This window comes from Leguminivora glycinivorella, chromosome 25 (genome assembly GCF_023078275.1).
Source record: "Leguminivora glycinivorella isolate SPB_JAAS2020 chromosome 25, LegGlyc_1.1, whole genome shotgun sequence".
Lineage (NCBI taxonomy): Eukaryota > Metazoa > Arthropoda > Insecta > Lepidoptera > Tortricidae > Leguminivora > Leguminivora glycinivorella.
The window spans coordinates 11,008,932-11,119,964 of NC_062995.1; the positions used below are offsets into that span (position 1 = coordinate 11,008,932).

General features: G+C 38.2%; 3 protein-coding genes and 1 long non-coding RNA gene across 7 annotated transcripts; 2 read left to right on the plus strand and 2 right to left on the minus strand.

The window, feature by feature from the left end:
* Positions 1-1,795: 1,795 nt before the first annotated feature.
* On the minus strand, positions 1,796-73,932 carry LOC125239543. Its single transcript, XM_048147158.1, has 5 exons — positions 73,498-73,932; positions 73,116-73,262; positions 50,876-51,022; positions 15,489-15,545; positions 1,796-1,998 (listed from the first exon to the last, which is right to left on the minus strand). Exons 1-5 carry the CDS (start codon positions 73,817-73,819, stop codon positions 1,796-1,798), a joined length of 876 nt encoding a protein of 291 aa, XP_048003115.1. The 5' UTR covers positions 73,820-73,932.
* Positions 16,900-18,116, plus strand: LOC125239425. Its single transcript, XR_007178530.1, has 2 exons — positions 16,900-17,548; positions 17,753-18,116. It is a non-coding gene; the product is annotated as an uncharacterized LOC125239425 (long non-coding RNA).
* Positions 41,078-44,892, plus strand: LOC125239424 (gastrula zinc finger protein XlCGF57.1-like). The gene is made up of 2 exons (XM_048146997.1): positions 41,078-41,330; positions 43,055-44,892. The coding sequence occupies exons 1-2, from the start codon at positions 41,252-41,254 to the stop codon at positions 44,464-44,466; spliced, it is 1,491 nt and encodes a 496-aa protein (XP_048002954.1). The 5' UTR covers positions 41,078-41,251; the 3' UTR covers positions 44,467-44,892.
* Positions 73,933-79,178: 5,246 nt separating the features above from the next.
* LOC125239423 (zinc finger protein 260-like) lies at positions 79,179-109,495 on the minus strand. Of its 4 annotated transcripts, XM_048146994.1 has the most exons (5): positions 108,761-109,495; positions 108,397-108,543; positions 107,047-107,110; positions 86,800-86,882; positions 79,180-81,150 (listed from the first exon to the last, which is right to left on the minus strand). In XM_048146994.1, exons 1-5 carry the CDS (start codon positions 109,080-109,082, stop codon positions 79,679-79,681), a joined length of 2,088 nt encoding a protein of 695 aa, XP_048002951.1. In that variant the 5' UTR covers positions 109,083-109,495; the 3' UTR covers positions 79,180-79,678. The 4 variants fall into 4 exon arrangements, with proteins under 4 accessions (XP_048002952.1, XP_048002953.1, XP_048002951.1 ...); XM_048146995.1 differs by lacking the exon at positions 107,047-107,110 and having other exon boundaries at positions 79,179-81,150; positions 108,480-108,543; XM_048146993.1 differs by lacking the exons at positions 79,180-81,150; positions 86,800-86,882 and adding an exon at positions 92,838-96,799 and having other exon boundaries at positions 106,964-107,110.
* Positions 109,496-111,033: the final 1,538 nt, after the last annotated feature.

The following is a 111,033-nucleotide window of genomic DNA, read 5'->3' on the forward strand; positions in this document are numbered from 1 at the left end:
TAATCACAGTTCTAACCTAACCTACTTTTCTGATAGCAGTAGATATGTTTAACACAGTTTAATCACAGTTCTAACCTAACCTACTTTTCTGATAGCAGTAGATATGTTTAACACAGTTCTAACCTAACCTACTTTTCTGATAGCAGTAGATATGTTTAACACTGTTTAATCACAGTTCTAACCTAACCTACTTTTCTGATAGCAGTAGATATGTTTAACACAGTTTAATCACAGTTCTAACCTAACCTACTTTTCTGATAGCAGTAGATATGTTTAACACAGTTCTAACCTAACCTACTTTTCTGATAGCAGTAGATATGTTTAACACAGTTTAATCACAGTTCTAACCTAACCTACTTTTCTGATAGCAGTAGATATGTTTAACACAGTTCTAACCTAACCTACTTTTCTGATAGCAGTAGATATGTTTAACACAGTTTAATCACAGTTCTAACCTAACCTACTTTTCTGATAGCAGTAGATATGTTTAACACAGTTTAATCACAGTTCTAACCTAACCTACTTTTCTGATAGCAGTAGATATGTTTAACACAGTTTAATCACAGTTCTAACCTAACCTACTTTTCTGATAGCAGTAGATATGTTTAACACAGTTCTAACCTAACCTACTTTTCTGATAGCAGTAGATATGTTTAACACAGTTTAATCACAGTTCTAACCTAACCTACTTTTCTGATAGCAGTAGATATGTTTAACACAGTTTAATCACAGTTCTAACCTAACCTACTTTTCTGATAGCAGTAGATATGTTTAACACAGTTTAATCACAGTTCTAACCTAACCTACTTTTCTGATAGCAGTAGATATGTTTAACACAGTTTAATCACAGTTCTAACCTTACCTACTTTTCTGATAGCAGTAGATATGTTTAACACAGTTCTAACCTAACCTACTTTTCTGATAGCAGTAGATATGTTTAACACAGTTTAGTCACAGTTCTAACCTAACCTATTTTCTGGTAGAAGCTCGTTGTGTGTAGGGGTCACAGTTCTACCCTAATCTACTTTTCTGGTATACTCTGTCAACCAAGTTTGTCAGTAAATAAGAACAAAGAAAACTATATTTCTAATATTTCTAATGGGGTGGCAATGCGCATGTGACACTGTTTGAGTTGCAGGCGTCCATAGGTTACGGTGACCGCTTTACATCAGGCGGGCCGTATACTTGTTTGCCACCGACGTAGTATAAAAAAAAAAAAAAAAAAATAAAATATATGCATCCTTTTCTTTACAGTGCTAGAGAAAAGGATACCTATAGTTTTCTTAGTTCTTATTTACTGACAGACTTATTTGACAGAATATAAATGATGGATCTAATTTATTGTTTTTTTTAGGGTTCCGTACCTCAAAGAGGAAAAACGGAACCCTTATAGGATCACTCGTGTGTCTGTCTGTCCGTCATCACAGCCAATTTTCTACGAAACTACTGAACCGATTTACTTGAAATTTGGCACGCATATGTAAATCTGTGGCCCAAAGACGGAAATGTAATTTAAATTAAGAAAATTTAATCATAGGGGCCACTTTTGGGGGGTAAAAGTGAAAATTAAAAATCAACGCTTTATAAACTATATTGTGTTACATATCAAATGAAAAAGCATTTTATGGGTATCTCAAGTATATTTTTTTATATTTATTATTTAGGTAATTTTCAAGTTATTCAAGAAAATAAATAAATAAATAAAATAAAATAAAAATAAAAAGCCTTTTTATTCCATAAACACTTTACAAAATTTTCCTTATTAACTAAATTTAAATATAAAGTATATTAGTGGTTAGGACCCCTTCCGGGTATAGGCCTCCTCCAACCTCTTCCACCGTTCTCGGTCTTGTGCCTCTGTGAGCCAGTTGCTCGACACTGCCTCAATGTCGTCTGCCCAGCGAGCGCGGGGCCGCCCTGATCCTCGTTTGCCAAACGGGCCTTTCCAGATGGTAAGTCGTTTTGCCCATTTGTCATCTGGCATCCTCGCGACGTGACCTGCCCATTGCCATTTGAGTTTTAATGAGTGCTCGAGGGCATCGATTATTTTTGTTTTTTCCCGTATGTTCTTATGTCGTATACGACATAAGAATATTCAAGAAAATAGGCAAAAAATTACCATTCCCCCCATTATCTCCGAAACTACTAAGCGTAAAATTTTCAAAAAAATACACAAGATAGCCCTCTGTAGATTACAGGAAAACTTATTAGAAATCTAGAGTCAAGCGTAAGTCGGACTTAAGAGAAAAAAACTCAAATTAAGGTTTTCACTCACTGCCGCTGCAAGGAGTTACCAAATTTCTTGAAATTGTGTGAGCGCGTTTGAATATTATATATAAACTCACTTCTGTTTCGTTTTGTTGAAAATATCGATTATTTTGCAAAACTGACTTAAGTTCCAACTAAAAAAGAGGCGCTTAAGCCCTTCTTGTAGTGTACGAAACCCTTACAACGCGAGTAGAACTCGCACTTGGCCGGTTTTTTATTCTTACCGTGCTTTAGAAGAAATTAGTGTTATACAATTAATTTATTATCGGAAATAAGCATTATACTCAATGTATGTTATAATAAATGGTATTCGATAAAATGAGCATTATATTAATATGTCATTACCTAAAGGTTGTCTGGTAGAGATAGCTTCTTAGCGATAAGACCGCCTTTTGTTACCTAGTTATTAAGCGTGATCCATCTTTTGTGTATTTTTTTGCTGTATGGTGCACAATAAAGAATATTATTTATTTTATTTATTTATATGTTGTTATATGATTCCATAATTATATCACATGATCTGATCCGGGGGGGGGCATAAGCCTTCGGTGGAAAAATTTCGACCCTTGCTTTCGTGATCATACGCTGGTTCGATTCCAGCTCGAAACACTCTGAGGCCTTGGTCACTTTTTCTTTGTATATGAAATTTATTTAATGTTGATCGTTATTACGACTAAAAATATATCAAAAACAGTTATATCGACCGTTAAGCACCCAAGCCATATAAATCCAACCAGTGTAGTTACGGTGACAGCCGAAAAAGTCGATTGCTAGATCATGTAAGGACACACACTGGTTAAAAGCCATAAGTAAAAATTTTAAAAATATTACCAGTAGGCCTAGCACATGATGGCCGCGGGAGTATGTCGCCGCGAGATAGATGACACGTCTTTGTCTAATTGTATTAATGGCATAAGGACAGGTAGTCTATCTCGCGGCCATCATGTGCTAGGCCTGCTGTGCACCTACGCTTGCAAGCGATATAGTAGGTACATTACGATACAAGTGCGTAAAAAAGAAAGTTCGAAACGAGTGGCGATAAATTAAAACACGACCGAAGGGAGTGTTTTTAATCGACATGAGTTACGAATTTCCTTTTCGCACGTGTATCGTACGACGTTTTTCAGTACAGGTGGCCCTTCGAAGTTTCGACCTGACATAATATAATGGACTACTTCTCGCACTAGTGCGTAAAAAAAACAGGCTCATCTGTACTGAAAAACGTCGTACGATATACATGCGAAAAGGAAATTTTAATTTATTGCCACTCGTTTCGTTTTTTACGCACTTTTATCGTAATGGAGGCCGGTAATCAAGGGGTTGCCGGTTTAGTAGTTATTGACGGATAGGAATACGAACCCAGCAAGTCCTTTACATGGCGAATAAGTAGGTATAAATAATAAAATGAAAAATAAACGACCAAGCGCGAGTCGGATTCGCGCACCGAGGTTTTTGTACAAACCTGTAGGTACAGTCAGCTGCAGAGAAAAGGAGACCCCCTGCCATACAAATTTGTTTGCAAGGGGATCTATTTTTCTCTGCAGCTGACTGTACATGTTTATTATAATGGTGTAAGTAATAACTTATGGTTTTTGCATTTTTTATTACATTAGGGGGCGTCCATTAATCGCGTCATACGTTTTTGGCTTATTTTAGACCCCCCCCCTCCCCCATGGTGATCTTTGGTGATATTTTCAGGACCCCCCCCCCCCCTGGCCAATATGACGTGTAATTTTTTGGCAACTTAAGTAGACTTTTTTCCAACCCACGAATCAACCAAATCTTGGCGCGAAATTCAAATTTTCTATGAGAATTAAACCTTCGCCCCGTCATTTTTAGTGCGTTTTCACATTATCCGATCCGATATCGGATGTAAGACCGATATCCCCTACATTTAAGCCGCCATCTTGGATTTTTGCTTTAGAAATCCTTCCGACATCCGATATCTTATACGTATTTCAAAAATATAATGTTTTTAATAATTTTCAGTCAAGTAATTTAAGAAAACAGGCAAAAATGACCATTCCCTTATCTCCGAAACTAATTAGCATACATTTTTCAAAACATTACCGAGTAAGACTTTAATGTATAGCTTACAACAATACCTATTAGAAAATATATAGTCAAGCCTAAATTGGACTTAAAAGAAAAAAACTCAAATTACGAATTTCACTCATGGGGCTGCAAGGAGTTACCAAATCTTTTGAAAGTGTTGAGTGCGTTTTAATATTACATGTACATTCATTTTTGTTTCGTCTTTTTAGGGTTCCGTAGTCAACTAGGAACCCTGATAGTTTCGCCATGTCTGTCTGTCTGTCTGTCCGTTCGTCCGTCCGTCCGTCCGTCCGTCCGCCCGTCCGTCCGTCCGCCCGTCCGTCCGTCCGCGGTCAGTGACCCTTGGCACTAGAAAGCTGAAATTTGGTACCAATATGTATATCAATCACGCCAACAAAGTGGTAAAATAAAAAGTGAATAAAGGTTGAGGGAGGCGATGGCTGAGATACGCGTCATACTCGTGAACGGGTGCCGTCTGTGAAGACCGGTCTGTTTAAGCTTACATAACTTAGTAACTTTAATTCTAATTTTTATTAAATTAGGACACTTTGTTCGGTTGTCGTTTGTTTCCTTTCTTTTAGTGAATATTTTAAATATATGATTTTGACTCATGGAGACCATATACATCTCTAAGGAGAATTAGATTAAGTAGATATACATTTTATTTTTAGTTGTGACTTTTAGAGTCATTTGCACCTCTAAAGTAATTTTAGACTTTTTTTTTTGTATTTGTACTTTTTATATTAAAATTTAGTGTAGTTCTTGGTTGTAATTCGACATTTAGAGACCTTCTACATCTCTAATTAATTGTATAGAGTTAACTTTAGTTAGAACTTAGAATTAGTATATAATAGTATCAATTGTAATTTCAACTCAATTTTAAATATTTTTTTAAATACCTATGTACATGTGACGTGTAAAAGTGCCCCTGTGGCCTATTTGCTGAATAAATTATTTTGATTTTGATTTTGATTTTGAGTGGAAAAAAATGTTTTATAAGGGTACCCCCCTTACATGTAAAGTGGGGACTGGTTTTTTTTTTCATTCCAACCCCAACGTTTGATATATTGTTGGATAGGTATTTAAAAATGAATAAGGGTTTACTAAAATCGTTTTTTGTTAATATTTATATTTTCTTAAATAATCGCTCCTAAAGGAAAAAAAAGTGTCCCCGCCCCCCTCTAACTATTGAACCATATGTTTAAAAAATATGAAAAAAATCACAAAAGTAGAACTTTATAAAGACTTTCTAGGAAAATTATTTTGAACTTGATAGGTTCAGTAGTTTTTGAGAAAAATACGGAAAACTACGGAACCCTACACTGAGCGTGGCCCGACACGCTCTTGGCCGGTTTTTTTTATAAATTGTTCAAAATATTATTATTTTATTTTCAAAAATGACTTAGCGCCTCCAGAAGGCGCTTAAGCTCTTCTTGTGATGTAACCCTTGCAACACGAGTCCAACTCACACTTGGCCGGTTTTTAAGTGTTATGGCTCGTCTATGATTCCGCCAACATCAAGGTTTAGAAAGGCACGCGTTTTTTGAAGACAGTTAGCCGGTGAGCTCTACATTTGTCAAATTTGCCGCCTTTTTTCAGTGCCATGATTAGGTTGACCAACTATAACCAACTGTCCGTGTACACGTGATGAGGGCAAACTAAAAAAATCTTTGAGAATTAAAAATAACCGACTGCACAGTGCACACAGCTCTTTTTTTCTCACTTGATGGTCTCATCGGAAGATCAGCGCTGGAAGTTACCAGCAACACGCTGAGATGAGGCCATTTCGTGGCACTTCATTCCGTTCTGTTTGTTTTGTAATGTGTAATTAATCTTGATTGTGTTCACGAATAAATTATATTATATTATATTCTATTCTGATCTCTTTGCACTGCACAACGCAAGTTCTGACTTCTGACTGTAAAAGTTGATATAAAAATAGCTCAGAAATATGATTTTTTCTTTACGTTAGTGTAACAAAAAAATACACGTGATATGTTCCTAACCCCCCCACCCCCCATGGTGATATTTGGTGATTTTTTCATGACCCCCTCCCCCCCCCTATGCAGTATGACGCGATTAATGGACGCCCCCTTACTTTAGCACACTTCGAACCCTTGCGATCAAATATATGAAAGAGGCGCGTTCCTAACACACAGTCTAAGCTCGTGTAGATGAACGCGTCCTATGCTAGTCTAATAGTAGAGGATCTAATATATATCTAAGCTCGATCTTCACCGACGTGTTAACCAGATAAAAATAATATTTTATAAAATAAGTTTCTAAACATGCCTTAATATGGCAACCTCAATAAAAATGGTCAAGATTACTTTTTAAAAATCTTTGAAAAATAAACATTTTTACTAATTTCACCGACGTGTTTACCAAATGAAACAAACTCCAGTAGAAAGTGTACTCTGATACACAATATGCAGCACCTCAGTTGCTTACCTTTTTTTGGTTCCTAAGACCTGGCAGCCGCTGTCAAACAGGTAAGTTGATGGTAGTAGTTGCACCCTTTTGTTAACAAATCCGGGCAAGTCTTAAAATGAGGCCAACTTAATTTAAATAAAGTAGTATAAGGTTGCCTGAGAAAAATTGGTCATAAATCCTAGTTGGCAGACTTTTAAGTTAAAAAATTCGGAGCAAAATCCATGTATAAGTTCCGTAATATCACAGAATATATAATAGTACAAGTACAGAAGGCTCACTCCTTTGATGTTCACAAAACGCCGCCATTCTAAATTCTTACCTACGTTAACAAACGGACCGCACGTGTGCAGACGACATTGAATTCTATTGCGCCGCGCGAAGGTCGTCGCCACTGAATGGGCCGCGAACTCGCGGCCGCCGGCATGTACTTGTAGCGCGGCGAAAGGATCGCGGAGTGAGCCGCCCCTGGTAATATTTAAGCTCGATCCTCACCAACGTGTTAATCAGGTGAAAATAATATTTTATTAAATAAGTTTCTGCTTGTGTGGTGACGGGTTAAGAATTTCACCACTCCCTTTCTTCCCGTGGGTGTCGTAAAAGGCGACTATGGGATATGGGTTAAATTGTGGCGTAGGCGAGAGTTTGGCAACCTGTCACTGCAGTGTCAGTTTCGTTTCCTTTCAACTCCTTATTTGCCAAGAGTGGCACTGAAGCTTTAGTAGTTTCATGTGCTCTGCCTACCCCTTTATACACGCACGTGCACGTGATTTCTTAAGTGAAGATAGTTGAAGGGATGGAGAGTGACATAGGCTGCTTTTTGTCTCTTTCTAACGCGAGCGAAGCCGCGAGCAAAAGCTAGTAATAAATAAATAAAATAAAAATTATTTATTTTCAGATAACCAAGATCCATATATTGTTAGTCAAACAGAACACTTAAAAACGATACATATTAGTAATTTACATAACTAAACGTAAAATTCCAAATTACATTTTTTTGGCCGTGAGACATGTAGGTCGGTATATCGGCGAAGAATATCCGAATCCCACCTCTCTGCTATCATTGTCAGAATACTATTTTAGCTTGCCCTCATCCGCAACACCACTGATGCCGTCTGCTTCCGCACTATGCCATAAAAGTCATCTACATTAGCATCGGCAAACATTCCAGAGGCGCTTCAGAATCTAGGAAGCCCAAACAGCACTCTGAAATAGTTATTTGTTATACAAGGGGGCAAAGTTGTATTTTAACGCCGAGTGCGGAACTGAAAAACGAGCAAGCGAAAGGATTCTATAGTGAAGTAGTTCGAGAATAGAATCCTGAGCTTGGCGAGTTTTTCAATACACGAGAAGTAAAATACATTTGCACCCGTGTGTAACACAAAACTTTTCCCCTCACTATAGCGAGGAAAGTACAACAAAAAAACGCGTTTATCACTGTTTCAGTAGTTCTACAGGTGTTAAAATGAGGTTTACAGCTATCTGGGCATTTAATTTCGTGATCGTCAGAATGGCGAGAGTACATCGAGAAATCCTGGTGCGGTATACTTCAGGAGTTAGTGCTAGCAATGTGCCAAATGTGCGCCAAAATTCAAGCAATGTGCTCTTTAAACTCCAGAGATATTTAAGAAATTTGTGACACCCGCCATTCTGACGTCTGCTGAAATAAAATAGCTCACTTTTTTTGGGTAAAACGCGTACTGCTATTTTATTTTAGCAGGCGTTTATAGATATATTATCAATTCCATATTACTCTTGAACGGCGCTCTGAATTAGTTTGTGCTTCATACATGTGGAAGCACTAACTATAGGCAGTACTTTCACCCTTGAGTAGGTAGCCATTAGTTAGAACTGGAAGTGCACCCGCCGACCTGACGTCAGAACGGCGGGTGTCACTAATTTCTTAAATATCTCTGGAGTTTAAAGAGCACATTGCTTGAATTTTGGCGCACATTTGGCACATTGCTAGCACTAACTCCTGAAGTATACCGCACCAGGATTTCTCGATGTACACCCGCCATTCTGACGATCACTTAATTTCGACCATGTTTCGGACACACTTTTTTAGTCCTAAATAAATCATGGGCATCTGTGCTGTTGCCCCAAAGCATGGCACCGTAACTACAATCAAACTTGGTGTTTCCGAACGGTCGCCGAGCTGTCAAGTTGACTCTGTGACCAGCTGATTTCAAATATTGAAATTTAATTCTATTTTTAGCTTTAAATAGGACTTCTACTCATTGTTAGTTAATTTAAGTAGTAAAGTATTATCAGTGATACAGTTTTGGTGAAATTGGCAACGTTACACCGAGTATTTATTGAACTTTGAGGCAGGACTACCCAACTGTCAACGAGTGATCGCAGCCGTTGGAATCTGCGTTTGAAACGGGGAGAGTATTCCGTTTTATTTATCATTTATTTCTACACCCAAACAAAGCTCATTGCTGCGGCCGTGAGCAACGTCAAACAAACAACATTGGCACCGTGCAGTTTCCCTTTGCTTGACGAACTAGTGGAAGCACAAGACGAGACAAGACACATTCGCCACAGACACTGCCGACTACTGACACACTGCACACTTTATTCATTCCTACAGCTCTCATCTCTGTCGTCATCTTGTCAAATCTTTCAATCTCTATTGAGATAAGTACTCATCCTTTTTTATTACATCTTTCAGAAAGCCAGACGAGTGACAATGGACACCGAAATTGCGACCGAAACTCGCAAGGCAACGGCACGACAACTAGAGATGCAGCTAAAAACAACAGCACAGGACCTACACGAGTCGAGGGCCTTGTCGAAGCAGTTGTTGGAGGAAAGGGAGGAAAGCGAAGTGGAGCTTCAGAAGGTAATTAACAAAAACTCAGAATTGAGAAGGGAGCTGGCGGACAATGATGTGCAGCTGACTGATGCCCGCGGAGAAGTGGACCGTTTGCAAGGCACAATAGACACCTTCAACCAGTGCGCTTCGACACATGAAGTGGCCTTGGCCCGCATCACACAGTTAGAAGAAGAACTGGGTGCGGCAAATGAGGAACTTAATCTGTTTAGGAAAGAGCGGGAGCACTATGATGCTTCGCAGTTACAGAATGTGTACCAAGAGTTGGTAAGCGGTGAAACACAATTGAGTAGGGACTCCAAACACATAGTATTCTTTAATAGTAGTAATAAGTTAAAAAAGTACATTAAGATTAATAGGTATATTAGGAGAACCCAAAAGCTGATCAAAGGCCAGGCATGTATTAAAAAATATAGTAAATTAAAACACACATTAACAGTTATGAAAAACAGGGTTCAAGACTGTCATTCAGACCTGGAAGTCAAGGAATCAAATTTTCTGAAATTAAATGCCGACATTAACAGGCTGAAAGATGAGCTTTTGGCAGTATCCACCATGTATGAGACCACTAAAAAACAAGTTGAGGAGCACATACAGGCTTTTAATAAATTGCTGCTAGAAAATAGAGATTTGGAGGAGCGGTGTAAGGCATTATTAAATGGAAAACATTGTAATTGTGGCCAAATGCCACCAGCAAAGATTATTCAAGCCGATGTGGCCCACGACACAACTAGGCATGCGGCAGTAGTTAAACAGCCCCCTAGAGCAGTCAGTAAGACTGTTGTTTTTTCAGATCAGATTGGGTTAGGAATGGGCCCATTATTAAGCTACCAGTTAGAGCAACAAGTGACAAATTACTGTTATCAAAACATTACTTTGTCTCATTTATGTGACCTTATTTCAAAGGGATGTTATGATAGCAGTACTACATTAGTAATTTTATTAGGAAATAGTCTTAATGTAGATAAGCTTAGCATAGATAAATTGATGTCCACTCTAAATGTTATTGAAAAATCTGGTGTGGGGAAAATTATATTATGTGCACTACCTTATGCAGAAAATGTATCATATGACTATAATTGTAAGATAGCTTACTACAATTCTTTAATGTACCATGCCATAGCTGTTAATAAAAAGTACCATTTCTTTGACTTAAATAAGTTCATTGAGCGCTTCATGCTAGCTCCACGGAAGGTATTTTTGCCAAAGAAATTTTTTGTATATTTAGTGGAGTTATTGGCCTTCAATATTGAGCCAAATAGATGTAATAGTGTTATATATAAGTCTCAGTCAGCTGACAAAGCCAAGGACCCCATGCCTCATTTAAACTAGATTGTAAGACAGCGGAAAAACACCTGAGTATGAACGTTGTTCACCAGAATATTCAGGGTTTTTCCAGCAAAGAATTAGAAGTAGGATTATTTTTAGATAGTAATAATGTTGAAGTTATGTGTATTACTGAACATTGGTTGAAACAAGAACAGTTGATATTTGATTATGTTAATTTTAAATTAGCTAGTTTTTTTGCCAGAAAATCTGCTGTTCATGGTGGCTCCCTTATTATTGTTAAAAATTGTATGAAGTGTAAAGAGCGCAAAGATGTTGTAAAATATTCCATAGAAAGAACTATAGAAATTTCATGTGCTGAATTAGACAGATATATTATTGTATGTGTTTATAGACCACCATCAGCTGACTTCAGCATATTTGAATCTACAATGGAAAATGTTCTGAAGTTAGTGTGCAAGGGCCAAAAACATGTTATTGTATGTGGAGATTTTAATGTTAACTTGCTCGAGTCATCTAGTAATACTGTTAAAATGCTCTGTTTGTTTAAATCATTTAATTTATTTAATTTATTTCTTGAACCTACCCGGGTAGGTGTGACTAGTGCAACATGCCTAGATAATATTTTTTGTAACTGTGAATGTATAGATAAGAAATTATTTAACTGTTTTCATTCCGATCACAGCGGCCAAAGGGCAGCTTTCTTAAACGTTATTCATGATACTCCACAAACAATAACATATAGACCCATTACTGGATCTCGCTTGGAATCATTCAAAAATGAAATTCAACATAGTTTGTCTATAATACCATTTTCGCATTATGACTGTAATCATTTGTATCAAGAAGTTTTCAATGTAATTCTTAATCAATTTAATAACAATTTCAAAGTGAAATCTATTAGTGGGTCAAAAGTTAAAACAAAGTTTAGTGAATGGGCTACTGTAGGTATTCACAAAAGTAGAAAAAGACTTTATGAACTTTATGGTGAGAGAGAGCTGAACAAGAATTCAGAATTCCTGGACTATGTAAGAAACTACTCAAGAATCTTCAAGAAAGTGTGTTTAACTGCCAAGAAAAACTTTATTAGTTCTAAATTGAAAGTGTCGGACAACAAAGTGAAAACAACTTGGAGTATTATAAATAAAGAAGCTGGTAAATGTAAATCACGCGATTGTCAAGTCAACATTGTATCAGATAATCAACAAATAATGTCGAACAGCGATGTTGCCTCGGCATTCGAAGATTATTTCTCAAACATAGCCGTTAACACCACAAAATGTTTACATTCTTCTGCGGCTCAAGCCCATTCATTACTTTGTGCTAATGTTAAGAAATGTAATAATTCATTTGAATTTAGTCAAGTAGACTCTGTAAATATTGTTAAAACATTCAAGTCACTCAATTTAAAGAAAACGGAAGACTTATGGGGAACATCAGTTAAAGTAATTAGTCATGTCATAGATATAATAGCACCTTACTTGGCCGTAATATATAATATTTCAATTTCACAAGGCACCTTTCCAGATCTTATGAAATGTAGCAAAGTCATACCGCTTTTTAAATCGGGTGATTCGAGTGATATAACCAATTTCCGTCCCATATCAATACTTCCTGTTCTAAGTAAAGTCTTTGAGAAGCTAATGTTAAATGATCTACTGGGACACTTCAACAGACATAGATTACTTACAAGCAAACAGTTCGGTTTCACAAGGGGCCGTTCCACGACCGATGCTGCTTCGGTACTCATTAAACATATATATAATATTTGGGAAAATTCTTGTGATGCAATTGGCATATTTTGTGATCTTTCAAAAGCCTTTGATTGTGTGGATCATGGAACGCTCATTTTGAAATTAGAACATTATGGTTTGTCTATAAATGCCCTAAACTTTATGTCTTCTTACCTTAGCAATAGAACACAAACAGTAGTTGTTAACAAAACTCGCTCTAGCGGGACTGTTGTCCAATTAGGAGTGCCACAAGGCTCAATTTTAGGTCCATTCCTGTTTTTGGTTTATATAAATGATTTGCCATGTATAGTAAAAAACTTTTGTGAAATAGTACTTTTTGCTGATGATACATCACTGCTTTTTAATGTTGACCGAAAATCTACGGATTACAATGTAATTAATAGCACGTTAGCTGATGTACTGCAGTGGTTTACTGTCAACAATTTACTTCTTAATTCTAAGAAAACCAAATGTATTCGATTCTCTCTGCCGAATGTTAAACCAATCGATACAAAAATACTTTTGAATGATGAATGCTTAGAGATGGTAGATACAACACTGTTCCTTGGCTTAACATTGGACAAAAATCTACAATGGAGTCCTCATATAAGGAAACTAGCAAGCAAATTAAGTTCAGCCGCATACGCCGTTAGGAGAATCAGGCAACTGACTAATGTTGAGACAGCTCGCCTAGTGTATCATAGTTATTTTCACAGTGTAATGTCATACGGTATTCTGGTTTGGGGCAAAGCAGCTGACATACAGACTATCTTTGTATTACAAAAGAGAGCCATTCGTTCTATTTACAACTTAGGAACACGTGAATCAGTAAGAGAACTCTTCAAAGAAATTAATATCTTAACTGTAGCTTCCCAATACATTTATGATAGTATAATTTATGTTGTTAAGAATTTAGACTGTTTCACTAAGAATTCTGATATCCATAATTATAACACTAGAAACAAAAATAAGCTTGCCATAAAGAAGTTTCGTGTCCGTAAAGTACAGAAGTCATTTGTTGGGCAATGCATTCATTTTTATAATAAGTTACCTGACACTGCTTTGAGATTACCCCTCCCAGCTCTTAAGAACTACTTAAAAAAATCATTGATGTTAAAGGCTTATTACAGAGTCGAGGACTATTTGACAGACAAACATGCATGGCCCGAACCAGAAACTACAAAAAACGAATAGCAATTAAAATAATTGTATTATGTATAGAGGACACAGTTCAGATAAGAAAGCACATCAAATATTTTATATTTTATGTTGTGTAGGTAAATTACATATTTAATGATATTGAGATTCATATTATCTTTTTCTTCTGTGACAATTTGATATGTTTTCTCTGAAGAAGAACGACGTATTATTAAGCAATAATATAATTTATTGAAATTAATTGCCATAGAGTACCTAGTCTGTTCATATTCTTTGATGAATACTTTTGCATGTTAAATTGTATCTTGTTATTTAATGCATGTTAGTTATAAGATGTAATGTTTTGAAAAGAAGTTGCCCGCCGAGTTTCTTGCCGGTCCCATAGTGGATACCCCCCTCCCAACTGAGGGGGGACTGAAATCTTCTCGAGGCTGAGGCGTAGGGTTAGAGCCGGCGTAGCTTTATTTGACGTTCATATGCGCATTGTAATATGCCTACTTGAAAAATAAATATTTCATTTTCATTTCATTTCATTTTCATAAGCAGGGAGTGCGCAAATGCATGATAGGTAGATAGGGCAGTTTGGATATCAGTTGTCTACCGAAGGTTCTACAGGTCGTTTATATACACCAAGAATAGAGCTTTTCCGCAGTGTGTGTCTTTACATGAACTTGCAATTGATTTTTGTGCCTGCTAGCGTAATTACAATGGTTGCATGTACATATATAGCTTTTCCCCAGTGTGTGTCCTTACATCAATTTGCAAATACCTTTTACGGCTGCTAGCGTAGTTGTACTGCCTGCATTTATGTGGCTTTTCCCCAGTGTTTGTCCTTACATGATTTTGCAAATGTTGTTTGTAGTTGCTAGTGTAGTTGCATTGGTTGCATTTATATGGCTTTTCCCCAGTGTGTGTCCTTACATGCCTTTGCAAATACCTTTTACTGCTGCTAGCGTAGTTGCACTGGTTGCATTTATGTGGCTTTTCCCCAGTATGTTTCCTAACATGAGATTGCAATGAACTTTTCTGGCTACTGGCATAGTCACACTGGTCACATTTATATGGCTTTTCACCAGTGTGTGTCCTTACATGAGCTTGCAATGAATTTTTATGGCTACTAGCGTAGTCACACTGTTCACATTTATATGGCTTTTCACCAGTGTGTGTCCTTACATGATTTATCAAATGATTTTTCTGGCTACTAGCGTAGCTGCACTGGTTACATTTATATGGCTTTTCCCCAGTGTGTGTCCTTACATGACTTATCAAATGATTTTTCCGGCTACTAGCGTAGTTGCACCGGTTGCATTTATATGGCTTTTCCCCAGTGTGTGCCATTACATGAACTTTTAATTGTTGTTTGTAGTTGCTAGCGTAGTTGCACTGGTTGCATTTATATGGCTTTTCCCCAGTATGTGTCCTTACGTGAACTTGCAATGAAATTTTCTGGCTACTAGCGTAGTCACACTGATCACATTTATATGGCTTTTCACCAGTGTGTGTCCTTACATGATTTAGCAAATATTTTTTCCGGCTACTAGCGTAATTGCACTCATTGCATTTATATGGCTTTTCCCCGGTGTGTTTCCTATAATGAATTTTCAAACGACTCTTGAAGCTGCAAGTATAGTTGCACTGGTCACACCTGTGCGGCCTCTCACTGGTGTGTTTACTCAAATGCCTAATTAAGCGTAGTTTCTGAACCGTCGTATATTTACAGTGAGCACATCTGTAGTTGTCGGGTCCGCCGCTTGATATCTTCTGTGGAGTTTGCCCTGCAACAGAAATACCTTTATTTTACTAAAGAGCCGGGTCCACACAGACCGCACGCCTCGCGAGGCAAACGTCCGTGCTCATGCGCGCACGTTTGCCTTGCCCGAGCAAATTAGCTCGGCAAGATGGCGGTCCTCGGTCAGCTCAGCTGTTATAAGGGACATTGTTGGACAAGGGACCTCAGGCTCCCTGCAATTTTGGATAAAGGGGTGTAAAATTGCAGGGAGCCTGAGGTCCCCGAAGGACGTTATTCCGTACCAGTCACCGGGCGTTTATAAGATTGATTGCAGTTGTGGTAGTTCCTACATTGGTGAGACGAAACGTACCATAGCGGAAAGGGTCAAGGAACATATCGCAGCTGTCAAAAATCGCCAGGTGAACAAGTCTGCCGTTGCTGAACACTTGCTACAGTCAGGGCCTAACCATTGGATTGAGCTTCACAACCCTAAAATTCTCTCTACAGATCGTGGGTATTATAGTAGAAAAATACGTGAAGCCATTGAAATTAAGAAGTATAAAAATTTCAATCGAGACGAAGGTTTTAATATCTCATCCACATGGAACCCGGTCATTAGTAAATGCAAGAAGAAACAAATATCGCGGGTTGAAAAACCGAATATCGTGAGTGTTGTGTGTCGACAAGGTGACATCCCTAGTGCACAAACTGTTCAAGTGGGTAGTCAGGACCAGGTGCGGGTAGTTCGAAAAACTCGTACAGCTAGAAGATGTTGATGTCAACTTCAGCCAGTCTGCTCCGAGACCACGGGGACAATGCCGTCCTTGAAACGTCGGAGGTTAGTGTTTAAAACATAGTGTTTAAAACATAGTAAATACGCGATTAAGTCCCGTTTGCAATTTTAAATATGTGTAAAAATCGTGAAAGTTTGAATCAGTGTTTTAAAAAAAAATGTATTTCAGATGCAGAAAAATTTGCCAGGTATCGCAAATTAGTATAGAAATTGTAATATGTTCTATTTTTTAAATTATTACAGTTAACTTAAAGTCAACTATAATGAGATTACTGTCGGAACTGCCATAGAGTATCCAACACTGAAAAGTTAGCACTTATAGTTTAGTCTGTGGTGTCCTAATTGACAGATTACAGTCGATGAGTAGAAAAAAAATATTATTTAATAGCTACATTTATCTATACACGTTAAACTTCCGTGAGACATATTCAAATAATATCACATGTCGCAGCAATAGCGATATAATAACGTGAGTACAACCGTATCTCAATTAATTACATTTATCTAGTTTTAGAAAATGTATAATTTGTTATAGAAATATAATTATTATAAGTCGAGTGAATAGAATAGAATAGAATAGAATAGAAATCGTTTATTCGTGGTAAATTACAATAGGTATTAAAAATACAAACATTTAATTATTAAAACATAATATAAAAATTATCGTTTACCACGAAATGGTCCCGCCTCAGCATAATGCTAACCATACAGTCAGCGCTGGTCTTCCGGCGACACCATTTGTGGGCCACGGACGCAAACGTGCAACACGGCCTTAATATAACTTGAACGCGCCCATTTGTCATTCTTGGGTCGACGCCATCTTGTTGCGCCTGCGCGCTGCACGATGGGTTAGGTGTCATGATGACATTCATATGACATTTGAGAACTGAGAAAACGAAAACCATGTTGCACGTTTCACGATTGATATAAAATTACAATTCTACATTTCAAACAGTTCAATCTGCTAAAAAAGTAATAACTACATGGAACAAGCATAACGTTAACTCGTTACACGGAAAAATAAGTGCAATAATACATTGATTAAGTTCTTTGTTACAAAAGCGTTTACGTTGCCGAAGCGTGTGTGCTCCGAAGTGCCAAGAAACAATATGCATACAGTTATCACCTATATAAGTGACGATTGGGTTACAACAATTATACCCACAAGTTATGATGCGGCAATAAATTGCGAAAACGCGGACACGAGATCAACAAGTGCGCTTTGGCTGTGTCTGTAAAGAAAGGACATAAAACAGGTATGCCTTTTACTACCTAATTAACTAATTAATTGGCTTGCTCATTTGTACAAATTGTAGCAAGCACTTAACACAGTTACTTGAAAGTATTGATTAAGAACACTACAAAAAACTTGTGTCATTTCGGAAAGCTTCCTGCTGCCGCTGGTGCTGAAGTATACATAACTGAAGTTTGGTTTTAAAAGATTTGATACTAATTTGCAGGTTCCTGAGGGGAGGAGGAATGTTGTTCCAGCAGCGACTGGCCAAGTACTTAAAACTACCACGAAATGCTGCTGAGGTGTGTCGAGGCGTCACCAGTTGAACACTGCAGTTACGAGCCCCTAACGATCTACGAGTGGACATCCATGATAGCTTCTCAAAAAGATATGACGGAGATTTGTATTTAATCGTACCAAAAAGAAGACAAGCCAGATGAAGTTTGCGACGGTGCAACATTTTAAGAATGTTATGATCATTCAAAAACGGAGTTACATGGGCTCTTGGTGGGATATTGAAGCAGTAACGAGCACACGCATTTTGTACCCGCTGAATGAGTCGTTTCGTTTTTGCTAGGAGACAAGAACCATACACTAAGTCCATGTAATTTAGTTTCGACAGAACAAGTACTTCGACTAACTGAGTGCGCAGAGATTCATTGATAAATGGTCTTATGTTATATAATAATTTTAACCGGTAGAAACAGTTTCTAACAGACTCAGTAACATGCTTTTCATACCTTAGTGAGCTGTCCATAATTAAACCTAGATTTCGAGCCTCATAGACTCTCTCAATGGGCTCCCCTGACAACATTACATCTCTGGTAGGCCTGATGCTGTTGAGCTGTTTGTGATGTGAGTGATAAAATAGTATAAAAGGAAGTTCGAAACGAGTGGCGATAAATTAAAACACGACCAAAGGGAGTGTTTTAAATCGACACGAGTTACGAATTTCCTTTTCGCACGTGTATCGTACGACGTTTTTCAGTACAGATGAGCCTCCGAAGTTTGAGAAGTTTCGACCTGGCATATAATGAACCACTTCTCGCACTAGTGCGTAAAAAAACAACATCTGTACTGAAAAGTACATTTCGTTATAAGTGCGAGAAGTATGTCATTACTTCACGAGTCCCGAGACATTTTGCCACGAGCGGCACGCGAGTGGCAAATCTCGGGACGAGTGAAGAATGACATTCTCGCACGTGTGACGAACGACGTTTTTTAATACAGTTGCGAAAAAACACTACTACTTACAACGAAATAAAACAATCCGAACTATCAATTTTCCCATGGACATTGACGGATTATTTGACAATTCAAAGGCGTATTTTTGAAGCTTTTAAACTTGCGTGCATATTTTCGAGTTTGCTATTCATCTAACATAATTTATTTCATTGGGTGCCATAAAAACATAAACATTTACGATTTGGGACGATTGTTTAATGTATAACTACATTTTAATTTAATCGATCCATTTATGCCCCGACGTATTGCAAATAACGTAGAATAGAATAGTAGAATAGTTTATTGTTAAAAGAAATTAATACAATCGTACATTATTTGTCCCGTGGCCCCACACTAGGCTAAGCCTGTCACGTGGCAGCCAAAATAAGGTGAACATAACATTTTGGTATTCTAGTAATATTAAAATTATGCGTTAACAATAAGATAGTTGTGTGACTGTGTGGGTGTGTGTGTGTGTGTGTGTGTGTGTGTGTGTGTGTGTGTGTGTGTGTGTGTGTGTGCGTGCGTGCGTGCGTGCGTGCGTGCGTGCGTGCGTGCGTGCGTGCGTGCGTGCGTGCGTGCGTGCGTGCGTGCGTGCGTGCGTGCGTGCGTGCGTGCGTGCGTGCGTGCGTGCGTGCGTGCGTGCGTGCGTGCGTGCGTGCGTGCGTGCGTGCGTGCGTGCGTGCGTGCGTGCGTGCGTGCGTGCGTGCGTGCGTGCGTGCGTGCGTGCGTGCGTGCGTGCGTGCGTGCGTGCGTGCGTGCGTGCGTGCGTGCGTGCGTGCGTGCGTGCGTGCGTGCGTGCGTGCGTGCGTGCGTGCGTGCGTGCGTGCGTGCGTGCGTGCGTGCGTGTGTGTGTGTGTGTGTGTGTACATTTGTGAGCGGTCAGGTGATGACTTTCAGCAGCATTTCTATTTGCCTATAGTTAAGATCTTTTAACCAGTTCTTAATTACATGTTTAGCTTCTAAAGGGGACTTTTTAGATATGTTACATGCTTTAACTACAGAGTTATAAATATGTGGATGGAGAAAGTTAGGGAAACGTCTAGCGAACACTGTTTTTGTGGTGGGAATAGGAATTTTAAAGGTTCTATTACGGATTAATGAGGTGTATTCTTCAGAATTTATAGTTTTTCGATGTGTGTGAATTGAGACGCGAAGTATTAGTAATTTCCTCACACTGAGGACGTCCGCACCCTTATAAAGAGTGACCGTTGGAAACCATCGGGGCTTTCCAAGCATGACTTTAAGCACAAACCTTTGGGCCCTTTCAAGGGGTAGTAGCGCAGAGCTAGAGCAACCACCAACGTAAAATAATTATGACAAACCGCGTAACATACTGAGGTTTTTTGAACGTGCATTAAGTTAAAACATGGTAGACGCCTCTACTTTGACAGTAGAAGACGCGTTTCGTTCCAATCATGTTCTGTTTACACGACTCATTATGACCGATTTTTCAAAGTATAAACCATTTTATAAATTATGTTTAGTATGACTAAAAGTAAACAATTACATATGAAATATTAACGTTTTAAATATTAATCACTTAATAGTATGTTTATAGTTTTATTCTGTCTTAGTAAACTAGACTAATATGAAAACAGCTCGGTAAGTAGTCGTAAAATGGAACGTATATACTTTTTACGCACTAGTTCGTAAAATACAACTTCTCGCACGCTAAACAGCCAAAAAACGGGCACTTTTTGAGCAACTGTATTAAAAAATAATTTACATCGCCCGATAGGGTGATTTGAATGCTCATTTCAATAAGTTTTGCAATGATTTCAGGTATTATCACTATTTTTAACACACGAAAGCCGTAATCATTGTAGTTTATGACTATTTTAGTGATTAATGTACATAAATTAAAAACAATACAAAAATTAAAAAAAATATTAAAAATGTGATTTTTTTTTAACATTATCCTATTTTGTTCTTTCTACACAGTATATATCTAAAAGCAATAAATATCAATAAAAAGCCAAATTTATGCAGTTTATAAAAATATATTGTTTGTTATACACTCTTAGAACAAACTTTCAAGGGTGATAAAAATCAAAATACAAGTTATTTTTAAAAGTCACTGAACAAATGTTGATCAATATAAGGAGAATAGCCTACAGTTCAATTCTTCGCCTTTGTTACAGGCCCCACTCTGCATAAATATGACACAAAACGCGAGATAATGAAAATTTTAATGAACGGGTCAGCTTGCATTATTCGATGAGGTGAGGTAAAGGTAGTACTACCCGCTATGCAGTGGAGTTCGTCTAGTAATACAGAAATATACTTATTCTAGTAACGTTTACACATGTAGGTATATCAACCCAGTACATAAAATTGTAAAATTACTATAATATAGTTTATTTTGATTGTAAAATAAAATTGCATGTGACTTATATTGTAAAAAAAATGTCTTAATCACGTTCTCCTCTCCTAAAGCAGTTCTGCATGCATAGGCTTGAAGATTTTTTAGTTTACTAGCAGAGCTTAGTTATTTCCTTTGGGCCCCCTTAAATCGGTTTTACCCATCCATAAAAGATAAAATAAAAATCGTCATATTCTTCCTTTCAGTATCAATGATAGTTAGTTATTGCGCAATAGTGCCATAAAACATAAACTAGATTCGTATTAGCATTAAACAAGAGGGGGTAGAGCAGGGAGAATTTTCAGAATCTGTCAAATTACCCCATTACACACACAAACACCCTGCACTCACACTACCTCAATTTACTGTGAAAGGTCAGTGACCCTTAATTTTTTTCAAGAGTGTTATTTTGAGTTTGTAGTCAACTACTGACCTCCTTTGAGAAATTAAAACTGTAAAAAAGGTAGCATACAAGAAGACAGAGAAAAAATACGCGTCATCTAGCTTTCCTTCTCTGTCCATGTCTCATGTGACTTTAATTTACCTAAATATGTAGATAACGTTCCTTACTCAGTTGATTGTTTACCTAGGTGTATTTCAAATTACTTTGCACTTCATTTTGCGTTACTTTTCTATACTTAGATTAAAAATCGTCAGCCTGCCTATCCCCGCAAACATTTTTCAAAGACGTGTGTGAAGGCCGATACCTCCAGGCAAACAATTATGGTCGCGTGCTAAATGATAAAACATCAGCCCTATCGCTTTATTTGTAAGTGCGATAGGGACGGCCCGATGTTTTATCATTTATCGCGCGACCATGATTGCCCTGCAGGTCTTCAGAGGCCTGTGCTGTGCATTACGTATATGCGGGTTGTATTAAAGACTATCAGATATTTTCTTTATTCTTTTTGGTCGTTAGGTTTTATTATCATTTAGTTTATACAAAAATAAAGCATGTGTATAAAATAAAAACCTAATGAATAGAGTACAGCTAGCAGTAGTCAAGTCAGAGACCCAAAGGAAGACAGGGAATATCGACGCATATCTTATCATATCCAATACCGCCATCGCTATCTGCATCAGACTCTTGATCTTACCCAATTTCCAAGTCTCTTCTCTTAATTTCAGTTTCTTGAGTTGAAAATGTTGAAACTCATACTTAGCATTAAATAAAACACAAATACATATAAAAATCACAATATAATTTTAAATTATGGCTTAGGCCCTGTACCAGTTGCAGTCGCCACGTCTGTAAAGCCACTTGTAGTTTCTTTTAAATGGCTAAATACCTAGATGTTATGTCATAAACATCTGTGACGTGACTGAAAATTAAAAAACATCGCTCAGAGATAAGGTTCAAATTAGCATGGCAAAAAAATACAACAGTGCAGTCAAAATACCATCAAAATACGAAAAAGCAAATATCAATGTCGCCGTATTTCAGGCAATAAGGGCTGTTTTCTCAAATATGAAAAAATCTCAAAAGCAGAACTTTATTAAGACTTTCTAGGAAAATTATTTTGAACTTGATAGGTAGAACAATTTATGAAAGTTTTACAGAAAAAAATTCTGAACTAAGTTTATAACTATATGAAAAGCATTTTTTTTATCTCAGATTGCATATTTTAGTATCGTAACGATTTTTCTTTCAAGTAAAAAGAGAATTATTAGAAAAAGTTCACGGTGTCTGCCGTAAACTGGGGTTACATTGACCAATTTGGGAATTTAAACTTCTCTAGCTTCTACATTTAATGGGTATTTTTACCCATTAAATGTAGAAGTTAGAGAAGTATAAATTCCATAATTGGTCAATGTAACGTAACAAAGAAAGAAAAAAATTGGACCATCAACTTTTTTAGTCTTTTCCTGCTAAAAATCTAGAAAGGTAACAAAATAATGTACGCAAAAAAAAAACGATGTTATCAAACTTAAACTGACATTGCTACCCTATGGTAATATACTTTGATACCCTATGTATTTTTTTAATGGTAATCGAATGTAATCCCTTACAAAAGTATTTTATCTCAAGAAAAGATAAAAAACGGTTCGCAGAGTCAAATATTACAACTCTTTAACGCTATTTTGGGGTTACTTTGATTAAAAATAAAAATTACTATCTTCGAAAAACCAACTTTATTTGCAATTGTTTCAATATTTATCACAAGAAGAGATCAAATTATCAGTCTCAACAAGTACCGTGACATAATTAGACAATAATCAACTATGTGTCATTATGGTCAATGTTATCAATATCCCCCCATGCAAGTGATCAAAGACACCCCACATAGTAAATAATTAGTAATAAATGCCTAGTTTGATTTTATGATACAACACTCAATACAATGGTATAGCTAAACACATGTCTGGCAAGCTAATATTCACTGTGAACCTTTTACTTTAATACCCACTACGTTAGTTTAGAAGTTATTTAAACATGAAAAATAGCAACAAACTATGCTTATATTTTGACACGTTATCCGCACTGCCCACGACCATACTTACTTGTTCACTGCGTCAGAGCACCATATAACTATAAAGGTTGGTTTAGGGTTATCATATGTCTAGATTTCGATAAATTTATTTTATTAATACATTACCGACTACTCATAACATATTAGTTCCTTATTTTTTGATAAAATAAATATAATATGCTCGTGATAGGTCAGGTTTTGTTCGTAATCCAAAAAAGTCAACCCTAGCACTTTTCCCTATTCACCCCCTTCCCGACCCTATTCACCCCAACGTTAGGGTGAGCGAAAATTACTAAATAAAACGACATATTTTCAAAGACAACCCGAAGTTCACACCGCTGGAAGATTTTTTGAGTAAAAAATTAGCATGGCACATATAAAAAAACTGCTATCGACGTGCAAAAGTCGGTTTTGGCCCTATTCACCACAAATTAAGTTAGTTCATACCCGTTCCGACCCCATGAACCCAAAATCTTCAGAAAACGATGTACTAAGTAGCCCAAAGTACAGCGCCATCTCTAGGTGAATTGGGTTACTAATTTATGCAAACTACTTAAGTCGCAATAGATGTCATTTCATTTAGTATTTTGGAGGTAACTAGTAAAGATAATTTAGTTTTACAATTGTGCGAAAATAGATTCTCATTTGGCCGGATTTTTTAACCGAATTCCAAAATTAAAAAGGTTTTAAATGTATAGTTTTTTTTAAATATCACTCCTGTTCCAATTTAATATCCCACAAATATTAACGGCAAACTGATAATGACTTAAGTATTTTTGAAATAAATTTGTGACAAATGTGGGTAGTTTAGTAATTAGGCGCCGACTGATTGTGGGTAGGTTATATTTTCGCTCTCTGCTAATAAATCTTGTATGGAACGGACGTGTTTTCTTTGGTGCCTCTTCATCAGCGCTGATCTTCGGCTGGGAGCATACCTTACAAAATTGAATGCCGAAAAAAAAGTTTATCAGCAAAAATTACTTACTTGAAAATAAAGTCATAACCGTTTTCATACTTATGCATTGAAATAGATATCACGCACGAAAGTAAGAACGACAAGGCCTCCTGGTGGCTGAGCCGGGAATCGAACCCGCCATCTCTCTCGGTATACCCTAATCCTCTAAGTGCCACTTGCACCAACGAATATGGAGGGTTAACCTGAGGGTTAACCCACCATTTTACATGGAATTTGACAGTTGACAGCCCACTAACCCTGAGTTAAGTGGTTGGTGCAAAAGGGCCTTAAAGATTCATATACGAGGTGGTCAAAATGTGCCTATCAGAGATAACATCAACTAGAGAAATTTCGTCGGGTACCACTACCACACGGCGGGCGGGTGGTCTAATGGTAAAGACGTTAGCTGCGTAAGCTGAAGACCCGGGTTCGATTACCGGCTCGGCCACCAGTGGGCCCTGTCGTTTTTTCTTTCGTGTATGATATATATTTCAATTTATGTATGTATGTATGTGAACACTTTATTGTACATAAGACAAGTTAGGACATAAAAATACAGTATAGTTATGGTGTACAAAGGCGAACTTATACCTATAAGGGATCTCTTCCAACCTTTGAGCGCATTGAGAATTTATTATTTATATAAACTTGAAAATAACAAATCAAAAATTATTCAACAAAATAATTTTATTTCTTCCCTAGATGTATATGTATAGTTTCATACTTATGATTTTTATTTTAAAGTAATCCGTTTATATTATAGCAACTATGGGTGATTTTTGTGGACTTAAGTATAAACGTTGACTTGTGGTTGACAGAAGTGTGATTAACATTTCTAAATGTTAATTTATTGTATCTAGTCTAACTACGAAGCAATACATTGACGTATAAATTGCGTCCATATACAGAGAGGTCATTCATAAAAACATCACTTTAGGTAAGTTATATATCTTTTATACAATTTGACAACCATTGACTACACATCCCAATTCACCCCTCTTCCGACCCTAATCACCCCCTTCGTAAACCTATTCACCCCCTTTGCGACCCGTTTCCCCCCATTATTGATCGTATTCACCCCTCAGTCCGCGGATATTTGTTCATCCCGTAAAAGTTCCCCAACACAGTTGCATCGCTTTCTTCATGAAAACCATTATAAAAATGAAAATATGTCTTATGATTTTCTGTTAAACATAAACTTTAGAAGTGTAGGTATACACTACATTCAAAAGGATAATGAACAAATTCTTAGCAAAATTTCACACAAAAATGAAGTTATAATGAGTAAAAAATCCAATAAATTTGAATGCCTACTTTGACAGACATTTTCATGTCTGTAAATATATTATTTACATAAATCATAAAATATTATTTAAATATAATAGCATTATATACCCCGGGAACCCTATTCATCCCAAATTACGGTATTTATTAAATTGTCAATATGTAAAATGTCGGAAACTACGGAACGGAACCCTACACTGACCGTGGTCCGATGCGCTCTTGGCCGGTTTTTCTTCTTAATGATATGTAGAGATAATATAAAAATTCACCTCCCAATTTATAATAAGTTTTTTTGCAAAAAAATCATTTTTGGCACAGGCTTTACCTTAGCCGACTGTACCTTTCTTTCAAAAATCATCTATTGCTCTCCGAGATGTTTCTAAATACCCCTTACTCAATGGGGATACGACGTTTCATAACAGAGTTCCTCTGACCACCTTTCTGCTCCATCATCAGATCACCTCCATGATACCATAATATTGCATTTTCACGTGATTTACATATGTGTGCAAAATTTCAGCTCAATCGGAAACCGGAAAGTGGGTCAAATTTAGCTTTTACGTTTTGACCCAAACTAACAAGGCAAGTTGAATAAAAGCTTGTAAAAAGGCTTCTGATATCAGATTTGTAATAAGTTTACTTGTCATAGTTTAACAACAGATGAGACAGACATATGCACTGACAATACTTCACGTGTTTCGTGAGATGTCAAATCACCTCATACAATTTACCGCTCTAAGGCAACTAAGGTAGGGTTTGTTATTGCACTTTAATTACATATTAATGATTTCTAGCCCGTAAGATATATATTTGCTTTAACAATGGATAGATATTTATGCGAGTGAGAGTGTAATTTAGATTTTTATTTATAAGGAATCAAATATTTTTAAGCTACCCGATCAGATATTTCTGCGGATAAGGACACTCACCACATCTGCCGTCTAGCAATCGTAGCGTCGGGCCAACTGTATGGCTAAGCCGCGCCGACGCGGCGTCTTTTTCCATACAGTTGGCCCGACGCTACGCTCGCGAGACGCTAGAAAGAGAGACGATGTTTTTGCCGGTCACGAAGCATCACAAATTTTTGCCGGGAATATGTCGTCATATACTTATGGTCCCCTATAGAAAATTAGATATTTTTGCACGGCCGTTCATAGTCATATATGCTGGTGACTGTTCCATGAATATTTGGTCTAGTCTAGTTGAGTGGAGAAGTGCCATTCAAAACGAGCGTTAACTTTCTAAACAACAATGTATTTAGGTACTTTATAATTATTATTGTTTTCAACTTACGGTTACGTGTTCGTGGTATGCACAGAGTAAATCTTTAATGAAATTGAGACATTTTTTTATATATACAATTAAATTTGAACTAGAAGCACTAAACCTATACCCGCTCGCGTTCCCCTTTTTTCTATTCTAAGTAAGAATCAATTAATAAGTATCTGAATATATGTATGAATAAATTAAATTGTAATTGTTTACATACAACCTGTGAAGTTTGGTTGACAAAATTTGACGTAGGTGCTGTCATATATATTTTTAAAATGACGTACTGTTAATACCAGCGTAATGAAAATGTATTCCGATGAGTAAAAGAAAACATGAAACTTTTTTCAATTTAACCGAACTAGAATGAAATCATTTATACTCATTCGGTTGTGTTCGTTATTTTCTTTAATAATGTGATATATTTTTATTTATTTTTTATGCACAAGCCATGCACCTTTAAACTTTAAATGAGATTGGATCTCCACCTGACATTATTGATTTACCCTATTTATTTTGAGCACAGTTTTACACTGGTATGGTTTTTCGTGTACGTACACTATTTTCTGTCAAAATATTTGTCAAATTTAAACGTCAACGCGGAGCGACCGGCGACACGTCTGCCTCCGATGAGCCGCTCAGGGCGTCTAATCGAAAGGAGAATTCTGACAGCAATGGCGAATGTATGGAAATTTTACGATAGTTTAAATTTAAGGTAAAATTTCTTTGTTGCCTTTGAGAGGAAAAATATAAAAAACCTCAAAACCTGTAGTCCATTTATCTGGCTTTTAGAATCACTTAATGTTATAACTAAAGTATTGAATTTTTTCAACAAAGTTTACTAAACGGCGACATACGTTTTTCTCATATTAGGTCAACTTTGTGTGGGTTTAGTTATTACACCGTTAATAATTGGAGATTGTGAATGAAAAGTTGTAGACACACTCTTTAAGATAATAACTACATTTATTTTATTTCATTTAATTTAGAAATGTGAGCAGCATTTGTTAAACGCCGAATGCACTTTTCGAGGATTTCGTACGACCCCCTCTTATTGCTTTTGTACAAAGGAGGACCTCATAAATGGTCTGACTAGACGAAAACATGTGTATCGGGGCTAGTACTCAAGGCTCTCAAAAAGTGTAGCTATTTTGAGTTATTCAAATAAAACAACATGAATAGTCTGAATTTAATTATGTATACAGGATGTCCCAGGGCGATCATTTTTTTTATTTATTTTTACTATGAGGACTTATACATAGCGGGTCAGTAAGGGCAGCTATGAGATCCCGTAGTCCTACATGAAAATGGTCTAAGTGTACCATCCATCAATTTCAAATTGATGAAAAATGGCATTTATAGATTTTGGAAAAAACATACAGGTTGCGATAAAAAGGGCATTTTTGACTAACTTTTTTTTTGGTGCATTGTCGTCAGTTGACCCCTAAGCAATTATTGATACTGAATAGTAAAAATTTAATGCACTTTTGCTAAGTTTTAAAAATAAAATGAAGTTTTCTTTCAGCAAAATATGCTATCTATGATATTTAAGGTACTTTCCCTCCATGTGGCATCGCCGTGGGACGCCCTGTATATCACAACATCCACTGCATAAGCACATCAGCTCCGAACATTTAATTTAAAGTCTTTTTTTACGGTTGCACCTTACGCGGCACTGTTTTTAACCGACTTCAAAAAAGGAGGAGGTTCTCAATTCGACTGAATGTTTTTTTTTTTTTGTATGTATGTTCCTCGATATCTTCGAGAATTGTGGACCGATTTTCAAAATTTTTTTTTGATCGAACGGGTATAACCCCGAGATGGTCCCATTGGCACCAAGTCAAGGTCTGATGATGGGATCCTGGAGAAATCGAGGGAACTCTTCAAATGTTATAGGCACATGTAATATTTTTAGTGTATTTTTCAAAGGTAAACCAGTATTTACGCCTGATGGTAATAATTTTATATGGCTGAGCTGATGATGGAAGGTCAACTCCTCAATGGTTAGGAGTTAAAGGATAATTCTTTCACTAGTGTACATGTATTCGGACTGATACGTATAATATCAATAGGAACCACTAAAAATCAACAAATAAATAAACTTTTTAACAAAAAATAAAACCGCCTTCAAAAATAAGCGCGTTACAAAACACGGAGAAACTAAAAAGCAAAAAATAATAAACCTTTGAATTCAGATTTCTTATCGTATTGCAATAATCTAAACATCCAAATTATAAACAAATCAATTATTTTTGGAGTCGGTGCCAGCCTGCGTATGGTTGGGTGGGGCAAACAGGCAATAGCAAGGCGACGAACAGGTCTGGTACCGACTGCAAAAATAATTGATTTGTTTATAATTTGGATGTTTAGATTATTGCAATACGATAAGAAATCTGAATTCAAAGGTTTATTATTTTTTTGCTTTTTAGTTTCTCCGTGTTTTTTTACACCTGCATCCGACAATTTCGAAGCATGTTTCTGCACGCAACAGGCAACGTTGCGGGCAAGTAGGCTCCCAAATCCCAATTGTTACAGACTTTCGTCCAGCCACAAGTAGCAAATAATGGCAAATTTTGAATTGGGTTTAGTTGATCCCATACATCTTGATACCTTGATATACCTTACAGAAATGGTGTAAGGCAGCTTTTGTCGGTGAAATGCTGTTAATTTGGCCGATTTGGTGGTCTTTTTTTTGGTTAATAACTATTTTCGGCACTCGTTAACCAAAGTACAGGACGCAGATCAGATAATAAATAAATGTCAAGTAAGAATTATCCATAAATTATGCAAATCATATAGATAACTACTATTTCACAAAATGTATTAGGATCAGATGTATATATCTGACCTATCATATCAATCGATCATTTCATGTGATATAAATAGTTAAATTCAGACTATATAGGAGTATGTTGTTTAATTTGAAGTACTCTAAATAACTACACTTTTCGAGAGCTCTGAGTACTTTTACCTCACCTCATCGAATCATACAAGCTGACCCGTACCGTACATCAAGATCGCCCTGCCACGTCACTTTCATTATTTTTTATCTCACGTTTTGTAATATATTTATATAACAAACTATATATTTTTATAAACAACATAAACGTGGTTTTTCATTCATATTTATTGCTTTTAGATATATATTGTATAGAAAGAACAAAATAGGATAATGTTATTAATGTTATAAAAAAGTTATCACATTTTAATTTTTTTTTTAATTTTTGTATTTTTTTTTATTTTAAGTACATTAATCACTAAAATAGCCATAAACTACAATGATTACGGCTTTCGTGTTTTAAAAATAGTGATTATACCTGAAATCATTGACAAAACTTATTGAAATGAGCATTCAAATCACCCTAACGGGCGATGTAAATTATTTTTTATCACTCATCCTATAATATATTTCTATAACAAATTATACACTTTCTAGAACTAGATAAATGTAGCTATTAAATAATATTTTTATTAATAAAAAAAAACCATTTACAGTTTTCATAAAATGTGCAATAATATATATAAAAAAATCTCGTTTTTAGATTTTCCCATTTTATTTTGTGTTTTTGTTCTAAAATACATTTTTTTTGTTCCAAAAATTAATTCCTCATCCTTCATTTATCCGAAAATGATATATCGCATGCCCTTTTTTGTATAGTTTTAGAGAAATATGGTTTCAAAGGAACCGCGAAGGCGCCAGCCTTCCCCCCCTCCCTCCTAAATTAAGGGGGGCTCTCGATGCCTCCCGATCTTTATCTACTCAGGGCCACCCAATGAACAACTGTGCCAAGTCTCAGTGCTTAATCATAAAATGCAGGGTTCCCATACAAGACATAGCAATAGCGTCCCCAGTACTAGTGAAAAAAAGTAAAATTCTCGCGGAGCGCAGGTGAAAAAGGGTGTATGTCCCAAATATGACTTATACCGTTTCTCACCTGCGCTCCGCGAGACTTGTACCCTTTCTCACTAGAGCCAATAGTTCTTGTGGTAATGTAACGGCCAAGCCACTTATATATTTTACCTAACGTGTAGAGTTGTAATGTTGGGGTTCGAAGAGTTAGAAGCTTGGCTCTAATTTTACATGAAAATGTTTATGGTGGGATTTCACTTCTCTTTGTAAGGTGCATGCCCTAATTTGAAGAGTGGGAGATGTTTTTTTAATAACTAAAGTTAAAAATCCTGAATTGCGTTAGTATTTTATTTATTCATTATAACAAAGTCTCCCAATATTCATTTTCAGGCTTTAGCATCAAAATTTAAATATATTTCATACATATTCCCCCCCCCCCCTCCCCGGTTGAGGAGGAAGGGGGGTGAAAGTTCCAACTTGTAGGATTTTCTAATGGTTTGTGTACTAAAAGTAGCTTACATAAAAAAATTCAGCTTTCAAGGACTTTAGTTACTTTTGTATGATCATAAGTGAGTAGGTCAGTGTCGAAATTTGGCTTTTATAGATATCAATAAAATCTAACGTATAAAAGCTATGCAATTGAAACTTTTTATGTTTAATAAGGTTGGTAATGACATCATATCCTGAAAATTTGTTTATCTAGAAACCCAAAACAACGAATCACTTCGAGAAAAGGTAGGCAGTGCCCTTGAGCTTTGTTCGGCTAGTCTTGGCGGAGCACTGCCGTGCCCCCAGATTGAATGTAAGGCACAACACAAGAGGTCAATTTAGTTTTTGACTGGTAGAGAATGCCTTACTGGCATTGAGGTCGACTATCACATTGGTATATTTCTATCATGCAATAAAGATTAAATAAATAAATAAATTTGGCCTTTTCCATTTTTGACACAATTGCATAATGAACTCATTACTAGTGCGATACTACTACATAGTGCGATAGTGCGATTACTAATGCTGGTAATATAATAAAAAATAATAAATATTGGAGATACCTTACACAGATCAACTTAGCCCCATACTAAGTAAAACTTGTACTATGGGTGCTAAGCGACGATATACATATATACTTAAATAGATAAATACATACTTATTTATATAGAAAACATCCATGACTCAGGAACAATTATCTGTGCTCATGACACAAATAAATGCCCTTACCGGGATTGGCAGGGTCACTATTGTATTCATCGTGTATTTATCTATTTAAGTATGTATATTGTCGCTTAGCACCCGTAGTACAAGCTTTGCTTAGTTTGGGGCTAAGTCGATCTGTGTAAGTTGTCCCCAATAGTTATTTATTTATTTAAAGATTTGTTCAATACTATATGTATATAAGTATTTGCATATTATATATATATATATATATATATCATTGCTGAGTACCCACAACACAGTATGCCTTCTTGAGCTTACCGTGTGTGTAAAGTGTGTAAGAATGTCCCATAATAGTTATTAATTTATACCTGCTGATGCGTGTCGCGTGCCGCGGCGCTCCACTAGCTCGGGGCCGAGCACGAGCTCGTCCTTCACCGTGTGGCCGGCGTACAGCTCCGCCGCCGCGCGCGCGCTGGCTGACTCCTCTTTTACACTCACTTCTGAGCTCGATGGCTCACTGTTTATACACACACCATCGGATCTAGGTTCGTCCTTGACGCACACATCGTCCAGCAAATGCTCCACTTTCACAGACACTGCGATCGTTGATATATCCGTCATACACGCATCCTCACCGGGCTCAGCCTTCACGGTAATATTTTCAGTGCCTTGTAATGCTGATGACTCCATCGTAAACATGTGTAAACACTATTTGCTAGTATTTTTGTTCAAGCGAAGTGGGCAGAAGGACCTTTGTCTGAATAAGTGTCTTATTGTTATATTGACAGACGATTCTGGACAGTATCTGGGTCCCTGGGCTTATGCTGGGCATTTATAAAATTTCGACATTTTCGACATAAAAAAAGACAGCTGTCAAAGAGCATTTCGTGAATCATGGATAATAGAGGTAAGGAGCGAAAGCTTTAAGTATCAGAAGCAAAGAATATAATACTCACTAGGAGAAGAACGCCAACTCCATACAAAAAAATGCCCCCTTCCCATCACACGCACACTTACAAAACCTTTACACGTTTATACTAGTGGCGGTCTCACACAAAGCCCAACGGACATTAATGGAACTAAAATTGACAACAATCGGTTCAGCGGTTGTGGGTAGTAATTTTATTGATAAAAATAATTCGTGGGTAGTTGACTTTTGTTTTTGGTGTAATGAAATAAAATGCATATTATTTATGTTTTATTTTTTATAAACACATATTTTATGCATGGAGATATACACCGAAGCACTGAGCGTTATAATCTGCTACCTTATTTAAAGATTTCACTAGATACCTAATAGAAATAACCAAACATAACTTTCCGCATATACAATTACACACGTATACAATACACGTTTCACACGAAAGTTTACATAGACCTCCAAATTGCTAATTTATTTCACAGATAGAACTTTAGCCAGGTTAAATAGCACGACACTTTTCCTCAGCGAAGCTATCCTGATCGATGTCTTAGAAATACCTTCAATAACCGTTGCTACAGTTTGTATTATGCGTTTCAGTAATCAATAGTGTGTGGTTTACTGATTTACATATATATCGACCCGTGAACTCCTATTATTTACAAAAAAAAAAATTGGTTGTCTGTAAAGTCGGTTTACGGACAGTAGTTTAACGTGATAACGTCAAACATTACAGTAGTATAGACAGGGGCGGTCAGAGTATAGCAAAAGGGGCCCGATTCTGGGACTTTTTTCACGTTTTTTTTATTTATTTAGTATTTCACCAAAGCACTTATGTGGTAATATAATTATGTACATGTTAAATTGACATAAATAAAAGCAAACACACTTAAAAGTTAAACTATGGTTATTACATTAATCACCTAAGGAGTGTAGAGTCTATGAACCTTAAGAGTTTTCTGTAAAGCACACCAACACTATCAGCAAATATGTCAATATCGTCTGTCTCCAACATGATGCGGTTAAGAGCAGCTCGGGCTCCAGCGGTGCGCCGGCCGCCACGAACAGGCGCCACCGCCGCCGCGCCGGCACCGCTCCCGGCATGCCAAACACCACATTCGCTCTTGGCACTTGCAGCCCCATTCTCTCAAGCACGGATGCGTCATCTACTCTATGGTGAAACAGTTGGCGGTAATGCATAATATGCAGCAGTTTCCGTCTGGTTTCTAGAGTTTGAAGACCAACCATTCCTGTTACGAATAGAGATGGATACATATATGGGTAATATCCGTACAGTCGTTTGTAAATGTGCCTACAGAACTTCCTCTGCACTCTTTCTAGCATAGTGTTTTGTTCTTATTAGAAAGAATGCATTAAAATAAGCATCTTTTATAAATTAAAGTTTTTTTAAAACCTACTAATTTAGGAGTTAGAGTGGTGCAAAGTTGCAAAATTTTCCCGTAGCATTACTAAGGCGCCAGAGACAGAAAGCGATATCGACGGAGCCCCGCTTATTACAGAAACTGCACAGAATAGGAGCCTTCGGCCGTTTGAAGATACCTAACGAACCTAACCTATACCTATATAAAAGTCGTCATTTTGTATCCTAGACCGTTTGCGAGACACGCGTTAATTTTATTAAAGTGCTAGTGCCATTTACTAATCTTAGAATCCTAATATCTCAGTAAATATTAATGGAGAAGAAAAAGTTTATATAACAAAACATCCTTATTTAAACGTGTTCTATATGATTTATCAATATTAACATAGGTTATATTGGTAAAAAAAATCATCGTAAATTTATTAAGTCTCTGGCGCCTTAGTAAATACTATGGGAAAATTCGCAACTTCGTACTGCTCTAACTCCTAAATAAGTAGGTTTTTCAAAAAACTTCATTCTATAAAAGATGCTTATTTAAATGCAATCTTTCATGTTTTTAAATTACAAACACTCAAAAATAATAAACACGGGCGCGCCATCTGTCGCAGCTGTGGTGCTTTACTCAGGCCACACGCTACAACCATACCAAGCGCATCGATCAGCCGCTTAGTTCCAACGCGCGCCAATAGATGGCGCTTAAGCTATATTGCGAAACGGGACAATGACGTCATCTTTTTCGTGCATGCTGCCCGTAGTAACGAGTTATTAGACGTTATCACGTCAAAAGGTAAAACACTTGTTATCAAGCAGTCTTCAGACGCCATTACCGTTACAGAATGTTACCAGCGCATCGCTGTTCATTCGAACCAATTCGAACACGGAACTCAGTGTAATCAATAAATATTAAGTCTTATTACAATAAATAATATGTTTAGATTATTTAAGTTTTATTAGATATTAGTAAGACTAAGTGCTACCACCATAACAATCGGGAGAAATATTGAATGTTTTTCAGATTCAGATTCAGATTCAGAAATTTATTTGCTGAAACATGGTATTTACAATAAGGTCTTAATACTAGGTATAACAGCTCTACATGTTTGGTCATAGAGACATGCAAATATTTTGTAGTGTAATGTGTGTCGCATGCATTAATTTAATGTCTACTTAATTATTAATTAGACAATCTTATAACTATCATTATCATTACTATTAATATATTATGTGTCATTCAGATATTCCTGAATACTGTAGTAGGCCTTAGAAGCTAAAAAGTTATACAAAGCTTTTTTAAATTCATGAACGCTCTCAAGTTTTAAAATGTTAACTGGTAATTTATTATAAATTCGGGGTGCCATACACAAAATACTTTTTGATACAAAAGCTGTTTTGGATGATTTATAATTAATTTTCTCCTGTTGTCGCAGACTGTTAAATTTAGTGAACTGGTGTAAATTACATTTGACATACATTGAAATTTCATAAACATAAAGACACGGTAGAGTCAATATTTTGAGTGTAATGAAAAGTTCCTTGCAAGATTCCATGGTTCGAGTACCGCATACAGATCTCAAACATTTCTTTTGACTCAAGAATGCCATTTCCCTGTCAGTTGCATTACCCCAAAACATAACGCCGTATCTTAGTGTCGCAGTTACGTGCGCATGGTAAGCCGTTAGCACTGCTGTTTGATCTACAACCTTTCTTAAATTATACAGTGCATAATTAAATTGATTCAATTTACTACATATATTGTCAATTTGATTTCTCCATGTCAAACTACTATCTAAGCTTAATCCTAAAAATTTCGTGGAGTCAGTTTCAAAGATTCTTTGATTTTGATAGGTTATTGTTAATTCATGTGTATTTTTGGTCCGTAATTTAAAATTCATAATATTCGTTTTCTCTATATTCACGTGAAGATTATTTTTGCGAAGCCATTCAATTATAATATGTAAGGTCTGATTTATATTGGTTTGGAGTAAATTCATGTCAGTTTCTGTAAAAATAACCGTGCTGTCGTCGGCAAATAATACCATTGGTTGACTAACAGCTCTAGGTAAATCATTAATATATGTCAGAAAGAGCAGGGGGCCTAAAACACTACCCTGAGGTACGCCGTAGCTTATTTCTCTATATCCAGATGAATATGTGACTTCTCTTTTGGTCTTCATGCATATGCGATCGATCTGGGTGCACTGTTTACGTCCAGTTAAATATGATTTAAGAAGGTTATGTACATTACCTCGTACTCCATAGTTGTATAGTTTTGATAAAAGTATGCGGTGGTCAACAAAGTCAAATGCTTTGGACATATCCATATACAGGGCACAGACAGGCTTTCTATTATCCATTTGCATCATGACGGTTTGTAAAAAATCATATATTGCCATATTAATCGATTTATTTCGTCTAAAACCTTTCTGTTCTGGGGCGAATAAATCATTCTTTTCAAAATAGGCATATAAGTTGTTGTACAGTACCTTTTCAATTATTTTTGAAAACACAGATAATAACGCCACTGGCCTATAGTTAGACATTGTTTCCTTAAGCCCTTTTTTGAAAAGTGGTCGAACGACAGCCAGTTTCAACTTTTCTGGAAATGTCCCCTGTTCAATACACAGATTTACAATGTAACTCAAAGGTTGAGCAATGGAAAAAACAGCTCTTTTAACCACTTTCGTGGCAATTCCGTCATAACCCGTGCTATTTGAGTTTTTCAAAGCTACAATGATCATATGGATATCGCGAGGACTAGTTGGAGTCATAAATAAGGAATGCATGGAGTTAAATGTCAAAGTTGTACTATAATTATTATCATTGTTAGAGTGAATTGAATTTGAATTAATTTGGTCAATGAAGTTATTGTTAAAAGCTTGCGCGATTTGACTAGGTTCTTTTATGATCTTACTACCATTATTTATTTGCGTTACAAAACTTTTTGGGTGACAGGTTTTATGCTTATTAATGATATTCCAAGTAGCTTTAGATTTATTGGCGGAATTACTAATAAAATAATTATTTTGACACCTTTGGGTTAATTGTATTACGCGTTTCAGCCTTTTAGAATATTCCTTAAAGTAAATACGATCACATGAATTAGAGTTTAAACGACACTTCCATAATAATTCCCGTTTTCTTTTGCAACAGTTTCTAATCCCTTTTGTAATCCATTTTGGTTTGTTTACTGATTTGAGTTTGATCCGTCGAAAAGGGAAGCATAGGTCGTAAAATAATCCAAAAAGTTCTGAGAAGTTATTAAATGCTTCATTGGCAGTGTTTGACATGTATACATTATTAAAACTAATACTGTTTAAACACTCGACAAATTTATTGATATTTTCTGTACTCAGATCTCTCCTAGTGATGTACCAGTGTGGTAAAATTGAGGTTTTTTTAGTAGGGCATTTGAATAGTTGTCCAGTGTGATCCGATAATGCCATTTCGATAATCTTTGCTTGACCACCCCGCACATTATGAAATATATTATCGATACAGGTATTGCTTTGCAGTCGTGTTGGTACCGTTATTCCTATTTTGAGATTAAAACTAGACAATAAATTCTTAAGATCTACTGACTGTTTGGTTCTTTTTAACATATCTATGTTAAAATCACCACAAATGATGATTTTTTTGTTGCTGTTACAGATTTTATTAAGAATTATATTCATTGTGTCAAAGAATATTTTGAACTCTGTGGCATTGTTGTTTGGCACTCTATAAATACATAAAATTATAATATTATGGTCTGTAAGCTCAATAGCTGAACATTCAAATACATTTGAGATTGATTTCGAGCAGATGTCATTTAAAACGGCAAATTTATGACAGTTTTTTACTAAAATGCAAGAGCCACCGTTCCTATTGTCTCTTGAGAAAAAAGCTGCAAGTTTAAAATTTGGAATTGATAGCTGAATTTCATCGCCCAATCTCATATTGTGTTCCGTTATACAGATTATATCTATCGCGCTATTTGACATCATAAATTCATGCAATTGTACATTCAGTAAATCGGCCTTATTTACAAGTCCATTTATATTTTGGTGTAAAACATATATGCTATTGATTACGAAAAAAATCACTTGAATGTATGTTCATAGGATCTTGCACTTTCGAAGTATGTTTCCCACTCGTTGAATTTAGAGCACTTGTTGAGGATTTCGAATTGTTGAGGCTCTGCACAGTCTCGGAAGTGTTCTTTTCTATAGCCGGTGCACTATGTGTTTTACAGGATTCCAAACAAAATTCTTTTCCATCAATATATAATTTGTTGTTGCGTATGACTGCATATTTCCCCTCGTTCCGAGCAGTTTTGAGGCATTCACGTAGTTGAAAACGTCGCTCAAGTCCTTCCTTATCTAATATATCCGCGATTGAGTATCCTGAGTATCTAAATGAGTGTGAATTATTTAAAATATATTTTTTCATACGATTACTAATTAATTCTATTATGAGGGGTCGCCGGTTCCCCTTTTTTCCAGTCCGTTTGACCGATTCTATGTAGCCGTTTATATCAATGTTCAATATGTCTCTAAACATGTAATTAATTCGTATGATAATATCCTCTTCTGTTTCTTTGTAATACTCATCTAGGCCGTATAAAACGAATTTCTTATCGTTCCTCTCGTTTATAGGTGAAGGTGAGGTATTGGCTTCTGAGTTAACCAGCTTTTTTAGGTCTCTAAGCTCTGTTTTTAAGTTGATATTCTCCGATTCTAATAGTTCAATTTTTCCCTGCATGCTTTTAATTTGTTCATCGAACCGTTTTTGTGTAGAAATAATTGAATCATTCGTTATCGTAAAATCAGCTTTAATTTTCCCGACGGCTAATTTAATTTCAGCTTGAATTGTACTAGTAAGGTGGTTGACAATTTTGTCATAATTCGTTTTAAGTTTCGAATCCAAAAGAGTGCTTATTTGCTCTATCGTTATTGGTTCTCGGTCTATTTTTGTCTCTCGGTGCTGAAATTCTGATTGTGTTTTTTGTGTTTCTCCTAGAACGCTCTTATACGTATCATCAATGAGCAAGTCATCAATGGACATATTTGTGGCATCGAACATTGTTTCTAACGATTTGCGAACCGGTGTATTATCGTTTTTTCTCCTTAGCGTGACATTTACACAATATAGACACCGCCACGCACTTTTCAGTTCCTCGTTCATGCTTTCATATGCCTCTGTTGTCATTCCCAGACACTGATAGTGACAATTTTTCATGCATGTGCGACATTCCAGTCGTTCATAGTCATTCGTAATTTTATTGGGACACGCAAAACAATCCATTTTCTAATTAGGTATTTTTAAATTATTGCGGCAAATAGTCCTTTACGCTGATTGGCTCAAGTCGAGAACCGAGGATTGCCGAGTTCAAGAAATAAGCCTATAGATACGAGGTTTCACCTGGTTGGCTCCCGAAGATGCCCGATCCTGTTCTCGATTGCTGATTGGTTCCGTGTATTAACCGACCAAATAGGATACACTTATCGAGAATGACAGATCCAGTTCTTGATGCTGATAGGTTCCTTGTATTAACCGACTGTATTCAATAGACAGCGAGCGCACTTATTGGTCGCCGAATGCATCCGAAATAACCCGAGCGATATCGTGAATCTGGTTGGCCGCCGATTCCTGTCGAGTTGAAATGCTCACACTATTGGATCACGAGTCCTGCCGTAAGTCGACGAAGTTGCACGAGCGCTGTCGCGTGCGCACACAGATATCAATGTGTGCGTAAATTTCGAATAACGAACGATCATAATACATAAATTGTTTCATTGTTTATCACATTTTGACCACTAATTATTTATAACTTTATTGCAGAGATTATTAACAATGTCTTAAAGAGTTATTTAACACAAATATCTTGTCAGTCACTTGTCTAAATCACATGTTTTTTAATTGTTTACACGAGACAAAGAGAACGTACGTCTTCCTTGCGCTAGCGACACACACACCTTTTTATTCCTGGGATCACTATTTTAAAAACCAATCACTATCTACTATAAAAAATCATAATCTTATGCACAAACTACTAAGAAGATACTACATCTTATGAAATCAGATCGAGTGCACGAATTCCCATACAATTTCGCAACTGTCCACACACAGTCTTATTTTTTAAGATTATGATTTTTTTTAAATTGATCTGGCAGATTGCGAATAATTTGAATTTTAAGAATGTGTGTGGCAAGGCAGTCAATCTTATTTTATAAGATTATGAAAATTAAGACCGTCTGTTGCCGGCCTTCTACTTCGACAGATAACTATTCCTCCTTATCTCTATTCTCCATGCCCCATGCCGTGAATGCAATTGAGTTCGTTCAAAAACCAATAAATAGTCGAGATTTTGTCGAGATGTATTATAGAGTCGACGCGTTAGAGAGTAGAATTAACTTTTTTCAGCCCAGTTTATATTTATAAATTATAAAGTAACAACGTCGTCCCGTTCCCTCGTATATGTTAAATGCGCTGTAACTATAAGTGAGCACGATAAATCAGTTTTGAATGATAAATGTTGAGGTCCGGAGCGGTCGCTTATTGTGCTTTTAAATGGACGCAAGATTTCCGACCGGACTAAATTTGACAGTGGCAGCTTTCCACAGACTTATAAAATTCTGTAAAATTGCTTTGCTTTATTATAGTTATACTTCCGTGTGTAAATTTGTAAAATACACTTTTTGGAGTTTTTGCCTTTGGTGACTTTTCACTTTTTGTCTCGTCGTCGATTTGTCGCTTTTCTCTGGCAAATTGATTACACACTTATCTTTGTTTTCATTTATTTTTGTGTCGATTATAACACGAACACCTTACTGAGATATTGAGAGTGCGAGTTGTGACGCAGGACCGTGAGAGATGGAGCCGAGTGCCGAGTCCGGCAGCATGTCACCGGCGCGCGTGAAGCTGGAGCCCGAGACGGACCAGTCGGAAATGAGTACGTTCATACAACATCTACATACTTTGATATTACTATTGCACATTTCATTTATTCAGACATTCACATAGGTATATGTATATTAATGGGTACACATTACATCAAGCAGAGAACAAAACTAAATAGAACTGTAGAGGCAGCATAAGTTGTGTAGTTTAAATTCAGACATGGTTAACAATAAGTATAGTATCTAATAGACTTGTTAGAGAATGCTACCCGGGCACCAATCCATTTGTGAGAGGTGGGTTAAACCTGGATTTTTGCTGAAATGAACTAAAAGAAGGGTTTCACTTGATTTATACGGATGCCAAATAAATAATGACAACCAGATATAGATATTAGCTCCTACTGGAGTTCACATCATGATTAATGGGTGGATTAGGGATGCAATAAATTAGGCTTGTGCCGTTTCGTTCGTTGATCGGAGCGCTCCGATCTCGTTCAATCGCTCCCACGAACTAGTTCGCTCTTTTAGGTCTTTTGCTCATTTAGTTCAGCCAGACCAGTGACCACTGCGGTCGGAAAGATCAGAACGAATGGGACCGAATATTACTCCGAATAGTGTCAAAATTATACGAATAGTCTACAGATAGTAACATTCCGGGCCGAAAGGTTGTAAGTAAACTAAGTTCAATATGAAAACTTGACGTTTTTTGTTGCTTTGCTAAGTAGATCTCGCTCTCGGTCGGCGCAGTAACACACTCGTTCTCGATCGAAACCGCTCGCGCTCGCCGATCCTATACTGAACTAAATGAGCAAAGACCGAATATTACTCCGAATAGTGTCAAAATTATACGAATAGTCTACAGATAGTAACATTCCGGGCCGAAAGGTTGTAAGTAAACTAAGTTCAATATGAAAACTTGACGTTTTTTGTTGCTTTGCTAAGTAGCTCTCGCTCTCGGTCGGCGCAGTAACACACTCGTTCTCGATCGAAACCGCTCGCGCTCGCCGATCCTATACTGAACTAAATGAGCAAAGACCGATTCTCAGAGCACAGAAAGATTCAGTTCATTTCGGTCATTGATGGGATTTTATTCCTAACAGTTCATAGTTCGTGAACGACACAAGCCTACAATAAATGTCAAAATCCTGTTAAACTGCTATTAAAGAGGTGGTGATCCTTAAGGTAGACCAGAGGGGTCATAAGGTAGGGCAGTCCTGCAGTGGTCGGGAACATTTTGGGAATATGACATTCCTCAATGTGTAGTGATGTGACAATGTCGAAGATACCAATATGTGTAACATTCCTGATAAATATTTGCTTCTTTACTAGTCAAACATTTTGCTTCTTTACTAGTCAAGTATTTGAATTTTTAGGCATTTCGGGAAATGGTGGTTTTATGAAAGTCATTATGAGTTTTTGTCATTTTAACAGCAAGACATTTTGTTATTAAGGATTTATAACACCATGGCTATTAAAAATTTTGGCTAATTAGAGTATTAGGCATCAAGCAATTTAGGTAGAATGACATGACACCAAAGCTAAAAAACATTCACTTCAGTATCATATGTCATATTCGGTCAACAATGTTGCCACTACCTACTTTAGTAAACTTTCATTCTTAGGGAAATATTTCAGAACAAATGTAAGCGCAGTCGCAGTGGTATAAACAAGTTCTTAGCACATTCATAAATGAACTTGTTTACCGCCTTTGATACTGCAATATATGTATTTGACTACGACTTGATCCTATTGCGATTACACCCATTTATTGTTTCAGTCATTGTTAAAGAAGAACCTGTATTCCTGGATGAAGAGGCGCGTGTGAAGGAGGAGTGGTCGGACAGCACGGCCGGGCGCGGCGTGAGCGAGGCAGCCATGCTGGCCGACTTGTACATCGAGCACGAGGTGAAGGACGAGCTCGTGCTGGGGCCGGAGCGCCCGCACCGCCCCGTAGCCGCCCCGGCCGCCCTATCTTACCGTGTCGCAGCGTCCGCTGAACATAAACCTTTCTGGTGTTGTCAATGTGACTACAAGTGTAAAAGCAAATCAAATTTACAGAAGCATCTGTTGACACACAAAGACGAAAAGCCTTTCAGGTGTAGCCACTGCGACTACAAATGTAAACGACAAGCCAATTTAAAGTCTCACCTGATTACTCACTCTGACGAAAAACCTTTCGAGTGTAGTCTATGTGACTACAAGTGCCGAAGCAAAGCATATTTACGGAAGCACCTGTTGACACACACAGGGGAGAAGCCATTTAAATGTAGCCACTGTGACTACAAATGTAAACAACAAGCCAATTTAAATTCTCACCTGTTGACACACACAGACGAAAAGCCTTTCAGGTGTAGCCACTGTGACTACAAATGTAAACAACAAGCCAGTTTAAAGTCTCACCTGATTACTCACTCTGACGAAAAACCTTTCGAGTGTAGTCAATGTGACTACAAGTGCCGAAGCAAAGCATACTTACGGAACCACCTGTTGACACACACAGGGGAGAAGCCATTTAGTTGTAGCCACTGTGACTACAAATGTAAACAACAAGCCAATTTAAATTCTCACCTGTTGACACACACAGACGAAAAGCCTTTCAGGTGTAGCCACTGTGACTACAAATGTAAACAACAAGCCAATTTAAAGTCTCACCTGATGACTCACTCTGACGAGAAGCCTTTCAGATGTAGCCACTGTGACTACAAGTGTAGACAAAAAGCAAAATTAAATTCTCATCTGATTACTCACTCTGACGAAAAACCTTTCGAGTGTAGTCAATGTGACTACAAGTGTCGTAGAAAAGCATATTTACGGAAGCACCTGTTGACACACACAGAGGAGAAGCCATTTAGTTGTAGCCACTGTGACTACAAGTGTAGAAGAAAAGCAGATTTACGGAAGCACCTGTTGCCAGTGCCACACACAGACGAGAAGCCATTTAGTTGTAGCTTCTGTGACTTCAAGTGTAAACTAAAATCTCAATTAAATTCTCACGTGATTACTCACTCTGACGAAAAACCTTTCGAGTGTAGTCAATGTGACTACAAGTGTAGAAGAAAAGCAAATTTACGGAATCACATTTTGACACACACAGACGAGAAGCCTTTCAGCTGTAGCCACTGTGACTACAAGGGTAAGAGAAAATCAGATTTACGGAGGCACCTGTTGATTCACGCAGTCCACATATAGACGAGACTCCAAGGGGATGTTCGTTTGCAAAAATAGCGCACCTTATTCTGACTTCTGTTATATATTGTATAGATCCCAGACATCCTATAAACACATGTTGCCAACCAGACATTACTGACATTAAAAATAGTGGCATTTGATGAAGTGGAACTGTTGATGATGGTCAGTACGGAACTCTTCAACGGAGCCTAACCTTGTTCTCTTCGTTGTTTGTTAGCATGTTGTATTTCCAAGTTACATTTTGGCCAAGCTCGAGTTCAGGCAATGGGAGCCATGAGAAATCAAGTGATTTTATTAGAAAATCAGAAGTAATGTGTTAAGGTTTTTAAAAACTCCTATAAGGTTCCTGACTCGACTCATGTGAAGCTCTATGTGTAAATGTTAAACGTAATAAAAATATTAGTAACATGTCCATCGATTTTTTGACCTCTGAAACAAAGGTTCCTTAAAATACTATAGACAGTTTTCATATTAAAATATCTAAATATCATATTGACTTTTATTCATATCCTCCGGCAGTGTTACCCCGATATGATTTGTTGCGAGGGCCCATTCTCTTTCGCGATATATCAGAATAAAAAAAAGCATTATTAGTAGGATTGTTTATTAAATTTATCACAATGTTTACAAATGTTCTTTTACATACATACATACAGTCACGCCTGTATCCCATAAAGGGGTAGGCAGAGCACATGAAACTACTAAAACTTCAGTGCCACTCTTGGCAAATAAGGGGTTGAAAAAAAACGAAACTGAGGCATTGCAGTGACAGGTTGCCAGTCTCTCGCCTACGCCACAATTTAACCCATATCCCATAGTCGCCTTCTACGACACCCACGGGAAGAAAGGGCGTGGTGAAATTCTTAACCCGTCACCACACAGGCAAAAAATGTTCTTTTATACATTTCAGCTTACTATACGGTAAATGATTTTATAAATGATAAAAATGCCTTTAAGCCAGTAGCTTGATTATGGTAGCAGAAGTTTGTAATACAACCGTACTAGTATCCAGTAAAAATGACACAGCGTAATTTTTCTCATGTGATTGTATTGTATCATTAGTTATGTTAGTAGGACGCTTAGAGACCTTATACACCTCTAAGATTTTTGTTTTCATTATATAGCGTAGTTATATAAAATTTATTTAAAGTATGATAGTACACTGACCCTTAGAGACCTTTACATCTCTAAGTCACGTTGAGCATGTAATTAGTTATGTATAGCTATACTAGGCATTGTTGCCCTCTTTAATGTCACCTACAAGCTTAATGTCGTGTTTCACTGTGTCGATTTTTCTTTTGTCAATTTGCTGTTAGCTTGAACATGTCATGCTCGCTTAAAAGTCTTTGCTTACGGTGGCGTGTTGATCGGGTCGCCACCTTCCCGAATGGAGGTTGAGGGAGGCGATGGCTGAGATACGCGTCATACTCGTGAACGGGTGCTGTTTGTGGAGACTGGTCTGTTCAAGCTTACCTGGGCCACATGTTTTGTTAGATTATTTAACTTTACTTTTGAGCGGATTGCGAGACACTACATTCGGTTCTTGTAAGAATTAAACTTAAGTAAGTAATGTCTTAAGGATGACACTAGAGACCATCACGTTGTCGTTTAATTTAGTTAATTTTAGCTTTTGGACACTTAGAGACTTTATACATCTCTGAGATTTTGATTATATTTTATTTTAAAATAGACTCCTTACTTTAATGACCTTGTTGTCGTTTGATTAAGTTAATGTTAGTTTTTTGGACACTTAGAGACCTTATACATCTCTGAGATTTTGATTATATTTTTAAACTTAATTTGTAAACTTGATTTGTTCTTTAATGATTGACAACTAGAGACTTGTACATCTCTTGAAATGTGTAATTTAGCTGTTCATTTTCTGTATTTTTTATTTTTTTTGTATTATTTGACAAAGGTTTTTACTTTTAAATATTTTAATTTTATAAAATTTGACTCTTGGAGACGCTATACATCTCCATGGATTATTTGATTAAGTATAATATTTTTACTTGTAATATTCAGTCTTTTACAACTATTGAAGTATTATAGATTTCTTTTATCTTTGTATCTGTTTGCACTTTCTTTATGTATTGATTATAGTTAGTAATAATATGACATTTAGAGACTTTATACATCTCTAATTCTATATCAGTGTATAGCTACTTTGCTTATGATTAATATTTTTAGTTAATATTTCTATTAATTTCATTTGTTTAACTTTAATGAATACTCTGTAATGTTGACATGTAAAAGTGCCCCCGTGGCCTATTTGCTGAATAAATGATTTTGTATTTGTATTTTGTATTTCTTTTCCTATAAATCACTCTTTTATGACAATATTTGATTTATACGACTATAAATGTGAATAAAGTAGCCGATGTGAGGCAGAGAGCTGTACAGTGTCGTTGATAAGTTCGCTATGCCGCCCCCGCGACTCTAACACACCCACTGGCAGCGCACATTTTTTGTCCACATAACACTTCACTTCCGGATTCCGGACACGATATTCCAAACGATAGATAGGTAGGTCCTGCGTAGCACACTAGTGGGATAAACTTTATGGCATCGGTGTGTCCCTATTGCACTTACCGACAGTGCCAAAAGGACGGCCTGATATCGTTTATCATGCGACCGTCCCTGCCAGCCTGCCAAGGCAAGGCTTTTCATCATACTGTTTACTCATATGGACTGTCAAATAACTATGTGCTTGTCAAATGACTTAGTGAAATAATCTTTGCGTTGGTCAATATAGGCTTCAAAGTACCACGTTGCACGCTTTCTGTCGGCCGTCGTCCTGCTGATGCAGTATCAATAGGTTACTGGAGGTCAGTTTACGGTAATTCCATTGATATTTTTCATACAATTAATTTTTTCACTTCTAAACCAAAGCAACGCGTATACAGCCCGTTTACAACGGGTATGCAATGATCATCATACGCGGTTACAACCGCCGCCCGCAGAGACCGGCTCGCGTCCGTCGCGTGTCCAGCGCGGCGCGTGTCCTACACGGCGCGTCCTGCGCGTCGCGTGTCCTGCGCGTCGCGTGTCCTACACGGCGCGTCCTGCGCGTCGCGTGTCCTGCGCGGCGCGTGTTCCGCACGTCGCGTGTCCTGCGCGGCGCGTGTTCCGCACGTCGCGTGTCCTGCGCGGCGCGTGTCCTACACGGCGCGTGTCCTGCGCGGCGCGTGTTCCGCACGTCGCGTGTCCGCTCCGACGAATATTCTCGCCGACAATAGTGCCCGGGCCGAGCATGGCCGGTGACGGAACGGGCTAGTGGGCAAGGTCTCATCGTTTTCATACAAAGAATATTTTTTTGACAGATATGCTTCTAGCACGGTCATGGTATGGTACGGTCTAGGCAATGACCTTGGTTTAAGGCTTCTGTGGCTAAGTTGGTCATAGCGACGGCTCCGGCAAAGCCGGTCGCAGGTTCGAGACCTGCCGGAGGTTTAACTTTTTCCATTAATTTAAAAAGGCAAGAAAACACTGAATCCTGATAGGATCACTTCGTTGTCCGTCCATACGTCTGTATACCTGTCACGACCCTTCAGGAACACGTGACGAACAGAATTACAGTTAAACCAGAATGAGTAGTTAGGTCAAAAAGTATGTCCACATGAGAGGTCATTGTTTGGGCTGGTGTCCCTCTCGCACTTACTGACAATATCAACATTATTCAGTGACGTCATCACTGTCATACATCGGGGATACCAGTAAATTTTCAAAGTTACTACCAAATCTACTAATACCCATTTGAACATATTTTTAATTATACAAATCTTTGATTTACTAGCATCAAAATAATTACATTATAATTATTTTCCCATTCTTTAAAAACATATCGAAACCCTAGTTTGAATATAACACTAAAATAATATAAGAAGTTGTAAAGTTAGGTAATATACAGATAAAAATACTACTACTATGGTAACCTCATTAACACTGGCCACACGTGCGAGAGGGACACCAGCCCAAACAATGCCCTCTCATGTGGACCGTTTTCGCTAGTCTGATACGATCACCTTTCTATCTCAGTGATAAGGTTCAATTTAGTATGGCAAAAAATGTGATTCCACAATCTAGTTTAATAATTCTAAATCTATGGTGGTATTATGTTGCATACCTCAAATAATACATTAATGAGTATCACAAACACAACTACTTTTTCGTTTGCAAGCGTAGGTGCACCGGTTATATTTTTATGCCTTTTCCTCAGTGTGTCCTTACATGAACTTGCAAAGTATGTTTATGGCTGTTAGCGTAATTGCACAGGTTGCATTTATATCGTTTTTCTCCGGTGTGTGTCCTTACATGAGTTTGCAAATTACTTTTCCGGCTACTTGCGTAGTTGCACTGGTTGCATTTATACGGCTTTTCCCCAGTGTGTGTCATTATGTGCTCTTTCAAATGATTTTTTCGGCTGCTAGCGTAGTTGCACTGGTTGCATTTATATGGCTTTTCCCCAGTGTGTGTCCTTACATGATTTATCAAATTATTTTTCTGGCTACTAGCGTAGCTGCACTGTTTACATTTATATGGCTTTTCCCCAGTATGTGTCCTTATGTGAACTTGCAATGAAATTTTCTGTCTACTAGCGTAGTCACACTGATCACATTTATATGGCTTTTCCCCAGTATGTGTCCTTACATGAACTTTTAAATCATGTTTGTAGTTGCTAGCGTAGTTGCACTGCTTACATTTATATGGCTTTTCCCCGGTGTGTTTCTTATAATGAATTTTCAAACAATTTTTTGAGCTGCAAGTATAGTTGCACTGGTCACACCTGTGCGGCCTCTCACTGGTGTGTTTACTCAAATGCCTAATTAAGCGTAGTTTCTGAACCGTCGTATATTTACAGTGAGCACATCTGTAGGTCTCCAGTCCGCCACTTGATATCTTCTGTGGAGTTTGCCCTGCAACAGAAATAACTTTATTTTACTAAAGAGCCGGGTCCACACAGACCACACGCCTCGCGAGGCACACGTCCGTGCTCATGCGCGCACGTTTGCCTCGCCCGAGCAAATTAGCTCGGCAAGATGGCGGTCCTCGGTCAGCTCAGCTGTTATAGGGGACATTGTTGCGCGACACATTTCGCCAGAGTATTACGAGTCGCAAATTACTTAACACCCTAATGTAGCTTCGACAAATCATATTAAATAGAACCTGAGAAAATTGTAATTAAAAAGAAGATTCTTTAGATCAAATACAATTAATTTCTCGAAGAAACTAGCGTCTTAACTGTTACGGTTATCGAGTTATTAAAAAAAATAAAGATAATTACTGAACACGTGAGTGACAGCCTTTACCCCTCGGACCGCCTTCAGGTGTAGACGTGTTCTAGTCCCCTTATGTATTTATTTTCCAAAATTAATCATAATTTAACAACATTTTATTAAGTGCGTTATAATAGGAGTGCATAATCTCAAGACAGCGTCAACGAAAGTGCGAGCGATTTACGTGACCCTGGTAGATGCGCAGGCGGCGAGCGCTCTATACTGGTTATCGACGCGCGCGCGCCGGTTAAAACGTCATAAGCGCCCGGCTCTGACCCCCGCGCAGACCGCGCCTGATTCACCGTGCACTGCACCGCAACTGTCGGTCGCTCGCTCCGGCCAACTGATAACATCTCACTACTCCTGCCGTCCTAGTACTCGGGGCTGCCAATATGACCGGTGACGATCTGGCCGCGCGCCTTGCGCCCTGTGAAGAGCGGGCGTTGTTCGGTGAGCACGCCGCCGGGAACTCTGCTCACGCAAACGACGAAGCCTCACAAACCCAAACGCCGCCGAATTACGGCATTCAGCAACGCAACTACAAAAGGCCGCGAGAAAGCCCAGGAGCGGACTTTGAAAGTTTTAAAGAAGAGATGAGGCAAATGATTAGAGAACTTTTAAAACCCCAGGAGAAAGAGCTACAAAGCTTAAATACTACACTTTTGGAAATAAAAGAGTCAAATAATAAAATTGAAAGCTCCATAAGTATGCTAACAGCTGAGACAGAGGAACTAAAGAAGAAAGTGGAAAAGCTGGAGGCGGACAAAAAAGAAGACAGAGAATATATCAGATTATTAGAGGATAAAGTGGAGAACCTTCAAAGGGACAGTCGGAAGAGTCACTTAGAAATAAAGGATGTGCCAAAAATGGAGAAGGAAACGGTTTCTGACAGCCCCACAGACACAGTTGAACCACTGGAAATTTTCTTCCTAATAGATTTACTAGTTATACCAGTGGGAACTGTTACCCAAGATACATTACCAGTAAAACAAAACCCCCGATAGCCAAACTCTTACATAAGAGTCTACATAGAATTAGGTTATTGATATTGACAACCTACATAGTAAACTTGAATCTATGATCCAAGATAAAAAAAATTGCCAGATAGATCTAGTCACGTAATAATTATATACCTGACTCGTTGTCCCGGTCTGTACTCCGAATGTGGGTGAGAAGCTTGTCCATGTCAAGACGATTCAACCGCACACTGCAGTCCCTTAGGAAGGGTCCCCTGGGGACAATCTCACACGACTGTTGCTCTTTGATCGCCCCATTTGACGCTGAAAAAAAATTACAGACTTGAACAAAAACCATGTCCCCATAATGATCACTTAAAGTATGATTTCTTAAATTATACTATGATATGAACATTTACGTAGCATTTAGGTATATTTTTGGTGGTCTAAGGTTGTTATTCGGTTTGTAAGGTAACAAACCCAATCATGGACAGTTTAAGAAAAACTTTCACCTGTTTTTGATATTTCACTCATAAATGTAAAAATTCTACCGCTAAGCGTGTTAAATATTGAATGTCCTATCCTTCTTTTACATTTCAAGCGTATTGCAGAACGGATACTCCTATTAGTTTCTTCATACTTAACAAATTAAAACTAGGTGTTTTTTCTCCAATTATGGACGGCAGTTCTCCAGTAATGGATTCCCCATTATGCACAGTGAAATAAGTTTAAAATTTTACTTTTAAAGCCAATTGATACTTAATTAGTCAATTTTATATACCCCAAATAAAATTAGTTTGTGTTATTTTAACATAGGATTGTTTCTTGTAAATTTTGGTTTTGTAAATTGTTCCTTGGCCATCATTGGAGGTAGGCAGTTTTTCGGTTCCAGTAATGGACACTCGCAAAATAACGCTATTTCTTTATATCTTTGGAGCAACAAACTAGTATGTTTTATACCTTTAAGTAAGCAAAACGCATTCAAGTTTACATCGAGTATTATTTTTTTATTATTTTATACATGAACTCAACTCTCTTAGCAACATTACTAAGAATTCGTCTTAATATTTTTTTCAGTAAACTGATGAATTTTATCTTGTCGCCATATCCTTCAGAAATAACCGAATTAATTGAAACTTCAAAATGAAACAATTCTACAACTCTAGTTTATGCTACATAGCCGTCAATTTTTAGAAACTAATTTTAGATACTTATTTTTAAGGATTTGTGTTTTTTTGTCCATAATGGCATCACTGTCCATTATGGGGTATTTCACCTTAACTGAATATTTTAAAACACAAATAGGTTAAGTAAAGTTATATATGTAAAATTGAATATGTCTTTGTCTAAAAGAGCCCACAACGAACCCGTTGTCGCGTGTCGCACGGGGCGGCGCTCCACTAGCTCGGGGCCGAGCACGAGCTCGTCCTTCACCGCGTGGCCGGCGTACAGCTCCGCCGCTGCGCGCGCGCTGGCTGACTCCTCTTTTACACTCACTTCTGAGCTCGATGGCTCACTGTTTATACACACACCATCTGGTCTAGGTTCGTCCTTGACGCACACATCGTCCAGCAAATGCTCCACTTTCACAGACACTGCGATCGTTGATAAATCCGTCATACACGCATCCTCACAGGGCTCAGCCTTCACGGTAATACTTTCAGTGCCCTGTAACGCTGGCGACTCCATCGTAAACTATTTGTAAACACCATTAACACTATTAAATTTGCTAGTATTATTGTACAAGCGAGTGGACAGAAGTGAGACCTTCATCCGAATAAAATTGTTTTTGTTTTATATCTGTAATGGCCCCTGTACACACATGGCCAACGGTTCCACCAGCCCTTTGTGAAACCCCTTGGCCAAGATAAGAGCCGCTGTTTACACATTGGCGAACCAATCACTTGGCATTGGCTCTTCATGAAAGATGGACGTGGAATGGAAAAGTCTAGAAAATTCTAGGTCATAGACGTTGTCAGAAAAAATTGATTAAAAAATAATAACCCCGTAGTAAAATTAAATTATTTGAAATATTAACAATTTTTTGAATATTCTGATAAGAACATTTATCTTTTTTAGGAAATACATTAAACATTTGCAAGGTTATTTTATTTCCTAAAATCTACACTATTATTGGCATAGATAAACTTATTATTTTCGTAAATATTTCACTACTGTCCTCTCTGACGGCTGACGAGCAACTGAATGAAGCGCCAACGTGTAAACGCAGTTGGCCATTGGCGCCAAGATCCTTTGATGTGTGGACAAAAAACCGACACGAATCGGTTGGCCGGCAAGCGCAAGCGCCAACTGCTAACTTACGGCCAAGTAGCCCTCTACACACATGGCCAAGGGGGTTGGTGGAACTGTTGGCCATGTGTGTACAGCGGCCATAAAACATATGTACATATTAACAGCATAGATTTAGAATTATTAAACTAGATTGTGTAGTTAGGTCAAAAAGTATGTCCACATGAGAGGTCATTGTTTGGGCTGGTGTCCCTCTCGCACTTACTGACAATGTCAACATTATTCAGTGACGTCATCACTGTCATACATTGGGGATACCAGTTAATTTTCAAAGTCACTACTAAATCTACTAATACCCAATTAAAGGTATTTTTTAATGAAATAAATCTTTGATTTATGGCCATTAAAATAATTACATTATAATTATTTTCTAATTCTTTAAAATATATCGAAACCCTACTTTGAATATAACACTAAAATAAAATTAGAAGTTTTGAAGTCAGGTAATATACAGATAAAAATACTACTACAATGGTAATCTCATTAACACTGGTCACACGTGCGAGAGGGACACCAGCCCAAACAATGCCCTCTCATGTGGACCGTTTTCGCTAGTCTGATATGGTCAACTTTCTCTCTCGGTGATAAGGTTCAATTTAGTATGGCAAAAAATGTGATTGAGCTGTCCCCTGTAAAGGTCTTTGATTAACAGACGATTCATGATCCATTACTACCATAGATTTAGAATTATTAAACTAGATTGTTTAATTAGGTCAAAAAGTGTGTCCACATGAGAGGTAATTGTTTGGGCTGGTGTCCCTCTCGCACTTGCTGGCAATGTCAACATTATTCAGTGACGTCATCACTGTCATAAATTGGGGATACCAGTCAATTTTCAAAGTTACTACTAAATCTACTAAACACCCAATTGAAAGTATTTTTTAATTATACAAATCTTTGATTTACAGGCATCAAAATAATCACATTATAATTATTTTCAAATTTTTTGAAATGTATCGAAACCCTAGTTTGAATATAACATTAAAATAAAATAAGAAGTTATAAAGTCAGGTAATATACAGATAAAAATACTACTAATATGGGAACCTCATTAACACTGGCAACACGTGCGAGAGGGACACCAGCCCAAACAATGCCCTCTCATGTGGACCGTTTTCGCTAGTCTGATACGATCGACTTTCTGTTTCAGTAATAAGGTTTAATTTCGTATGGCAAAAAATGTGATTGAGCTGTCCCCTGTAAACGTCTTTGATTACTACTTTTACAAAATTCCAACCTAAAAATAAAAAAAATGTCAGCTGTCAAATCTGTCAAAAAGCATAGCGCCTTTTTTTTTAGGTGTTTTTTTTTCGTGACGCAATGGCATAGATTTATATATTATTAAGCTAGATTGAGTTGTTACGCCAAAAAGTGTGTCCACATGAGAGGGTAAAGTTGGGGCTGGTGCAAAGACTTTTACAGGGGACAGTTCAATCACATTTTTTGCCATATAAAATTAAACCTTACTACTGAAACAGAAAGTCGATCGTATCAGACTAGTGAAAACGGTCCACATGAGAGGGCATTGTTTGGGCTGGTGTCCCTCTCGCACGTGTTGCCAGTGTTAATGAGGTTCCCATATTAGTAGTATTTTTATCTGTATATTACCTGACTTTATAACTTCTTATTTTATTTTAATGTTATATTCAAACTAGGGTTTAGATATATTTCAAAAAAATTGAAAATAATTAAAATGTGATTATTTTGATGCCAATTACCTCTCATGTGGACACACTTTTTGACCTAACTAAACAATCTAGTTTAATAATTCTAAATCTATGGGCTGGTGTCCCTCTCGCACTTATTGCCACTGTCAAAATTATTTGAATGACGTCATCACTGTCATTCTTTGGGGATACCAGTCAATATTCAAAGTTACTACCAAATCTACTAATACCGAATTAAAAGTTTTTTTTAATTGCGCAAATCTTTGGTTTCATGGCTTCATAATAATGACTTACCAATTCGTTACAAGGTATTAATATCCTTGCCTCGATATAAAACAAAAATAATTTAAGAAGTTTATAAACTTAGTTATCATACAGGTAAAAATACTACTACTATAGTAATCTCTTTAACACTGGTCACACGTGCGAGAGGGACACCAGCCCCAACTTTGACTCTCTCATGTGGACACACTTTTACTAGTCTGATAAGAACGCCTTTCTGCACCGGTGATAAAGTTCAATTTAGTGTGGCAAAAAAAGTGTGAGCTCAGTCCCTATTGAAAGTCCATGCGCAATGGCGTTCGACACTGTTTAAGACACAGTTTTAAGCGCTAAGTTTTTTTTGGCGGGAACGTTGAACTGAGAAGGCGCGCTGCTGAAAATATTTTTTGTAAATTTAAATTAATTTGTACATTTTAACTTTTCACTGTATATTTTTAATGTAAAATAGTCCTTATAGTATTAGTTTTGTAAATATATAGTTTGTGCGTTCCCTCAATTCCCATCATGGGGGGAGGGAAGCGCACGGGGAAGAGCAGCCGCAAGCGGTCGCGTATTTTAGGTGAAAAACCACCGGAGGCGAAGGCGATGGAGCAGGAGGTACCTTCCTCCTACTTTACGGAGACACTCACCAAGAGATGCCTATTAAATGAGTACGATAGAATTTTGTAAACCGACACAACGAGTTCAACCAAACGTAGTGGTACACTTGTTTACATAATTAGAGAGTTCAGTTTACTTCTACGCCGGTGACCATAATATCGTCACCCTAGTTCACATCGATAAAAAACACCATGTACTTACAATAATGATTGACTTTTCTAAAGCATTCGATACTTTACGGCACAATACACTTTATGAGAAGTTACAACAAAATGGTATACAGGGACCCGTGCTGGACCTCATAAAGAATTATCACAATAACAGACACAACGCGGTTAGCATCGCAGGTGAACAAAGCGACCTAATTCCAACCTTATGTGGCTCGGCACAAGGCTCGATTTTAGCTCCGACTGAATACCTATTGTACGTCAATGACATGTATAAAATTTTCCAGCATGGATCCGTATATCAATTTGCAGACGATACTTGTATAATTGTAGCAAACGAGGACTTGCAGACTGCGCGGGACATGATGCAACAAGACTTTGACACACTGTGCAAATGGGCTCATGACCTAGGTTTGTCTATAAATTTCTCTAAAACAAAACTTATGTATATACATTCACCTTATAAACAAGTAAACTTCACACCACAAATCGTGGCCCACGACCACAAATGTATGCACATGACCCACGTAGCCTGTAATTGTGCGCAGCTAGAAATTGTTAACGAGCACACTTACCTTGGATTAAAAATAGACCATAAGTTCAACTGGAATCCACATATAAACAATGTTTGTAACAAACTAAGATCTATACTGTCAAAACTATCCATACTAAAAAACAAATTGCCCTACAATACTTTAAGGCTCCTGTACATGGCACTGGCCGACTCTGTTATAAGCTATGGCTTAGAAAGCTACGGCAGAACATATAAAACATATCTAAACGACATATTTAACCTACAACTACGTATACTCAAGACAATTGTACCTACTAAAATCAAATATAAATACAAAGATAACTATGAGAATCTATTCAAATACTGTAAAGTATTAACTGTATTTGAAAAAATTGATCTAGCAATAATAACTCAATACTATCACAATATAACAGATTTAAAGAAAAAAACACGACCAGCGCGATTACGTAACCTAGCCAACCTTCCAACATTTGAAGTAACAAAAAGTAACCATGTGTACGGGCAAAGGTTAGGGAAGTGTATGCTACCGCATATTTTGAATAGATTTTCAAACGAACTATTAAATTCGTTGGAAGGACGAACGAATAAGCAGGTAAGAAATATTGTAAAGAAATATTTGTTTAAGATAAGGCAGTCTAACGACGCCAATTAATTGTATACTTAACCCTCAAATAAATATGTAAAAATGCATGCAATCATTAGTATAATTACTTAGCCATAAAAGATAGGACTCCTTAACTCAAAAAATCTTTATTAGTTAAGATTAGTAGTTAAGAAAAAACATGTTATTTGTAATTATTTATAGAAATAAACAGTTTAATTTTTTTTTTATCGTACTAACATCTTATAGTAGCAGAAGTAACACGCTTTATTGTACATAAAAAATACACATGAAACAGGGTGCGTAGCCGAATGGCACAAACGCTCACGAAACGAAACGCTCGTAGATATCTATCTCTATCGCTCTTGCGTATTGGCGCGACAGAGCCAGACTACTTTTCGCGACGTTTAGTTTTCGTTTCGCGTCGGAGAAATGCCATTCAGCTACGGCACCAGGAGAGAATAACACACCAGATCTTATGCTTATGCACTAAGGTAATTCATCATCATTATCGCCGTAATTAGTACAACTGTGAACTATGGTAACGATGTATTTGTTTTTTAACAATATGATATTAGATTAGATTATGATTGGGTTAAATTGTAGCGTAGGCGAGAGGCTGGCAACCTGTCACTGCAATGCTACAGTTTCGTTTTCTTTCAACCCCTTATTTGCCAAGAGTGGCACTGAAGCTTTAGTAGTTTCATGTGTTCTGCCTACCCCTTTATGGGATACAGGCGTGATTGTATGTATGTATGTATATTGTATGATATTAGAAATGTCAAGTCATGTCATTTTTAACTAACACAAGTAAAATTATATTCTAATATATATATATATAAATAAATTATAACAGAAATAAAGTACATATATGAAAGAAAAAGTGACCAAAGCCTCCAGTGCTTGAGGCTGGTTTCGAACTAGCGTACGGAGTTAGGTTCACATGGGGGGAGGGGGGGGGGGGGGGGGCAAACACCATTCCGTTCTACGCTAGAGGTGGTCAGAGTCGAGTCCTTGTATAGATTAATAATATGAGAGCTAATTTCGACCTCGGCAGCTGTGACCTGGGTGGCCGAGCGGAAACAGGCATCTGCCGCGATTGCAGAGTACGCGGGTTAGATTCCAACCTTAGGCACTGGAGGCCATGGTCACTTTTTCTATCATATGTGTAATTTATTTCGGTCTTAATTTCAAGTCATACATGTATCAACGTCATGGATTTACTTACAATAAAAATAGTGGTATTTGATGAAGTGGACCTGTTGATGATGGTCAGTACGGAACTCTTCAACGGAACCTAACCTTGTTCTCTTCGTTATGTTTGTTAGCATGTTGTATTTCCAAGTCACATTTTGGCCAAGCTCGATTTCAGTTAATGGGAGCCATGAGGAATCAAGTGACTTTTATATTTTTATTAGAAAATCAGAAGTAATGTGTTAAGGTTTTTAAAAACTCCTATAAGTTTCCTGACTCGACTCATGTGAAGCTCTATGTGTAAATGTTAAGCGTAATAAAAATATCAGTAACATGTCCATCGATTTTTTGACTTCTGAAACAAAGGTTCCATAAAATACTATAGACAGTTTTCATATTAAAATATCTAAATATCATATTGACTTTTATTCATATGCTCCGGCAGTGTTACCCCGATATGATTTGTTGCGAGGACCTATTCTATTTCGCGATATATCAGAATAAAAAAAAGCATTATTAGTAGGATTGTTTATTAAATTTATCGCAATGTTTACCAATGTTCTTTTATACATTTCTGGCATGCCTATAAATCACTCCTATATGACAATATTTGATTTATACGACTATAAATGTGAATAAAGTAACCGATGTGAGGCAGAGGGCTGTACAGTGTCGTTGATAAGTTCGCTATGCCGCATCCCGCGCCTCTAACACGCCCACTGGCAGCGCACATTTTTTGTCCACATAACACTTCACTTCCGGATTCCGGACACGATATTCCAAACGACAGATAGATACTTAGGTCCTGCGTAGCACACTAGTGGGATAAACTCTATGGCATCGGTGTGTCCCTATTGCACTTACAGACAGTGCCAAAAGGACGGCCTGATATCGTTTATCACGCGACCGTCCCTGCCAGCCTGGCAATGCTTTTCATCATACTGTTTACTCATATGAACTGTCAAATAACTATTGTGCTTGCAAGGGTGTTTTCTCTTATCTACTGTCAAATGACTTAGTGAAATATAATCCTTGTGTTGGTCAAAATAGGCTTCAAAGTACCACGTTGCACGCTTTCTGTCGGCCGTCGTCCTGCTGAAGGACAGATTGAGATTGAAGGTCTATGCCCACTAGATCGTACCATACCATGACATACGGTCTACCTTGCCCACTGAACGTGTCGACGGCGTTCCATACCCGTTTGATGCTCGTATCGTTGCGTTAGTTTTTTTTAATGGTCTCTATTCCTATGCAGTATCAATAGGTTACTGGAGGTCAATTTACGGTAGTTCCATTGATACTGTTCATACAATTAATTTTTTCTTTTCTAAACCAAAGCAACGCGTATACAGCCCGTTTACAACGGGTATGCAATGATTATCATACGCGGTTACAACCGCCGCCCGCAGAGACCGGCTCGCGTCGGCGCGTCGCGTGTCCCGCGCGGCGCGTGTCCTACACGGCGCGTCCTGCGCGGCGCGTGTTCCGCACGTCGCGTGTCCGCTCCGACGAATATTCTCGCCGACAATAGTGCCCGGGCCGAGCATGGCCGGTGACGGAACGGGCTAGTGAGCAAGGTCTCATCGTTTTCATACTTCTTTTTTCTTCTTCTTTGCATCCTGTTACCCTCTGCTGGGGTGTAGGGCTCGAATCATATTTCTCCATTTACTCCGGTCTTGGGCAGTTTGGGTGACGTCCTCCCACCCCATGCCTAGCACCCTGAGCTCCTGCTGAACCGAACGACGCCAGGTCGATTTAGGGCGGCATGGTTTGCGCTTTCCGGGTACATTCCAGGTGAGGGCTATTTTGGATAGGTGGGTATCAGGTTTTCTGAGGATGTGTCCAATCCAATGCCATTTCCGCGTCTGTATTTCTTCTTGTACGGGTGCTTGTCCAGTTATTCTCCATAAGTGGGCGTTTGTGATTCAGTTAGGCCAAAGGATACGTAGGATCTGCCTCAAGCATTTGTTCACAAACACTTGGAGTTTTGACATTATTATAGGTCTTTGCGGACAAACCAGGTCTCACACCCGTACAGTAATACGGCCTTTACGTTGCAATTGAAAATCCTCAGTTTAGTTCTTCTAGTCAGGGTCGAGGAGCTCCACACCGGTTTAAGCTGACCGAAAGCGGCTCGGGCTTTGTTTATTCGAGATTCAATGTCAGCTTCAGTTCCTCCACTCTGGTCAACGATACTGCCCAGGTAGCTTTGGTCTCATCGTTTTCACACAAAGAATATTTTTTGACGGATACGCTTCTAGCACGGTCATGGTATGGTACGGTCTAGGCAAAGACCTTGGTTTAAAGCTTCTGTGGCTAAGTTGGTCATAGCGACGGCTCCGGCAAAGCCGGTCGCAGGTTCGAGACCTGCCGGAGGTGTAACTTTTTCCATTCATTTAGAAATTGAAGGACAAGGCAAAAAAACACCGAATCCTGATAGGATCACTTTGTTGTCCGTCCATACGTCTGTCTGCCTGTCACGACCCTTCAGGAACGCGTGGTATTATGTTGCATACCTCAAATAATACATTCATGAGTATCACAAATTTCACAATTACTTTTTCGTTTGCGAGCGTAGGTGCACCGGTTATATTTTTATGCCTTGTCCTCAGTGTGTGTCCTTACATGAACTAGCAAAGTATGTTTATAGCTGTTAGCGTAATTGCACAGGCTTGCATTTATATGATTTTTCTCCGGTGTGTCCTTACATGTCTTTGCAAATGATGTTTATAGCTGCTAGTGTAATTGCACTGGTTGCATTTATATGGCTTTTTACCCGTGTGTGTCCTTACATGAGTTTGCAAATTACTTTTCCGGCTACTAGCGTAGTTACACTGGTTGCATTTATACGGCTTTTCCCCAGTGTGTATTTGTACATGATCTAGCAATGACATTTTATGGCTGCTAGCGTAGTTGCACTGGTTGCATTTATATGGCTTTTCCCCAGTGTGTGTCCTTACATGACATTGCAAACTACGTTTGTGGCTACTCGCGTAGTTACACTGCTTGCATTTATATGGCTTTTCCCCAGTGTGTGTCCTTACATGAACTTGCAGTGAACTTGTATAGCTGCTAGCGTAGTTACACTGGTTGCATTTATATGGCTTTTCCCCAGTGTGTGCCCTTACATGAACTTTTAAATCTTGTTTGTAGTTGCTAGCGTAGTTGCACTGGTTGCATTTATATGGCTTTTCCCCAGTGTGTGTCCTTACATGAACTTTTAAATCTTGTTTGTAGTTGCTAGCGTAGTTGCACTGGTTGCATTTATATGGCTTGTCCCCAGTATGTGTCATTACGTGAACTTTCAATGAAATTTTTAGGCTACCAGCGTAGTCACACTGATCACATTTATATGGCTTTTCACCAGTGTGTGTCCTTACATGATTTATCAAATTATTTTTCTGGCTACTAGCGTAGCTGCACTGGTTACATTTATATGGCTTTTCACCAGTGTGTGTCCTTACATGATTTATCAAATTATTTTTCTGGCTACTAGCGTAGCTGCACTGGTTACATTTATATGGCTTTTCCCCAGTATGTGTCCTTACATGATTTAGGAAATGATCTTTCCGGCTACTAGCGTAGTTGCACTGGTTACACTTATATGACTTTTCCCCGGTGTGTTTCTTATAATGAATTTTCAAATTACTTTTTGAGCTGGAAGTATAGTTGCACTGGTCACACCGGTGCAGCCTCTCACTGGTGTGTTTACTCAAATGCCTAATTAAGCGTAGTTTCTGAACCGTCGTATATTTACAGTGAGCACATTTGTAGGTTTCGGGTCCGCCGCTTGATATCTTCTGTGGAGTTTGCCCTGCAACAGAAATACCTTTATTTTACTAAAGAGCCGGACCACACAGACCGCACGCCTCGCGAGGCAAACGTCCTGCTTATGCGCGCACGTTTGCCTCGCCCGAGCAAATTAGCTCGGCAAGATGGCGGTCCTCGGTCAGCTCAGCTGTTATAGGGGACATTGTTGCGCGACACATTTCGCCAGCGTATTACGAGTCGCAAATTACTTAACAACCTAATGTAGCTTCGACAAATCATATTAAATAGAACCTGAAGAAAATTGTAATTAAAAAGAAGATTCTGGGTAATTCCATGGCAGAGAGCGAAAAAAAGCAATTTTTTGAGGTCAGAATTTTTAAAATCTGGTTATGGGGTAATGTGCTTTGGCTCTAGACCTTACTTGAACCGATTTTTTTTTTAATAAACTGAGTTTAACTAAGTATGGCAATTTTTTTAAAGTTTAAAATGCGTGGCCTGTGTGGTGACGGGTTAAGAATTTCACCACCCCCTTTCTTCCCGTGGGTGTCGTAGAAGGCGACTGTGGGATATGGGTTAAATTGTGGCGTAGGCGAGAGGCTGGCAACCTGTCACTGCAATGTCACAGTTTCGTTTTCTTTCAACCCCTTATTTGCCAAGAGTGGCACTGAAGCTTTAGTCATTTATTAAATATTGCATTGTCATGTACATAATAAGGTGTTAGTTTACATTTGATTCCAGTTCATGACACCCTGTAATGTTAGAGTAATTATTTATTAATGCCTTATTTTGATTTATCTTACTGTCATTTATGATGAAAGTATTAAAGAATATCAATTGACTAATAGTAGTCACTGGGTTTCCGCCATGTTGGAATGTTATAAAAATGGCGGACAAGCAGTGACGGGGGCCAGTTCGAGTACAGACGAGTAGTAGTGAAGAAGTCTTGAATTATTTATTGTAAATTGGTTGTTAATATGTTTGTTATAAGTGAATAAAGTAAATGTGATGGTACAAGTAATAGTTTTCATCATCAACCTGGTAATATCCCCAACAGTTCAGAAGTTGGACGAAACAAAAATCGATAAGATTTTTGCCACGCCGCACAAGTGTAAGGTTTTTTTTTTTTAGTCAAAATAATGTAACGGATTTATTTAACGAAACGTGCATTTAAATTGCTTTGGTAAGTGAGACATGTATTATATTTATTTCTTAAAATTAAACTTCATGTTCTGAAACTGGTTTGATAATCTACCCTCATGGCAGTATAAATTGATGAACTCTCATTATTGTTTTATTTAAAAGATGACTTACTTTTGTACCTAAAAATCTTTTTACAAAAGGTGTGTAACATTACATTGCCCATTAGTTATTGAAACACATAAATCTGATAACTATATGACTAGTATATTCTGGATACACAATAAGCGCCGTCATATGATACGTCATTCAGTTTGTGACAGTAAAATTTCATAAATTAATTGGCATAAGGAAATCGTGGAATTATGAGTAAAGTAAATTTGTATCTTATCAATAGAAATAAAGTTCTGATTAAACGACTGCTTTATTTAACGATGCCTCGAGTTGTTAAACACAAGCCATTTTATGTTGTTTCCGAAAAGTGGTGTAATTTATTCCAACGAGGCAATTGTCCTGCTGTTGTATTCTGTTATTATAATATAATTATACATATTCGAGCTTATCAAGTTATACAGATCAGATAAACAATTAAACATTCATGCTGAATGAAATACGCTGTGTAAAATATGTTCTCATAAAGTACTTCAATAATTTAATCCCTCGTGTCCGGTAACACAAGATTGGTAAAAATTATGTATACTTATGAAAAGTTGATCTCAATTCAAACTGAGAATTATAATGCAGTTCTTAATTTTGATATTTAATGCTTTAAGTACGATTTTGAACAAAAACGATTCCTGTTCATTTGCAAATACATATTTAATAGTGAATTTAACATATTATATTAACCGTTAAAATTGAAGTTGTGCAATTGTGGGTAGTTTAATTCTGTTAAGTACTGAATTTAAATAAACAACTTTGATAATAAGGTTGCCAATCCCTGGTATGAATAATGGAGAGTAAGTTGTATCTCTAATCATCTTCAGATATTTTATGATAACTCGTTATAAAAATGTTTAGCGTTTTAAAGTTTTAAAACTCAACGAATTGTAATGTGTTGTTTTTCAACGTTTTATTTCACGAATTGGACTGATTGATCTCATTTTGATTGTTGACGGTATGCTACCACATTTATGAATACTATTTTATAATGGCCAGTGATGGCAGAATTATTTAATCAAAGCAACGTATAAAACAAAATTCTTCGCATTTTACCATGGTGATCATGAGTGATAATTCGATGGGAAATCGAAAAATTACATCTATGGTGTGAATAAATATCATTAAGACATGTTTCAGACTATTAGTAAATAAAGTAATATCTGTTTGCTTCTTAAGAATAACGATTCAATCTTGATATGCTTATATATTATGGTGCATGTGACATGACATGGGTGATGGTCACATGTAGTCACATGTAGTCATATGTAGAGTCATATGTAGAGTCATATGTAGAGTCATATGTAGAGTCATATGTAGAGTCATATGTAGAGTCATATGTAGAGTCATATGTAGTCATATGTAGAGTCATATGTAGAGTCAGTCATATGTAGAGTCAGTCATATGTAGAGTCAGTCATATGTAGAGTCAGTCATATGTAGAGTCAGTCATATGTAGAGTCAGTCATATGTAGAGTCAGTCATATGTAGAGTCAGTCATATGTAGAGTCAGTCATATGTAGAGTCAGTCATATGTAGAGTCAGTCATATGTAGAGTCAGTCATATGTAGAGTCAGTCATATGTAGAGTCAGTCATATGTAGGTCATAGAGTCATATGTACGCGTAAACTCGAGTATTTTGGCCCCAGTATAAAATAATGACTTGAGCCAGGGTATTGCACAATGAATCGTATCTTGTGGAATAAATAGTTGACGCACGCGGATGGACGTGCGGGATTTAGAGCGCGTGGATGAACGTGCGAGATTTAAAGCGCGTGGATGAACGTGCGAGATTCAAAGCGCGTGGATATACGTGCATAACATTTAAGCACGTTGATGAACGTGAAAGACTTTCATTTCAACCTTTATAAATACATGAAACATGAATATAAAAGTACAACATAAATGACTGTGCCTTAATATCAGAATGTATATTATTTGCGACTTTTGATTGGATAAAGCAGTACAGCAATAATTACATATTTATCTTTTGGCTACGTGTAATACGTGTATCCAGTTCTTTACATGTTTTATAGTCTTAGGTGATCAAGAATAAAGTAACAAAAAAGAGACTTTATTGATAACATATAAAACTTATTACCTAGCAGGTTTAGCTCGTAAAATATTAAAAGTGAAGTACTTAAACTTTGTATCGGTTATGAAGAGACCTATTAGATTTAAAATAAAATCGTTACTAACGACTAGTTTCCCTTTCATAGATAAAAGAAATAAATTGAAAATGTGCAATTTGAAATCTAGAGAGCAAACATTAATAATCTTTTGTCTTTAAATTCGCGATAGCTTTTCATGAAAAGAAAATATATACTTGCTTTATGTGTGAATAGATCTTTTGATAATTAAATGAATTGCTTACCACTTGCGGCTTGTAATCAGCGCGAATAAAGATACGTCGGATATCGTATTTGGTTTTTCATACGACACGGTATTTATAAAAAAAAAAGAGATTATGTATATAATGTCTGACGGGTGTCGCTATTGTTGACCTGTAACCTAAATAGTATATGTACAAAGAGTTTTTCTATTTCGGCATACTATTGCATCAATCTTAGCTAGTACCTAAAATAATAATAATAATAACAGGATAAAAAAAAATAATAATAAGGACCTACACCGTAGTCGTGTACTTGCGATTAGTCTTAAATGGTTGCGTAATATAATATGTTTACGTTACAAATGGTAAATATTAACTAGGCGCGATATTTTATTGACAGGTCATTTGAGTATTTAAAGATTCTGTAAATGTGTATGATATATACATCTGAAAAATCTTGAATATAATTACTCAGTATATATAAACAGTAGATATATTAATAGGCGATGACAATAATTTAATTAATCATAACGACTATCGATACATTATGACTTATTGAATTGATTACCGAACCATAATCGTTTTACCATAATTTCGAAGACAGTCGAAATTATGTTCCTAAAGAAAGTGTTGCAAGTTTCAGATCAAGGACCGAGGAGCGTCCAGGTGAAAGGGCCAGGGTCTGGTATTCGTTTACCACCCAGGAGTGCCCAGGTGAGAGGGTCGGGGTGTAGATTCACTTCCGACCCAGGAGTGCCCAGGTGAGAGGGTCAGGGTAAAGATACCTCTGTTTCGATCGTCCACCGTGGGTCCTCATACGCTGGCATGGTATGCGAGCTTGCGTCTGGCGGCGCAATGTCCGGCGTCCGTGATGAGCAGCATCGGCAGCACTATCCAGGCTGACAGAGCTTGGGTGGCCCATGATGCTGTTGCAGCGGACGGGTACATCATGTTGCCAAAGCCCGTGGCGGCACGGGAATTTCATTCAATCGTGTGATGAGGTGGTGATGTCATAAAACCGTGTAAATGTGTTCTTTTTGCTTGTTTCGCGAGTGAAGTGTGAAGTGAAGTGTTGCATTGTTTACTTAAATATGTTTATAACTTGTGAAATTAATTTAATTATCATAATTTAATTAGATGTAATGAATTCAATTGGATGTAATGAATTTAATTAGATGTAATTAATTTAATTGTATCGAAGTTAATGTTATTCATATATTTATTTTTCACGGGCCTATATTTCTTGATAAGATTTATGGAAATATTTAAAAATCCATTTTATAGGATATCGTAATTATGGGGTAAAGGTATCGGTATGAAGTGAAGTGATGTTTTGTGTTTCTATTGTTTAAGAATTATTTCAAATGCATATTATACTACACTTTTATAATCTTTTTCTTGTATAAACTGATATTGTCTTTCTTTTGAATTATTTCACATTAAGTTTTGGCGAAGGGTCTCGCCTCGAACAGGATGGCCGAGCTGTTAGAGTAATTATTTATTAATGCCTTATTTTGATTTATCTTACTGTCATTTATGATGAAAGTATTAAAGAATATCAATTGACTAATAGTAGTCACTGGGTTTCCGCCATGTTGGAATGTTATAAAAATGGCGGACAAGCAGTGACGGGGGCCAGTTCGAGTACAGACGAGTAGTAGTGAAGAAGTCTTGAATTATTTATTGTAAATTGGTTGTTAATATGTTTGTTATAAGTGAATAAAGTAAATGTGATGGTACAAGTAATAGTTTTCATCATCAACCTGGTAATATCCCCAACAGTAAGGGCACACAATATATAACTTAATTTAGGTTATACATTACATCAATGATTAATTTAGGAATTTTAACAGTATGTTGTTTTAGAAAATCGCTGTATTAATTAATTGGTCAAGTTATTAATATAGATATTAATTTAATTTAATAAATGTCATTTTATAATAGTATGATTGTAGAAATATAAAAGATTATGATTTAAAAGTCCTAAACCAATTCGATGTCACATTACACTAGTGTATTATCTTTAAGGAATGATTCGACTGTGTAATAGCATTTTTTTAATAGTAGGCATTTCAGTTTAGAGTTGAACAATTTATCAGTGGGTTCGAATTTAATAGTATTCGGGAGTTTGTTAAAGATTTGAATACATTTATAGTGTGGTCCTTTTTTATACATAGCTAAGTTGGATTTAGGTATTAACAGCTTATTCCTATATTGACTTCTGGTTTTACAAGTATCTTCTTTTAATGGAAATAATTCTGTATGTTGCCTTACAAATTGTGCAGCCTCCATTATATATATTGAGGCGTCAACAGTTCCTGCTGTATAAAATGCGGTTGGCAACTGTTAGGGACGCGTATGTTCGCCAGGATTCGAATGCACTTTTTTTGTAGGATAAATATTTCTTTGGCGTTTGTGCTATCTCCCCAGAGAAGTACGCCATATCGGAGAGCAGAATAGATATAAGCAAAATACACGGATAAAGCCGACTCAAGATCAGTGTTCGCTTTTAATATACCAAGGGCGTAGATAAACTTGACTATTCTTGTTTTAAGACTTTCGATGTGAGCCTTCCAGTTTAACCCTGAGTCTATTGTTATTCCCAATAACTTAAAATCATTTACTTCTTCTATAATATTTTTACTTATTTCAAGCTTTAGTTCCAAGGATTTTTTCTGCGTAGGTTTAAATTGGATAATTTTTGTTTTCTGTAGGTTTATATCTAAATTATGCTCGGCAAGCCAATTTTTAACAGTGTTTAAAAGATTCAAGAGTTTTTGATTTGCTTCGGTACTGTCTGTGGCACTAAACAGCAAAGAGACGTCGTCTGCGAACATAACACATTTTGTATTTACATCTATGATTTTTGGCAAATCGTTGATATACACCAAAAATAGGGTACAAGCTAAGATACTACCTTGAGGTAAGGAGCAAGTTGTTTGACGCAGTTCAGAGTTTAAGCTGATCATCTCTCGGTTCTGGTGGTCGTAATAATCTATTTGGACGTATTGTTTCCGATTTTGTAAGTATGACTGGAACCATTTGTAGGCCATGCCGCGTACTCCTACGCCGTATAGTTTATTCAATAGGATCTCGTGTGATACTTTGTCGTATGCCTTGGTCATATCTAAGAGAAGGCCTATGCTATATTGTTTTATGTTTAAGTATTCCAGGATATGTGTTATATAATGGTAAACAGCTAGGGTTGTTGAATGGCGTTTTCGAAATCCGTGTTGATTAGGGTCTAAAATATTATATTTTTCGAGAAAGCTATACAAACGATTTGCCATAGATTTTTCAAAGATTTTTGACACGGATGGTAGAAGGGCAATCGGTCGATATTGGTTTGGGCTATGTGCAGTACCGCCTGGTTTTAAAATTGGTTTAATTTTAGATGTTTTTAATAGTTCTGGGAAAGTACCTTCGTCAAAAGACTGGTTTATTAATAGAGTTAGTGGGGTCGCTAGTTCAACATCACATTTCTTAATTAAAGCAGCTGGAAGCTCGTCAAAGCCATAGCTTTTTTTATTTTTTAATTGACGTATCAGTTTCCGTATTTCGTCCTCTTTGACTGGAGTAATATAAATGGAATTCGTAGTAGGATAGATAACAGGTCGACCGACACGTGGTGTTATCTCTCCCGCGGGCGCGCGTGCGCGGGGCGGTGGTGGCGGGGAGCTCGGCGCGGGAGCCGATGATTCGCCTACCGATGCGAAATACTCATTAAACATGTTTGTTATTCGCGCGGACGATTCTAAAATATTATCTCCTATTTTTAAAGTTATATTTTTACGGATAATTTTTTTATTTCTCCGGGTTATGTTATTAATTAGTGTCCACATTGTTTTTACTTTATTATTTGATCTCTTAATTTGATTAATGTGATTGATTTTCTTCGATTTTTGTATGCATTTCTTGAGGATTTTCTCGTATTTTTTATAGTGGTCGTGTATGATTATGCTATTTGTGGTATTGACGAAGCTTTTTAGCTGTCTTTTATGGCGGCAAGCGAGTTTTATACCTTTTGTTAGCCATGTTTTATTATGGGTGGGAGATACTAATTTAATACGTCTCTTTGGTAAATATGTATTTAAAATATTTTGTAATGTGTCATGAAATGCTTGGAAATTTTGATTTAAGTTGTTTTTTGTTAATAGTATGTCATTCCAATTTATTTCAGCGAGTTTTTGTTTGAATAGTACCATGTTTTTTTCACTAAATATTCTACTGTGTGCGTACCACTGCTTTTGAGTATTGTGTGTATCTTGTCTTTGGAGTGTCATTAAAACGCTTTTGTGGTCCGATATGCCGTTATCTTCTACCTCAACCTTACAATTGGTTTGATTAGTAAATATTAAATCGATACATGTAGATGAGCTATTTTTCACCCTTGTGGGTTGTTTTACAATTTGTTGAAAATTATAGCATAACATGGTTTCTATTAATCTGGTTTTTGTAGGTGAATTACCCAAAAAATTTATATTAAAGTCGCCAACTATAAAGATGTGTCTATTTTTCTCTAGGTTTTGTATCTTACAAAGTAATATATTCAAACAATTAAAAAAGGTTTCAATTTCTCGATCTGGTCTGTAAATGTTAACTATAAGTATATTTTCCTTGGGTATTTCTATGGCACAACACTCAAAAATGCACTCTTTCGATAATTTAGCTAAGTCTTTTCTTTCAGTAAATTCGATGTTTTGTTGCAACAGAATTGCCACACCTCCTCCTTGATGTTGACTCCTATTATATGAAGCTGCGAAATCGTAGTTGTTAATGGTAACTAATTCCTTTTGGTTTTCAGATATCCAGGTTTCAGTTACACATGCTAACGAAATATTTTTGTCTAGCAGAAGGGTCTCCATGATGTCGGTTTTATTTTTTAGGCTTTGGGCATTTTGAACTAAGATAGTAAATTCATGCACGAAAGGAATTATTTTCGTTGTTGGTGCCGTCTGATTGTGTGGCCGGAGTTGATTGTTGTTGTTTGCATGTAGGCATGATTTGCGCGTCTTGTTTTGTGTCTAGTTGCTGTGCTTGCATTTCTTGTGACCTATTTTTGTCATGGACGTATTCTATACCATTTATAAAGAGCCTGTTGTTCCTGATGATAGCATATTTTCCCTCATGACGTGCTTTTTTCATATTTTCTCTAAGTAGCGTTCTTTCTTCTAATGCTTTCTTATCTAAGAGAGGTGAAATTGCGTAGCCTGTGTTTTTAAAATAGTGTGCGTTTTGAAGTGCGTAGTTAGTCATACGTCTGCTTAAGAGATCTAATCGTACAGGGCGACGACGGTGCCCTCTTTTGCCTATTCGAGTGGCCTGTTCTATAAATCCGTTAATATTTATATTCATAATATCTGAAAACATGTTATCAACACGATAACATAAATCTGGTTCCGTTTCCAATTCGTACTCGTCCAAGCCATACACAATTATTGTTTTGTTTTGTTCGATATTTTTAGTGGAGTTTGTTTCCGTCCCTATTTGATATTTTAGCTGTTGTAGTTCCGTTTTTAATTTTTGGGTTTCGTTCTCTAATTGTTCGATTTTTGTCTTAGTTTTCAGTAATTCATTCTTTTGAATTTCGTGTTGCGTTGATAATGTGCTGATTTCTTTAGTTATATCTAGTTTTATTTGGTGTATACTTGTATTTATTTCTTTTAGTATAGTAGTTCTCATCTCAGCTAACATGATTGTTTTATATCGATCCAATTTTTTATCCAATAGGGCGCTAAGTTGGTCTAGTGTGAGCGGCTGGTCGTTTATTGTTGAGGGTGCGATGTTTGTAGATAAGTTGTGTGATGTGATGCTTGTTTCGGTGTTATTATATGTTTGGGTGTGAGTGTCTTCCTCTAAGTTTAGCAGATCGTCGACTGACATGGTGGTGTCGTCGAGGCCGGGGACCGACGCTGGTGCTGGGGGTAAGTATCGATTTCGTACTGGGGTGTTATCATCTCTTTTCCTACGTGTGACGTTATTGCAATTTTGGCAGGTCCAATATAATTTTAGATCCTTCCCGTGTTCCCTATAATAGGCTGAAGTCATGCTAGTACACGAGTAGTGATACGCTGCGTGGCAGGTGACGCATTTCAATAGCTCTAAGCGGACATTTATGTCTAAATTGCATCCTAAGCACTTCATCTTAAATGTTTTATTGTGTTTCTGTTCTTAATATCTAGGTATACTTGCTGTGAAGTCGGTTTGTTATTGCGTTGGGTAGGCGCCGCTGTTAGCGCGTGCGAGCGGTGAGTCCTATATGCGAGTCCACGCGCGCGACAGAGATGCCGTCATTGACAAATGACTCAACTTAAATCACATACGTATCACTGTCTTTCCACTTCAAACATCACTTTAATTATATAAATATCGTCACTATCGATTCACATGCACCTTCAACTAAATAATATGCCAACTTCCGGACTCCCGGGGGCTTATTTTAACTATTTCGATTTAATCTATGCGGAGCTATTATTTTCGCGTGGTGTCAGCTCGAATTCCAACTACCCTCCTTTTTTCTTTAGTAGTTTCATGTGCTCTGCCGACCCCTTTATGGGATACAGGCGTGATTGTATGTATGTATGTATGTAAAATGCGTGCTTTTTAAGATAGGTGCGGGTCTCCGGTGAGCTCGCTTACATTTTTTGTTTTAGTTTATCAATATGTGTGAGGGCACTCGACTAATGTGGCCAATTTATTTGTTTCACAGGAGTCGGGAACAAACCTTAAATGTTAAACTTAACGTTTTTAACTTAAGTACAATTGTGATGTGCAAGGAAACTTCTTTGGTGCTACTGTTGCAAGGTGCCTTTGGACTTTGTTTTTTTGTGTGGAAGGGTCAGCCCTGTCCACGTGGCGAGGGGGCGTCAGCTCCGGAGTTCATCCCTGACGTGTGTCTCCTGCTTTACCACTGAGCGTAGTTCATATTTCATATGGTGTCGAATTTAGTATTTTGGAAACATTAACTGAAACCTTTCTGTAAGCAAGATTTTATTTATATTTAACTAGCTTTTGCCCACAGCTTCGCTCGCGTCGAATTCGAAAATTGCGGAATGGTCCAACCAAACGTCCACCTCCTACTTTAGGGAAGTGGGGGTTTAGAAAGAGACAAAAAGTAGCCTATGTCACTCACTACTTAAAAACCACATCAATTCGTTGCTCCGTTTTGCCGTGAAAGATGGACAAACAAACAGATGTTATATTGTTTAATTTGTTTCTCCTCTCGCTCTCCTCGATAGAGCCAAAATTTAGTTTTTGTATTTTTTTTTTTTAACATGGGTGTATTTTACTTTGACTTTTCGGAGCTTACAATTCCATTTAATTCAGAAATTATCACTCAACAAATCTGATTATAATCTTGCGGCTGATTGCAGATATATCTAATTTAAATTCAGACGCTGCCCATCACTAATCCAGCCTATTCCCCATCTTACCAGTTGAACCACTGGAAATTTCCTTCCTAATAGATTTACTAGTTATACCCGTGGGAACTGTTGTCCCAGATACATTACCAGTAAAACAAAACCCCCCAATAGCCAAACTCTTACATAAGAGTCTACATAGAATTAGGTTATTGATATTGACAACCTACAAAGTAAACTTGAATCTATGACCCAAGATAAAAAAATAGCCAGATAGATCTTGTCACGTAATAATTATATACCTGACTCGTTGTCCCGGTCTGTACTCCGAATGTGGGTGAGAAGCTTGTCCATGTCAAGACGATTCAACCGCACACTGCAGTCCCTTAGGAAGGGTCCCCTGGGGACAATCTCACACGACTGTTGCTCTTTGATCGCCCCATTTGACACTGAAAAAAAATTACAGACTTGAACAAAAACCATGTCCCCATATTTATGATCACTTAAAGTATGATTACTTAAATTATACTATGATATGAACATTTACGTAGCATTAAGGTATACTTTTGGTGGTCTAAGGTTGTTATTCGGTTTAAAACTGAATATTTCCAAACACAAATAGGTTAAGTAAAGTTATATATGTAAAATTGAATATGTCTTTGTCTAAAAGAGCCCACAACTAACCCGTTGTCGCGTGTCGCGTGCCGCGGCGCTCCACTAGCTCGGGGCCGAGCACGAGCTCGTCCTTCACCGCGTGGCCGGCGTACAGCTCCGCCGCCGCGCGCGCGCTGGCTGACTCCTCTTTTACACTCACTTCTGAGTACGATGGCTCACTGTTTATACACACACCATCGGGTCTAGGTTCGTCCTTGACGCACACATCGTCCAGAAAATGCTCCACTTTCACAGACACTGCGATCGTTGATAAATCCGTCATACACGCATCCTCACCGGGCTCAGCCTTCTCGGTAATACTTTCAGTGCCCTGTAACGCTGGCGACTCCATCGTAAACTATTTGTAAACACCATTAACACTATTAAATTTGCTAGTATTATTGTACAAGCAAGTGGACAGAAGTGAGACCTTCATCCGAATAAAATAGTTTTTGTTTTATATCTGTAAAACATAATGTACATATTAACAGACGATTCATGATCCATTACTACTTTTACAAAATTCCAACCTAAAAATAAATGTCAGCTGTCAAATAGCATAGCGCCTTTTTTTAGGTGTTTTTTTTCGTGACGCAATGGCGTTCGATACTGTTTAAGACACAGTTTTAAGCGCTAAGTTTTTTTTGGCGGGAACGTTGAACTGAGAAGGCGCGCTGCTGAAAATATTTTTTGTAAATTTAAATTAATTTGTACATTTTAACTTTTCACTGTATATTTTTAATGTAAAATAGTCCTTATAGTATTAGTTTTGTAAATATATAGTTTGTGCGTTCCCTCAATTCCCATCATGGGGGGAGGGAAGCGCACGGGGAAGAGCAGCCGCAAGCGGTCGCGTATTTTAGGTGAAAAACCACCGGAGGCGAAGGCGATGGAGCAGGAGGTACCTTCCTCCTACTTTACGGAGACACTCACCAAGAGATGCCTATTAAATGAGTACGATAGAATTTTGTAAACCGACACAACGAGTTCAACCAAACGTAGTGGTACACTTGTTTACATAATTAGAGAGTTCAGTTTACTTCTACGCCGGTGACCATAATATCGTCACCCTAGTTCACATCGATAAAAAACACCATGTACTTACAATAATGATTGACTTTTCTAAAGCATTCGATACTTTACGGCACAATACACTTTATGAGAAGTTACAACAAAATGGTATACAGGGACCCGTGCTGGACCTCATAAAGAATTATCACAATAACAGACACAACGCGGTTAGCATCGCAGGTGAACAAAGCGACCTAATTCCAACCTTATGTGGCTCGGCACAAGGCTCGATTTTAGCTCCGACTGAATACCTATTGTACGTCAATGACATGTATAAAATTTTCCAGCATGGATCCGTATATCAATTTGCAGACGATACTTGTATAATAGTAGCAAACGAGGACTTGCAGACTGCGCGGGACATGATGCAACAAGACTTTGACACACTGTGCAAATGGACTCATGACCTAGGTTTGTCTATAAATTTCTCTAAAACAAAACTTATGTATATACATTCACCTTATAAACAAGTAAACTTCACACCACAAATCGTGGCCCACGACCACAAATGTATGCACATGACCCACGTAGCCTGTAATTGTGCGCAGCTAGAAATTGTTAACGAGCACACTTACCTTGGATTAAAAATAGACCATAAGTTCAACTGGAATCCACATATAAACAATGTTTGTAACAAACTAAGATCTATACTGTCAAAACTATCCATACTAAAAAACAAATTGCCCTACAATACTTTAAGGCTCCTGTACATGGCACTGGCCGACTCTGTTATAAGCTATGGCTTAGAAAGCAACGGCAGAACATATAAAACATATCTAAACGACATATTTAACCTACAACTACGTATACTCAAGACAATTGTACCTACTAAAATCAAATATAAATACAAAGATAACTATGAGAATCTATTCAAATACTGTAAAGTATTAACTGTATTTGAAAAAATTGATACATACATACATACAATCACGCCTGTATCCCATAAAGGGGTAGGCAGAACACATGAAACTACTAAAGCTTCAGTGCCACTCTTGGCAAATAAGGGGTTGAAAGAAAACGAAACTGTGACATTGCAGTGACAGGTTGCCAGCCTCTCGCCTACGCCACAATTTAACCCATATCCCATAGTCGCCTTCTACGACACCCACGGGAAGAAAGGGGGTGGTGAAATTCTTAACCCGTCACCACACAGGTCAGGTAAGGTCAGGTGGAAAAAATTGATCTAGCAATAATAACTCAATACTATCACAATATAACAGATTTAAAGAAAAAAACACGACCCGCGCGATTACGTAACCTAGCCAACCTTCTAACATTTGAAGTAACAAAAAGTAACCATGTGTACGGGCAAAGGTTAGGGAAGTGTATGCTACCGCATATTTTGAATAGATTTTCAAACGAACTATTAAATTCGTTGGAAGGACGAACGAATAAGCAGGTAAGAAATATTGTAAAGAAATATTTGTTTAAGATAAGGCAGTCTAACGACGCCAATTAATTGTATACTTAACCCTCAAATAAATATGTAAAAATGCATGCAATCATTAGTATAATTACTTAGCCATAAAAGATAGGACTCCTTAACTCAAAAAATCTTTATTAGTTAAGAAAAAACATGTTATTTGTAATTATTTATAGAAATAAACAGTTTAATTTTTTTTTATCGTACTAACATCTTATAGTAGCAGAAGTAACACGCTTTATTGTACATAAAAAATACACATGAAACAGGGTGCGTAGCCGAATGGCACAAACGCTCACGAAACGAAACGCTCATAGATATCTATCTCTATCGCTCTTGCGTATTGGCGCGACAGAGCCAGACTACTTTTCGCGACGTTTAGTTTTCGTTTCGCGTCGGAGAAATGCCATTCGGCTACGGCACCAGGAAAGAATAACACACCAGATCTTATGCTTATGCACTAAGGTAATTCATCATCATTATCGCCGTAATTAGTACAACTGTGAACTATGCATTGTTATAAAACAAATACATCGTTACCATATGGTAACGATGTATTTGTTTTATAACAATATATTAGAAATGTCAAGTCATGTCATTTTTAACTAACACAAGTCAAATTATATTCTAATATATATATAAATTATAACCGAAATAAATTACATATATGAAAGAAAAAGTGACCAAAGCCTCCAGTGCTTGAGGCTGGAATCGAACTAGCGTTTGGTTCACATATGGGGGGGGGGGGGGGGGGGCAAACACCATGCCGTTCTACCCTAGAGGTGGTCAGAGTCGAGTCCTTGTATAGATTAATAATATGAGAGCTAATTTTGACCTCGGCAGCTGTGACCTGGGTGGCCGAGCGGAAACAGGCATCTGTCGCGATTGCAGAGTACGCGGGTTAGATTCCAACGTTAGGCACTGGAGGCCTTGGTCACTTTTTCTATTATATGTGTAATTTATTTCGGTCTTAGTTTCAAATCATATATGTATAAACGTCATGCATTTACTGACATTATACATAGTGGCGTTTGATAAAGTGGAACTGTTGATGATGGTCAGTACGGAACTCTTCAACGGAACCTAACCTTGTTCTCTTCGTTACATATGTTTGTTAGCATGTTGTATTTCCAAGTCACATTTTGGCCAAGCTCGAGTTCAGTTAATGGGAGCCATGAGGAATCAAGTGACTTTTATATTTTTATTAGAAAATCAGAAGTAATGTGTTAAGGTTTTTAAAAACTCCTATAAGTTTCATGACTCGACTCATGTGAAGCTCTATGTGTAAATGTTAAGCGTAATAAAAATATTAGTAAAATGTCCATCGCCTTTTTTGACCTCTGAAACAAAGGGTTCCTTAAAATACTATAGACAGTTTTCATATTAAAATATCTAAATATCATATTGACTTTTATTCATATCCTCCGGCAGTGTTACCCCGATATGATTTGTTGCGAGATCCCATTCTCTTTCGCGATATATCAGAATAAAAAAAAGCATTATTAGTAGGATTGTTTATTAAATTTATCACAATGTTTACAAACGTTTTTTTACATACATAGATACAGTCACGCCTGTATCCCATAAAGGGGTAGGCAGAGCACATGAAACTTCTAAAGCTTCAGTGCCACTCTTGGCAAATAAGGGGTTGAAAGGAAACGAAACTGTGGCATTGCAGTGACAGGTTGCCAGTCTCTCGCCTACGCCACAATTTAACCCATATCCCATAGTCGCCTTCTACGACACCCACGGGAAGAAAGGGCGTGGTGAAATTCTTAACCCGTCACCACACAGGCAAAAAATGTTCTTTTATACATTTATTTTCCTATAAATCACTCTTTTTATGACAATATTTGATTTATACGACTATAAATGTGAATAAAGTAACCGATGTGAGGCAGAGGGCTGTACAGTGTCGTTGACAAGTTCGCTATGCCGCCTCCCGCGCCTCTAACACACCCACTGGCAGCGCACATTTTTTTGTCCACATAACACTTCACTTCCGGATTCCGGACACGATATTCCAAACGACAGATAGATACTTAGGTCCTGCGTAGCACACTAGTGGGATAAACTCTATGGCATCGGTGTGTCCCTATTGCACTTACAGACAGTGCCAAAAGGACGGCCTGATATCGTTTATCACGCGACCGTCCCTGCCAGCCTGGCAATGCTTTTCATCATACTGTTTACTCATATGAACTGTCAAATAACTATTGTGCTTGCAAGGGTGTTTTCTCTTATCTACTGTCAAATGACTTAGTGAAATATAATCCTTGTGTTGTTCAAAATAGGCTTCAAAGTAGCACGTTGCACGCTTTCTGTCGGCCGTCGTCCTGCTGAAGGACAGATTGAGATTGAAGGTCCGTGCCCACTAGATCGCACCATACCATGACTTACGCGATACGGTCTACCTTGCCCACTGAACGTGTCGACGGCGTTCCATACCCGTTTGATGCCCGTATCGTTGCGTTAGTTTTTTTTAATGGTCTCTATTCCTATCCAGTATCAATAGGTTACTGGAGGTCAATTTACGGTAATTCCATTGATATTGTTCATACAAATATTTTTTTCTTTTCTAATCGAAAGCAACGCGTATACAGCCCGTTTACAACGGGTATGCAATGATCATCATACGCGGTTACAGCCGCCGCCCGCAGAGACCGGCTCGCGTCCGTCGCGTGTCCTGCGCGGCGCGTGTCCTGCGCGGCGCGTGTCCTGCGCGGCGCGTGTCCTGCGCGGCGCGTGTCCTGCGCGGCGCGTGTCCTGCGCGGCGCGTGTCCTGCGCGGCGCGTGTCCTACACGGCGCGTGTCCTGCGCGGCGCGTGTCCTACACGGCGCGTGTCCTGCGCGGCGCGTGTCCTACACGGCGCGTGTCCTGCGCGGCGCGTGTCCTACACGGCGCGTGTCCTGCGCGGCGCGTGTCCTACACGGCGCGTGTCCCGCGCGTCGCGTGTCCTGCGCGGCGCGTGTCCTGCGCGGCGCGTGTCCTGCGCGGCGCGTGTCCTGCGCGGCGCGTGTCCCGCGCGTCGCGTGTCCCGCGCGGCGCGTGTCCTGCGCGGCGCGTGTCCTGCGCGGCGCGTCCTACACGGCGCGTGTCCCGCGCGTCGCGTGTCCTACACGGCGCGTGTCCCGCGCGGCGCGTGTCCCGCGCGGCGCGTGTCCCGCGCGGCGCGTGTCCTGCGCGGCGCGTGTCCCGCGCGGCGCGTGTCCCGCGCGTCGCGTGTCCCGCGCGGCGCGTGTCCCGCGCGGCGCGTGTCCCGCGCGGCGCGTGTCCCGCGCGGCGCGTGTCGCTCCGACAATAGTGCCCGGGCCGAGCATGGCCGGTGACGGAACGGGCTAGTGGGCAAGGTCTCATACGTTTTCATATTAAGGAATATTTTTTTGACGGATACGCTTCGAGCACGGTCATGGTATGGTACGGCTAAGCTGGTGGCTAAGTTGGTCATAGCGACGGCTCCGGCAAAGCAGGTCGCAGGTTCGAGACCTGCCGGAGGTGTAACTTTTTCCATTTTCCTTTAATTTAAAAATTTAAGGACAAGGCAAGAAAACACCGAATCCTGATAAAATCACTTTGTTGTCCGTCCATACGTCTGTACGCCTGCCACGACCCTTCAGGAACGCGTGGTATTATGTTGCATACCTCAAATAATACATTCATGGGTACCTATCACAATTAATTTTTCGTTTGCGAGCGTAGGTGCACCGGTTATATTTTTATGCCTTTTCCTCAGTGTGTGTCCTTACATGAGCTTGCAAATGTTGTTTAAAGCTGCTAGTGTACCTGCACTGGTTGCATTTATATGGCTTTTTACCAGTGTGTGTCCTTACATGTCTTTGCAAATTAGGTTTCTGGCTACTAGCGTAGTTGCATTGGTTGCATTTATACGGCTTTTCCCCAGTGTGTGTCCTTATGTGCTCTTTCAAATAAGTTTTCTGGATACTAGCGTAGTTGCACTGGTTGCATTTATATGGCTTTTCCGCAGTGTGAGTCCTTACATGAACTTGCAGTGAACTTTTATGGCTGCTAGCGTAGTTGCACTGGTTGCATTTATATGGCTTTTCCCCAGTGTGTGTCCTTACATGACATTGCAAACCATATTTTTGGCTACTTGCGTAGTTACACTGCTTGCATTTATACGGCTTTTCCCCAGTGTGTGTCCTTATGTGCTCTTTCAAATGATTTTTATGGCTACTAGCGTAGTTACACTGGCTGCATTTATATGGTTTTTCTCCAGTGTGTAGCCGTACATGATGTAGCAATGACCTTTTTCGGCTGCTAGCGTAGTTGCACTGGTTGCATTTATATGGCTTTTCCCCAGTGTGTGTCCTTACATGACATTGCAAACTATATTTTTGGCTACTCGCGTAGTTACACTGCTTGCATTTATATGGCTTTTCCCCAGTGTGTGTCTTTACATGAACTTGCAGTGAACTTGTGTAGCTGCTAGCGTAGTTACACTGGTTGCATTTATATGGCTTTTCCCCAGTGTGTGCCCTTACATGAACTTTTAAATCTTGTTTGTAGTTGCTAGCGTAGTTGCACTGGTTGCATTTATATGGCTTGTCCCCAGTATGTGTCCTTACGTGAACTTTCAATGAAACTTTCAGGCTACTAGCGTAGTCACACTGATCACATTTATATGGCTTTTCACCAGTGTGTGTCCTTACATGATTTATCAAATTATTTTTCTGGCTACTAGCGTAGCTGCATTGGTTACATTTATATGGCTTTTCCCCAGTATGTGTCCTTACGTGAACTTGCAATGAAATTTTTAGGCGACTAGCGTAGTCACACTGATCACATTTATACGGCTTTTCACCAGTGTGTGTCCTTACATGATTTATCAAATGATTTTTCTGGCTACTAGCGTAGCTGCACTGGTTACATTTATATGGCTTTTCCCCAGTATGTGTCCTTAGGTGAACTTGCAATGAAATTTTCCGGCTACTAGCGTAGTTGCACTGGTTACATTTATATGGCTTTCCCCCGGTGTGTTTCTTATAATGAATTTTCAAACAACTGTTTGAGCTGCAAGTATAGTTGCACTGGTCACACCTGTGCGGCCTCTCACTGGTGTGTTTACTCAAATGCCTAATTAAGAGTAGTTTCTGAACCGTCGTATATTTACAGTGAGCACATTTGTAGGTTTCGGGTCCGCCGCTTGATATCTTCTGTGGAGTTTGCCCTGCAACAGAAATAACTTTATTTTACTAAAGAGCCGGGTCCAAACAGACCGCACGCCTCGCGAGGCAAACGTCCTGCTTATGCGCGCACGTTTGCCTCGCCCGAGCAAATTAGCTCGGCAAGATGGCGGTCCTCGGTCAGCTCAGCTGTTATAGGGGACATTGTTGCGCGACACATTTCGCCAGCGTATTACGAGTCGCAAATTACTTAACACCCTAATGTAGCTTCGACAAATCATATTAAATAGAACCTGAAGAAAATTGTAATTAAAAAGAAGATTCTGGGTAATTCCATGGCAGAGAGCGAAAAAAGCAATTTTTTGAGGTCAGAATTTTTAAAATCTGGTTATGGGGTAATGTTCTTTGGCTCTAGACCTTACTTGAACCGATTTATTTTTTTAATAAACTGAGTTTAACTAAGTATGGCAATTTTTTTACAGTTTAAAATGCGTGCTTTTTAAGATACGTGCGTTAACTAAACTAATTAAGACTCACATTATATTCAAGGGATTTTTCTAAATATAAAAAGTAGCTGACATTTTTAGAAACATACTAAAATAACATAATATTCAAAAAATCCAAAAAATAATTAAAAACTGAATATCTTTTTTGGGGGAAATAATATAACTTTCCCTCTTATCCCTAAAAATCAAGCAATCCTATATATTTTTACTTCTGTAACTTTTACTTCATATTTCGATCACTAACTATAAAAAAATACGTTTCATTCGGACGTAACAAAAGTTACTGATTTCTTGAAACGCAAGTTACCAATGTTTTGCATGTTTATTTTCATAATTGAAAAATATTAAGATTCCTTTTTGCTACATAAATATACCTGTACTCTTGACTGACACGATTTAAGTTACAAGAAAATTCGTAAACCAATATGGAAATAAAAAAATCGTATTTAAATGATGCTTTAAAAACCCATGTCCAATTTCTGTAACGAAAGTTACCACCTCATTTTAGTGTACTGAGGCCAGAAAATGGTCATGTCATGTTTCAAATAATTTCCACTTTAGTTTAATGAGATTTAACTGTATTAAATGGTGCACCAGCAAAAAAAGATATTTAAGTATGAATCAAGCCACAAATAACCTTTGTTTGACAACTTTGCGTTCTAAATGTAACGCAAGTTATCATGGAATCCTTCCTTAGAACCCTTCTTTAGATCAAATACATTTAATTTCTCGAAGAAACTAGCGTCTTAACTCTTACGGTTATCGAGTTATTAAAAAAAATAAAGATAATTACTGAACACGTGAGTGACAGCCTTTACCAATTCCTAATGTTATTCGTTTTGACATGTGCCATCAATTACTTAACACTAACTTGAATGTTATTCTTAAGTAGGGTTGCCAACTTTTTTTTAGGGAAATATAGTATTTTAGAAAATTCCATCTAAAAAATATAGTACACCGAAATAAAATATAGTACGGTACACATAATCGATAACCAAGTCGTACAGATCGTTATTTCTGTCCACTCTAAGGGGCTCCATTCGGTTTTCATCGATTTTTGACAAGCTTTGTGTTGCATTGGGTCTCTTCATAGACCTATATATTTAGGTTTAGGTTTCCTATTTCAGTGGTTCTCTTATTTAAGTATCATCGAAAGTTGTATGGCCGAATATCACTTCCCAACTCACGTTTCGCGTAATTTTATTCCGCCCAATGTTCATTTCCCAACTTATTGTTTTATTTGCCAAGCTCACATTTACTAACTTAACATTTGGCCTTTTTTAAAAAAGCAAACTTTCATGTTGTCGAATGTTTTACTTAGCGTAATATATAACTAGTTGTTTATTGTATGTAATGTACCAAATGTTTTATTGAACACCAACAATATATATGGCGTATTTCGAAAAATGTGCAATATTGAGTCTTCTATCACTTTCTAAATTTATTGACAGGTATGCAATTTTTACTTACGTACCTATTAATATTCTTTTAATTTCAATAGTTACCTACTTACTTTTTTTACAAGACCCATATTTAAAAAAAAAAGAATACTGAGTGCTGAGAATGCTGAGTGGAGACCATTTTAGGCCTCACATCGTTATTACTACTTTTTACCTTGTGCAACTTTTTATCCTATTTTATCTATTGATGTTTGATGTGTTTTATCCTACTTTATCTATTGTTTTGTACTTACTGACGTGTTGCCTGAATAAATGAGTTCTATTCTATTCTATTCTAATACCCATATTATATGTTCTTATATTTTTATGAAATTTGACATTGTTAACATTGTTTTAAAAACATTACTTCAATGAAATTTAGATTTTTATAAAAATGCAAAAGCGATTTTAATTTTTAACTAATTAAGGCAAAAATTTTGACCAAAGAACCAGTTTCGGTCCTAAAATAGTTCAACTTTGATGCTAAATTCACAGAATCAATGAGCTGTGAAGTAGGTACCTAATTATGGGATGCTAGTTTGTTTAATGACGATTCTGTTAATATAATATGCTTTAGAAACTATCGTAATATTCATAATACTAATGGATTCAAATCGAAGCTCATCGGAGTAGAGAATCCCCTTAAGAAATGTCGTTATTTAATATATCATAGAAAAAACAACGGTGGCTTTATACGTAACTGCAATATTTGCAGGTCAGAACGAATTAATGAAATTTACAGTGAAGGACTGAAGGTAAAATTTAAATAAAAGCGCGAGCGGAGCGAGCGCGAAATTTTTTTTATTATCAAAACGCCGCTCCTGGCGGTTTGACCCTAGTGTAAATTCGCCACTGGCATGAACCCCAAAAATATAGTACTTTTGCGTACTATATATGTTTCATATAGAATATAGTACGCTGGGTCAAAATATAGTACAGTACTATATTATATAGTACGGTTGGCAACCCTATTCTTAAGGGTCTCTCACACTAATAAATTCATTTATTATGTATGAAAATGACGAAAAAATTTATTTTCCAATTTAACTAAAAGTGATATACAGGGTGGTTCCTGATGAACCTAGCTACGTGTCGAATTTAACGGAAAACAAAAAAACACGGTGTACATAGAAATATCCATGACTCAGGGACAAATATCTGTGCTCATCACACAAATAAGTGCCCTTACCGGGATTCGAACCCGGGACCGCGGCGTAGCAGGCAGGGTCACTGCGCGCTAGGCCAGACCGGGCGTCAGTTTGGATTGTTTATCAATCTTCAAAAACACACACACACTGTAACGAAGCGGATCTTTCTATAAACATAGTTAAATATTTTGGCTTTTAATTTGTGAACGAAACACTTCCTTCTCGTTCATTGCATTATCTGTTGCACTTCGATCCACATATTTATGTTTATCTGTTGTAGGGTTGCCATACAACAAGTATTATTCGAAATTGTAGGTATTTTGGCTGTCATTCCAGGAAAACTTTGTATATTTTGATCTCAGACGAAGGATACTATAGACTTGACACAAGGGTACACCCGTAAGGGACAGATATAGAATAATGGAGCGAATTTAAGAATCACTTTAAAAATGGCTGACAGTTTACCATACACAACCTACGTAATTTGGGCGGATAATAAGCTTGACAAGTCACGTCCTTATTGTTTGCCACAAACTCGTTTGTGGCAACGGCGGAAAAGTGAAACTATGACAAAGACAAAAAATAACATTTTGCTCTCTGTCACTCTTATTATAATTTGTATGTGACCATCTCGTTCGGTAGTGGTATTATTATTTGGCTGTCTAGTCTATAGTATCCTTTGTTTAAGATTTTGATAAAGTTTAGGCATTCATTTTCGGAAAATATAATATTTTGGAAACATGAAATGAAATGAAATATTTATTTTTCATCAAGTAGGCATATTAGGGACCGGCCACACTTAAGACACGCATGTCCTGAGGCGCGCAACGGACGTCCGCGCCACGCCGCCTGAATGTAATTCAAAAAACGTCTCCTCAGTACATTTTGTATAGGAAGGACGTAAGACGCGCCCCAGGTGGCGTGGCGGAGACGTCCGTTGCGCGCCCCGAGACACGCGACGCTTAAGTGGGAACGCTGGCTTACAATGCGCATATGAACGTCTAATAAAGCTACGCCATCTCTAACCCTACGCCTCAGCCTCGAGAAGATTTCAGTCCCCCCTCAGTTGGGAGGGGGTTATCCACTATGGGACATAGATGTGATCACATGTTTCTAAAGGCTGTTCTGGAATGACATTTGTTTGGGTTTCTGTTACTTCAAATGCTGATACAGAAACTGGAGTAATTTTCGTTTAATTAATTAGAATAATTATTGTTTATTCGTGTGCCACCCGGCTTTTGTTTTGGGTCCTTTAAATTCGAAATCCATTCAGTGCGGCGTCTTTTTGTGACGAGATGCTCTCTTGTATTGTAACCGGACGGCCGCGAGGGCCTGGAGCCCGGCATGCCACGTGCTGCCGTGGCGTTCCATAGTTTGTGTGGTGCTGTTTAGTCAGGCTGAGTAAGTAGATTTAATCGTGAGCTTTTGATATTTCCATGGCGTGAAACGTGGAGATGTTCTCAACCATAAATTGGTTTATTTCCGTCTGGCAGAAACATGCTAAGGGTGGGAGTCTCCGTGGAGATCCTCGGTCTGCAGTCTGCAGGTCTCCGGTGAGCTCGCTTATATTTTTGGTTTTAGTTAATCACTGTGTGTGAGGGCAATCGACTAATGTGGCCAATATATTTGTTTCACAGGAGTCGGGAACGAACTTTAAATGTTAAACTTAACGTTTTTAACTTAAGTACAATTGTGATGTGCCAGGAAACTTCTTTGGTGCTACTGGTGCAAGGTGCCTTTGGACCTTGTTTTTTTGTGTGGAAGGGTCAGCCCTGTCCACGTGGCGAGGGGGCGTCAGCTCCGGAGTTCATCCCTGACGTGTGTCTCCTGCTTTACCACTGAGCGTAGTTCATATTTCATATGGTGTCGAATTTAGTATTTTGGAAACATTAACTGAAACCTTTCTGTAAGCAAGATTTTATTTATATTTAACTAGCTTTTGCCCACAGCTTCGCTCGCGTCGAATTCGAAAATTGCGGAATGGTCCATCCAAACGTCCACCTCCTACTTTAGGGAAGTGGGGGTTAAGAAAGAGACAAAAAGTAGCCTATGTCACTCACTACTTAAAGAACCACATCAATTCGTAGCTCCGTTTTGCCGTGAAAGACGGACAAACAAACAGATGTTATATTGTTTAATTTGTTTCTCCTCTAGCTCTCCTCGATAGAGCCAAAATTTAGTTTTTGTATTATTATAATTTTTTTTAACATGGGTGTATTTTACTTTGACTTTTCGGAGCTTACAATTCCATTTAATTCAGAAATTATCACTCAACAAATCTGATTATAATCTTGCGGCTGATTGCAGATATATCTAATTTAAATTCAGACGCTGCCCATCACTAATCCGGCCTATTCCCCATCTTACCAGTTGAACCACTGGAAATTTCCTTCCTAATAGATTTACTAGTTATACCCGTGGGAACTGTTGTCCCAGTCCCACATACATTACCAGTAAAACAAAACCCCCCAATAGCCAAACTCTTACATAAGAGTCTACATAGAATTAGGTTATTGATATTGACAACCTACATAAACTTGAATCTATGATCCAAGATAAACAAATTGCCAGATAGATCTTGTCACGTAATAATTATATACCTGACTCGTTGTCCCGGTCTGTACTCCGAATGTGGGTGAGAAGCTTGTCCATGTCAAGACGATTCAACCGCACACTGCAGTCCCTTAGGACAATCTCACACGACTGTTGCTCTTTGATCGCCCCATTTGACACTGAAAAAAAATTACAGACTTGAACAAAAACCATGTCCCCATATTTATGATCACTTAAAGTATGATTACTTAAATTATACTATGATATGAACATTTACGTAGCATTAAGGTATACTTTTGGTGGTCTAAAGTTGTTATTCGGTTTAAAACTGAATATTTCCAAACACAAATAGGTTAAGTAAAGTTATATATGTAAAATTGAATATGTCTTTGTCTAAAAGAGCCCACAACTAACCCGTTGTCGCGTGTCGCGTGCCGCGGCGCTCCACTAGCTCGGGGCCGAGCACGAGCTCGTCCTTCACCGCGTGGCCGGCGTACAGCTCCGCCGCCGCGCGCGCGCTGGCTGACTCCTCTTTTACACTCACTTCTGAGTACGATGGCTCACTGTTTATACACACACCATCGGGTCTAGGTTCGTCCTTGACGCACACATCGTCCAGAAAATGCTCCACTTTCACAGACACTGCGATCGTTGATAAATCCGTCATACACGCATCCTCACCGGGCTCAGCCTTCACGGTAATACTTTCAGTGCCCTGTAACGCTGGCGACTCCATCGTAAACTATTTGTAAACACCATTACCACTATTAAATTTGCTAGTATTATTGTACAAGCAAGTGGACAGAAGTGAGACCTTCATCCGAATAAAATTGTTTTTGTTTTATATCTGTAAAACATATGTACATATCAACAGCACAGAATTACAGTTAAACCAGAATGAGTAGTTAGGTCAAAAAGTGTGTCCACATGAGAGGTCATTGTTTGGGCTGGTGTCCCTCTCGCACTTACTGACAATGTCAACATTATTCAGTAACGTCATCACTGTCATACATTGGGGATACCAGCCAATTTTCAAAGTTACTACCAAATCTACTAATACCCATTTGAACATATTTTTTAATTATACAAATCTTTGATTTATTGGCATCAAAATAATTACATTATAATTATTTTCCAATTCTTTGAAATATGTCGAAACCCTAGTTTGAATATAACACTAAAATAATATAAGAAGTTATAAAGTCAGGTAATATACAGATAAAAATACTACTACTATGGTAACCTCATTAACACTGGCCACACGTGCGAGAGGGACACCAGCCCAAACAATGCCCTCTCATGTAGACCGTTTTCGCTAGTCTGATATGATCACCTTTCTGTCTCAGTGATAAGGTTCAATTTAGTATGGCAAAAAATGTGATTCCACAATCTAGTTTAATAATTCTAAATCTATGATCAACAGACGATTCATGATCCATTACTACCAAGAATTTTATATATATCTCTGGATAGTGCGTGCCGACCAATGAGTTGAAGCCAGGTTCATTCACCTTTACTCCTATGTTCTATCTCATTCCAACACTGTGATGTATTGCCAGATAAGTTAATTAAAGAAACGTATAAAACATTCTTCAATCAAATTGACTTACTTTTCTTTGTATTATACAAAAAAAAACTCAATCAAAAACCTTATTTCTCCGGTATTTACCTCCTGCGTACTATGGGAACACTAATAATAAAAAAATATGCCCGATATGTCAGAATTGTCAAAATTCATTCTCCGATTCAGAGATTTATTTTGCAAAATAAACGTTTTTCGACGATTTACTTAAGTTCTGAGCTATGTATTGCATAGTGAACCATTGTGGAAGTAAATGGAAACCGAAATCCGACGTAAAATTTCACAAGTAAGTACTTATTTTACCAAAATGTTCATAAACCTCACTGGCAATAAATTTTCTTCTATTTTGCTTGTAATCTTGGTTAGTTCTTATCATTATATTGGTTTCATTGTCTCAAATTATATCAAAATTCCCACGAATAGGTTTAGAACGATAAATATGACCTTTAAAGAAAAATAATGCTATGTGTGGTTTTACGACTAGGGTGACCAATCTTTTTCTTGCATGGTATTTACTCTTATTGAATGGAGCTAAATCTATCAACTTGGTACGGTTTCTATGTTCATAGTTCATATCACAGTATAATAATACCAACTTTATATAATTTATGTCTTTACAATTAACATGAATAATATTAAACTTTTCAGTGTTCCAAAAGATGAAGGAAGGAGGCAGCATTGGCTGTTGGCTGTCGATTGTACCGATAAAAGGAAATGTTTCAGAGCGTTCGACAATTTGCAGATTTGCACTTTAAGCCTGAAGATTATGACACAGAAAGAAATTTTAAAAATCAGTCCAGTAACGACGGATATATCGTGGCCTAAACATTAAATTGAGATACATATATACATGCGAAGAGAATTGAAATACGTACGAATTGAGAACCACCTTCCTTGAGATTTGGGGCGGCGCTTAAAAATAAAGATACTGTTTTAAAACGTCCTAGTATTTCATTATTTCCCCATTGACAAATACTTCCCTTATATTTTTGTGGCTATTCCCACTAGTTACCACCAAGTTTTTACCTGTCCTAACTACTGGGATTTCCCCCACATTGTTAATTAACAAAACCGGGGGTTGATAGCTACTGGGATTAGTTTTCCCAGTAGTTACTACCAAAATATTATTGTGATGACCAAAACACTAAAATATATATTCCATTGCATGCTTTAATAAACACAGGTGTCAGTTAGTAAAAGACAAATACTTATGTAACTCCGTATAGACAGATAAAGTCTAAGAAAAAACTTACCTCAAAACCATACAGAAAAAGGTACGGTGAGCTAGATGGCGATACACCTTTGGGGTAGGTACGCTCAGATAGATGGCGCTAATATTAATATTTGACATTTTAACACATATCAATATCATATCAAGCTGAGAATATTGTCAAAACGGAGGTTCAAAGGTTTTAAGCCTGTGTCGAGAGATGTAATACGTCAAATTCCGCGGGATATCCCTAATGTATGCTTAATCATGGACACCCTAAAGAAAGAGATGCAAGACCGGCGTGACGTAATTCAAGGTCAAATTTTCTGGCTTCAAAGTAATGTTCGGCGTGCAACATCCATTGTATATAAGATTCTTGATTACTACTTTTACAAAATTCCAACCTAAAAATAAAAATAAATGTCAGCTGTCAAATAGCATAGCGCCTTTTTTTTTAGGTGTTTTTTTTCGTGACGCAATGGCGTTCGATACTGTTTAAGACACAGTTTTAAGCGCTAAGTTTTTTTTGGCGGGAACGTTGAACTGAGAAGGCGCGCTGCTGAAAATATTTTTTGTAAATTTAAATTAATTTGTACATTTTAACTTTTCACTGTATATTTTTAATGTAAAATAGTCCTTATAGTATTAGTTTTGTAAATATATAGTTTGTGCGTTCCCTCAATTCCCATCATGGGGGGAGGGAAGCGCACGGGGAAGAGCGGCCGCAAGCGGTCGTGTATTTTAGGTGAAAAACCACCGGAGGCGGAGGCGATGGAGCAGGAGTTACCTTCCTCCTACTTTACGGAGACACTTACCAAGAGATGCCTATTAAATGAGTACGATAGAATTTTGTAAACCGACACAACGAGTTCAACCAAACGTAGTGGTACACTTGTTTACATAATTAGAGAGTTCAGTTTACTTCTACGCCGGTGACCATAATATCGTCACCCTAGTTCACATCGATAAAAAACACCATGTACTTACAATAATGATTGACTTTTCTAAAGCATTCGATACTTTACGGCACAATACACTTTATGAGAAGTTACAACAAAATGGTATACAGGGACCCGTGCTGGACCTCATAAAGAATTATCACAATAACAGACACAACGCGGTTAGCATCGCAGGTGAACAAAGCGACCTAATTCCAACCTTATGTGGCTCGGCACAAGGCTCGATTTTAGCTCCGACTGAATACCTATTGTACGTCAATGACATGTATAAAATTTTCCAGCATGGATCCGTATATCAATTTGCAGACGATACTTGTATAATTGTAGCAAACGAGGACTTGCAGACTGCGCGGGACATGATGCAACAAGACTTTGACACACTGTGCAAATGGGCTCATGACCTAGGTTTGTCTATAAATTTCTCTAAAACAAAACTTATGTACATATACATTCACCTTATAAACAAGTAAACTTCACACCACAAATCGTGGCCCACGACCACAAATGTATGCACATGACCCACGTAGCCTGTAATTGTGCGCAGCTAGAAATTGTTAACGAGCACACTTACCTTGGATTAAAAATAGACCATAAGTTCAACTGGAATCCACATATAAACAATGTTTGTAACAAACTAAGATCTATACTGTCAAAACTATCCATACTAAAAAACAAATTGCCCTACAATACTTTAAGGCTCCTGTACATGGCACTGGCCGACTCTGTTATAAGCTATGGCTTAGAAAGCAACGGCAGAACATATAAAACATATCTAAACGACATATTTAACCTACAACTACGTATACTCAAGACAATTGTACCTACTAAAATCAAATATAAATACAAAGATAACTATGAGAATCTATTCAAATACTGTAAAGTATTAACTGTATTTGAAAAAATTGATCTAGCAATAATAACTCAATACTATCACAATATAACAGATTTAAAGAAAAAAACACGACCCGCGCGATTACGTAACCTAGCCAACCTTCCAACATTTGAAGTAACAAAAAGTAACCATGTGTACGGGCAAAGGTTAGGGAAGTGTATGCTACCGCATATTTTGAATAGATTTTCAAACGAACTATTAAATTCGTTGGAAGGACGAACGAATAAGCAGGTAAGAAATATTGTAAAGAAATATTTGTTTAAGATAAGGCAGTCTAACGACGCCAATTAATTGTATACTTAACCCTCAAATAAATATGTAAAAATGCATGCAATCATTAGTATAATTACTTAGCCATAAAAGATAGGACTCCTTAACTCAAAAAATCTTTATTAGTTAAGATTAAGTTAAGAAAAAACATGTTATTTGTAATTATTTATAGAAATAAACAGTTTAATTTTTTTTTATCGTACTAACATCTTATAGTAGCAGAAGTAACACGCTTTATTGTACATAAAAAATACACATGAAACAGGGTGCGTAGCCGAATGGCACAAACGCTCACGAAACAAAACGCTCATAGATATCTATCTCTATCGCTCTTGCGTATTGGCGCGACAGAGCCAGACTACTTTTCGCGACGTTTAGTTTTCGTTTCGCGTCGGAGAAATGCCATTCGGCTACGGCACCAGGAAAGAATAACACACCAGATCTTATGCTTATGCACTAAGGTAATTCATCATCATTATCGCCGTAATTAGTACAACTGTGAACTATGGTAACGATGTATTTGTTTTATAACAATATATTAGAAATGTCAAGTCATGTCATTTTTAACTAACACAAGTCAAATTATATTCTAATATATATATAAATTATAACCGAAATAAATTACATATATGAAAGAAAAAGTGACCAAAGCCTCCAGTGCTTGAGGCTGGAATCGAACTAGCGTTTGGTTCACATATGGGGGGGGCAAACACCATGCCGTTCTACCCTAGAGGTGGTCAGAGTCGAGTCCTTGTATAGATTAATAATATGAGAGCTAATTTTGACCTCGGCAGCTGTGACCTGGGTGGCCGAGCGGAAACAGGCATCTGCCGCGATTGCAGAGTACGCGGGTTAGATTCCAACGTTAGGCACTGGAGGCCTTGGTCACTTTTTCTATTATATGTGTAATTTATTTCGGTCTTAGTTTCAAATCATATATGTATAAACGTCATGCATTTACTGACATTATACATAGTGGCGTTTGATAAAGTGGAACTGTTGATGATGGTCAGTACGGAACTCTTCAACGGAACCTAACCTTGTTCTCTTCGTTATGTTTGTTAGCATGTTGTATTTCCAAGTCACATTTTGGCCAAGCTCGAGTTCAGTTAATGGGAGCCATGAGGAATCAAGTGACTTTTATATTTTTATTAGAAAATCAGAAGTAATGTGTTAAGGCTTTTAAAAACTCCTATAAGTTTCATGACTCGACTCATGTGAAGCTCTATGTGTAAATGTTAAGCGTAATAAAAATATTAGTAAAATGTCCATCGCCTTTTTTGACCTCTGAAACAAAGGGTTCCTTAAAATACTATAGACAGTTTTCATATTAAAATATCTAAATATCATATTGACTTTTATTCATATCCTCCGGCTGCATTACCCCGATATGATTTGTTGCGAGGGCCCATTCTATTTCGCGATATATCAGAATAAAAAAAGCATTATTAGTATGTTGTTTACTTAATTTATCACAATATTTACAAATGTTCTTTTATACATTTCTGGCATGCCTATAAATCACTCCTTTATGACAATATATGATTTATACGACTATAAATGTGAATAAAGTAACCGATGTGAGGCAGAGGGCTTTACAGTGTCGTTGATAAGTTCGCTATGCCGCATCCCGCGCCTCTGACACACCCACTGGCAGCGCACATTTTTTGTCCACATAACACTTCACTTCCGGATTCCGGACACGATATTCCAAACGACAGATAGGTAGGTCCTGCGTAGCACACTAGTGGGATAAACTTTATGGCATCGGTGTGTCCCTATTGCACTTACAGACAGTGCCAAAAGGACGGCCTGATATCGTTTATCACGCGACCGTCCCTGCCAGCCTGGCAAGGCTTTTCATCATACTGTTTACTCATACTCATGTGAACTGTCAAATAACTATTGTGCTTGCAAGAGTGTTTTCTCTTATCTACTGTCAAATGACTTAGTGAAATATAATCCTTGTGTTGGTCAAAATAGGCTTCAAAGTACCACGTTGCACGCTTTCTGTCGGCCGTCGTCTTGCTGAAGGACAGATTGAGATTGAAGGTCTATGCCCACTAGATCGTACCATACCATGACTTACGCGATATGGTCTACCTTGCCCACTGAACGTGTCGACGGCGTTCCATTCCATACCCGTTTGATGCTCGCACCGTTGCGTTAGTTTTTTTTAATGGTCTCTATTCCTATCCAGTATCAATAGGTTACTGGAAGTCAATTTACGGTAATTCCATTGATATTGTTCATACAATTATTTTTTATATTTCTAAACCAAAGCAACGCGTATACAACCCGTTTACAACGGGTATGCAATAAATATTAAGTATTTCCCGACGCTTTTGAAGTATTGTTTTTTACAAGTAGCTAGATAATTAGAGGAGCTATAGGGTGATTTTATTTTGAAGCATAGGAGCAATTTAACGAATTTACGCTGAATACGTTCAAGCCTTTGGATGTAGGTAGCATAGCGTGGGTTCCATATCTGAGAGGCATACTCCAGCTTGCTCCTGACTAACGAACAATAAAGCACTTTTAGAGTTTTAGCTTCTTTGAAGTTCTTTTTCATAGGAACACCTTTAATTTCCACGTTATTGAGACGCATTAATTGGTCACTACGGGCCAGTTCTTCTTTTAAAAATGATACTTCATTGCTAAGTGATTGGACTTTTGAGTTCAAGGCTTCAAATTCTGGTAGCTTCTTCTCCATTTCGGCGAAACGCGCAGAAAATTCGTCCACCTTGCTGCTCGTGAAGTTGCAAGAGTTTTTCACTTCCGATAATTCCGTTTTTACTGCAGCGAGATCTCTGACTAAGCCAGGTAGGCAAGCCAGCTATTTTCTCAGCTCACGAATTTCACTTAAAATGGTATCTGTGTCCTTAGGTTCAGCAGTTGCTAATGCCTCTCTTTTGCGTTGCGGGCAATTCCAGGCTGCCTTTCGGTCAGCTCTAAGTGTCCTATAGCTTTGCTCCGTGGTGTCCGCACAACAAAAGCCTATAGACATCTTTCATTTCGCACACTGGGCTCCATCAGTGATATACATTGCACAAGGCACATTCCATGGTTAAGTTTAAAGTGTAGCAAGTTCGTCGTTAAATGAAAGTTTGAGAACCACTGGGTGAACCAGGTAACAAATATAAGTTTATCTGAATAGGTGCGTTCGGGTCGCATGCGCGCACTTGACTGATATCTAGTAATTAACTTTTTTGGCTGCTAGCGCAGTTGCACTGGTTGCATTTATATGGCTTATCCCCAGTGTGTGTCCTTACATGACATTGCAAACTATGTTTGTGGCTACTCGCGTAGTTACACTGCTAGCATTTATATAGCTTTTCCCCAGTGTGTGTCCTTACATGAACTTGCAGTGAACTTTTATGGGTGCTAGCGTAGTTGCACTGGTTGCATTTATATGGCTTTTCCCCAGTATGTGTCCTTACGTGAACTTTCAATGAACTTTTCTGGCTACTAGCGTAGTCACACTGATCACATTTATATGGCTTTTCACCAGTGTGTGTCATTACATGAACTTGCAGTGAACTTTTATGGCTGCTAGCGTAGTTGCACTGGTTGCATTTATATGGCTTTTGCTCAGTGTGTGCCCTTACATGAACTTTTAAATTATGTTTGTAGTTGCTAGCGTAGTTGCACTGGTTGCATTTATATGGCTTTTCCCCAGTGTGTGTCTTTACATGAGCTTGCAAAGAAATTTTCTGGCTACTAGCGTAGTCACACTGATCACATTTATATGGCTTTTCCCCAGTGTGTGTCCTTACATGACGTTGCAAACTATGGTTGTGGCTACTCGCGTAGTTACACTGCTTGCATTTATATGGCTTTTCCCCAGTGTGTGCCCTGACATGAACTTTTAAATCTTGTTTGTAGTTGCTAGCGTAGTTGCACTGGTTGCATTTATATGGCTTTTCCCCAGTGTGTGTCCTTACATGATGTAACAAATGATTTTTCTGGCTACTAGCGTAGTTGCACTGGTTACATTTATATGGCTTTTCCCCAGTGTGTGCCCTTACATGAACTTTTAAATCATGTTTATGGCTGCTAGCGTAGTTGCACTGATCACATTTATATGGCTTTTCACCAGTGTGTGTCCTTACATGAACTTGCAGTGAACTTTTATGGCTGCTAGTGTAGTTGCACTGGTTGCATTTATATGGCTTTTCCTCAGTGTGTGCCCTTACATGAACTTTTAAATTATGTTTGTAGTTGCTAGCGTAGTTGCACTGGTTGCATTTATATGGCTTTTCCCCAGTGTGTGTCTTTACATGAGCTTGCAAAGAAATTTTCTGGCTACTAGCGTAGTCACACTGATCACATTTATATGGCTTTTTCCCAGTGTGTGTCCTTACATGACGTTGCAAACTATGGTTGTGGCTACTCGCGTAGTTACACTGCTTGCATTTATATGGCTTTTCCCCAGTGTGTGCCCTGACATGAACTTTTAAATCTTGTTTGTAGTTGCTAGCGTAGTTGCACTGGTTGCATTTATATGGCTTTTCCCCAGTGTGTGTCCTTACATGATGTAACAAATGATTTTTCTGGCTACTAGCGTAGTTGCACTGGTTACATTTATATGGCTTTTCCCCAGTGTGTGCCCTTACATGAACTTTTAAATCATGTTTATTGCTGCTAGCGTAGTTGCACTGGTTGCATTTATATGGCTTTTCCCCAGTGTGTGTCCTTACATGATGTAACAAATGATTTTTCCGGCTACTAGCGTAGTTGCACTGGTTGCATTTATATGGCTTTTCGCCAGTGTGTGTCCTTACATGAACTTGCAATGAAATTTTCTGGCTACTAGCGTAGTCACACTGATCACATTTATATGGCTTTTCACCAGTGTGTCTCCTTACATGATATAGCAAATGATCTTTCCGGCTACTAGCGTAGTTGCACTGGTTACACTTATATGACTTTTTCCCGGTGTGTTTCTTATAATGAATTTTCAAACAACTTTTTGAGCTGCAAGTATAGTTACACTGGTCACAACTGTGCGGCCTCTCACTGGTGTGTTTACTCAAATGCCTAATTAAGCGTAGTTTCTGAACCGTCGTATATTTACAGTGAGCACATCTGTAGGTTTCGGCTCCGCCACTTGATATTTTCTGTGGAGTTTGCCCTGCAACAGAAATAACTTTATTTTACTAAAGAGCCGGGTCCACACAGACCGCACGCCTCGCGAGGCAAACGTCCTGCTCATGCGCGCACGTTTGCCTCGCCCGAGCAAATTAGCTCGGCAAGATGGCGATCCTCGGTCAGCTCAGCTGTTATAGGGGACATTGTTGCGCGACACATTTCGCCAGCGTATTACGAGTCGCAAATTACTTAACAACCTAATGTAGCTTCGACAAATCATATTAAATAGAACCTGAAGAAAATTGTAATTAAAAAGAAGATTCTGGGTAATTCCATGGCAGAGAGCGAAAAAAAGCAATTTTTTGAGGTCAGAATTTTTAAAATCTGGTTATGGGGTAATGTACTTTGGCTCTAGACCTTACTTGAACCGATTTTTTTTTTAATAAACTGAGTTTAACTAAGTATGGCAATTTTTTTAAAGTTTAAAATGCGTGCTTTTTAAGATACGTGCGTTAACTGAACTAATTAAGACTCACATTATATTCAAGGGATTTTTCTAATTATAAAAAGTAGCTGACATTTTTAGAAACATACTAAAATAACATAATATTCAAAAAAATCCAAAAAATAATTAAAAACTGAATATCTTTTTTGGGGGAAATAATATAACTTTCCCTCTTATCCCTAAAAATCAAGCAATCCTATATATTTTTACTTCTGTAACTTTTACTTCATATTTCGATCACTAACTAAAAAAAATACGTTTCATTCGGACGTAACAAAAGTTACTGATTTCTTGAAACGCAAGTTACCAATGTTTTGCATGTTTATTTTCATAATTGAAAAATATTAAGATTCCTTTTTGCTACATAAACATACCTGTACTCTTGACTGACACGATTTAAGTTACAAGAAAATTCGTAAACCAATATGGAAATAAAAAAATCGTATTTAAATGATGCTTTAAAAACCCATGTCCAATTTCTGTAACGAAAGTTACCACCTCATTTTAGTGTACTGAGGCCAGAAAATGGTCATGTCATGTTTCAAATAATTTCCACTTCAGTTTAATGGGATTTAACTGCATTAAATGGTGCACCAGCAAAAAAGATATTTAAGTATGAATCAAGCCACAAATAACCTTTGTTTGACAACTTTGCGTTCTAAATGTAACGCAAGTTATCATGGAATCCTTCCTTAGAACCCTTCTTTAGATCAAATACATTTAATTTCTCGAAGAAACTAGCGTCTTAACTCTTACGGTTATCGAGTTATTAAAAAAAATAAAGATAATTACTGAACACGTGAGTGACAGCCTTTACCAATTCCTAATGTTATTCGTTTTGACATGTGCCATCAATTACTTAACACTAACTTGAATGTTATTCTTAAGGGTCTCTCACACTAATAAATTCATTTATTATGTATGAAAATGACGAAAAAATTTATTTTCCAATTTAACTAAAAGTGATATACAGGGTGGTTCCTGATGAACCTAGCTACGTGTCGAATTTAACGGAAAACAAAAAAACACGGTGTACATAGAAATATCCATGACTCAGGGACAAATATCTGTGCTCATCACACAAATAAGTGCCCTTACCGGGATTCGAACCCGGGACCGCGGCGTAGCAGGCAGGGTCACTGCGCGCTAGGACGTTACAGACCGGGCGTCAGTTTGGATTGTTTATCAATCTTCAAAAACACACACACACTGTAACGAAGCGGATCTTTCTATAAACATAGTTAAATATTTTGGCTTTTAATTTGTGAACGAAACACTTCCTTCTCGTTCATTGCATTATCTGTTGCACTTCGATCCACATATTTATGTTTATCTGTTGTAGGGTTGCCATACAACAAGTATTATTCGAAATTGTAGGTATTTTGGCTGTCATTCCAGGAAAACTTTGTATATTTTGATCTCAGACGAAGGATACTATAGACTTGACACAAGGGTACACCCGTAAGGGACAGATATAGAATAATGGAGCGAATTTAAGAATCACTTTAAAAATGGCTGACAGTTTACCATACACAACCTACGTAATTTGGGCGGATAATAAGCTTGACAAGTCACGTCCTTATTGTTTGCCACAAACGTTTGTGGCAACGGCGGAAAAGTGAAACTATGACAAAGACAAAAAATAACATTTTGCTCTCTGTCACTCTTATTATAATTTGTATGTGACCATCTCGTTCGGTAGTGGTATTATTATTTGGCTGTCTAGTCTATAGTATCCTTTGTTTAAGATTTTGATAAAGTTTAGGCATTCATTTTTGGAAAATATAATATTTTGGAAACATGAAATGAAATGAAATATTTATTTTTCATCAAGTAGGCATATTAGGGACCGGCCACACTTAAGACACGCATGTCCTGAGGCGCGCAACGGACGTCCGCGCCACGCCGCCTGAATGTAATTCAAAAAACGTCTCCTCAGTACATTTCGTATAGGAAGGACGTAAGACGCGCCCCAGGTGGCGTGGCGGAGACGTCCGTTGCGCGCCCCGAGACACGCGACGCTTAAGTGGGAACGCTGGCTTACAATGCGCATATGAACGTCTAATAAAGCTACGCCATCTCTAACCCTACGCCTCAGCCTCGAGAAGATTTCAGTCCCCCCTCAGTTGGGAGGGGTTATCCACTATGGGACATAGATGTGATCACATGTTTCTAAAGGCTGTTCTGGAATGACATTTGTTTGGGTTTCTGTTACTTCAAATGCTGATACAGAAACTGGAGTAATTTTCGTTTAATTAATTAGAATAATTATTGTTTATTCGTGTGCCACCCGGCTTTTGTTTTGGGTCCTTTAAATTCGAAATCCATTCAGTGCGGCGTCTTTTTGTGACGAGATCCTCTCTTGTATTGTAACCGGACGGCCGCGAGGGCCTGGAGCCCGGCATGCCACGTGCTGCCGTGGCGTTCCATAGTTTGTGTGGTGCTGTTTAGTCAGGCTGAGTAAGTAGATTTAATTGTGAGCTTTTGATATTTCCATGGCGTGAAACGTGGAGATGTTCTCAACCATAAATTGGTTTATTTCCGTCTGGCAGAAACATGCTAAGGGTGGGAGTCTCCGTGGAGATCCTCGGTCTGCAGTCTGCAGGTCTCCGGTGAGCTCGCTTATATTTTTGGTTTTAGTTAATCACTGTGTGTGAGGGCAATCGACTAATGTGGCCAATATATTTGTTTCACAGGAGTCGGGAACGAACTTTAAATGTTAAACTTAACGTTTTTAACTTAAGTACAATTGTGATGTGCCAGGAAACTTCTTTGGTGCTACTGGTGCAAGGTGCCTTTGGACCTTGTTTTTTTGTGTGGAAGGGTCAGCCCTGTCCACGTGGCGAGGGGGCGTCAGCTCCGGAGTTCATCCCTGACGTGTGTCTCCTGCTTTACCACTGAGCGTAGTTCATATTTCATATGGTGTCGAATTTAGTATTTTGGAAACATTAACTGAAACCTTTCTGTAAGCAAGATTTTATTTATATTTAACTAGCTTTTGCCCATAGCTTCGCTCGCGTCGAATTCGAAAATTGCGGAATGGTCCATCCAAACGTCCACCTCCTACTTTAGGGAAGTGGGGGTTAAGAAAGAGACAAAAAGTAGCCTATGTCACTCACTACTTAAAGAACCACATCAATTCGTAGCTCCGTTTTGCCGTGAAAGACGGACAAACAAACAGATGTTATATTGTTTAATTTGTTTCTCCTCTAGCTCTCCTCGATAGAGCCAAAATTTAGTTTTTGTATTATTATAATTTTTTTTAACATGGGTGTATTTTACTTTGACTTTTCGGAGCTTACAATTCCATTTAATTCAGAAATTATCACTCAACAAATCTGATTATAATCTTGCGGCTGATTGGAGATATATCTAATTTAAATTTAGACGCTGCCCATCACCAATCCGGCCTATTCCCCAACTTACCAGTTGAACCACTGGAAATTTTCTTCCTAATAGATTTACTAGTTATACCCGTAGGAACTGTTGTCCCAGATACATTACCAGTAAAACAAAACCCCCGATAGCCAAACTCTTACACAAGAGTCTACATAGTAAACTTGAATCAATGATCCAAGATAAAATAAATTAATAGTTTAAAAAACACTATAAAACACGTTTTTATAAATGCACGTAAAAGCCAAAAATAAATTATGGATCGTTCAAGTTGTCTCTATTTGTGAGCTGAAGTTAAAAAACTATGTGCTTTTAATTATAATATTTGATTGTAAAAGCGTGGGGCGCTGGAACAGGAAAGACTTTTTGTATAACTTGCTGATAAATCAAATTATGCTATGTTACGGGAAGGAGGTTACACAGATTGACGCGCTAACTGGAGTTGCAGCATCACTAGTAGGTTCTACATTAAACAGTCAAATCAATTAAAAGTCAGTGTTCAAAGTAGGTACCAGTTTGTCGAACTCAGACAAAATATGCGCTAGTAGCGAGGAGAGTCGACAGTCACCGACACTTAGAACGCCGCTTTTTTCCGGTAATCAAAGTACAAATGGGGAAAGTGTCTACAGTGACAGGATGCAGAGTTCTTGTTCGTGGACGAGCTATCTTTGGTTCTCTTTGGTAACCCTTAGGCGGCATATGTAAACGTTATGTTCTTATGCAACTTCATTCGCCAGGAAGTTCGGATTAGTATTTGTTTACAAGAAAGTCTTTCCTGTTCCAGCGCCCCACGCTTTTACAATCAAATATTATAATTAAAAGCACATAGTTTTTAAACTTCAGCTCACAAATAGAGACAACTTGAACGATCCATAATTTATTTTTGGCTTTTACGTGCATTTATAAAAGCGTGTTTTATAGTGTTTTTAAACTATTAATTTATTTTATACTTTTTAGTCATTAATAATGAAATACTTTTAACATTTATACATAAATTTATTTCAAGTAGGCGGATTTTACATGCCATTTGTGGCTTAACGTGTACTTATTGCTAATTGCTACTTAATAATAACTAGCGGCTACCTTCTTATTACGGTATTATCATAAAAATGTTTATACCTAGTAAGTTATCCGTAAAAGATAGACAATATAGACATGTGCCATCGCGGACTTTTTGAAGACATTAGAGAGACATACTTTCGCCAAACATTGTTTTGAAGCTCTCAGCTAGTGGGATTTTGTTTGACTCGATTAGAAAATATTGTCACATTTCAACTAATTCAAACAAAATTTAAGTATTTCTTTTTTGCCGAGCCCCCTTTATTTGCTCTTAAGGGTCACAGGAAAACCATTACCCAACTTATTTTAAATACAACGTTGATCTTTCTTTTATGCGGAGGCTTCGCCCCCCGAGCCCCCTTTGTTTGCTCTTAAAGGTCACAAGAAAACGCTAACCCAACTTATCTTAAATACTACGTTGATCTTTCTTTCATGTGGGGGCTTCGCCCCCGAGCCCCTTTCTTTGCTCTGAAAGGTCACAAGAAAACCCTAAACCAACTTATTTTAAATACAACGTTGATCTTTCTTTCATGCGGGGGCTTCGCCCCCGAGCCCCCTTTGTTTGCTCTTAAAGATCACAAGAAAACGCTAACCCAACTTATTTTAAATACAACGTTGATCTTTCTTTTATGCGGGGGCTTCGCCCCCGAGCCCCCTTTGTTTGCTCTTAAAGGTCACAAGAAAACGCTAACCCAACTTATCTTAAATACTACGTTGATCTTTCTTTCATGCGGGGGCTTCGCCCCCGAGCCCCCTTTGTTTGCTCTTAAAGGTCACAAGAAAACGCTAACCCAACTTATTCTAAATACTACGTTGATCTTTCTTTCATGCGGGGGGCTTGGCCCCCCGAGCCCCCCTTTCTTTGCTCTGAAAGGTCACAAGAAAACCCTAAACCAACTTATTTTAAATACAACGTTGATCTTTCTTTCATGCGGGGGCTTCGCCCCCGAGCCCCCTTTGTTTGCTCTTAAAGATCACAAGAAAACGCTAACCCAACTTATCTAAAATACTACGTTGATCTTTCTTTCATGCGGGGGACTTCGCCCCCCGAACCCCCCTTTGTTTGCTCTTAAAGGTCACAAGAAAACGCTAACCCAACTTATTCTAAATACTACGTTGATCTTTCTTTCATGCGGGGGGCTTCGCCCCCTGAGCCCCCCTTTGTTTGCTCTGAAAGGTCACAAGAAAACGCTAACCCAACTTATTCTAAATACTACGTTGGTATTTCTTTCATGCGGGGGGCTTCGCCCCCCGAGCCCCCCTTTTCTTTACCCTTAAGGATCACAAGAAAACCTTAACCCAACTTATTCTAAATACTACGTTGTTCTTTCTTTCATGCGGGGGGCTTCGCCCCCCGAGCCCCCCTTTGTTTGCTCTGAAAGGTCACAAGAAAACGCTAACCCAACTTATTTTAAATACTACGTTAATCTTTCTTTTATGCGGGGGGCTTCGCCCCCCGAGGCCCCCTTTTCGTTACTCTTAAGGGTAACAAGAAAACCCTAACCCAACTTATTTTAAATACAACGTTTATCTTTCTTTTATGCGGGGGGCTTCGCCCCCGAGCCCCCTTTGTTTGCTCTTAAAGGTCACAAGAAAACGCTAACCCAACTTATCTTAAATACTACGTTGATCTTTCTTTCATGGGGGGCTTCGCCCCCGAGCCCCCTTTGTTTGCTCTTAAAGGTCACAAGAAAACGCTAACCCAACTTATCTTAAATACTACGTTGATCTTTCTTTCATGCGGGGGCTTCGCCCCCGAGCCCCCTTTGTTTACTCTTAAAAGTCACAAGAAAACGCTAACCCAACTTATTTTAAATACAACGTTGATCTTTCTTTTAAGCGGGGGCTTCGCCCCCCGAGCCCCCCTTTGTTTGCTCTTAAAGGTCACAAGAAAACGCTAACCCAACTTATTTTAAAAACTACGTTAATCTTTCTTTAATGCGGGGGCATCGCCCCCGAGCCCCCTTTTCGTTACTCTTAAGGGTAACAAGAAAACCCTAACCCAAATTATTTTAAATACAACGTTTATCTTTCTTTTATGCGGGGGCTTCGCCCCCGAGCCCCCTTTTCTTTACCCTTAAGGATCACAAGAAAACCTTAACCCAACTTATTCTAAATACTACGTTGTTCTTTCTTTCATGCGGGGGCTTCGCCCCCCGAGCCCCCCTTTGTTTGCTCTGAAAGGTCACAAGAAAACGCTAACCCAACTTATTTTAAATACTACGTTTATCTTTCTTTTATGCCCGGCTTCGCCCCCCGAGCCCCCCTTCGTTTGCTCTTAAAGGTCACAAGAAAACGCTAACCCAACTTATCTTAAATACTACGTTGATCTTTCTTTCATGCGGGGGACTTCGCCCCCCGAACCCCTCTTTGTTTGCTCTTAAAGGTCACAAGAAAACGCTAACCCAACTTATCTTAAATACTACGTTGATCTTTCTTTCATGCGGGGGGCTTGGCCCCCCGAGCCCCCCTTTGTTTGCTCTGAAAGGTCACAAGAAAACCCTGAACCAACTTATTTTAAATACAACGTTGATCTTTCTTTCATGCGGGGGCTTCGCCCCCCGAGCCCCCCTTTGTTTGCTCTTAAAGGTCACAAGAAAACGCTAACCCAACTTATTCTAAATACTACGTTGTTCTTTCTTTCATGCGGGGGGCTTCGCCCCCCGAGCCCCCCTTTGTTTGCTCTTAAAGGTCACAAGAAAACGCTAACCCAACTTATCTTAAATACTACGTTGATCTTTCTTTCATGCGGGGGACTTCGCCCCCCGAGCCCCCCTTTGTTTGCTCTTAAAGGTCACAAGAAAACGCTAACCCAACTTATTCTAAATACTACGTTGATCTTTCTTTCATGCGGGGGGCTTCGCCCCCCGAGCCCCCCTTTTCTTTCCTCTTAAGGATCACAAGAAAACCTTAACCCAACCTATTCTAAATACTACGTTGTTCTTTCTTTCATGCGGGGGCTTCGCCCCCCGAGCCCCCCTTTGTTTGCTCTGAAAGGTCACAAGAAAACGCTAACCCAACTTATTTTAAATACTACGTTAATCTTTCTTTTATGCGGGGGGCTTCGCCCCCCGAGCCCCCCTTTTCGTTGCTCTTAAGGGTAACAAGAAAACCCTAACCCAACTTATTTTAAATACAACGTTTACCTTTCTTTTATGCGGGGGCTTCGCCCCCGAGCCCCCTTTTCTTTACCCTTAAGGATCACAAGAAAACCTTAACCCAACTTATTCTAAATACTACGTTGTTCTTTCTTTCATGCGGGGGCTTCGCCCCCGAGCCCCCTTTGTTTGCTCTGAAAGGTCACAAGAAAACGCTAACCCAACTTATTTTAAATACTACGTTAATCTTTCTTTTATGCGGGGGCTTCGCCCCCGAGACCCTCTTTTCGTTACACTTAAGGGTAACAGGAAAACCCCAACCCAACTTATTTTAAATACAACGTTTATCTTTCTTTTATGCGGGGGGCTTCGCCCCCCGAGCCCCCCTTTGTTTGCTCTTAAAGGTCACAAGAAAACGCTAACCCAACTTATCTTAAATACTACGTTGATCTTTCTTTCATGCGGGGACTTCGCCCCCCGAGCCCCCCTTTGTTTGCTCTTAAAGGTCACAAGAAAACGCTAACCCAACTTATTCTAAATACTACGTTGATCTTTCTTTCATGCGGGGGCTTGACCCCCCGAGCCCCCCTTTGTTTGCTCTGAAAGGTCACAAGAAAACCCTAAACCAACTTATTTTAAATACAATGTTGATCTTTCTTTCATGCGGGGGCTTCGCCCCCCGAGCCCCCCTTTGTTTGCTCTTAAAGGTCACAAGAAAACGCTAACCCAACTTATTTTAAATACAACGTTGATCTTTCTTTTATGCGGGGGGCTTCGCCCCCCGAGCCCCCCTTTGTTTGCTCTTAAAGGTCACAAGAAAACGCTAACCCAACTTATTTTAAAAACTACGTTAATCTTTCTTTAATGCGGGGGGCTTAGCCCCCCGAGCCCCCCTTTGTTTGCTCTTAAAGGTCACAAGAAAACGCTAACCCAACTTATCTTAAATACTACGTTGATCTTTCTTTCATGCGGGGGGCTTCGCCCCCCGAGCCCGCCTTTGTTTGCTCTTAAAGGTCACAAGAAAACGCTAACCCAACTTATTCTAAATACTACGTTGATCTTTCTTTCATGCGGGGGCTTCGCCCCCCGAGCCCCCTTTTCTTTACTCTTAAGGATCACAAGAAAACCTTAACCCAACTTATTTTAAATACAACGTTGATCTTTCTTTCATGCTTCCCCCCTCGAGCCCCCCCCCCCTTTTTTCTGTTCATATCTTCCGGCACCATCATCAGGCCTTGAAACCTAATCGTAGTCATAGTTCATTACAAGGCTTTTCTAAGAAGCCCAAAAACAGCTATGATACGACGTTCCATCATGTAGTTCCAGTTCATATCTTCCGGCTCCATCATCAGACCTTGAAACCTAATCGTAGTCAAAGTTCATTACAAGACTTTTCTAAGAAGCCCAAAAACAGCTATGATACTATGTTCCATCATGTAGTTCCAGTTCATATCTTCCGGCTCCATCATCAGACCTTGAAACCTAATCGTAGTCAAAGTTCATTACAAGACTTTTCTAAGAAGCCCAAAAACAGCTATGATACGATGTTCCATCATGTAGTTCCAGTTCATATCTTCCGGCTCCATCATCAGACCCTGAAACCTAATTGTAGTCAAAGTTCATTACAAGACTTTCCTAAGAAGCCCAAAAACAGCTATGATACGATGTTCCATCATGTAGTTCCAGTTCATATCTTCCGGCTCCATCATCAGACCTTGAAACCTAATCGTAGTCAAAGTTCATTACAAGACTTTTCTAAGAAACCCAAAAACAGCTATGATACGATGTTCCATCATGTAGTTCCAGTTCATATCTTTCGGCTTCATCATCAGACCTTGAAACCTAATTGTAGTCAAAGTTCATTACAAGACTTTTCTAAGAAACCCAAAAACGGCTATGATACGATGTTCCATCATGTAGTTCCAGTTCATATCTTCCGACTCCATCATCAGATCAGCTCAAAAGTACCATATTATTGTATTGTCATCGGAACTACATATAGCTGCCAATTTTCATTACGCTACGACTCCTGGAAGATGGTTAAATTAGCCTCCGCAGATTCCATTACATAGTTAGTTACATACACGACGACCTAATAAAAGCGTGTTAAAAATAGCCAGATAGATCTTGTCACGTAATAATTATATACCTGACTCGTTGTCCCGGTCTGTACTCCGAATGTGGGTGAGAAGCTTGTCCATGTCAAGACGATTCAACCGCACACTGCAGTCCCTTAGGAAGGGTCCCCTGGGGACAATCTCACTCAACTGCTGCTCTTTGATCGCCCCATTTGACGCTGAAAAAAATTACAGACTTGCATTAAAACCATGGGGGCTATTTGTATGGCTAACTTAGGCTCCAGGGGGAAACAATGCTAACGAACCTAAACGCAGAGTCAAAAAGTGAGCCCCCACATGAACGCGTCTAAAACAAAAGTTTTAAGTAACAGTCACAAAACATGTATAACTGTAGAAGGAAAAGCAATAGAATATGTGAACAACTATGTATACTTAGGAAAAATGATTTCATTTGACCCTAACAGCAACGAAACCGAGGTACAGTCAGCAGCAGAAGTTGCGTAGCGGGCAAGGTGTTCAAAATGAACTTGACACAATCTTATTTTTAAGACAATAAGAGCGTGTTAGGATCATTGTGAACACCTTGCCCGCTACGCAAATTCTGCTGCTGACTGTAGATAGGAGGATAAACATAGCTTGGAGAAAATACTGGTCACATAAAGAAATACTAAAAGGAAATTACAGTTTAAAAATAAAGAAAATAGTCATGGATTCCTACATACTACCCAGTTTGACATATGGATGCCAGACATGGGTTTTCACTGAGAAAGTATGAGGAAAAATCTTATCTTGCCAACATGGGATGGAGAGAAGCTTTTTAAATCTAAAAAGAATAAATAAAGTCAGAAACACTGTTATTAGATCGCAAACAACAGAGGCACTACGGTATAGCTTAAGGCAAAAATGGAGATGGGCCGGACATTTGGCAAGGTACAAAGATAATAGGTGGAATGTTCTGGCAACCAAATGGAAAGGTCCTCTTGGAAAAAGAAACAGAGGGAAACAAAGAAAAAGATGGAATGATGACATCACAGAAACCGCAGGAAATAATTGGGAGCATATTGCGGAAAACAAAATCAAATGGAAGAAGATGGAGGAGGCTTTTACCCTCAAGGGATCACACATCAATATATAATAAACAAAATAATATAACAAAATAAATGTGGGATGTGTGAGAACAAAGCTAAATAATAATAATGTACAGATCTAATTTAAATTCAGACGCTGCCCATCCCCAATCCGCTGCCCATCCCCAATCCGGCCTATTCCCCATCTTACCAGTTGAACCACTGGAAATTTTCTTCCTAATAGGTTTACTAGTTATACCCGTGGGAACTGTTGTCCAAGATACATTACCAGTAAAACAAAACCCCCGATAGCCAAACTCTTACATAAGAGTCTACATAGAATTAGGTTATTGATATTGACAACCTACATAAACTTGAATCTATGATCCAAGATAAAAAAAAAAATTTGTGTTGATTGTCACGTAATAATTATATACCTGACTCGTTGTCCCGGTCTGTACTCCGAATGTGGGTGAGAAGCTTGTCCATGTCAAGACGATTCAACCGCACACTGCAGTCCCTTAGGAAGGGTCCCCTGGGGACAATCTCACAAGACTGTTGCTCTTTGATCGCCCCATTTGACACTGAAAAAAAATTACAGACTTGAACAAAAACCATGTCCCCAATGATCACTTAAATTATACTATGATATGAACATTTACGTAGCATTTAGGTATATTTTTGGTGGTCTAAGGTTGTTATTCGGTTTATAACTGAATATTTCCAAACACAAATAAATTAAGTAAAGTTATATATATGTAAAATTGCATATGTCTTTGTCTAAAAGAGCCCACAACTAACCCGCTGATGCGTGTCGCGTGCCGCGGCGCTCCACTAGCTCGGGGCCGAGCACGAGCTCGTCCTTCACCGCGTGGCCGGCGTACAGCTCCGCCGCCGCGCGCGCGCTGGCTGACTCCTCTTTTACACTCACTTCTGAGTACGATGGCTCACTGTTTATACACACACCATCAGATCTAGGTTCGTCCTTGACGCACACATCGTCCAGCAAATGCTCCACTTTCACAGACACTGCGATCGTTGATAAATCCGTCATACACGCATCCTCACCGGGCTCAGCCTTCACGGTAATACTTTCAGTGCCCTGTAACGCTGGCGACTCCATCGTAAACTATTTGTAAACACCATTAACACTATTAAATTTGCTAGTATTATTGTACAAGCAAGTGGACAGAAGTGAGACCTTCATTCGATTTCGTATTGTTTTTGTTTTATATCTGTAAAACATATGTACATATTAACAGACGATTCATGATCCATTACTACTTTTACAAATAGCAGTACAATAAGTACTAGTACTGTACTTAGATTAGATTTTTAAAATTAAATGGCCTCAGTCCCATTGGTGGGACTATTTTGCCAGTGTCAAGGTGGTATAAGCTTATTGTATTCGATTTTGGTACGGTAAGTACGACGTTGTTCGGTAGTTGGCACTTGTAAATTGATAGCTAGATTTTACAAGGGCACGTGGACTATCGGCCGTCGATGACAAAAAAGGGGGCTAAACGCGTTTCGAGATTAATTCTTCATTAGCTTCTCACTATAACATTAGTTTACTGCATAATAAGCTATCGATATTACACTTTAAACAACGTTAATGAGCAAAAGAAGGAGAAATTATTCACGACACGATACCACTAAGATAGCACCCGAAACCGGAAGTCCCTACTTTTACAAAATTCCAACCTAAAAATAAAAATAAATGTCAGCTGTCAAATAGCATAGCGCCCATAGATTTAGAATTATTAAACTAGATTGTGTAGTTAGGTCAAAAAGTGTGTCCACATGAGAGGTCATTGTTTGGGCTGGTGTCCCTCTCGCACTTACTGACAATGTCAACATTATTCAGTGACGTCATCACTGTCATACATTGGGGATACCAGTTAATTTTCAAAGTCACTACTAAATCTACTAATACCCAATTAAAGGTATTTTTTAATTATACAAATCTTTGATTTATGGGCATTAAAATAATTACATTATAATTATTTTCTAATTCTTTAAAATATATCGAAACCCTACTTTGAATATAACACTAAAATAAAATAAGAAGTTTTAAAGTCAGGTAATATACAGATAAAAATACTACTACAATGGTAACCTCATTAACACTGGTCACACGTGCGAGAGGGACACCAGCCCAAACAATGCCCTCTCATGTGGACCGTTTTCGCTAGTCTGATACGATCAACTTTCTCTCTCGGTGATAAGGTTCAATTTAGTATGGCAAAAAATGTGATTGAGTTGTCCCCTGTAAAAGTCTTTGATAGCGCCTTTTTTTTAGGTGTTTTTTTTCGTGAAGCAATGGCGTTCGATACTGTTTAAGACACAGTTTTAAGCGCTAAGTTTTTTTTGGCGGGAACGTTGAACTGAGAAGGCGCGCTGCTGAAAATATTTTTTGTAAATTTAAATTAATTTGTACATTTTAACTTTTCACTGTATATTTTTAATGTAAAATAGTCCTTATAGTATTAGTTTTGTAAATATATAGTTTGTGCGTTCCCTCAATTCCCATCATGGGGGGAGGGAAGCGCACGGGGAAGAGCGGCCGCAAGCGGTCGTGTATTTTAGGTGAAAAACCACCGGAGGCGGAGGCAATGGAGCAGGAGTTACCTTCCTCCTACTTTACGGAGACACTCACCAAGAGATGCCTATTAAGTGAGTACGATAGAATTTTGTAAACCGACACAACGAGTTCAACCAAACGTAGTGGTACACTTGTTTACATAATTAGAGAATTCAGTTTACTTCTACGCCGGTGACTATAATATCGTCACCCTAGTTCACAATCGTACTAACATCTTATAGTAGCAGTAGTAACACTCATTATTGTACAAAAAAAATAGTACATTACTACAGAGGCCGGGACAAAGGCCTATCCTATAGACCTATCCGGCCTCGCTTCGCTCGGCCGTCTATATGTCTTCGGCCGGCAACCCCATTTCCCGCCGAGGTATGTATAGTGCTTTTCTCAAACATGGTATGAAATAAATAAAGTCTACTGAAAATAGTAACTTTGGACGGCTGTATCTCCTAAACGGTGCGTCGTAGCGCAA

What these genes read in the sequence shown, in the direction of transcription:
- LOC125239424 (XM_048146997.1), top strand. Translation starts at nt 41,252, where the DNA reads ATGGAGCCGAGTGCCGAGTCCGGCAGCATGTCACCGGCGCGCGTGAAG. An exon ending in GACGGACCAGTCGGAAATGA is followed by an intron (nt 41,331 to 43,054) that starts GTACGTTCATAC and finishes TTATTGTTTCAG; the next exon opens with TCATTGTTAAAGAAGAACCT.
- LOC125239543 (XM_048147158.1), bottom strand. Translation starts at nt 73,819, where the DNA reads ATGGAGTCGCCAGCGTTACAGGGCACTGAAAGTATTACCGAGAAGGCT. An exon ending in CACGCGACACGCGACAACGG is followed by an intron (nt 73,263 to 73,497) that starts GTTAGTTGTGGG and finishes ATTTTTTTTCAG; the next exon opens with TGTCAAATGGGGCGATCAAA. An exon ending in CAACTACAGATGTGCTCACT is followed by an intron (nt 1,999 to 15,488) that starts GTAAATATACGA and finishes GGCAATGGGCAG; the next exon opens with GTCACGTCGCGAGGATGCCA.
- LOC125239423 (XM_048146993.1), bottom strand. Translation starts at nt 109,082, where the DNA reads ATGGAGTCGCCAGCGTTACAGGGCACTGAAAGTATTACCGTGAAGGCT. An exon ending in CACGCGACACGCATCAGCGG is followed by an intron (nt 108,544 to 108,760) that starts GTTAGTTGTGGG and finishes ATTTTTTTTCAG; the next exon opens with TGTCAAATGGGGCGATCAAA. An exon ending in AGACCGGGACAACGAGTCAG is followed by an intron (nt 96,800 to 106,963) that starts GTATATAATTAT and finishes TTTCTGTTGCAG; the next exon opens with GGCAAACTCCACAGAAAATA.